The sequence below is a fragment of the Eretmochelys imbricata genome, chromosome 3 (assembly GCF_965152235.1).
Source record: "Eretmochelys imbricata isolate rEreImb1 chromosome 3, rEreImb1.hap1, whole genome shotgun sequence".
Taxonomy (NCBI): Eukaryota; Metazoa; Chordata; order Testudines; family Cheloniidae; genus Eretmochelys; species Eretmochelys imbricata.
In genome coordinates this window covers 16,088,731-16,232,909 of record NC_135574.1, presented here as the reverse complement: position 1 = coordinate 16,232,909, position 144,179 = coordinate 16,088,731, and the positions used below count along the sequence as shown (strand labels likewise).

Sequence of the window (144,179 nt, the reverse complement as noted above, 5' to 3'; positions counted from 1 at the left end):
CTGTGCTAGCAACAAGACAAAACACAAGACAAAACATAGAACACAAAACACAATTTCTATTGTGACAATAGATTCATGGTATTGGGTTGCTCTTCAGCTGGCATCAGCTTTTCCTGATATTCTGAAAGACAAAAAGAACATGTTTCTACCCCTTTTGGGGTGGCAGATTATTGCTTAAAATATTTCTTTTACAAATACCCTTGCTGATTGCAGGCAAAACAGGAATTGCCCCCACATTTTCCTGTTTTTGTTCTATAGGCAGGCCAGGTTTCAATGGCTTTTATCTTTTAAGGGTTATGGGGAAATTATCCCACTGTTTAGTCATGAAATGCCTGAGGTGGGGTACCTCAGTTTTCCTTCTTATACAGCAGACCAAGTTTATAATGTTTTTCCTGCTGTGTTAAGCTTTAAGTTTATTTACAGGTAATAGCTGAGAAGCATCATTACCATACAACCTTAAAGGGTTTTTCCAAAAATCATACACACTATATGTTGTTACAGGGGTACTTATTATCATTAAATTTATTAAAATTATCTTGTTATCCCATGCCTTTTATTTAGACAATTTGTTTGCTTTATCTGCAGCTCCTTTGTGCTGCTAGTTCTTTCCTTCCTTTATCGTTTAGATAATTTGCATTTTCACAGACGCTTCCTGCTTTTGGATTTAAAGCCATCAGCAGCTCAGAGACTCTATCTTAAAGGGACACAATCAACTTTCACCAGAGTTTTGATTACTTTTAACTTCTGCTTCCAAAACACACAGCAATCTGAAAAAGAAAAACCTATTATGGCTCCCTTTGGAGCCCTAATAACATTTTAATGAAGTAGCATGGTATGTTTGCATTTCTTTTGCCCCTTCTACAATATACCCTACACATGTTCTGGGGCAAATGCACATTCCTTCCATAGTTTAACTTCTATAACATTATCCATATCAATTTTTACATATTTCTTTTTTTTCTTAGAGTTTTCATGTACCTTTATCAAAGTGACAGTCTGATTACTCAGAGCCATTTTAAGACTCAGTGTTTCTAACATTGCTTCTTTTTGTTTTGTGCACCTCACCCCTGCTGTTGCTTCAGAGGGGCACTGTCTTTTTTAATTTTTTTTACTACAACTCTCATCTGCTATTTTGTTACAAAAAACAAACAAACAAAAATCAAACAAACAAACAAAAAGAATCCAGAATTTTTTTTTCTATTCTTCTGATTTTGACTGCCTTGCTGCAACCACAACTTAAAAACATTTTAAATGTTATAAAGCACTGAGTTACCTTTTAAGGGTTGAATGCCAAATCCCAAAGCCAAACAACACTAATTACCTGTGCCTAGCAAAAAGGTCTATCAGTTTTGCAACTTTGAATTAAAGAGTCAAATGGACTCTCAAAAGAGTCAAGTGGCATTATTTAAAACAAAAACAAAACCAATTGGTCCTTAGAGCTTTACATATTTACACACACACAGAGATAGATACATACACATTTTCTTTTCCTTAACATCCCTTCCACACTGCTCTGTTTTTTACATCTTACATTCCCTTTATACATTTGAGGCAGTTAAGTTCCAATAGACCCCTCTTATGTTCTTTTAGCAAATTTGACTAAATTGTCCAGTCAAATGATTTTAATCAGTTTATTTTTGCCTGGCTAATTTACAGACATTCCTTTGGAAAAGGGCCCATTTTTCCTTCAGAATGGTTGCAAAAAAACCAAGAATGCTCTTTCTCTAACACTTTTCCTTTTTAACATTTTCACAAAGTTTAGCTGCTTAATTCCCTCCAGCCTCTGCGAGTTAACTTTTTTTCTTTTTTACTCTCTTTTCTCTTTGTAATTATGCCTGGGGGTGCCCTACATAGGACCTTCTCTCCCTTTACCTGCATCCCTCCAGCCTCTGCAGTTAACTTTTTCACTCTTTTTGTATTTCTGGAGTGCCTCTTTCACTATTTTCAGCTGACTTTGGGTATTTGTAGCCAGCACCTTCCAATTGTCTGCTCCCTTTTCTGTTTGTGCCTTTTCCTCTTTACATGAAGACAAGCGGAGGTAAGAATCCTTACATGCCTCCCACAACAACCAAATTGCTGCTCTCTTTTGGCAGCACTAGAAGGTTTGTATATGAGGATATACTGCGCCAATCTATCCTCTAGGTCTGAAATAGTGCAGACATAAGCTAGGGCTTGTTTAGTCCAAGGACTGTGCCCAAATTTTTGAAGGATTTGTTTAAAAGGTGTAATTTCTTTAACAAAAGGTGAGGTTGGAGTTCCTTCTGACTCCATTCCTCCCTCTGGTACTGGCTTACCCTGTTTTCTTTTAAACATCTTAACATGGATATTTCAATCTCTTTGTCACTCCTGGTATTACTTAGCAAGTGACACAGCCTAGATTCTTAGAGACTAACCAATTTATTTGAGCATAAGCTTTCGTGAGCTACAGCTCACTTCATCGGGTGCATACTGTGGAAAATACAGAAGATGTTCTTATACATACAAACCATGAAAAAATGCGTGTTTACCACTACAAAAGGTTTTCTCTCCCCCCACCCCACTCTCCTGCTCGTAATAGCTTATCTAAAGTGATTACTCTCCTTACAATGTGTATGATAATCAAGTTGGGCCATTTCCAGCACAAATCCAGGTCTTCTACCCACCCCACCCCTCCACACACACAAACCCACTCTCCTGTTGGTAATAGCTTATCTAAAGTGATCACTCTCCTTACAATGTGTATGATAATCAAGTCGGGCCATTTCCAGCACAAATCCAGGGTTTAACAAGAATGTCTGAGGAACTGGGGACAAAGGGAGGGGGTATGTAGGAAAAAACAAGGGGAAATAGGTTACCTTGCATAATGACTTAGCCACTCCCAGTCTCTATTCAAGCCTAAATTAATTGTATCCAATTTGCAAATGAATTCCAATTCAACAGTCTCTCGCTGGAGTCTGGTTTTGAAGTTTTTCTGTTGTAATATCGCAACTTTCATGTCTGTAATCGCGTGACCAGAGAGATTGAAGTGTTCTCCGACTGGTTTATGAATGTTATAATTCTTGACATCTGATTTGTGTCCATTTATTCTTTTACGTAGAGACTGTCCAGTTTGCCCAATGTACATGGCAGAGGGACATTGCTGGCACATGATGGCATATATCACATTGGTAGATGTGCAGGTGAACGAGCCTCTAATAGTGTGGCTGATGTTATTAGGCCCTGTGATGGTGTCCCCTGAATAGATATGTGGGCACAGGTGGCAACGGGCTTTTTTGCAAGGATAGGTTCCTGGGTTAGTGGTTCTGTTGTGTGGTATGTGGTTGCTGGTGAGTATTTGCTTCAGGTTGGGGGGCTGTCTGTAGGCAAGGACTGGCCTGTCTCCCAAGATTTGTGAGAGTGTTGGGTCATCCTTCAGGATAGGTTGTAGATCCTTAATAATGCGTTGGAGGGGTTTTAGTTGGGGGCTGAAGGTGACGGCTAGTGGCGTTCTGTTATTTTCTTTGTTAGGCCTGTCCTGTAGTAGGTGACTTCTGGGAACTCTTCTGGCTCTATCAATCTGTTTCTTCACTTCTGCAGGTAGGTACTGTAGTTGTAAGAATGCTTGATAGAGATATTGTAGGTGTCTGTCTCTGTCTGAGGGGTTGGAGCAAATGCGGTTGTATCGCAGAGCTTGGCTGTAGACAATGGATTGTGTGGTGTGGTCAGGGTGAAAGCTGGAGGCATGTAGGTAGGAATAGCGGTCAGTAGGTTTCCAGTATAGGGTGGTGTTTATGTGACCATTGTTTATTAGCACTGTAGTGTCCAGGAAGTGGATCTCTTGTGTGGACTGGACCAGGCTATAAGGTGGGTATAAGGTGGCTATAAGGTGAGTAGAAAGCTGGCTAGATTGTCGGGCTCAACGGGTAGTGATCAATGGCTCCATGTCTAGTTGGCAGCCGGTATCAAGTGGAGTGCCCCAAGGGTCGGTCCTGGAGCCGGTTTTGTTCAATATCTTCATAAATGATCTGGAAGATGGTGTGGATTGCACTCTCAGCAAATTTGCGGATGATACTAAACTGGGAGGAGTGGTAGATACGCTGGAGGGGAGGGATAGGATACAGAAGGACCTAGACAAATTGGAGGATTGGGCCAAAAGAAATCTGATGAGGTTCAATAAGGATAAGTGCAAGGTCCTGCACTTAGGATGGAAGAACCCAATGCACAGCTACAGACTAGGGACCGAATGGCTAGGCAGCAGTTCTGCGGAAAAGGACCTAGGGGTGACAGTGGACGAGAAGCTGGATATGAGTCAGCAGTGTGCCCTTGTTGCCAAGAAGGCCAATGGCATTTTGGGATGTATACGTAGGGGCATAGCGAGCAGATCGAGGGACGTGATCGTTCCCCTCTATTCAACATTGGTGAGGCCTCATCTGGAGTACTGTGTCCAGTTTTGGGCCCCACACTACAAGAAGGATGTGGATAAATTGGAGAGAAGTGAAGAAACAGATTGATAGAGCCAGAAGAGTTCCCAGAAGTCACCTACTACAGGACAGGCCTAACAAAGAAAATAACAGAACGCCACTAGCCGTCACCTTCAGCCCCCAACTAAAACCCCTCCAACGCATTATTAAGGATCTACAACCTATCCTGAAGGATGACCCAACACTCTCACAAATCTTGGGAGACAGGCCAGTCCTTGCCTACAGACAGCCCCCCAACCTGAAGCGAATACTCACCAGCAACCACATACCACACAACAGAACCACTAACCCAGGAACCTATCCTTGCAACAAAGCCCGTTGCCACCTGTGCCCACATATCTATTCAGGGGACACCATCACAGGGCCTAATAACATCAGCCACACTATCAGAGGCTCGTTCACCTGCACATCTACCAATGTGATATATGCCATCATGTGCCAGCAATGTCCCTCTGCCATGTACATTGGGCAAACTGGACAGTCTCTACGTAAAAGAATAAATGGACACAAATCAGATGTCAAGAATTATAACATTCATAAACCAGTCGGAGAACACTTCAGTCTCTCTGGTCACACGATTACAGACATGAAAGTTGCGATATTACAACAGAAAAACTTCAAAACCAGACTCCAGCGAGAGACTGTTGAATTGGAATTCATTTGCAAATTGGATACAATTAATTTAGGCTTGAATAGAGACTGGGAGTGGCTAAGTCATTATGCAAGGTAACCTATTTCCCCTTGTTTTTTCCTACACATCCCCTCCCCCCGTCCCCAGTTCCTCAGACATTCTTGTTAAACCCTGGATTTGTGCTGGAAATGGCCCGACTTGATTATCATACACATTGTAAGGAGAGTGATCACTTTAGATAAGCTATTACGAGCAGAAGAGTGGGGTGGGGGGAGAGAAAACCTTTTGTAGTGGTAAACACGCATTTTTTCATGGTTTGTATGTATAAGAACATCTTCTGTATTTTCCACAGTATGCATCCGATGAAGTGAGCTGTAGTTCACGAAAGCTTGTGCTCAAATATATTGGTTAGTCTCTAAGGTGCCACAAGTACTCCTTTTCTTTTTGCGAATACAGACTAAGACGGCTGTTACTCTGAAACCAGCCTAGATTCTGAAATCATAGCTTAATCTATGCATTTTTCCCTTGCTACCTTCCCGGAGGCCAGCAGGTCCGGTTAACCTATTTCTCCCTGCTACCTTCTCGGAGGCCAGCAGGTCTAGTTAACCTATTCTTCCCTGCTACCTTCTCGGAGGCCAGCAGGTCGCCTGCTACCTTCCCGGAGGCCAGCAGGTCTGGTTTAATCTGTTTTGCCTGCTTCCTTCTCGGAGGCCAGCATGTCCCCTGCTACCTTTCTGGAGGCCAGCAGGTCTGGTTAACCTAATAGAAATGCCTAGCTCAATAGAGCTGGCGGTGTGCATACCAATATTTACAATAACTGAGGTTTTTTACCAATATTCCCCCTTTTGCAATTCTCCACCAAAATGTTATACCAATAAAAACAAAAACCAGCAGGATCTTATTAACGGGAAAAAGGCAAAATACATTTATTGTGAATACAGAAAGAATCATAGTAAGCCGTTAGTTATAGCTAGAACATTCCATTCAATCTCATATTTATTCACACATTCATTCATACACACACACACACACACAGAGGTTCTGCAAGGTTGTTATCATAGTTACCAGCCTTAGAGTTGCTCGTGTCAAGCCACTGGCCAGGTGGCCTGGACATGAGGAGGGAGCAGGGCCTTGTCAGATGCTCATCTGATGCTCCTGGAAGTTGGTTTGCAGAATCAGACCCCAAAGTTCTCACTTTCTAGAGTCCATTTTTATAGGAATTTCTTCCTATGCCAGTCTATGGGAATTGCTTCATCATGCTGTTGCTGAATCAATCAGCAGATAGCACATTCCTGACGGCTCCATGCTGCTAGATGTTATCTTGTTCTTTGGTTCTCCCATTCTTGAGGCTGTTGGGTGGATTCCAGTCTGCCCTCTGGGGGTCCTCTGGTTATTTCCACTTGACACCTTCTTCAGCTGATGGACACTGGATTCTTAGGCTGGCACCTCCCTGATCATTCAGTTATTATCCACACCAAGCATCCATCCACATACATCCTCTATTTCTATTTTAATCACAATTGTTAATACAACAAAAGGGCGGGGAGTCTCTGGGTGCTGTTTCTGTTGTTACAGAGTATTGTTTTGAGTCTCTCTCTGTGTGAGTAGTTATTATTACAAAGAATTGCTTTGAGAACAGACTCTGTCTTAGAATGTACTAACGCAATTAGCAGCTTGCAAGTTTCACACATAGAGAGAGCGAAACAGTACCCAAAACCAAGAGACCTCTTAATTAATAATACCCTGGAATTTAAACTATGGAGAATCAAACTCATTTGTGATTTTAGTACAGAACTTCTTTAATATGATCCAACATAATTAACCTGTTTAGTGAAGTCTGGGGCAGCCTTCTTGATGTCAACTCTTATTAGCTCCCCTTCCCTGCTAAGCAGTGGACCTACACTTTCCTACTTCTTTCTCTTGCTCCTAATGCATTTATAGAACTGCTTCTACTGTGCCTTTTATGTCCCTTGCCAGGTGTAACTCATTTTGTGCTGATTTTGTCCCTACATGCTTGTGTTATTTTGTTTACCACACCCATTGGTAAGTCTTGTGTCTATGACTGTAGCAGGAAGATCCGATGACAAGCTGGCCTAGTGGTCAGGTTATGGCCTTATGATTTTTGTCAGGCTAGAGGGGGCCCTGGCTCCAGCCTCAATCATCCCTGCATGCTTCAATTGCTCCCCGAGAGGTTCTGTCGCTACAGAGAAGCTTGGGGGGCAGAAAAGGTTGGGGAACATAGGCCCATCAACTCCACCAGAACCTGACCCAGGGCTGCTTGGGGTTTATCAAAGCATCAGGTGCAGTTATTGAGCCACCCCAGACTATGTTTTCCCCTGGGTCACTTCTTCCCAGTTCTGTAGCTTTTGTTGCACAGTCTCCCACATTTTTCTGGGTAACAGTCACAGGCGGGCTGGCACTTTGTGGATGAGTTCAGTGTCTATATGATAGAACACTAGGTGTGTCTGGCCTGGTGTCGCTGAAAACACAGAGGCGATATTGCTAATGAATTTGTGTGACTGCCGCCCCTGTTTGGGTTGTAAGCCTTCCCCGACTGATATGGTCCACAACTGGGGCACCATCAGGGGCTGAGTTTGGGCTCAGGAGGGAACACAGAGACATCCCTCTCATTCTTTCCATGCCTTCAGGCAGGTGACATGATATATTTGGGTGGCTTTCCTCGTGGTGCTGGAACAATTTGTATCATGGGGGTGCTGAGAGCCATTGAACCAAACTGTAAACCCTGTATATGATGGAAACCACTTCAAGCCAGCGGGTGATTCCTCACCCCGAGTACCCCTAGTTCTAGCTCCCCTGGTCTTTCCTCTTCCTGGGCTGGCGAACTTTGTAATCTACTGTTCTGACCCATCTCATTATTTCAAAGGGCCTGTGCAACTGGGCCAACAGCTTGGATTCAGAGATGGGTGGAGCCCTGCAAATCTGCGGATATCCACTTTAAATCCGTGGCTATCCCGCATCCGTGGATGTGGTTGTATTGTTCTCCATGTTTGCAGATCGCGGATTGCTTGCAGATATGAGATTCCTGCATGTACTTCAAAGAGACACAGAGCTTCCCTCCCCCAAAGAGAGAGAAGTGTGACACAGACCAACACACACACCAGAGTCCACCTCCTCCCTATAGAAAAGAGACTAAATATTCCCTCTTTTCTCCCCTCCCCCTGCCCTGAACATATACAGAGAAAGGGGAAGAGATAGATCAACACAGGCAGCAAAATTCCTCTTGCTCCGATCACCGCAGTTTAAGCAGCCAAGTAATTTAGGAAATCTCTCCCAACTCCATTATTGCCATATCAGGACAGTTGGAGAGGGAGGCAGTGGCTTCCGCAGTCAGGAAGCCATAGTTGCAGACAGCTGCTTCCCTGCCTTTGAGATCCTACTTCCAGAGAAGGTGGAAGTACAAACCTCTCCTTATGTGACGCTCACTGTATCTTGACACAGCTCTGCAACGGGGAACATACAACCTAGAAACCCTTTTAATGGAGCAATTGCACCGCGTCTGCCTAAGGGAAATGAAATGCCCTGGAGAGGGATCTCCATGTAGCCCTGAAGTGCTTAATTTGTATTGAAAGAGTGCTGGAGCTCAGTCCTGGCAAGTCCTGTCTGGGCAGCTGGAAAGCACGTGCACCCCTCTCCTGCACCCCAGTCCTGTGCCCAGGTGGGGAAATTGAGCTGGAGTCACAGAGCACGTGTTGCTACTCGTTCCCCTTCCCCCCAAAAGCCTTCCTAGGAGGATGACCTGCTCGGCACTGTCACCCTGCAGTAGTATTTCCCTTGCATGCTTCCACAGGGAGAACAGACTCACTGTCCCTTGCACTAGCTGGACAATTTAAAGTATTATTGGCTTCAGTTACCTCCTTATCAGCAACATACTGGGCAATACAGATAATCCCCTAACCTAGGCTGGGGGGCTCTGTGATCAATTAAAAAACCCGCGGCGCCTGCTAGAGGAAGAACAGCCATACTGGGTCAGACCAAGGTCCATCTAGCCCAGTATCCCATCTTCCAATAGTGGCCAATGCCAGGTGTCCCAGAGGGAATGAACAGAACAGGTCATCATCCAGTGATCCATCCCCTGTCATCCACTCCCAGCTTCTGGCAAACTGAGGCAAGGGACACCATGGCATTAGTACTCAAGGCCTTTTTTCCCCGCAACATCATCGGTAACACATTGCACCACATGCAGCTCACGGCTTGTTTGATTGAGACCTCATTGGGGCTTTAACTCACTGGAATATTGCAAACCTGAGCAGGGAAACTGGTAGTTACAGGACAAGGAGGCAAAGACTCCCTTCTCAGCCCCTGACATCCCAGCTGTTGGGAAAACACTGCAAACCTCGAGTGATAAGGGCAGGAATCTGGATGGAAACACACTGCTCATTTATTCAACACACGACTTGCTATAGGGGAAAACCAACCCTAAGCCAAAGGTCTGGTGCAAAAACCTGGGATTGCTGAGCGTTAAGTGTGGTGACTTTATAAGTCACAAGCAACTAGGTAGCAGACTTCTTTATTTTATGATTTTTGTGATTTTTTTTAAGCATTGACTTGAGACATTTATTTTATTATTTTGTGTGTAAAAGGCTGTTTGTTCTGATGCCTGTTGTATAATAAGATAATAATAGTGTGTGCATTTATTAAGCCATATAGCTTTCTTATACTGTACACACGCAAACAGATAGACACAGAGAGGCACAGTGAGATAGTGTGCTGGTGTGGCATGGATGTGGATACAGATAAGAGATGGAGTGCGGATTAGGGGTTGGATAGAAGTTGATTCTTGCGGATGCAGATCAGCTGCCGATCCAATTTTTTGTAACCGTGCAGCGCTCTAGAGAGGTAGTAGGAGAAGTTCTTGGTCCCCCTGTTGGAATTCTCAGATACAGGTGTAACACCGACAGACCCCTGTTGTCAGCAGGCAGGATCGAACCTGGGACCTCCGGAGCTTAGTCCATGAGCAGCTACCGTATGAGCTGAAAGCCAACTGGCTGTTAGCTAACCCTGTAGAGCAAACTCATTAATCTCTCTAAGAGGTCTCGTTGCCACTAGATAGGACAGAACACCCCAGGAGGTGTGTGGGTTACGTAGGCACCTTGTTCTAGTTCTTCTCCTGTCGTGTTGTGCCTTCAACAAGTTCTCTTTTGCAGACTTGCCCGGGGATTTTAGCTTCTCTCTGAACTATAATACGTACTGACTTGCTTTGTAGACTCGACTGCAGTGAGTGTGAAAGTAGATGGAACTCAGAATGCTCTACTAGCCAATAGCTGCAAATGGGGATCCATGTTTATCGTTTTCTAGCATAGTACATTTGTACCACTAGGTGTCCCCTCCTGCCTATAGGACATGGATCAAACATGGGCATCAGCTTGGTTAAAACATATATAAATATGCCCCCTTAATTTAAAGGCACTGAAGTATCACATTGTCCAATGATCAACTTGGAAGTTATGGAATTTGCATTCTGCTCATGCACAGTTGTGGAAAAAGGGAGCAAGAGGTGGAATAATACAATGGCAAAGTTGTGGAAAAACAGCAGAGAGTAGACAGAGGGGGGAGGGAGAGAGAGAGAGATTATGGGAAAACAGGTGCTCAGACTGGGGAGAGAGATTCTAATGAAAACAAACACAGGTGGCCAGATTTTGGGGTCTGGCTTGGGTGTGTTTAGCACAGAACATCAGAAGGAGGAAAGGCCCACCTTTGCCTCCTTTACACTCCCTCACTCCAATCCTGGGGCCATTTAAGCCCTCAGTGCAATTTAGAGTGACCTCAGGGCTGTTCAAAGTTGCACCCAGGTGCAACAGCCCCCAAGAGGCCACTCCAGTAGCTGGGGTGTCCCAGAATGCACTTCAGTCACACCCCTGATATTCTCTACACAACTAAATGGTCTCAGAACCATGCAGGGATTTTCTTAACAGTTGTCCATGCCACCTTTTTGGCAGCCCCTAGCAGACAGAGGGGAGTCAAGGATCTGTCCCCAAATAGATACAACACAGAAGACATTCAAGTCCTGTCTGCATTAGAGACATTTGCACCAGTGAGAGCTATTAGACCAGGTCATTCTCAAAATGTTCAATAGTGCAGATTACACCATAGCAGAGCAATGGCCTATTTATTATGATCACTGCTTACTACTGGCATTATAATAGTGCCCACAGCTCCTGAGTGAGAGAGTGGGTCTCCTTTCTGCACTCTGCAAGCTGAACGGAGGAAGCTGTCACAAGCCAATGGCTGGAAGCTGAAGCTAGACAAATTCAGACTGGAAGTAAGGTGTAAATTTTTAACTATTGAAACAATTTCCCAAGGGGGGTGGTGGATTCTCCATCACTGACAATTTTTAAATCAAGACTGGATGTTTTTCTAACAGATCTGCTCTGGAAAATTAATCTCGGGAGGTTCTATGGCCTGTGTTATCCAGGAGGTCAGATTAGATCACTGAGGTTGCTTCTGGTCGTGGTATCTATGAATCTGTGAACCTCCTCTCCCTGGTGCTCACTGGCTGTTTTGTGCAAACACCTCCACTCCGCTCCCCCATGGTCTCCAGCCTCTCCCTGCTTTTGTCTTTCCAGCTAGCTAATCCCCTCCTAACATAACCACACTGAAAGAAGTTATGTAGCCAGACAAAAGCAAAAAAAGAAAAAAAAAATTGCACAACTCACGTGGCCATTAGCTGCCAACACTGGTCTCTCTGCTTCCCCCCACTTTATGTCTGTCTTGTCTGTACTATAGACTATTACCCCATTTCACAGACTGGGAACCTGAGACACAGACAGATTAGGTGCAGATGTTTGGGTTCAGGCTGGAGTGTGGATTCTAGGACCCTGCAAAGTGGGAGTGTCCCAGAGCTCGGGCTGCAGCCCATGCCCAAACATCTACACCCCAATTAAACAGCCTCTTAGCCCGAGGCCCACGATTCCAAGTCAGCTGGCACAAGCGAGCCGCAGGTGTCTAATGGCAGAGTAGACCAACCCTAAGTGACTTGCCTGAGGTCACACACCAAGTCCATGGCAGAGCGAGGAACTGGTGGTTTCACCACTGCATGAGCCCCACCATGCCTCCCCTTTGCAATCATGTGCCCCACCTTCCGTTTGTAGCCCCATAGAAAAATGACACTATGTGGAAGAGGAGTATGCAAAACATTTAATTTTAGCTGTTTGTGGTGGATGTTGCAATTGAAAGCAAAGAGGAGCCAGCACCATGTGGACAGCCAGCTCTTTGTGGACCACCAATGAGTGCTGCTCAGCTCACTCTGTGGGAGCCTCCTCTTTGTGAGCAGACTGTCTCCAGGACAAGAAGCTTACAGAGCTTCGACCTTCCTGGGTCTGACCTCAGAGCATTCAGCATCCCTTTCCACACCGTGCACGTCCCACAGCGAGTCCGCCAGGGCGGAGCTCCTGTGGAAGCCAGAGGGCCCCACACCCCGACTCCGCAGTCAGACATGACTCTCAGCCAGCTGGTAAAGCAGAAGGTTTATTAGTCGACAGAAACACGGCATAGAACAGAACTTGTTAGCACAGAAATCAATGACTTTCAGCCAAGTCTCTCTTGTGGGGAGGGGAGCCGAGAGCCAGGGCTCTGGTCCTCCTGCTGCGCCCCAAGCCAGCCAAGACTTACCTGCTTCCCGCTGCCTGGCCCCTCCTCTGCCTGTTGCTCCTCCTCCAGCCTTTGTCTCGCTTCGTGGGCCAAGAGTCACCTGGTCCCATCCCGATCCTGGGTCTCAGGTGACGAAGGAGCGGCCATAGCATCTGTGCAGACAGCTGGAGCAACCCCCCACAAAAGTCACACACCCTTATTCCCACCACCTAGACATTGGTGCAACAAACCAAGGCTTGGGGACACCATGTTAAACATGGGAATAGTATCCCAAATGGAGTAGTGGAAGTCCCATTGTTTTGAAACGTAACTAGACAAAGCACTGGAACCTGCATAATTAGGACAATCATACTCCTTTGTACACCCAGTTATGACCGTTGCATGTGAAATTTGTGTCATTAAGCAGGTAGATGTGTAATCAGGCCACTTGTACACACCCTTACTGTAATTGCAGCAATGGCACGTGCAAATTAGGTGCATATTACCCACCATTTTTTTGAAAACGTACACTTAAATATTCAGTGATTTTTCTCTGTCCCTCTTGATCCATCATTTAACTCGGAATATTTATGAAACTGTAATTGACAGGCTCACTCTGCTCACATTTGCTTTTAGATGTGTTCAGTGTTTTATTGAGAGTCCAGCACGACTCGGGTCATTTCAGAATTCCAGACAGAGTTTACAGGGCTGGCAATTAGACAAAAAAAACTTCTTGGAACTTGTGAACTGAGCAGATGTTTTTCTGAAGCCAGTAAGAGGCCATACACATGAAAGGCCACAGTGCCAATACCGCAAAGCCACAAAATCAGAGCAGAACCACCCTTCAAATAGCCAATGTGCAAGAGCACGTGAATGCAGAATAGCAATTCCAGCCAAAGACCTGATATTCATTACCGAGCAAAAATCAGACTTTTCACTTGTGCTAAAATAATTGCAAACAGCCCATATGCCTGTTCCACTTATCAAAAGAGGCTGGAGCCATAAGAACATAATGATTCATTTTTTGGTGCTGTAAACATTGCCAGCTTCCTGGATGTATTTCCGAGTGCCAGTAAGTAGAGTTGCCTGCTTATTTTACGGGCAGTGCCAGTTGTTTAGATCTTGTCTGTGCACGTCAACATAGCAGTTGCTTAAACTGGTCCTATGGCATTCTGCATCTGAATAAACAGGATTATGAGACAGCTTCAGTTGACAGCAGAGTGTGGCATAGCTTGACCTGCTTTTTCTGCTCCAGAATCTAAGCATTTTTTTTTATTCTTTAAAGTAATTCTCTAGTCTTAATGCCAAGAAAACCTTCAAAACATTAAGCCAGTGCTATTGATGCAGTGATGTCTGATTAAGGGCTCGGCTATATGGGGACACTCAAGAAAGTTAATTCAAATTACCAAAAGGTATAAAGTTTAAAGTGTGAATTTAAAGTGGGTGAGTTAAACTGGATTAAGCCCCTGTGTGGACACACTCATTCAGAATTAAAGTGCATTAAGTGAAATCAAATGAAGGCTTTAATGCAGTATAACAAACCTACTTTTAATTCACACCGTTAGATAATTTGGATTAATTTTCCTGAGTGTTCATGTGTAGACAAGCCCTGAGTTTGCAGACAGTCATCAGTAAATGTATAAAGTATCTGTGAGAGCTGAGAACTACCCCTTTTCATCTCAGGGAGGTTGTTAACTCAGATGCCCACTAGTGATTATAACGATTTCTCTGCTGATCAAAACGAGTATCAAAAAAGAGGGGGAGGAGGATCATTGAAAGATCTTCAGCATCTAGTGTGAATGGTGTCTAACTCTGACGTCTCAAGCGGGTGGAATCTGGTTTGTGGGTGGAGCTTGGAAGACTACTACTCCTGTTTTCCCCTCACAATGGTGCAACGTAATTCCAAGAACGCACACCTTTCCAGCAGGTGGTTCTAAAGCCGATTTCAGATATGCCCAAGAAAGGGGGACTTTGGGGGTCTGTCTACCCTGCAATTAAAAATGCACAGATGGCCTGTGCCAGCTGACTCAGGCTTGTAGAGCTCAGGCTAAGGGGCTGTTTAATTGCAGTGGAGATGTTCAGGCTCGGGTTGGACTGGGGGCTCTAGGACCCTGTGAGTCCCAAGAGGGAACACCTTCACTGCAATTAAACAACCTCTTAGCCTGAGCCCCGTAAGCCCGAATCAGCTGGCAAGAGCCAGCCATGGGTGTCTAATTACAGTGTAGACAGACCCTCCGTGGCTCAAATTCATCCTAGGTGTAGCTCTGTTGAAGTCTTACCCATATGCAAGTGTTACTCTAACAATATTAAACATCATGAACAGGTGTAAACATGAAATAGGAGACAAAATAGGAACAACATGACTGTTGTATTGGTGCTGGAGCTGGCCATATTGAAATCTGCAAAGTTCCAACTGGAAATAAGATGCAAATGATTAATAGTGAGGGTCACCAACCATTGGAGCAGGTTTCCAAGGGATGTGGTAAAGGTTTAGGTGGATTCTTTAATCAGGACTGAATGTCTTGCTGCAAGAAATGCTCTTGCTCAATCACAAATTTTTGGGCTCAGTGATGGAATCTCTGATGGAAATTCTAGGGCCTGTGCCATGTTGTAGAACTGATTTGCAATTGTTCATTTTATTAATATAACTTATGAAACTTCGTTCATTCATAAAACCAGGTACCCCAATAACTGACTAATTGACAGTGTTAAGAAAAAGTTAGCACATGTGACTCCATTTTGGTTTGGGGCCCACCATTGTTTAAATGCCAGCACATCATACACCAGGAGGAGTAATCCTTAGATATTGAATCCCTGTGAAAATCCTCCTCCTTGTCTCCAGCCTGCCTTGACTCCCAGTATCTGGTTTTTGTCAGTCTCTAACTCCCTGTCTCTTGGCCTTGATGTGAGGCCTCCCATCCTGATAATAAAAGTTACTGTTGCATGGCTTTAGGACCATGCTGTGTAATTAACATACTGGTATAGCACGAGGAATGCACCAAGCAGGGATAGGTGGTAGATAAGACAAGGGTTTGTTTATTGGCTAAGGTTTCCGATGCACGAGGGCAACATGCTTTGCTAAAAGGTATATAACCTTTGTATAATCTGCATTCAGGGTCCCCTCCTGGCTAGCAGGGGGGCACCACGCTCGAGCGTAATAAACTTAGTGTCTTTTGGGAACTCTGCAGTTGTGGACTTTGTTTCTGTGCCTCAGCCTAGATTCGAACTGTGCGTGACCTATCAGGTATAATTCGCAGCATTTGTGTGTGTGTCCTACAAGGTGTAATTCGTAGCACTTGTGTGCGTGTCCGACCAGCTGTAATTCGTAGCACTTGTGTGCGTGTCCTACCAGGTGTAATTCGTACCAACAGTTAAGCTGCTTGTTAAGAACCACAGCTGTTCAAGCAGCTGCCCTTGTAAGTTTCACTTTCAATCCAATTGCTGCCTAAATCACTGAAATTCACACTGCTTCAATATTGTAACTTCTGATCCCCGTTTCTCATTCCTTATGCTTGTCTATATTGTAACTCAAACTCCATTTTAACTTGTCCCAAACTCCATTTTGAAATGTTCCCTCCATTTTGTAAAAGCCTGCTGCAACCTTCAATTTTGCAAAACCCTGCCGTAACCTGATTCGTTTAGTTTAGATGTGTGAATGAGGTATGTATGGATAATGGGATTAACCTCCAGCACCAGCCTGTCCTGATGAAATAAAGTTCAAACACCAACAGCTGAAGATGCAGACAACAGCCCTAACCAAGTGAGAAGGGTCCACCCTAAAAAGAAAAGAACAAAAGTACAATGGAAGGAAGATCAAAATCAGGTTCCAGGCTGAAAGTCATGTCTGCAATTGACGGGTGATCAATCACACCGAACCCAGAGGCAGCGTGACACAGCAAAACCTATAGACTTTGGATTCAAACTAAAAACCTATAAAAAAGATGGGTGAGATGGAAGACTTTGGGTAACGTTCTGCTTCCAGCATCAAGGGGCATTGGTGCGTGCCCGACAGAGACCCAGCCCTTCCTCGTGCCTGGCTTTCCTGGCCAGTTAGCCACCACGAGCTATGATCCCAAGCTGTGAAATCAAGCCACAAACTCAAGCTACGGTCCGGACTGGAAACTATCTAGCAGCTGCAGAATATTGTGTGTGTGTGTGTGTATAGATACTAGATATTAGTCTTAAATCAAATTGTGTTATTTTAATAAACGTGACAGCTTGTCTTGTCCCCTGAAACGATCCTGTGTAGTTTTATCTGTGTAAAAATGTAAGAGGCCAGATCACAGCTTTCTGAATCTCTGAAAGTATTTGTTGCAGAGAACTTATTTGTTCTTTTAGTCCATTCATGAATTGCCCATAAACATGGGTTTTTCTAATGTTTGCTATTCAACATTGCTCAGCAAGTGGTTTTTTGACTAATCACAAACTCTTAGCAGCAAGTGTGGCTCTGCAGAATAAGAGTATTTTCCCACTGAAAAACATCATCCAAACCATCACTGGGAACTGATGTAGAGAGCTGCATACAGGAAGCCATTTGCAGTGCATGACAAGTTTTATGGGTCCTACAAAACCCAGGCACTATGTTACATATTCTTGAGTGGCATTTGCTGGCACTTTATTAACTCTTGACAACTGTACAGACACAGAGCACTCTCATAACAAATGTGCCCATTTTGTGACCCATATTCACATGCAAGAATAAAGCTTTCCAAAAGAAGGAAACAATGGAGCGGAGGCCTCTGTGCACTGCAAACGGTGAAAGGAGGCAGTTAGCAGCAGCGGAAAGTATCCTGCTCAGTTCCTTTATGGCTACAGAAAAGGGAGAAAAGGTGAACTCATGGGTGCTAGAGCTGCTGGGGGAAAAAAAATCAAATTTCATAACGTTTCGATTGGGGGCGGGGGGGGAAGGAGACAAACTTGTCCTGCAAATGAGTGACAATTGTTTCCTGTTTTTCTAGCACATCTAGTATGATACACAGCCGCTGGCAATGTCTGACATCCTCGCTAGCTGGAGCTAGAAGGAGAGCACTGCACCAGCTTGTGTGCCCTTTACAACACTCCTTCTGTAGTGGTACTTGTCCAGAGTCGTGGCTCGCTCAGCCTCTACCCAGGTCACGTGACAGGTTATCATGCTGACTCCCCCAAGGAGTAATAATAAAAACCCTAGCTCTTATCCAGTGCTTAGTATCACCAGACCTCAAAGCACTTTACAAAGGTTGTTACCCACACACTCCAGGGCACCCACCTTTACCTAGTTTCTAGGGCTCAAGGCGTAACCTGGTTGATTTAGACACCCCCACTCTTTCCCAGTTCCTACGGCTCGGGGCCACCCATACCCAATTCCTAGGGCTCAGGGTGTAATCTGGTTCATTTAACTACCCACCCTTACTCTTCTGTGGGCTCAGGGCGTACTCTTCTATAGGTTTGCAGGATCTTTTTACCAGTGAAAGAGCCTTACACAGTAATATCCTTATCCTTTATTTATTAATAATTACAAAGCAAAATACACACACTGAGCATACAGTGCTAAGCTCATCACTCCTGATCACACAGGCGAACTTTCCCTGTTGGCCAGGGAAGGTTGGTCTCTTCTGGGTTCTGGTTGCTGCACATCATGGTCATGCAGAGGATTCTTAGCAGTTCTGATTTTAGGCTGTGTCTTGAGGGTTGAGTTCTTCTTCCTTCAGGTCTTTCCTTCTTCTTCTTCTTCTTTTTCCCCCATTGGGTCTCCATTTTGGACCCCAGTGTAGATAGTGAAATTTGAGTCCTGCTTAGCTGTATCTTAACCAATCATTTTACTAAAACACTACAAAAGCATTCGTTGACCAATCCCAACATATTGCAAAATAATTCTTCAACCAATCATACCCCACCACCTTAGTTGATTTGCATAACTAATGACCAAAGAGCCAGACAGATAAACGATAGACAAGCAGGCACAATAAAGGCAAAACAATAGAAGTAGAGATTTTACAAGCACAACTGTTGATAAGTGATTCCGGGCCAGCCGGCATGCCATCAAACAAAGTTTTCTTTAAACATCTTAAGAGATTCCTTCCTTCTCTGGTGAGGGTGGGGACTATTAGGTGGGGCGTCTTCTTAACAGCCCGGTATTACATTGTTTTGATATAATTTAGAAGGAATCTGAGGATGGGACTTTCTGCTTCTTGGCTCATGGCTGCTGCTCTCCTAATATGACTGCAGCAAAAGGCCTCAGACCTTACAAGCTCAGTATCATTATCCCCATTGTACAGATGGGGACACTGCAGCACAGAGCAGTGAAGTGACTCCCCCCAGTCAACCCGCACCATTTAATCCAGTGCAGCGGAAATGGCTTTAGAAATCCACATTGCAGGAAATGGCCACTATTTCCTTGCTAAAAGAACAAGGAGTACTTGTGGCATCTTGGAGACGAACACATTTTATTAGAGCATAAGCTTTCGTGGGCTACAGCCCACTTCATCGGATGCATAGAATGGAACATATAGTAAGAAGATATAGATATAGATATAGATATACATACATACATACATACAGAGAAGGTGGAAGTTGCCATACAAATTGTAAGAGGCTAATTAAGATGAGCTATTATCAGCAGGAGAAAAAAAAAACTTTTGTAGTGATTAGTGTGTGAGTCGCTTGTTACCTTTGCTACTGGAAATGTAGCCTGAATACACTGATGATGACTCTGTATTACTTATTCCGTGTTCTGTACGATAGCTAGCTTGTTTCTGATGCTCGTTATGCTGATTTGCATATATATGAATATGTTAAAGGAGCATCAGATGAAAGAGCCAAATTGGCTGAAAGCTTCATGGATGGGGACAATCAAAGGAAACCCGTGAGGTGGCTGCAGTCCCACTTGGCAGAGGGAATTTCCTTTAAGGGATGTTCTGGCTTCCTTAGGTCAGAAGAAGGCCAATGTGCTAGATAGTGGACATATTTTGGCTCCGCATCAAAAATTAAATACCAGATTTTCTTCCAACAAACATCCAGGGCCAGACACACCCTGTACTGTCCAAGCTGGGCATTGCTGAAACGAGGCAGAATCCCTTCCCCCAAAGTCACAGAATGGCTGGGGAGCTGCTCCATGGTGCGGCCTCATGGTGGCCAACGCCTCTGCACACTCCTACGTAGAAGGAGAACCTGAAGATTTCTGCGGTGGGATTTGTGGCCCTGCCCTTGCCCCTCCCGCAGCCCACCCATTCCCATTACCCGCTGCCCACTGTGTGCTGCCATGCAGTGAACTCTTGGAGAACCAGATTACCAGCTGCACCAGGGATGCCCATCCCCACCCCTGGGTGGCCTGTGAAAATTCCCCACCCTCTTCCACAGCTGATTCGCTGCCAGGGGGAACTCTGCACAGATGGAGTCTAGCTTTGTTCTTCATTCACTCTGTGTGTGGGTGTGTGTATAAACCCCTTCCATTGCCATAGGAAATTTTTTTGCTTTGGTGCTATAGCAGCATGGCTGTGCCTCTGTAACGCCCATAGCATAGAGGTGGCCTAGCTGTATCTTCAGTTTATGTAAGAGCTACCCCCTCTGGAGCCTACCCCCCTATCTCCGCCCTATCATTTTTACTGCAAGGTCTCCGAGGCAGGGGCCTGTCTGATCGATTCAGCTGTGTGTCCCCCATGTGCACTTGTAGTGTTGTACAAATAATACAGACAAGATTGTGCAGCTCATGCCAATGAGCCCTCGCACATAGTCCCTTGGAGTTTGCTCGTTTGAATAAGAGCTCGCACTTAGAACTGGGCAAATGGTGGGGGTTTTTTTTCTTGTTTTTTTTTCAGTTTGGTGGCCAACCAAAAAAATCCCCCCAAAATTGTTTCAGGTCAACCCAAAGTGACCATTTTTCCTCCCCAAAATGAAAAACCAAACACAAATTTTGTATTGGGTTGAACAAAAGTTTCAATCAATTCAAAACAATCTGATTAATTTTGTTTCCAGGTATCTCTAGGGGGTGTTTTGCAGGAATAGCAATGTCAGGGGTGTGCTTTTTGTTAGCCAATGTATCTATGCCAGCACAACTTTGTGGTATAAACCTGACCTTAAAATGATGCCAATGGTACAGAGTGGCACCTGGTCACATAGGAATGAACTTTTTTCTACAGAACAGAGCAAATCAGATGCTTATTACAATACAAATACTTCCTTTTAATAATAAAAGAAGACTTCACTGGGTTTTAATGAGTGCTACAATCTCCATGACTGACCCTGTAGCTCATTCCAACCAAGTTAATTCCAGCCATGTACCTACAATGAAGATTTGTTTCCAATTCAAGGAAATCAGTTTGGTTACATAACAAAAATGATAGTATTCTCTAAACACAGAAGGAAGAGGGAAGCAAAAGATATACACAGTAATGAAAGCAACCAAGCAGAGGATTTAGTAGGATTAGTTGTCCTTTAACTGGTAGATCAGCAGCTGTATGCAAAACTGAATTAAAATAATTGTATGAGCTTCCTGTTTGCCAAAGTGGTGTTTGCAATCTTCATGGTATCTGCAGTACAATAGTGTCTGGAGTCTGATGCCTGCTTAAACCTGTGGGGCACTTGCAAACCAGAGCAAATTTCCTCCTTGGCAACTCATTACATAAGAACCTAAGAACGGCCAGACCAGGTCAGACCAAAGGTCCATCTAGCCCAGTGTCCCGTCTTCCGACAGTGGCCAATGCCGGGTGCTTCAGCAGGAATGAACAGAACAGGGAATCATCAAGTGATCCATCCCCTGTCACCCATTCTCAGCTTCTGGTAAACAGAGGTTAGGGACACCATCCATGCCTATCCCGGGTAACTAAATAAAGCCGGATTAAAAAAAAATGTTGAAATTATTTTTAAGAGAAAATTGGATTTTTGATGAAACAACAGTAGCAAATATCTCCAATAATCAGTGATGGAACACTAGATGGGGAAGGTTCTGAGTTACTGCCTTAGAATTCTTTACCAGGTGTCTGGCTACTGGGTCTTGCCCACATGCTCAGGATCTAACTGATCGCCATATTTGGGGTTGGGGAAGGAATTTTCTGCTAGGTAAGATTGGCAGAGACCCTGGGGGTTTTTCACCTTCCTCTGCAGCATGGGCCATGGATCACTAGCAGGTTTAAACTAGTGTAAATGGTGGATTAGAATAATAGAATCATAGAATATCAGGTTTGGAAGGGACCTCAGGGGGTCATCTAGTCCAACCCCCTGCTCAGAGCAGGACCAATCCCTAACTAAATTATCCCAGCCAGTGCTTTGTCAAGCCTCACCTTAAAAACCTCTAAGGAAGGAGATTCCATCACCTCCCTAGGTAAACCATTCCAGTGCTTCACCACCCTCCTAGTGAAAAAGTTTTTTCCTAATATCCAACCTAAACCTCCCCCACTGCAACTTGAGACCATTACTCCTTGTTCTGTCATCTGCTACCACTGAGAACAGTCTAGATCCATCGTCTTTGGAACCCCCTTTAAGGTAGTTGAAAGCAGCTATCAAATCGCCCCTCATTCTTGACTTCTGCAGACTAAATAATCCCAGTTCCCTCAGCTTCTCCTCATAACTCATGTGTTCCAGTCCCCTAATCATTTTTGTTGCCCTCCGCTGGACTCTCTCCAATTTTTCCACATCCTTCTTGTAGTGTGGGGCCAAAACTGGACACAGTACTCCAGATGAGGCTTCACCAATGTTGAATAGAGGGGAACGATCGTGTCCCTCGATCTGCTGGCAATGCCCCTACATATACATCACAAAATGCCATTGGCCTTCTTGGTAACAATGGCACACTGTTGACTCATATCCAGCTTCTCGTCCACTGTAACCCCTAGGTCCTTTTCTGCAGAACTGCTGACGAGTCATTCGGTCCCTAGTCTGTAGCGGTGCATGGGGTTCTTCCATCCTAAGTGCAGGACTCTGCGCTTGTCCTTGTTGAACCTCATCAGATTTCTTTCCAATCCTCTAATTTGTCTAGGTCCCTCTGTATCCTATCCCTACCCTTCAGCATATCTACCTTTCCTCCCAGTTTAGTGTCATCTGCAAAGTTGCTGAGGGTGTAATCCACAACATCCTCCAGATCATTTATGAAGATATTGAACAAAACCGGCCCCAGGACCGACCCTTGGGGCACTCCGCTTGATACCGGCTGCCAACTAGACATGGAGCCATTGATCACTACCCATTGAGCCCGACAATCTAGCCAACTTTCTATCCACCTTATAGTCCATTCATCCAGCCCATACTTCTTTAACTTGCTGACAAGAATACTGTAGGAGACCATGTCAAAAGCTTTGCTAAAGTCAAGGAACAACACATCCACCGCTTTCCCCTCATCCACAGAGCCAGTTATCTCATCATAGAAGGCAATTAGATTAGTCAGGCATGACTTGCCCTTGGTGAATCCATGCTGACTGTTCCTGATCACTTTCCTCTCCTCTAAGTGCTTCAGAATTGATTCCTTGAGGACCTGCTCCATGATTTTTCCAGGGACTGAGGTGAGGCTGACTGGCCTGTAGTTCCCAGGATCCTCCTTCTTCCCTTTTTTAAAGATGGGTGCTACATTAGCCTTTTTCCAGTTGTCCGGGACTTCCCTGGATCACCATGAGTTTTCAAAGATAATGGCCAATGGCTCTGCAATCACATCCGCCAACTCCTTTAGCACTCTCGGATGCAGCTCATCTGGCCCCATGGACTTGTGCTCATCCAGCTTTTCTAAATAGTCCCGAACCACTTCTTCCTTCACAGAGGGCTGGTCACCTCCTCCCCATACTGTGCTGCCCAGTGCAGTAGTCTGGGAGCTGACCTTGTTTGTGAAGACAGAGACAAAAAAAGCATTGAGTACATCTGCATCTCCAGGCATCTGAAGAAGTGGGTTTTTTAACCCATGAAAACTTATGCCCAAATAACTCTGTTAGTCTTTAAGGTGCCACCGGACTCCTCGTTGTTTCAATACAACCTGATCTCTACTCACTGCTGCAGACAGAGTCTGAGCATGTTGCTCAGTGTCGCCCCCACCAGACACACATTTCAGATGGCAGCAGCGGAGCTGGTCAAAATGTTTTCACTGGAAGATGGTCCCGCTGGAAAATGCGGTTTTGTCAAAACAGAGATTTTCCATGGGATTTCAGCAGCAACAACAAAATTCCACTTGGATGAATCACAACAAAACCTCATCTTTTCAATCAACGTTTCAAAAAGGAAACAGAATTTGTTGTTTCAAAATGGCAAATTGTTTTGCTTAGATGGATGAACGGTTTCTGAACAGGATGACATGGCGGGAGCTGCAGGGTCCCACCACCTGCCGCCCATGGTGGCTAAGAGTCCCCCACTGCCTGCATCAGCCAGGGCGCTGCTAGATCCCCCCATGGTGGCTGGGAGCTGCAGGGTTGGCAGGACCCTACAGCTCCCAGCTGCGGCGGGCTGAAGTCACGGAGGTCTTTGGAAGTCACGGATTCCGTGACTTCCGTGACCTCCATGACAAAATTGTAGCCTTAGTTATACTGAATCCCAGAGCAGTTCCCTTTTTCTTTCCCAACAATCGTTTCTATGCTAACTCCCTTTTGTTCCCTTGGAAGAGTGCAGATGCTTTAGGAAACTAAATGCAGATGCTGAGTGCTCAGGCATACATGGACAGGACTGAGAAGTGCACAAGGGTCATTCACTGGAATGCCATCTCTGCTACACCTGACATCAAATCCTAGCCCACTGAAGTCAAATGGAGTTTTGCCATTAATTTCAGTGGGCTTGGATTTCATCCCAGTGTTGTAGACCTGGTATAAAATTTTTCACACAAGAAACTTTCTGGTTGGAAAATGTGGTTTTGTCACAATCAGTTTCTCACTCTGGCTGGAGTGGCCACAGCCATGAATGCCAACTTCAGGGAAAGGAGGACTTGTGGCACCTTAGAGACTAACCAATTTATTTGAGCATAAGCTTTCGTGAGCTACAGCTCACTTCATCGGATGCATACTGTGGAAACTGCAGAAGACATTATATCACATTATATCATATTATATCACAAAAGCTTATGCTCAAATAAATTGGTTAGTCTCTAAGGTGCCACAAGTCCTCCTTTTCTTTTTGCGAATACAGACTCACCCGGCTGTTACTCTGAAACTTCAGGGAAGACTGTCAAAAAGGCAGGGCAGCGACCTGAAATGGATTGTATGTTCTGTAATTAGATTTCATCAAACTAGTAACAAGTGTGAATTCTTCAAGCACAATAACAGTTTTGCCATGGAATCACAGACAGTCCCCTTGGGCACTCTGGTCTACCTTGCCACCCAGGCAAGCTGGATTTAGTGATAGCTGGTTGCTATATACCAAAGATCACAAAAGACTTAGGTTGCTTCCAGACCCAAGAGACAGTCACTTATTTCAGGTCGATTTGTACCTCAGATCTCACATCAAAGACAACACTTGCAGCCAATTCTATAGTAAATTAATAAAATTAACTTGGAAAAAGAAATGAGAGAGTTATTTACAGGTTAAAGCAGGCAAACATATGTACACAAATGAGTTACAGTCTATGGCTCTAAATGGTGCCAGAGTTGTAGCAGGTTTCAGAGTAACAGCCGTGTTAGTCTGTATTCACAAAAAGAAAAGGAGTACTTGTGGCACCTTAGAGACTAACCAATCTATTTGAGCATGAGCTTTTGTGAGCTACAGCTCACTTCATCAGATGCATACCGTGGAAACTGCAGAAGACATTATATACACACAGAGACCATGAAACAATACCTCCTCCCACCCCACTGTCCTGCTGGTAATAGCTTATCTAAAGTGATCATCAAGTTGGGTCATCTCCAGCACAAATCCAGGTTTTCTCACCCTCCGCCCCCCCCCCCCCCGCACAAACTCACTCTCCTGCTGGTAATAGCCCATCCAAAGTGACCACTCTCTTCACAATGTGTATGATAATCAAGGTGGGCCATTTCCAGCACATTTTCTCACCCCCCCCCCACCCCCATACACACACAAACTCACTCTCCTGCTGGTAATAGCTTATCTAAAGTGATCATCAAGTTGCAATCTGTCAGCACTGAATGTCTCTTAGGGCTAACCCAGGTTGACTCCGGGATCTCTGTTTCCTAGCTCCAGCCCTGTGACAGTCCAAAGAGATGAAATGTCAGCTATTTTTATTTCCTTCTTCCAGAATTCAAGTTGAAGGAGATAAGCTTTCTTGCACGTAGCACCTTTATTGGCTTGAGAGGGCCATTAACCAAGTTTTTGTATCAAAGGTCCATTTAGTTTTGATAGTTCTTCTTGATGGGTGGTGGATTATTCCTCCTGACAGGTTGACAGTTTCAGAGCAAGTATTTTTGCAGTTATAAAGCACAATTTACATATCACTTTATAGCATGGGATACAAAGATAACAAGTGAAATTGATGCATGCAGCAATTGACAAGCATTCCATAGAATCATAAACACTGAACACATTCGTATAAGTCTAATACCTTTCTTGAACAATGCTAACATACAGGTGAGCTGGCCTGGTTTCCAGCTATGAATTTGTCAGTGCTCAGCTGACACTTACAGCCTTGGCAAGGGCTGGCACTTGGTCTGCCAGCATCATACAGTTTTCTGGAGGAAAACTGTTGATTTCAAATGGAAAAATTAAAAATGATTTTTTTCTTTTTGAATCAACATTTTGAAACAAAACACATTTATTTGATTCATTGCAACTTAAAACAGTGTTTTGATTCAGTTTTTGGAAACCAAAAAAAGTCTCTTTTTTCTTTTTTCAGCTTTTGGATTTGGTTAGGGTCCTGCCTCCTCCTCCCTCCCCCCTCCCCCCCCCACACATACACACTTTTTTCTCCTTTTTTAAACTCTTGCCCCAATTTTTACACTGGGGAAATTGGGGAGAAAGGTTTAAAAAAATGAAAGCAGGAAAAACCCTATTTACACACCAGTTCTTATTGTTTTACAACTTCTTCCCACTGAAAAACATTTTTAAAAGTCTGAAAAGTGGGGTTTTCACTTTTTTTTTTAACCTTTCTCTTTTTTCCAGTGTAAAAAGCCGAGCACGTGTACTGGATCAGGCCCTGCAGGCAAATTGAGCAGAGAAACTTCTCCCTTCCCCCAGTTTGTGCATTGCTCTGGGGCTTTGGCATCCAGATGCCCGGCCTGGGGTTGCAGTGTGCAAGCTCAGAGGCAGGAATATAGGCACCTAGGGAACTTTTACAGTAAACATTTAAGGGCCAAGCAAGGGCCAGCTGAGGACAGGGGTTGTGATTCTGGGATTTAGGCCTCCAAAGTGGTAGTCAGGTGCCTGAGTCCTTTTGTGAATCTAGCCCTGGGGGTTGTTGATAATGCAAAGGACCCAATCCTGTCAGGTGCTGAGCTCTGTAAGTGCCCAGCAAAGTCAGTGGGAACTGCTGATGCTGGGAATCCCAGTGGCTGAGTCCCAGACACTGCTAAATCAAACTGCCGAGTACGAAGTGTTGTTACCAGGGAGTATGCAAGTTGTTGTAGCTGTGTTGGTCCTGGGATATTAGAGAGACAAGGTGGGTGAGGTAACTTCTGCTGGTGAGCGAGACAAGCTTTCGAGCTTACACAGAGCTCTTCTTCAGGTCTGGGGAACATACGCAGGCCACGTCTACACTATAAGCTTACATCCGTAGAACTATGTCATTCAGGGGGTGTGAAAAATCCATACCCCTGAGCGATGCAGTTATATCAACCTAAGCCCTGGGGTAGACGGCGCTATGTCGTTGGGAGGGCTTCTTACCTCAACACAGCTACCACCTCTCTCAGTACGGTATTAACTACGCTGATGGGAGAAGCTCTCTGGTCGGCAGAGTAGTGTCTTCACTAAGGGCTTCCCTCCACTTACCGGGGGATCGACACATGGTGATCGATCCACCAGGGGTTGATTTAGCAGGTCTAGTGAAGACCTACTAAATCGACCTCCGATCGCTCTCCCATCAACTCGGTACTCCACCGGAACGAGAAGCATAAGGTAAGTTGACGGGAGAAACTCTCTGGTCGACCTAGTGCGGTGTAGGCTCTGCATTAAGTCAACTTAAGGTACGTCGACTCCAGCTACGTTATTCACATAGCTAGAGTTGCGTAACTTAGGTCGACTTCACCCCGTCCTGTAGACCTGCCCTGAAGTGCTACAGTGGCTCAGCTGCAGCTTTGGAAGAGTAGATCTGCCCTCACGGTGTCACAGCTAAATACAGGTGGGACAGATTGTTTAGCATAAGTAGTTAACTCATTTCAAGGGACCACTCAAGTGGTAAAGTGGCCTGTGAACACCCCTCCAGTCTGGGGAGAGAGGGGGAGGCAGCTGGGGGAATTGTTGGAGATTGTTGAGAGTGTTGGGAATCTAAAGCGGGGGTCGGGCACAAATTCTTTTAATTATGTAGAGATCAAGGTGATAAATTCCTTCCAGTAAGTGCCCCAGGTGAAGGAGCTGGCTTGTAAACAGACTGTAAAAGATTACGTGCTTCATCTCAACGGGAAATGAACGAGGCTTTGCCAAGTTGGCTAGGATTTTTGCAAACCAAACAACTCAGTGCTGCATTCCTAACCTCTCCTCTCCATCTGAGTCGGCACCTCTGCCCCTAGCACCATTATCCAGGACAGAAGCAAACCTACTATAACAAAACAGCATGCACTCATGATGAAGAAGTGGGAAGGGGTGGGAAAATTCGGTGAAGAGCCTGTTTCAGACAAAGGTGAGTAATAAAAATAATCGTTTCATAAAGAAATATAGCTCAGCAGTTCCCCTATCAGGAAGGGCAGTTGGTAAATAACATGTAGAGGAAATAGACACATTTCAGGGGCAGTGGGAGAAAGGAGGAAACACCATTTGTTTTGAGCTGGTTCTCGATTGACCCATGTGTGTCCGAAGGGCGCAAGGAATCTCAGCCTCTCACACCTCCCAGACTCTCCACCAGCCACTCCAAGGGTAATGTCTGTGCTGCAGTCTGACACCCGCTGCTGGCGTGTGCCAGCCGACTTGGGCTCGCAGGGCTCAGGCTCCGGGGCTGTTTAATTGTGGTGTAGATGTTCAGATTCAGGCTGCAGCCTGAGCTCTGGGACTCTCCCACATCACAGAGTCCTTAGCCCAAGCCCTGTAAACCTGAGTCAGCGGGCACAGGCCAGCCATGGGGGTCTAATGGCAGTGTAGACATACCCTAATTGGCACAGTCTGGCCCCCTAGAAGAAGGTGGCTTGGGTGAAGCTAAATCGAGATCAGTTCCATTTGAAGGTGACTCATGGCACCTCTGGGCAGTGCCAGGTATTTAACAGAAAGCTAGAGCTATGCAGCTCCTGTCCTCGTGCAGCCCTCCTCTCTGCCGGGGGAGATGCAGGCTCTGATGGGTGTTCATACCAGTCACTGGGGTCAAAGGGGAGTGGCCACTCCCTTAACTCCACCCACTCCCATCCTGAGCATAAGTGAAGTCAATGGACCTGATTCTGCTCTCACTTGCACTAGTGTGTAAACGAGGAGTGAGTCCATGGACTCCCACGGAATTACACTGGTGTGAAATTGGTGCCAATGAGAGAAGAATCAAGCCTCGTGTTTTGAGAGTCCCGAAACCTCTTTTCAGGTAGATCCAGCAATGTTTTTAGCACTCATTCCCCATGTCAACTGATCCTGTTCAGCACAATTCCCCCCACCCCAAGCTGACAGCAGTGATTTTTATTTCATTGTACATGGCACCTTATTGATGATTTAAAAAAATTTTTTTTTGCTAATTATAAAGCAAGGAAGCCCGGTCTTGCACTAGTAAAATTGCCACATGCTCTGGTTCAATAATAACTAACCTCACAATGATACAGCCCATAGACTATATATTTCAGGATACACTAATGTGGTATGATATCAGGATTGTCAAGTCGTTCATTCCCTTTTTTCTTGGAGGGCTTTGTGGATGTGCAGTGGGACCTTTCCACCTCTATCTGTACTATAAGTGGATTTTCTATAATCCTGCCAGATTGCCAGTCATCTGTAGAGTCTTCCAGGGAAGGCAAGATCAGAATTTCTATTGTAACCAACAAGCAAGAAAGATAACCTCCGAAAGCACACAGACTGTAATCCTACGAGGGAGAGTCTGCCCGTGGAGTGCTGCACCTGCACTGGGACTCACTGGGGCAGAGCCTCAGCTGGTGCAAGCAGTCATAGCTCAATTAGAATCCATGGAGCTCTGATCATTTACATCAATTGAGGATCTGCCCTACTGACTTTAACGCCAATGGCCCTGATCCTGCAAACCCTTATGCATATGCTTAACTGTACTCCCGTGAGCAGTCCCACAGATTTCCGTGGAATTACTCCTGTGCATAAAGTTAAGCGCATCTGTATGGGTTTGCAGGATTAGGCCTGATCCTCTACATTTCCAGCATTTTACATACAGCATAATAAAGAAGAAAGAATACCAGCCCGATATGTTTTTTCCTCTGTAGGTCACCTCTGACTTTACTCTCTAACCCAGTCCAGTCTTGCCAACTAAACTGCAGGTGTTAAATATTGAAATGATATTTACTTTTCATTTTTGCTTCTCTTTGCCCTTCCTGGTGGTGGCTGGGGCCAAACGTGTCAGAATACCGTGCGAGAGGCTGCTGTGCTATTTCCTGCCCAATGAGATTTGCACGATACTGCTGTTCTCGCAAAGGAACCTCTGCTTGAGTGCCTGTTCCATTCCCAGCTGCCAAACCTTCTCCCTCCCTCGTGTCCAATCTCTCCTGAACCCTCAAGGAGACAGGTTGTTAAGTGAATGGAGGTGTTGACCTATCCTCCACAGGCAACGGTTCTATTCTTAGCTCTCATGGAGGCCCGCTGTGGTACCTTGAGCACCTTACGTCGCCGCTCTGTGCCTCAGTTTCCCCATATGTAAAATGAGGATCATGGTACTTAATTGACTTTGCAAGGTATGGAGGTACTCCAATAAAAGGGATTATTGTTACTGGGCTCTAAAGCACCCCCCCCCCCCGATTTTATAAATCATAACAATACAGCCAATTTGGCATGCTCAAGAGATTTGAATAATTCCCTCCGAGATACTTCTTTCAGTGCAAGCTTTTGTGGTTTAACTTATTGCTACTCTGCTACCCACAGGAAATGGTGTGGAACCTGATGGACTTGCTTCAGTAACAAAGCTGTTGTTCCCATGAAGGGAGTAAAACCAGTATCGCTGCATACCAATGGGTTGGTTTGGGTCCTGGTAGATGCTGGTGCTGACAGGCCTACTGAAGACAGATCATATTTTTATTAAACTCATTGAGATATCCAAGCTAGTTATTGAGCTGAGCCTTATCTGACCCTTTGCAATGCTGCCTGGGGAGGGCATTCAAAGTGCATCCTGCTCTTAAGGAAGTAAATGACTCCAACAGGAGCAGGACTTGTTACCTTCAGCAGTTCGACACTCTGGAATGTAAATGGATACACAGATGTGTAGCTAAGGGCCTGTCTGTCTACATCATTACTTAGTGCATGGCAAGCTACAGTGTGAATCTACAGCACACTAGCTTGCCACACATTTCTTCTTCTTAGTGTACGTGCAATGTGCCTCAGGTGGCACGTGACCAGGATTTATCACCGAATTTGATCCGCTGGTTAGATCATTAGCTTCCTTGGCTGGGGCTGGTACTGACGGGGAGTGCAACGTGAACACTCATCCATGCCCCCCGCGGAACATCCAAGCATATAGCAGAACCTTTAATGCACAGTAGCAAGGTTCACATGGCCAGTTAGTGTGTGTCAAGCTGGTGCAGTGCAGATTCACATCGCCGCTTGCAGTTCACTCAGTCTTCGTGTAGACAAGCCCTATCTCTCTTCTATAGTGTCTACCTGTGGTATACATAGTTAACACGACATGTAAGCAGTCCCGGGTTTACAATGGCTCCAGTGGCTCCATGGAGCCGGGCCCATGCTCAGAAGGGGCCCCGGCCTGCTCCGCTTGCACTGTGCCCCGAGATCCTGCTGGCTCCCCCTGCCTACCATTTGCTCCTCTTGGCCTGCCTGCCTGCTACCTCCTTGGCCCCACCCCCCGCTCCTCTCTGCCTGCTGGCTGGACCCCAGTGCCCCTCCGGCTCCGGGCAGTCTCTGCTTCCCGCGGCCTGCCCCACCTGTCTCACCGGAGCTGAGCTGCCTGGGATTGGTGCAGAAGCCCAGCCAGTCTCAGCGAGGTGTGTATGTGTGTGAGGGGACAGGCTTGGATGGGCCCCTCCAGGCAAGTGTGTCTTGAGTGACCCTGGCCTGGCTGATTGCGCCACTTCCGAGGAACCGGAATGATTCCCGGCCCTGGGACCAGCCCTGGCTGCATTGCCAGCTCAGTCTGGCAGGCGCAGTCACCTCCCAGCAGGGCCGGTGAGTGTGGCTGGGAGGCAGGGCTTCGGGGAGTGGGTCTGTGGAGAGTCTGGGGGGCGGTGCGGGGCTGTGAGGGGGCAGGGAAGATCTGTGTGTGTTGGGGCACTAGGGAGTGGGGGGTTCTGTGGGGGGTGCTGGGCAGTTGTGGTGGGGCTGTGGGCAGGTGTGGTGTTGTGCACGGCGCTGTGCATTTGTGGGTGGGTCTGGGAGGGGCGCTGGCCATAGGGAGTTGTGGGGTGTTGGGGGCTGTGTGGTGTGGAATAGGCCCAACCCCGAGGGGAAGGGACATGCTGACAGCACAGGGCCAGGCGGACCACTGTGCATCTGGCAACTGACGGTTTGTAAATAGTGTCCTCGCATTGGGCGGAGCAGGGCTGCTCCTGCCATGCCATGTCCCATTGCCTCTGGCTGACCCCTCGCTCTGGGGACTGAACTCCCCGCGCCATGCTACACTGCCTCCATGGGGGCCCACAAAAGGTTAATCCAGCCCTGCATGTAAGAACATAAGAACGGCCATACAGGGTCAGACCAGTGGTCCATCTAGCCCAGTGTCCTGTCTTCCGACAGTGGTCAATGCCAGGTGCCCCAGAGGGAATGAACAGAACAGGTACATCCAGTGATCCAACCCCTGTCGCCCATTCCCAGCTTCTGACAAACAGAGGCTAGGGACACCATCCTTGCCCATCCTGGCTAAAAGCCATTGATGGACCTATCCTCCATGTATTTATCTAGTTCTTTTTTGAACCCTAACCCTAACCCTTTTATAGTCTTGGCCTTTACAACATCCTCTGGCAAAGAGTTCCACAGGTTGACTGTGCATTGTGTGAAGAAATACTTCCTTTTGTTTGTTTTAAACCTGCTGCCTAGTAATTTCATTGGGTCCCTAGTTCTTGTGTTATGAGAAAGAGTAAATAATACTTCCTTATTTCCTTTCTCCACACCAGTCATGATTTTATAGACACCTCAATCATATCCCCCCTTAGTCATCTCTTTTCCAAGCTGAGGAGTCCCAGTCTTATTAATCTCTCCTCATACAGAAGCCGTTCCATACACCTAATAATTTCTGTTGCCCTTTTATGTACCTTTTCCAGTTCCAACATATCTTTTTTGAGATGGGGGCAACCAGATCTGCATGCAGTATTCAAGATGTGGGCCTACCATCATTTTATATGTATAGTTGGGATTATGTTTTCCAATATGCATTGCTTTGCACTTATCAACATTGAATTTCATCTGCCATTTTGTTGCCCAGTTGCTCAGTCACCCAGTTTTGTGAGATCCTTTTGCAACTCTTTGCAGTCAGCTTTGGGCTTAACTATGCTGAATAGTTTTGTACCATGTGAAAATTTTGCCATTGCAGTACTTACCCCTTTTTCCAGATCACTTATGAATATATTGAACAGTACTGGTCCCAGTGTAGACTCCTCTCTATTCTGAAAACTGATCATTTATCCCTACTCTTTGTTTCCTATATTTTAGCCAGTTACCAACCCATGAGAGGACCTTCCCTTTTATCGCATGACTGCTTACTTTGCTTAAGAGCCTTTGATGAGGGACCTTGTCAAAGGCTTCCTGAAAATCTAAGTACACTATATCCACTTGATCACCCTTGTCCACATGCTTGTTGACCCCCTCAAAGAATTCTAATAGATTGGTGAGGCATGATTTCCCTTTCCAAAAAACATGTTGACTCTTCACCAACAAATTGTGTTCATCTATGTCTGATAATTCTGTTCTTTACTGTAGTTTCAGCCAATTTGCCTGGTACTTTGAAATTAGGCTTATTGGCTTGCAATTGCCAGGATCACCTGTGGAGTAGGGCTGCCAGGCGTCTGGTTTTCAACCGGAACACCTATTGGAAAAGGGACGCTGGTGGATCTGGTTGGCACTGCTCACAGGGCCATTAAAAGTCCGGTCGGCAGCACAGCGGGGTCCCGGGGCTAAGGCAGGCTCCCTAACTGCCCTGGTTCCACGTGGCTCCCAGAAGCGGCTGCCAGGTCCCTGTGACCCCTAGGCACATTGGCGGCCAGGAAGGCTACTTGTGCCTCTCCTGCCCAAGTGCCAGATCCACAGCTCCCATTGGCCAGGCACTGCGATCAATGGGAGCTGCAGGGGGGACACCTGCAGGTGCAAGGGCAGCGCATGGAGCCTCCCTGGCTGCCCATGTGCCTAGGCTCCACAGGGACCTCTTGGTCCCTCCTAGGAGCCATGGTAAGCATCACCATGACCCCGCACCTCACACCCCTTCCTGCCCGGAGTCCCTTCCTGTACCCAAACTTCCTTCCAGAGCCCAGACCCCACCCACACGCCAACACCCTGCCCTAGCCCTGAGACCCCTCCTGCATCCCAAACCCCTCATTCCTGGCTCCACCCCAGAGCCCATACCCCCAACCCCACACTCCAAATGTCTGCCCCAGCCTGGAGCCTCTCCTGCATCCCAAATCCCTCATTCCCACCCAAGAGCCCACACCCCCAGCCGAAGCCCTCACCCCTCTCCTGCACTCCAACCCCTGCCCCAGCCCAGTGAAAATGAGTGAGGGTGAGGGGCCTCGGAGAGGAGGCAGGGCAGGGGCCGGCCTCGAGGAAGGTGCGGGCCGGGGGTAGGGCAGGGGTGTTCGGTTTTGCGCGATTAGCAAGTTGGCAACCATAGAATCATAGAATCATAGAATATCAGGGTTGGAAGGGATGTCAGGAGGTCATCTAGTCCAACCCCCTGCTCAAAGCAGGACCAATCCCCAATTAAATCATCCCAGCCAGGGCTTTGTCAAGCCTGACCTTAAAAACTTCTAAGGAAGGAGATTCCACCACCTCCCTAGGTAATGCATTCCAGTGTTTCACCACCCTCCTAGTGAAAAAGTTTTTCCTAATATCCAACCTAAACCTCCCCCACTGCAACTTGAGACCATTACTCCTTGTTCTGTCATCTGCTACCACTGAGAACAGTCTAGAGCCATCCTCTTTGGAACCCCCTTTCAGGTAGTTGAAAACAGCTATCAAATCCCCCCTCATTCTTCTCTTCGGCAGACTAAACATCCCCAGTTCCCTCAGCCTCTCCTCATAACTCATGTGTTCCAGTCCCCTAATCATTTTTGTTGCCCTCCGCTGGACTCTTTCCAGTTTTTCCACATCCTTCTTGTAGTGTGGGGCCCAAAACTGGACACAGTACTCCAGATGAGGCCTCACCAGTGTCGAATAGAGGGAAACGATCACTATCTAGGCAATGCTCCTACTTATACATCCCAAAATGCCATTGGCCTTCTTGGCAACAAGGGCACACTGTTGACTCATATCCAGCTTCTCGTCCACTGTAACCCCTAGGTCCTTTTCTACAGAACTGCTGCCTAGCCATTCGGTCCCTAGTCTGTAGCGGTGCATTGGATTCTTCCGTCCTAGGTGCAGGACTCTGCACTTGTCCTTGTTGAAACTCATCAGATTTCTTTTGGCCCAATCCTCCCATTTGTCTAGGTCCCTCTGTATCCTATCCCTACCCTCCAGCGTATCTACCTCTCCTCCCAGTTTAGTGTCATCTGCAAACTTGCTGAGGGTGCAATCCACACCATCCTCCAGATCATTTATGAAGATATTGAACAAAACCGGCCCCAGGACCGACCCTTAGGGCACTCCACTTGATACCGGCTGCCAACTAGACATGGAGCCATTGATCACTACCCGTTGAGCCCGACAATCTAGCCAGCTTTCTATCCACCTTATAGTCCATTCATCCAGCCCATACTTCTTTAACTTGCTGGCAAGAATACTGTGGGAGACAGTGTCAAAAGCTTTGCTAAAGTCAAGGAACAACACGTCCACTGCTTTCCCTTCATCCACAGAACCAGTTATCTCATCATAGAAGGCAATTAGATTAGTCAGGCATGACTTGCCCTTAGTGAATCCATGCTGACTGTTCCTGATCACTTTCCTCTCCTCTAAGTGCTTCAGAATTGATTCCTTGAGGACCTGCTCCATGATTTTTCCAGGGACTGAGGTGGGGCTGACTGGCCTGTAGTTCCCAGGATCCTCCTTCTTCCCTTTTTTAAAGATGAGCACTACATTAGCCTTTTTCCAGTCGTCCGGGACTTCCCCCGATCTCCATGAGTTTTCAAAGATAATGGCCAATGGCTCTGCAATCACATCTGCCAATTCCTTTAGAACCCTCAGATGCAGCGCATCTGGCCCCATAGACTTGTGCTCGTCCAGCTTTTCTAAATAGTACCGAACCACTTCTTTCTCCACAGTGGGCTGGTCACCTCCTCCCCATGCTGTGCTGCCCAGTGCAGTAGTCTGGGAGCTGACCTTGTTCGTGAAGACATTGAAGGCAAACCTTGTTCGTGCAGGCAAAAAAAGCATTGAGTACATTAGCTTTTTCCCTATTGTGGAGCTTTTTTAAATGTTTGCTGTTACATTAGCTATCTTCCAGTCATCTGCTGTAGAAGCTGATTTAAGTTATAGGTCACATACCACAGTTAGTAGTTCTGCAATTTCACATTTGAGTTCCTTCAGAACTCTTGGGTGAATACCATCTGGTCCTGGTAAATTATTACTGTTTAATTTATCAATTTGTTCCAAAACCTCCACAATCTGGGACAGTTCCTCAGATTTGCCACTTAAAAAGAATGGCTCAGGTGTGGGAATCTCCCTCACATCCTCTGCAGTGAAGACTGATGCAAAAAATATCTTCTCCACAATGTCCTTATCCCCCTTGAGTGCTCCTTTAGCATCTCAATCGTCCAGTGGCTCCACAGGTTTTTTAGCAGGTTTCCCATTTCTGATGTACTTAGCAATTTTTTTGCTCTTACTTTTTTGAGTCTTTGGCTAGCTGTTATTCCAATTCTTGAAGTTCATGAGCACAGATACTGAGATATCTGGGATTATTCACGTTCAGCCAAATAGCAAGCTATTTGGGCCTTTGCAGTTCCTGCAGAGTCCAGCTGCTTAGCGCTAGCGTTAAACTTCATTTTTGAAACTTGGAGTGTTGCTGGGTGCTGTTTAACAGCTGTGTTGCATCCCAGATGTGGCTGCATTTTAGTGATTAAAGTACTCCTGTAAATATTTGCAAAGTTTTTTGGCATCCTTTGCCATGGGCAACATTTTCAAATGTGCTTAAATCATTGAAAGCCAATGGGACTTAGAATCCTAAGGGCTAGATCCAAAAATGGGATTTAGGTCCCATACTGCCACTTTAGTTGCTTGAGTCCAAAATTTAGATCCTCAAAAAGGCCCTCACCTGCTGCATAATCCTGTAGGTGCCCACATTTCCACAGGTAAAGTCCCCTAAATTTCTGCCCAGGGGAATGCACAAAAGTACCTAGGTCCTGATAACACTGAACTAGTTGGCATTTAACTTACCTAAGCCCCAGCACAATTCCCAAGCTAGGTGCTCCTCCTCGTACCTCATATTCATTGGAGCAGGGACTAGATGTGGGGTTGCCCAGATGAGTGCCTTAACCACCAGCCTATAGAGTCACTCTAATACTCTCTCTGCCCCAATGAATATTTGAGTATTTCATACACAATTCATAGATTCATAGATTCCAAGGCTACAAGATACCATTGTGATCATCTAGTCTGATCTTCTTTATAACACAGGCCACAGAACTGCCCCAGAATAATTCCCAGAGCAGATCTTTAAAACATCCAGTCTTGATCTAAAAGTTGTGAGTGATGGAGAATCCACCACAACCCTTGGTAAATTGTTCCAATGGTTAATTATTCTCACTATTAAAAATGTACAACTTATTTCCTGTCTGAATTTGTCTAGCTTCAACTTCCAGCCATTGGATGGTGTTAGACCTTTCTCTTCTAGACTGAAAAGCCCATTATTAATGATTTGTTCCCCATGTAGATACTTATCAACTGTAACCAAGTCACCCCCTAATCTTCTCTTTGTTAAGCTAAATAGATTTAGCTCCTGGAGTCTGTCACTTTAAGGCATGTTTTCTAATCCTTTAATCATTCTCATGGCTCTTCCCTGAACCCTCTGCAATTTATCAATGTCTTTCTTTAATTCTGGGCACCAGAACTGGACATAGTATTCCAGCAGTGGTCACACCAGTGCCAAATATAAAGGTAAAATAACCTCTCTACATGAGATTTCCTGTTTATGCATCCAAGGATCGCATTAGCTCTTCTAGCCACAGCATCACACTGGGAGCTCATGTTCAGCTGATTGTCCACCACATCTCCCAAACCTTTTTCAGAGTCACTGCTTCCCAAGTTCGAGTTCCCCATCCTGTATGTAAAAACTACGTTCTTTATTTCTAGATGTATACATTTAGCCATATTAAAATGTATATTGTTTGCTTGTGGCAAGTTTAGCAATCAATACAGATCACTCTGAAACAGTGACATTTCCTCTTCATTATCAATCAGCACCCCACACTTTTTGTGTCATCTGCAAACTTTGTCAATGGTGATTCTCTTGGCAAGAATACTGTGGGAGACCGTATCAAAAGCTTTGCTAAAGTCAAGGAATAACACCTCCACTGCTTTCCCCTCATCCACAGAGCCAGTTATCTCATCACAGAAGGCAATTAGGTTGGTCAGGCATGACTTGCCCTTGGTGAATCCAAGATAACTGTTCCTGATCACTTTACTCTCCTTGAAGTGCTTCAAAATTAATTCCTTGAGGATCTGCTCCATGATTTTTCCGGGGACTGAGATGAGGTTGACTGGCCTGTAGTTCCCAGGATCCTCCTTCTTCCCTTTTTTAAAGATGGGCACTACATTAGCCTTTTTCCAGTTGTCCGGGACTTCCCCAGATCACCATGAGTTTTCAAAGATAATGGCCAATGGCTCTGCAATCACATCAGTCAACTCCTTTAGCACTCTCGGATGCAGCGCATCTGGCCCCATGGACTTATGCTCGTCCATCTTTTCTAAATAGTCCCGAACCTCTTCTTTCTCCACAGAGGGCTGGTCACCTCCTCCCCATGCTGTGCTGCCCAGTGCAGTAGTCTGGGAGCTGACCTTGTTCGTGAAGACAGAGGCAAAAAAAGCATTGAGTGCATTAGCTTTTTCCACATCCTCTGTCACTAGATTGCTTCCCTCATTCAGTAAGGGGCCCACACTTTCCTTGATCTTCTTCTTGTTGCTAACATACCTGAAGAAACCCTTCTTGTTACTCTTAACATCCCTTGCTACCTGCAACTCCAAGTGTGATTTGGCCTTCCTGATTTCACGCCTGCATGCCTGAGCAGTATTTTTATACTCCTCCCTGGTCATTTGTCCAATCTTCCACTTCTTGTAAGCTTCTTTTTTGTGTTTAAGATAAGCAAGGATTTCACTGTTAAGCCAAGCTGGTCGCCTGCCATATTTACTATTCTTTCTACACATCGGGATGGTTTGTTCCTGCAATCTCAATAAGAATTCTTTAAAATACAGCCAGCTCTCCCCTACCCTCTTTCTCCTCCACTGGGATCTGGCATCCAAATCCTCTGTTTGCCAAGTTTAGTTCAGTTGACGGTGACCCCCCTCAATCCGGACAGGCTAAGTACAGTCCTGCTGCCCTTTACTCATACAATAAGGGAAAGAACATTTCATTACCCCTCACAGGCGCTGGCTTCCAACTTGCCTCGGGGTGCTCAACACCCACTCAGCCCCAGGACCTGGCCCCCTTCCACCCCTTCCCCAAAGCCCCCACTCCTGCCCCACCTCTTCCCCACCCCCGCTCTGCCTCCTGCCCCGAGTGCACCCCATCCCTGTTCCTCTAGGGTGACCATATTTCCCAAAGGAAAAATGGACCCCCTGCAGAGCTGGCCCGAGCCACTTGCCTGAGCCCTGCCTGCCCCCTGCATGAGCCCTGCCTCCCCCCCATGTGAGGCTGGCAATGCCACTCACCTGCCTACACATTCCTCTGCACCACACCCCACTTTTTTGGCAAAAGTGGGCATTTGTCCTGTTTGCTCTTGGCGACTGCCAAAAAAGTCAGGACGGCCAAGATAGGGCTTAAAAAAGGGACGGTCATGCCCAAAACAGCACATATTGGACTAGATGACCTCCTGAGGTCCCTTCCAACCCTGATATTCTATATGGTCACCCTACGCTCCTCCCCCGCCCTTCCAGTGCTTGCTGCGGAACAACTGATCCATGGTGCGTAGGAGGTGCTGGGAAGGAGGAGGAGGAGTTGATTGGAGGGGCTGCCGGTGGGCAGGAGGTGCTGGCGGGGGGTGGAGGAGGAAGGGAGGGAGGGGAGCTTGGCTGCCGGTGGGTGCTAAGCACTCGTTAATTTTTTTCCGTGGGCATTCCAGCCCTGGAGCACCCGCAGAGTCAGTGCCTATGTTACCCCCACATTCAAATTTTTATTAAAGATAATGTTAAAATTATATAAGACACAGGTTAAGGAAAGAGCGTCTGTACACCTGGGTATAGTGCTTAAATTATCCAAAAGTACAAAGGATTGGTTTAAAAGTAATACAATACATATAGTACATAATCAGCAATAACCCAAATAAGATTAAAAATTTAATGATACAATTTAGAGATTAGCATCCAAATATTCGGGTACATCATGAAAAGGTATACAGAGAGTTGGTTGTGGAAAGCAAATATATCAATGGGTGAAGATTGTCCCTCAGTAATACAGGATAGGTTGACCATTAGAAAATACAATCCATCAGAGAAGTATTTCAGTTACTTTCCCAGCTATGCTTCTCATCGGCATTCTAGCTCATCTCTCCTGGTATTGCCGATGTCTGGTGATGTGTTCTAGGTAGATGTCCCTCAACCACCTGATGGAGTCCAACACCATGAGTTGCCACATCAGCTGAGCGTAGCACTGACCAATTCCACATTCCTGCAACACTCACTCATTGCTGGGGTCCCGTGCGCCCAGGACTCCGCCGATCAGCGCATCCGTTTGAACTTGGTAACCCCTAGCTCACAAGGTGTCTGCCAGAGGGACTTATTTCTCCAGTTTTTGATATCGGGCATTGTGACATCCACCATGACGATCTTCTTTTGGTCCTCGTTGGTGATGACAATGTCCGGTTGCAGTTGGCTGTTCGTTCTGGGGATGGCGGCATTCATGACCACCTTCCCCACAGGTGGCAGGGTGGCTCTGACTAGGCAATCTTGGATGGCGCTGTGGTGCAGCTGCCAGGCTCTGGAATGGGACTTGCAGCTACACAAGACCTGGGGTAGCATCTCATTGGCACAGCCATGCTTTCTGCATTGCTTGTCCCAATTCCAATAGCGGACGGCTCCGTGCAGCAGGACACAGTTGAGCCAGGCCCTGTGGATGAACCTCCAGTCAGCAAATTGCGTGAAGCTGCCCCAACCCCCCGGGAGGAAGTGGTTGTTGGCATCCCACTTGCACCTTGTTTCAAAGGCCTTGCCCAGGTCTGGCTTCCGTTTCAGGTTTTCCATGTACTGGCAGTGGATGGCATCCTTCAGGGTCCTCTCCAGCATGGTTCTAGCTCTCAGAGTGATGATGGTTTGCTCTGTGTTCTTCACCTGTGGCACCAGGACTCCCAGCTCCTGGCGTTCCTTGCACCATATCCAGCAGCAGCTGATACGCTTCTCCAGTCACCATGGAACATTGCGGGCACGAGTCCAGAGTGAAGCAAAGTCTCCCCCGTCTCTTCCAAATTCACCTTCCAGGGAGCCACTCAGGTAGGTGGCGACATCTTGGTTGGAGTGGTCCTGTCGATTCACTTCCTGATTACATCATGCATAGCACTCTCCATGATGTTCCTCACCATGGCGTTTGAGAGCATCAGAAAGCATAAGGCGTGAGTGATCACTGCAACGTCGCACAGATCACCCATACGAGGGACATTGGTGCCGCCCTGCCTGTGTGAGATGTACATCAGTTCATTGTTGGCTGTCAGGGGAAGAAACATCCACTTCTTCACTAGCTGCCTGATGGTGGTGTCTGCCTTGTTCAGAGGTACCTTCACCATGGCAGATCCCCTCAGGACAAATGAGATACAGGGGATCAGGAAGGTATTCAAGGCATTGATCTTCTGCCACGGTGCCAGTACGGAGGAGTTGATCCTGGCCACATCTCATAGGATCTCCTCAGGTGTCTGCTGGATGCGGAAACCTGTCGGCGTGCTGAGATGTTGGTATGCTTGTCCGTACTCAAGGAAAATTATGGGACCATCCTGGATCTGAAACAGCACCATCTGGACCGAGTCACTTTTACTGCCATCGATATGCAGGGATGCGCACTTCCTGGCATTGAAGCAGAGTCCCGTCCAGTTGGCAGCCTGGCTGGTGATATCGAGCATTTGTTGGAGATTCTCAGGGTTGTCTGCGATCAGGTCCAGATCATCTGCATAGGCCAGGATAGTCACTCTATTGCTGTACAGGTCAAAATCGCCTAGACTGCTGGAGATAGCTCAAATGAGCAGCTCCATGGCTAAGTTGAAAATGATGGGGCTGAGGGGACAGCCTTGCTTCAAGCCTAGGAATTTCAGATGTCTTTCCTTCCATGGAACGGATGGCAGTGGTGCAGCCTTCATACAGTTCCCCAACCAGTAGGAGGAAGTTTCCAGACATCCTGTATTCTTGCAGCATGGCAAAAATGTGCTGGCAGGGGCATTGATCCAAAAGCATTAGCCAGGTGGAGCCACCCTACTGCATACTGCCTCCATGCCCTCCTGGCCATGTGAAGAACAAAGTTGTGTTCACAGCAGCCTTTGCATGACATGAAGCCCTCCTCGATGGAGCTGATGGCTCCTCCGTTCACCAACCAGTCTGTGATCCTAGCTGCGAGGCAGCTGGCATTCAGTTTGTACATGGTGGAACAGAGAGAGATGGGTTTCCCGTTGCTGGGGTTGTTCCCCTCACCTTTCTTGTAAACAAGTGTGAGCAGTGTCAGGATGAGCTCCACCCTGACATCTGGTGGTGAGGTGTGGCAAGTTGTGGAAAAGAACTTCAGGGGCTGATCTCATTTGCATAGGCACACCCACCACGCCTAGAATGAGACCATAGCTGCCCAAATGGTCACTTTGGCTGCTGTGGGATCCCCAGTGTCTCTGTTATTGGGGCAGGAAGAATAAATTGTTATTACCCTGATTATGGGAACTGTGCTTGGAACTGTACGTGGCCTTTTGTTATGATGGAGGGATTCACCATCAACTAAGTAGCACTCGCTAGGCAAGGGTCATGGGTTCCAAAACTGTGTGAAGGGAGAGAGGTTGGGGGACAAGTATTAATACTTGGTGGCATGGGCCCCTTGGTGAGGGCCTTACATGCTAATTGCACTTCCTCCTCTCTCCGCTGTGGAATATCAGAGCTAATTTTGATTTCATTAGAAGTCTAGTTATAGGCTGCTGAGCTCATTTTGGGCTGACAGTGCACCAGCACTGGGGCTCCCCTACTACAAGCTGAATTCACCTAAGAGCTGAAATCACTGAGTGTTGTGTTAAGTAATGGGGGAGCCTGAAGCTATATTGTGGAGCGGTTGGCGGGCCAGCTGGAGTGCCTTGCGGACCGGCTGGTGGAGCAGTTTGTGGATGGCAGGAGCTGCTTGTGGGCCGTGGAGCTGAGCGAAGGAGTTCATGGGGCGGCTGGAGGAGCGGAGCGCAGCTGAGCGAAGGAGTTTGTGGGGCGGCTGGCGGAGCGGAGCGCAGCTGAGCGAAGGAGTTTGTGGGGCGGCTGGCAGAGCGGAGCGCAGCTGAGCGAAGGAGTTCGTGGGGCGGTCAGCTTCAGATCATGTAAGGTGCCTCTTACCCCCGTCCCATTTCCACCCAGGTTGGGAGGTAAAGCTCCGCAGATAAACTTTCGAACTCTGGGGCTGCCCTGACCAGGGACAGAGACTTTTGGGGCATTGGACTTTTGGGACTTTGGGTGATTTGGGGTTGCTGGACTCAAGAACCAAAGGGAAAAGGGCATGCCCCAATTTGCTTGGGGTGGGTTTTTTTGCTCATGGGTTGTGTTATGAATCCTGTTGGTGGTGTTTCCCAAACATAATGCCACATTGTTTCTCTCTGTTATTAAAAGGCTTTTGCTACACTCAGACTATGTGCTTGCGAGAGGGGAAGTATTGCCTCTTGGAGGCGCCCAGCGGGGGTGGTATATATTTGTCCCAGGTCACTGGGTGGGGGCTCGAGCCGGTTTGCATTGTGTTATTGGAATGGATCCCCTAGATATTGAACCCGGCCCTTGTTGCTGCCAACTCTGACGGGCAGAAGGGTTACACAAGCACTATCATAGACTTCTTCCAGGAATTAGGAGTACGGCAGAACTGTTTGCATTTGTTGAAAATGGCAGTTAACACCAGGCAACCCGGGTCTCGTTTTTTCAGGAAGTTATAGCGAATGCCATCTTTTTCTGGGGCTGTGTTTTTTGTCTTTGTAAGTCTGTTCATTACTTCCTGTGACGTAAAGTCTTGTTCCAGGTCCCACTGGGTAGTCAACCTGGGGGTAGAGGATGAAGCCCTGGACACGGCTCATCGTTCTGAGCTACCCGGTCAAACATACCTTGAAGTATGAGAATAGTCTCTCGGATGGGATTGCGGAGTAAGATGGGGGCCTGTTGAGGATTGCTCTCCTCGCCTCAGGGTGGTTTGACCGGTAGAGCTGCTGGATCCTGGCTGGTGTTCCTTCTCCTGGCTTCTCGGATGTTGTCTTTGTTATGGCTCGATACAGGACTTCTGTGAGCAGTCGGCGTGTTCTCCTGAGTTCCCTTCCTCCCAGATACGACTTCTGCAGACAGGTCCTTAGTGAGTCTAAGAGGAGATCAATGTCGTCAAAGGAGGCTGTCCTCCATCCAAGCAGCTTGCCATGGTGTGGCAGCCCTCACCATCAGCTGCTGTGCTTTTAACTGCTCAATCTCCGCAGGTTCAGGCTGTAAAACTGCTGAGGAATTGGCCTGTTGCCGCTTTTCCTCCTCCTGGTGTTGAGAACTAAAGGGATTTGTAACCCAGTACCTGCCAAAATGGGTCACTTTGGCAACACAGCTGTGTTTGCTGGATACCTAGGCAGAGTAGGTGTGTTCATGTAAATACAGTCTGGTCCTGAAGTCTTCCCTCCTTGCTCATCACTAGATGTCAGGGGAGAGCTCATTCAAAAAACTGCTTCCTATTGTCCTTGACTCTTCTGGCCATAAATTGTGTCCCTTTGCTTCACTTATCAATTTTCTGCAATGCTGAGCTGCTGATTTATATTCATCACTATCAATTTCCCCTTTCTTTCATTTGTTATATATTATGTTTTTATATTTTTATAGCTGCCTTCACTTCCCCTCTAAACCAGGTCATTTATTTTTAAGCCAGTACAGCCTTCTTCCTTGAATGTGGCTTTTGGAGAATCTAATAAAGTGTTCTTAAATGATTCCCAATTATCATTCACATTTTGTGATTATATTCTTCCTCCCAGCTGATTTGGCTTATAATTGTTTTCAGATTTGTGCAATTGGCCCTATTCAAGCACCACGTGTATCCATATAGCTGGTTTGGACTTTACTCTGCTTGCAAATTATAAATGTGATCAAGTTATGATCTCTTGTACCTAAGCTACCATTAATTTATAGTTCTGTGGTCAGTTCCTCTTGACCTGGTAAGAGAGTAGAACAACTTCAACAGGAAAGTTTGAGAGCTTCTCTCACCTCCCCAGTCCCAAATAGTTTACCGCCGGGTGGTTAGGGCACTCGCTTAGGAAGCAGGCGAGCTTGGTTCAAGTCCCTAGTGCATATCAGATAGAATAGGGATTTGAACCCAGGTCTACCACATCCTGGGTGAGTGTTCAGCCACTGGGATTTTGGATATAAGCAGGGCACCACTAGTGGCTAAAGAGCTGACCTGACTTAGGTGCTTGCCTCCAGGCAGGGGTTACCTGCTGTGAAATCTGAGTGGAGGGAAGCATCTGCCCCTGACTGACAGCTGGGCACCGATCTCAGTAGAGGGGTAGGGATTACGCCACTTACCCTCTCCTGCTCATAGGTGTCTATCTCTCCCCAGGCATTCTAGGGGGTGCCCAACCCGGGAGCTGGGCATTCCAAGAGGCAGCAGGGTGCCCGAACATTTGATGTTGCAACACTGAGTGTAAGTCTCCTTTGTGGATCGAGCCCCCCATCCCCAAAAGAGTCCAGGTCACATCTGACAATGGGACTTCGGCTCTTAAGCCAGTCGCCTTTTCTGTTTCATAGAATCATAGAATATCAGGGGTGGAAGGGACCTCAGGAGGTCATCTAGTCCAACCCCCTGCTCAAAGCAGGACCAATTCCCAATTAAATCATCCTTCTTGGCAACAAGGGCACACTGTTGATTCATATCTAGCTGCTCATCCACTGTAACCCCTAGGTCCTTTTCTACAGAACTGCTGCCGAGCCATTCGGTCCCCAGTCTGTAGCGGTTCATTGGATTTTTCTGTCCTAAGTGCAGGACTCTGCACTTGTCCTTGTTGAACCTCATCAGATTTCTTTTGGCCCAATCCTCCAATTTGTCTAGGTCCCTCTGTATCCTATTCCTACCCTCCAGCGTATCTACCTCTCCTCCCAGTTTAGTGTCATCTGCAAACTTGCTGAGGGTGCAATCCACACCATCCTCCAGATCATTTATGAAGATATTGAACAAAACCGGCCCCAGGACCGACCCTTGGGGCACTCCGCTTGATACTGGCTGCCAACTAGACTTGGAGCCATTAATCACTATCCGTTGAGCCCGACAATCTAGCCAGCTTTCTACCCACCTTATAGTCCATTCATCCAGCCCATACGTCTTTAACTTGCTGGCAAGAATACTGTGGGAGACTGTGTCAAAAGCTTTGCTAAAGTCAAGGATCAACACGTCCACTGCTTTCCCTTCATCCACAGAACCAGTTATCTCGTCATAGAAGGCAATTAGATTAGTCAGGCATGTCTTGCCTTTGGTGAATCCATGCTGACTGTTCCTGATCACTTTCCTCTCCTCTAAATGCTTCAGAATTGATTCCTTGAGGACCTGCTCCATGATTTTTCCGGGGACTGAGGTGAGGCTGACTGGCCTGTAGTTCCCAGGATCCTCCTTCTTCCCTTTTTTAAAGATGAGCACTACATTAGCCTTTTTCCAGTTGTCCGGGACATCCCCAGATCACCATGAGTTTTCAAAGATAATGGCCAATGGCTCCGCAATCACATCCGCCAACTCCTTTAGCACTCTCGGATGCAACGCATCCGGCCCCATGGACTTGTGCACGTCCAGCTTTTCTAAATAGTCCCTAACCACTTCTTTCTCCACAGAAGGCTGGTCACCTCCTCCCCATGCTATGCTGCCCAGTGCAGTAGTCTGGGAGCTGACCTTGTTCGTGAAGACAGAGGCAAAAAAAGTATTGAGTACATCAGCTTTTTCCACATCCTCTGTCAATAGGTTGCCTCCCTCATTCAATAAGGGGCCCACACTTTCCTTGACTTTCTTCTTGTTGCCAACATACCTGAAGAAACCCTTCTTGTTACTCTTAACATCTCTTGCTACCTGCAACTCCAAGTGTGATTTGGCCTTCCTGATTTCACTCCTGCATGCCTGAGCAGTATTTTTGTAGTCTTCCCTGGTCATTTGTCCAATCTTCCACTTCTTGTAAGCTTCTTTTTTGTGTTTAAGATCACAAGGATTTCACTGTTAAGCCAAGCTGGTTGCCTGCCATATTTACTATTCTTTCTACACATCGGGATGGTTTGTCCCTGTAACCTCAATAAGGATTCTTTAAAATAAAGCCAGCTCTCCTGGACTCCTTTCCCCCTCACGTTATTCTCCCAGGGGATCTTGCCCATCAGTTCCCTGAGGGAGTCAAAGTCTGCTTTTCTGAAGTCCAGGGTCCGTATTCTGCTGCTTTCTTTTCCTCCTTGTGTCAGGATCCTGAACTCGACCATCTCATGGTCACTGCCTCCCAGGTTCCCCTCCACTTTTGCTTCCCCTACTAATTCTTCCCGGTTTGTGAGCAGCAGGTCAAGAAGAGCTCTGCCCCTAGTTGGTTCCTCCAGCACTTGCACCAGGAAATTGTCCCCTACATTTTCCAAAAACTTTCAGCGCCACAAACTGTCAAAAAATGAAGCAACAGGTAAAATAGGGTTTGCCTTGTGTTGAAATTAAACTCTCCATCACTTCCATAGGCAACTCCCCCTCCTGCCCCACACACTGCCTCACTTTCCCCCAAGCACAGGAAATCCCATGGAAAAGGTTTTCACTCTTACATTTCCCTGGGCTTTCTCCCTCTCTCCTAGCCAAATGCTAGCTTAGTGTTTCAGACCAACAGCAGCAGGAGAAGGCAACACACCTCTGCTCTCTAGACACTGTGAGAACTGAGACTGTGGGGAAAATCGGCCCTGCCCATATGGCAGAGAGCCATTCAGTTCCATGTGGTATTTACTGGCGTTCCACCCTGAACTGTGAATGATAGGATAGATCCTTATTGGCAACAGAAAGTGGAAGTTGGGATCTTTGTTGGATGTTAGTTTGGTTTGTTCACTTAAATTTAAAGGCTTTTTCTCACTCTGTCTGTGTCTCTGAAAATTGCTCTCAGGCTGTTCTACTATTTTTCCCAAATGGTTAAAAAACAGGTGTGTCTTCCTGATGTCACTGAGCTATAGAGGATTCTTTGGGAAAACAAAGGACAGAGATTGAGACTGAAGCTCACACTTGGCCAGGAAGTGTCCTACCCATTGCAGGAGAAAGATTGCTCAGAGAAGCCAGGCACTTGCTTTCCTTCAGGTAAGGACTAAGCATGTTGACTGTAACAACAGTCATTTCCCCTCATGCCGTGAAATCATTTGAATCAGGAAAGTTTTCAGGGCCTGACTCTAAGCTCATGGTGCAAACCTAGAATAACTCAGTCAGAGTCCATGGGACCCTGTGCAGATTTACACTAGCATAATTGTCAAAAGAAATGTTTCATTTTAAGGTGATAAGATGACAGCTCCCAGCATGATATTTTCAGCTTGTGGCAGTGGGGACTAAACTAAGTAACCTTCTGCTATGTCCTTTTGGGTAGGTTTTAACTGCAACTATGACTAAGCTAGATAAAATTCAGTGCATCAGAGATGATAGGAGGTACTGTATTAAGGAGGCACTGGTTTTATGTAGAAAACAAAATTAAACATGTTCCTACAGTTACTTATCAACCTCTGAGAAATTGCAAGAACTATAAAAAGAACTTGATTGTTCAGCCTGGTGATGACAAAATAACGTTCCCCTTGCTAAATCTCTCCTTCGGCTGGGGTTTGCAGTGTAGATAAATGTGACATATTCCATTCAGATTATGCCATAATCATTTATTTTAAGCATGATCTCTTGCAGTCTGGCTCTGCCACTTTCACATTAGACCAAGCAGGGTTTTAAAGGACCTTGGATACGCAGGACCTTGGATACAAAGTGCAGCACAGGAGACCTTAGCATGGGACGTCCTTTGGGTTTCACAGTTATCTTTATTTTCCGTCACTTTTTCTACTCTCTCTGGGTTTTTAGTAACTCGTTTATCTGCCGTTAATTTGTATCCTGGAAAAGCAGCCATCATCCTGTGTTGGCTTTTCATCAGTATCAAGTTGTGAGTCAGTGGGAAAGCACAGATGCTTTCAGGGTAGATCACCTTCCTTTGACATGCACCTTGTGGAAGGATCTGATGATCCTGACTCCAACACTGTAGTCTCATGTAAGCATTGATTTAGCAAAGATGAAACCCTCCAAGCGCTATTACATTTATGCGGCAGCATTATCTAGTGGTTAGCCCAGGGGACTGGAAGTCAAAAGACATGGATTTTATTCCTGATTCTGCTACTGGGCTGATATGTGACCCTGGGCATGTCACTTCACCTCTGTGCTTCAGTTTCCCCATCAGCGAGACAATAATGTTCAGGTATGTTTGTAAAGAGCGTTTCAATTTTGGGAAGAAAGGTGCTATATAAATGAAAAATATTATTATGAATTCTGTTTTTATCATCGTTTTATCAGGAAAAACAAGTCTGTAACTATGGAAAGCAGTAGATCAGAACTATAAAGGAGATCAGTATTAATTTGTGGAAGGCTAGAGTTTCTTTTTCTAATAAGTTATCTGTTGCTATTATACCCTAGAAGGTGCATTTTTCAATCCACAGATTTCCTGCTTACCAAGAAACTTTTTCAACATTTTGTTCACTTCCATTATCTTGCAATGTTTTGTACCAAGCCCTTGAATGAAAAGTGAAATGAAGAAATTAGGGCCAGATCATCAGCTGGTGCAAAACAATGAAGCTCCATTGAAGTGGATGGAGCAAAGCTGATTTAGCAGAGGACCTGATCCTAGGAGTACAACTTACTGTGAATCTGGCATTTGTTGTTATCAAACTTCCCCAGATCTTATCGCCTGAGTTTGGCTCCTGTGATTTTGATAACAAATAAAAACCCCCTTCTTGAAATGGCTGAGCTGTAACTAAATATGTTTACTCTGGTCCCTTTACATTTGCTTATTGTTTTATCTCTTCCTAGCTGAAAAGATCAGTTTTCTAATGTCTGAACTAGAGGCGTGGGAAATTCCTCAATCAAGGCAGAGCTTCCTCTGATTGTTAAAAAGCCTGAAGCTTTACTAGAGTCTCCGCACTCTTTAACCCATTCACCTAGAGCGAGAAAAGCGGCCCCAGCATCTCTGCCTGTGGATGACATCTCTGGCGTGCTGTGAGTAAGGCAGGATTGTAATGAGGGAACATGGATGTGAATCATTTCAGTCAAAGCCACACCAGTATCTGGAACTATGTTTCTCTTTGCAGTGCATAATTAAAATGGACTATAAGGTGGATAGAAAGCTGGCTAGATTGTCGGGCTCAATGGGTAGTGATCAATGGCTCCATGTCTAGTTGGCAGCCGGTATCAAGCGGAGTGCCCCAAGGGTCGGTCCTGGGGCCGGTTTTGTTCAATATCTTCATAAATGATCTGGAGGATGGTGTGGATTGCACCCTCAGCAAGTTTGCAGATGACACTAAACTGGGAGGAGAGGTAGATACGCTGGAGGGTAGGGATAGGATACAGAGGGACCTCGACAAATTGGAGGATTGGGCCAAAAGAAATCTGAGGTTTTAGATTTGGTTTTGGTGAGTAGTGAGGACCTCATAGAAGAAATGGTTGTAGGGGATAGTCTTGGCTCAAGTGATCATGAGCTAATTCAGTTCAAACTGAACGGAAGGATTAACAAAAATAAATCTGCAACTAGGGTTTTTGATTTCTAAAGGGCTGACTTTCAAAAATTAAGGAAATTAGTTAGGGAAGTGGATTGGACTGAAGAATTTATAGATCTAAAGGTAGAGGAGGCCTGGGATTATTTTAAATCAAAGCTGCAGAAGCTATCGGAAGCCTGCATCCCAAGAAAGGGGAAAAAATTCATAGGCAGGAGTTGTAGACCAAGCTGGATGAGCAAGCATCTCAGAAAGGTGATTAAGAAAAAGCAGAAAGCGTACAGGGAGTGGAAGAAGGGAGGGATCAGCAAGGAAAGCTACCTTATTGAGGTCAGAACATGGAGGGATAAAGTGAGACAGGCTAAAAGTCAAGTAGAGTTGGACCTTGCAAAGGGAATTAAAACCAATAGTAAAAGGTTCTAAAGTCATATAAATAAGAAGAAAACAAAGAAAGAAGAAGTGGGATTGCTAAACACTGAGGATGGAGTGGAGGTCAAGGACAATCTAGGCATGGCCCAATATCTAAACAAATATTTTGCCTCAGTCTTTAATAAGGCTAAAGAGGATCTTAGGGATAATGGTAGCATGACAAATGGGAAAGAGGATATGGAGGTAGACATTACCATATTTGAGGTAGAATCGAAACTCAAACATCTTAATGGGACTAAATGGGGGGGCCCAGATAATCTTCATCCAAGAATATCAAAGGAATTGGCACATGAAATTGCAAGCCCATTAGCAAGAATTTTTAATGAATCTGTAAACTCAGGGGTTGTACCGTATGATTGGAGAATTGCTAATGTAGTTCCTATTTTTAAGAAAGGGAAAAAAAGTGATCAGGGTAATTATAGGCCTGTTAGTTTGACATCTGTAGTATGCAAGGTCTTGGAAAAAATTTTGAAGGAGTAAGTAGTTAAGGACATTGAAGTCAATGGTAAATGGGACAAAATACAACATGGTTTTACAAAAGGTAGATTGTGCCAGACCAACCTGATCTCCTTCTTTGAGAAAGTAACAGATTTTTTAGACAAAGGAAACGCAGTGGATTTAATTTACCTAGACTTCAGTAAGGCATTTGATACTGTGTCACATAGGGAATTATTAGTTAAATTGGATAAGATGGGGATCAACAGGAAAATTGAAAGGTGGATAAGGAATTGGTTAAAAGGGAGACTACAGCAGGTCCTACTGAAAGGTGAACTGTCAGCCTGGAGGGAGGTTACCAGTGGAGTTCATCAGGGATTGGTTTTGGGACCAATCTTATTTAATCTTTTTATTACTGACCTTGGCACAAAAAGTGGGAGTGTGCTAATAAAGTTTGCGGATAATACAAAGCTGGGAGGTATTGCCAATTTAGAGAAGGACCGGGATATCCTACAGGAGGATCTGGATGACCTTGTAAACTGGAGTAATAGTAATAGTATGAAATTTAATAGTGAGAAGTGTAGGGTCATGCATTTAGGGATTAATAACAAGAATTTTAGTTATAAGCTAGGGACGCATCAATTAGAAGTAACGGAGGAGGAAAAGGACCTTGGAGTATTGGTTGATCATAGGATGACTATGAGCTGCCAATGTGATATGACCGTGAAAAAAGCTAATGCGGTCTTGGGATGCATCAGGAGAGGTATTTCCAGTAGGGATAAGGAGGTTTTAGAGCCGTTATACAAGGCACTGGTGAGTCCTCACCTGGAATACTGTGTGCAGTTCTGGTCTCCCATGTTTAAGAAGGATAAATTCAAACTGGAACAGGTACAAAGAATGGCTACTAGGATGATCCGAGGAATGGAAAACTTGTCTTGTGAAAGGAGACTCAAGGAGCTTGGCTTGTTTAGCCTAACTAAAAGAAGGTTGAGGGGAGATATGATTGCTCTCTATAAATATATCAGAGGGATAAATACCGGAGAGGGAGGGGAATTATTTAAGTTCAGTACCAATGTGGACACAAGAACAAATGGGTATAAACTGGCCACCAGGAAATTTAGACTAGAAATTAGACAAAAGTTTCTAACCATCAGAGGAGTGAAGTTTTGGAATAGCCTTCCAAGGGAAGCAGTGGGGGCAAAAGATCTATCTGGCTTTAAGATGAAACTTGATAAGTTTATGGAGGAGATGGTATGATGGGATAACATGGTTTTGGTAATTAAATATTCATGGTAAATAGTCCCAATGGCCTGTGATGGGATATTAGATTGGGTGGGATCCGAGTTACTCAGGAAAGAATTTTCTGTAGTATCTGGCTGATAAATCTTGCCCATATGCTCAGGGTTTAGCTGATCTCCATATTTGGGGTCAGGAAGGAATTTTTCTCCAGGGCAGATTGGAAGAGGCCCTGGAGGTTTTTCACCTTCCTCTGTAGCATGGGGCATGGGTCACTGGCTGGAGGATTCTCTGCTCCTTGAAGTCTTTAAACTACGATTTGAGGACTTCACTAGCACAGAAATAGGTGTGAGGTTTTTTGCAGGAGTGGTGGGTGAAATTCTGTGGCCTGCGTTGTGCAGGAGGTCAGACTAGATGATCATAATGGTCCCTTCTGACCTAAATATCTATGAATCTGTGAATCTATGATGAGGTTCAACAAGGACAAGTGCAGAGTCCTGCACCTAGGACGGAAGAATCCAATGCACCGCTCGCTACAGACTAGGGACCGAATGGCTAGGCAGCAGTTCTGCAGAAAAGGACCTAGGGGTTACAGTGGACGAGAAGCTGGATATGAGTCAACAGTGAGCCCTTGTTGCCAAGAAGGCCAATGGCATTTTGGGATGTATAAGTAGGGGCATTGCCAGCAGATCGAGGGACATGATCGTTTCCCTCTATTCGACACTGGTGAGGCCTCATCTGGAGTACTGTGTCCAGTTTTGGGCCCCACACTACAAGAAGGATGTGGAAAAATTGGAGAGAGTCCAGCGGAGGGCAACAAAAATGATTAGGTGACTGGAACACATGAGTTATGAGGAGAAGCTGAGGGAACTGGGGATGTTTAGTCTATGGAAGAGAAGAATGAGGGGGGATTTGATAGCTGCTTTCAACTACCTGAAAGGGGGTTCCAAAGAGGATGGCTCTAGACTGTTCTCAGTGGTAGCAGATGACAAAACAAGGAGTAATGGTCTCAAGTTGCAGTGGGGGAGATTTAGGTTGGATATTAGGAAAAACTTTTTCACTAGGAGGGTGGTGAAACACTGGAATGCGTTACCTAGGGAGTTGGTGGAATCTCCTTCCTTAGAAGTTTTTAAGGTCAGGCTTGACAAAGCCCTGGCTGGGATGATTTAATTGGGGATTGGTCCTGCTTTGAGCAGGGGTTGGACTAGATGACCTCCTGAGGTCCCTTCCAACCCTGATATTCTATGATTCTATGATGAAGGTAATTCCTTGGCCTTAGGAGACCTCAGAACAGAGATATAAGGGCCCATTATGATCATCTGGTATGACCTTCTGTATAGCACAGGCCATAGAACTTTACCCGGTTATCTCTGCATCAAGCCCATCACTTCTCTTTGAGCTACAGCTGACCCGCCAACATCTGTAACTAATTCCTCCTCGAAGCCTTTCCCCGGCTCATCACAGCCACCATCTTACCAGCTGGAGGGCTAGATCCCAGAGTCGTGCTGGGCTGCTGTTGAATAAGGAGAAGTGGTTTCTTCCACTCCCAGGCTCAGCTTGTTGCTTCCCTGTTTCACTTTAGTATATTAATGAACGTTCCTGTTAGGTGGAGCTCAAAGGTCACCTGGAGCTGGCAGTTCTCAGCATTCTCCTGCTCGGCTCTGTGTGGCACTGAAGCTGTAGCACATTGAGTTCCTGTCAGTCCGGTGCTTATATGGCCCCTGCAGCATCACAGTTTGTGGGCGTCCAAACATTGGGGGATTATCCTCCCGGCACACCCTGTGAGGTGGGGACATCCCAGTACCCCCATTTCGGATGGGGAACTGAGGGACACCGAGAGAGTAGGTCGCCTGCCCACGGTCCTGCAGGGAGGCTGTGGTGGAGCTGAGAATTGAAGCTAGGTGCCCTGAGCCCCCATCTAGTGCTTCACCACAAGACCCTGTGTCTTCCCTTCTGCTAACCTAGCTCCCCGCAGAGGTGACGAACACCAGCTCTGACACAACAGCTCTGCGCTGCTTATTCTTTGCCTCTTTCCTGTCTCACCGGGCAGTAATTGGAACTGCTGGGGGGAGGGAGGGGAAGAACCTCAGGAAGACGCCTGCTCTTTTTGCAAACACCTTTTGCTAAGTCATGTCCCAGCCATGGCACTAGAGGGATGCACTCTCTGGGGCCCTGGGGAAGCGGGGGAAGAAGCAAGTCTTGCTATACCTTTCAAAAAGTGCGGTCCCCACCACTGCATGCTTGCAGCTGCCAGCTGATGTGCAGGAGAGAACAAGGGCCATTGCCTTGCCCCTGAGCTAGTACACCCCTCTGAGCTGGTAACCACTGCCAGCAGCACCAACTAGCTCCACATCCCTGCGTGCTGCACCCAAATTGGCAACGTACTGCATGATGGAGGCAGATGGGGTAAAAGGGCCTCCTGTCCTCCCTTCTGCCACTAGTGCAGCTGCACCAGACCAGTCAGTGGATGGGCTGGTGATGAAAGCCCTGAGCTGTGACTCAGGAGAGCCAAGTTCCATTTTTGCCTCTGCCACAGATTTCCTGGGTGCCCTTGGGCATGTCATTTCCCGTTTCTTTGCCTCAGTTCCCCTTTCTTTACCACAATAAAGTTTCCTTCCTGACACACATAGCTGGTGGTGGGAAGATGAATGAATTCCTGTTTGGGAGGTGCTCTGTTCCTTTGCTGGGGAGGGCTGCATAAGTACCTTCTCCACAGAACCTCTGGCTAGCTGGATGGTTTTGCTTAATTTTTCTAGTTGCAGATGACGTTGCCAGACCTGTCAATCATCTTATAAGAGGGCTATGGAAGGTGGTAGGGGTGCAAGACAGGAGCCAGGAACAGATCTTATTTCCCAATCTGCCCCTGATGCTAAAACTTCTCTGTTCAGGGAGGGACAATTCTGCTTAACCACTCGAACATATCCAGAGCTTCAAGACCGGAGAAGATCTTGTGGCACTTTGGGTTTGCTGAAGCCCGGCAATGTCTGAGCTCCATTGATCCTCATTTAAATGTTACTGCAGAGCACTTATCTTAAAATACCTGCCAGAGAAGTTTAATAGAGTGGAATTCTAGTGTCCAATTTAGTACCCTGAGAAATTCCTCGTATAAAGCAGGGCTTCCTCCCATTGTTAAAATAGAAAGGAAAAGCTTTACTGGAGTTCCTGCTTTATCTCATTCCTATGGCACTAAATACAATAATAATATTTCACAAAGCTTCCCTACATGCTTTATTACAGGTTCTTCATACAGCTCTCTCTTGCTTCTGAAATTGGCGTACATGTCCTTTCGGGGCAAAGGAGGGTCTTGGGGTTAAGCCATTGGACTATGATGCCAGAGATTTGGATTCCATTCCTGGCTCTCCCATAACCTTCCTGGGTGACCTTGGACAAGTCAGGAATCCCTGTATGCCTCAGTTCCCCTTCTGTGAAATGGGGCCAATAATGCTTTCTTTCCCATCCGTCCTGTCTTAGCTATTTGGGGAAGGGACTGTCTCTTACTGTGTGTTTTTACAGCACCTAACATGCCATGGTCCTGATCTCAGTGTGGAGCCTTCACATGCATCTGTAATACAGGAAAGAATCATGATTAGGGAAATATATCAACTATGTCCCACTCTTGGTGACACTGGCTGAGCTCCACCTGTGTTAGCTATTATTAATTATCATTAAGGCTCCAAGTTTGTCACAGAGGTCACGGAAATCATGGAATCTGTGACTTTCCGTGACCTCCGTGACTTCTGTAGTGGCCTGTGCACCTGGCCCGGGGGTTACCTGAGCAGCTCAGGAAGCCCCTGGGCCAGTGGCACCGGCTGCTACTGGGGCACTCTCAGGCCACCATGCTGTCGTCCCCCCAACCCACACCCAGCAGCAGCAGCAGGAGTTTGGGTGTGAGAGAGAGCAGTGGGTTGGGGCACGGGACAGGGTGAGGTGGGCTCTGGGTGGCACTTACCTTGGGGGGCTCCCTGGAAGTGACGACATCCCTCCCCTCAGCTCCTAGGCAGAGGCGTGGCCAGGCATCTCTGCCTGGGAACTGTGGCCAATGGGAGCTATGGAGCCGGCGCTCTTGGCGGAGGCAGTGCGCAGAGCTGCCTGGTCACGCCTCTGCCTAACAGCTGAGGGAATGGGATGTCACCACTTCCGGGGAGGCGCAGAGACAGGTAGGGAGCCTGCCAGACCTGCCAATGCCCCACCTCCCAGCACCAGCGGGGGTCCCGGGCTGCGCACCACCGCCTGCCCCTACCACACCAGCAGAGGTCCTGGACTGCCCCCCCAGTCTCTGCAGCATCCCTAGGCTGCCCCTCCTGAGCACCAGGGCACCCCTGGGCCATCCTCGTCCACAAGATTTAATCAGGGGTATATAGTACAAGTCACGGACAGGTCATGAGCCATGAATTTTTGTTTACTGCCCGTGACCTGTCCGTGACTTTTACTAAAAATACCCGTGACTAAAATGTAGCCTTAATTATCATGATTACTGTAGCACTTAGGAGCCCCAGTCCCATTGTGCTATGTGCTGTACTAACACTGAAGAATCAGAGAATCAGAGAATATCAGGGTTGGAAGGGACCTCAGGAGGTCATCTAGTCCAACCCCCTGCTCGAAGCAGGACTAATCCTCAATTAAATCATCCCAGCCAGGGCTTTGTCAAGCCTGTCCTTAAAAACTTCTAAGGAAGGAGATTCTACCACCTCCCTAGGTAACGCATTCCAGTGTTTCACCACCCTCCTAGTGAAAAAGTTTTTCCTAATATCCAACCTAAACCTCCCCCACTGCAACTTCAGACCATTACTCCTTGTCCTGTCCTCTTCTACCACTGAGAATAGTCTAGAACCATCCTCTCTGGAACCACTTCTCAGGCAGTTGAAAGCAGCTATCAAATCCCCCCTCATTCATAGAATCATAGAATCATAGAATATCAGGGTCGGAAGGGACCCCTGAAGGTCATCTAGTCCAACCCCCTGCTCGAAGCAGGACCAATTCCCAGTTAAATCATCCCAGCCAGGGCTTTGTCAAGCCTGACCTTAAAAACCTCTAAGGAAGGAGATTCTACCACCTCCCTAGGTAACGCATTCCAGTGTTTCACCACCCTCTTAGTGAAAAAGTTTTTCCTAATATCCAATCTAAACCTCCCCCACTGCAACTTGAGACCATTACTCCTTGTTTTGTCATCTGCTACCATTGAGAACAGTCTAGAGCCATCCTCTTTGGAACCCCCTTTCAGGTAGTTGAAAGCAGCTATCAAATCCCCCCTCATTCTTCTCTTCTGCAGGCTAAACAATCCCAGTTCCCTCAGCCTCTCCTCATAAGTCATGTGTTCTAGACCCCTAATCATTTTTGTTGCCCTTCGCTGGACTCTCTCCAATTTATCCACATCCTTCTTGTAGTGTGGGGCCCAAAACTGGACACAGTACTCCAGATGAGGCCTCACCAATGTCGAATAGAGGGGAACGATCACGTCCCTCGATCTGCTCGCTATGCCCCTACTTATACATCCCAAAATGCCATTGGCCTTCTTGGCAACAAGGGCACACTGCTGACTCATATCCAGCTTCTCGTCCACTGTCACCCCTAGGTCCTTTTCCGCAGAACTGCTGCCTAGCCATTCGGTCCCTAGTCTGTAGCGGTGCATTGGATTCTTCCATCCTAAGTGCAGGACCCTGCACTTATCCTTGTTGAACCTCATCAGATTTCTTTTGGCCCAATCCTCCAATTTGTCTAGGTCCTTCTGTATCCTATCCCTGCCCTCCAGCGTATCTACCACTCCTCCTAGTTTAGTATCATCCGCAAATTTGCTGAGAGTGCAATCCACACCATCCTCCAAATCATTTATGAAGATATTGAACAAAACCGGCCCCAGGACCGACCCCTGGGGCACTCCACTTGACACCGGCTGCCAACTAGACATGGAGCCATTGATCACTACCCGTTGAGCCCAACAATCTAGCCAACTTTCTACCCGCCTTATAGTGCATTCATCCAGCCCATACTTTAACTTGCTGACAAGAATACTGTGGGAGACCGTGTCAAAAGCTTTGCTAAAGTCAAGAAACAATACATCCACTGCTTTCCCTTCATCCACAGAACCAGTAATCTCATCATAGAAGGCGATTAGATTAGTCAGGCATGACCTTCCCTTGGTGAATCCATGCTGACTGTTCCTGATCACTTTCCACTCCTCTAAGTGCTTCAGAATTGATTCCTTGAGGACCTGCTCCCTGATTTTTCCAGGGACTGAGGTGAGGCTGACTGGCCTGTAGTTCCCAGGATCCTCCTTCTTCCCTTTTTTAAAGATGGGCACTACATTAGCCTTTTTCCAGTCATCTGGGACTTCCCCCGTTCGCCACGAGTTTTCAAAGATAATGGCCAATGGCTCTGCAATCACAGCCGCCAATTCCTTTAGCACTGTCGGATGCAACTCGTCCGGCCCCATGGACTTGTGCACGTCCAGCTTTTCTAAATAGTCCCTAACCACCTCTTTCTCCACAGAGGGCTGGCCATCTACTCCCCATGCTGTGATGCCCAGCGCAGCAGTCTGGGAGCTGACCTTGTTCGTGAAGACAGAGGCAAAAAAAGCATTGAGTACATTAGCTTTTTCCACATCCTCTGTCACTAGGTTGCCTCCCTCATTCAGTAAGGGGCCCACACTTTCCTTGGCTTTCTTCTTGTTGCCAACATACCTGAAGAAACTCTTCTTGTTACTCTTGACATCTCTTGCTAGCTGCAGCTCCAGGTGCGATTTGGCCCTCCTGATTTCATTCCTACATGCCCGAGCAATATTTTTATACTCTTCCCTGGTTATATGTCCAACCTTCCACTTCTTGTAAGACGATGGTCCCTGATCCAAGGACATTACAATCTAAGTATAAGACAAGAGACAACAGCTGGTGACCCATGGGGGACAAGGAAACAATTGGACACTCTTGGTCAGCATGAGAGGCTGGGTCTCAACACAGCAGCAGCCTGACTGGTGTCAAGTTTTTAGAGGAATCCCAGCAAAGGAGAGTTTTAAGGAGGCTTTCGGAGGAGGATAATGCACTAGCTTGGCAGATGTTTATGCGGCGCGTGAAGGGCAGCCTGGGAGAAAGCACAATGGTGTTTGGCTGAAAATTCTACAAGTGGATAGGGACAGGGCTGGCTCTAGGCTTTTTGCAGGCCCAAGGAAAAAAATTGCCACCTCAAACTGCCCAATCAAAAAAAAAAGATGGCCGGAATGCCGCCCCTGGAATTGTGCCACCCCAAGCTTGCTTTGCTGGTGCCTAGAGCCGGTCCTGCCAATCAGAGGCGGGAGCAGACCTCTCAGTGGAGAATAAGAGATGATAACTAGGGTGGAGATAGGTCGTGAGTTGGGATCTACTTAAATGACAGAGCAATCACACATTTTTCGTGAGTTAGTCATGGCATAAATAGCAAATTGCACAGATGTGATCATACTGTATGCATACAGCATATTACTACTGCGGTTACATTTGTAAGTCGCCCTGGATAAGGGAGTCTGCTAAATCAGGGGTTCTCAAACTTTTTTTTTTGCTGGGATCCCCTTTGAAAATATTTCAGGCTGTGACAACCGTCCCCCAAAAAGTGATGACCCCCCCCGACTATGCCACCCTTGCGTCTTCAGAGCTGGGCGCCCGGCCAGCCGCTGCCACTTTCTGGTCATGCAGCTCTGAAGGCAGCGCAGAAGTAAGGGTGGCAATACCATGACCCCCCTACAATAGGCTTGTGACCCCCTTCTGAGTTGAGTTTGAGAAACGCTGTGTACTTTTCAGGGCTGTCAATTAATTGCAGTTAACACCTGCGATTAACTGAAATCAAAATGAATGGTGGGGCAGGAGGTATTGGCAGCAGGGAGGTGGGGGGGAGCCCCAGCTCTGGAGGTGGCAGAGGGGCTAGAGCAGTCCTCAGCTTCCTGGGTGGCAGGAGGGGCTGGAGCCCCACGCCCTAAATCCCGAGAGTGGCTGGAGGCCCTCGCCCCGATGGGCGCTGGAGCCCCCAGCTCTGACCCTATATTTGAAAATATAGAAAACCCCAAAATATTTAAATAAATGGTATTTGAATATAGTTTAACAGTGCAATTAAAACTGCGATTAATCATGATGAAGTTTTTTAATCGTCTGACAGCCCTAGTACTTTTGTATACTTTACCTCATAGTATATAGGGTAAAAGCCCCCAAACCACCAGATTTCACAGGGGAGACCAGATTTCACAGTCCATTTTTTACAGCTGTGAATTTGGTAGAACCCTAGTCATGAGGGGCCTTAAAATGAAGACAAGCAGCTAATGTTTGATGTGCTGGAGGAGGGGGAGCCAGCGGAGGGATGCAAAGAGAGGGTTGAGATGGTCAAAGTGATGGGCAATGCTAGGACCGCTAGTGTTGATGGACTACTGGCTTCCAGAACTGTTTTAAGCACCCTGATCTCTAATCCTGCTCATAGCCGGTCTAATTGCCACCAGGCTTTAAGTAGTGCCTACATCCAGATGTCTGTGCTAGGGCTCCCAATATCATTAACGCAGGTGGAGTTGCACCAGTCTTAGCAGCAGGCAGCCTGACTGGAGCGATATCCCTTTACACCAGCAGAAGATCTAGCCCCACATAAATGAAATGAGCAGTTCGGTCACTACTGTGTTATTCCAGTTTTACAACAGAGTAATGTCATTGGCTTGCTCTGTTCAGATTCCAAGGACTCTGCTGACTCAAACCCTTTACAAAGAGCAAATGTAACCCACTGGTGAGTGTGTGTTAGAGATCCCCAATCCACAGAGGTCATGAATTGGTCTAGCCCCAGGTACAGCTGAAGCAGCTCATGCTTTTAGCTCTGGAGGTGCCTGGGTCAATGGTGTGATGGCCAAGATGGTGGTCTTCACACAAAGATGTTGCCTTTTAAACTCCTGCACTTTTACTCCACGGGAGCCTGGGGGCTTGTCTACATGGTGCAGTAATGTGCACTACGGGAGTGTGATTTTTAACACGCACTAACATACTGGGCACTAATTGCTCCACCGAAACCCTGTTGGTGTGCACTAAATATTCCCTAGCACTCCTTAATGTCATTCCTTTTCAAACAGTACTACATTAAAGAGCACTACTGAACATTTAGTGCGCACCAGCAGGGTCTACACAGCCCAACTAGTGCCCAATATGTGAGTGCACTTTAGAAATCCCACCACAGTAGCCCTCACTGACATACTGTGTAGACATGCCTTATGTTCCAGAACCAGGCTTATTCTCAGTGGTGTTACGTTGGCATAAAACTACAGTAACACAGTGGTGAATCACTAGCTAACTATGTACCAAAGGCCAATGACTAAGATGGAACCAACAGCTTTGATAGCATAAAAAGATCATGAGAATACAACAGCCTTGGCTTAACCCATTGGAAATGCTGTGACCGTATTCAACATATCCAAGCTACTCTGTACTATTTCAGGCAGAACTTGAGTATGTGGAAGGCACTGGACAATGTTTTGGACTTTTAATTCTGGTTGCTAGGAGTAACAGGTTGCTCTTTTGTGCAGGAAAATCCTCCACCCTTCAGAGTAGGTTATGTAAAAATCAAGCCAATTCAGCCACTTCCTACAAAGCTAGCCAGAGCCAGCTGCATTTGTATCATTTCAGCACCTCCCATGGGGATAACAGGAAAATAAACAGATGGTTAAAAAGGCTCAACAAGCAGGAAGCATCCAGTCATTGGGCTTTCTAGGACTCCAGTGTGTAGGAGTAGCTTGTGCCTTGCTCACTGCAGGGACATGAGCCAACACACATTAAAGTCAATGGAAGTTTGACTTCAGTGGATATTATTAGATTAGGGCCCTCAGCGTGCACATGAGGGGAGAGAGAATGAGAGGTTCTTAAACTTCTTTGTGCTCATGCACGTGGGCCATGATGCTCCCAGTCTTTACATTCCCTGAGCACAAGGACTGAGAGATGCCGGGCCAGCCAACACCTCTAGAAACCCCAGAATGTTACAAGGAGGGGAAGAGAAAGTTACATCTCTCCAATCACAATAGCCAGCAGAGAAGAGCCTGTGCCAAAGTAGGATGACGTGCTCTTCTAGAGCGCTCCCAAACACGTTGTGTTCAGATACCATGGTGAGGGGCAAGGTGTAAGAACCTAAATAGGATAGAATAATGCCTGCCATTTCTCATCCTATTTTTGTTTGGTTTTTTCCTCTCCCTGCTCTTTTTTTCACAGTCTCCTTCAATGGAAAATAATCCCAATAACTCGCAAGTAGAGCTGACTGGGAACTTTTCAACTTATTGTTTTTTCATCCAGAAGTGCCAATTTGTCAAAATCAAAATGGTCTGTGGGAAAAGGTCAACTCTGATGAATTTCCTCTTTGGAGAAATTGAGAAAAAAGCTTCAAAATTGCGTAGATGGAAAATTTTGACATTTTCTAAATGAAAAAGTGTTGGGTTTTGGGTCAAAACTACTCTTTTAGTTTAGAAATTTAAGGAAACTAATTTATAGTTAAAAAAATTATCAAAACAAAATGTTTTGACAGCAAAATGAAATGGTTTAATGGCCCCAATCTGACTGCTGTTTTTTTTTGATATCGGCTCACTAACATTTTTATGAATTTGACTTTTTTGCCTGATCTGGAATGGGAAATTTTTGCAAAAATCTCTAAAATCATTTCCTACCCAGCTCCATATGCAAGTTGAAGAGAAACTTTCTAAGCCACAGCGTACATGCTGAGTTGAGAATTAGGCAAATTCAACTGCCTGTCCCTGCTGAGTAGCACTATGAATACTGGGTCTGGGCAGCACCATGCGTGGTCTTCTTTAATACTCACCATGCATATTCCTAAAACACTGGGGCCTGATTCACCACTAGGTTTATGACAGCATAACTTCTCAAACTAAGTCCGTTGTCTAAATTGCTGCTGTTCCACTGGCATAATTAACTAAATAACTCAATAATTTATAGTTCCACAGAGTTTAAGGCCAGAAGCAGCCTTACGTCGTGTAATCTGACTTCACAGGCCATTACATTTTACACAGGTACATGCCTATTAAGTCCAATGACTTTCGATAGACTAAAGCATTTCAGACCTCCAGAGACAAAACTATACTGTGCCACAGGAAGAGACTGAGGTGTTGTCAGTGTCCATAATCCCTGCAATGCCTGGGAATTGTTTAGGTGAGCTATGCCCAGATGATCCCAGCAGAAGAACTATGCTCCATGCTGCAGAGAAAGGTGAAAAAACCCCTAAGGTCCCTGCCAATCTGACCTGGGTGGAAATTTGTTCAGATTGCTGGCAATCTGTCAGACCCTGAGCATGTGAGCAAGATGCACCAGCCAAGCATCTAGAAAGAGAATTCTCTATACCACTACAGAGCACTGGCCCACCCTGACCAGTGTCACAACTCCAACTGGGGCAGCTCTGGTGCTTTAGATGGAGGTGAAAACAAATCCAGCCCAAACCCCCTCCTATCCTAGCCCACACACATAGGCTGTTGAATTTCTTCCAGAAACTGCATTAAAGTAAATGATATCTAATCTCATCTTAACACCTCCAAATGATGATGACTTCAGTTCCTCCTTGTTCAAATGTTTAATTGCTCCCACTGCTAAGAAACTGTCTTATTTCAAGGTTGAATTTATTTAACTTCAGCTTCCAGCCACTGGATCTTGTTATGCCTTTGTCAACAAGGTTGAGACGCTCTCCTCCTCTGTCACCCCACCATGGCCCTGCTATCAGATCTCTTTTCTATGTGTAAGGACCTACAAACAGTGATCAAGTCACATCTCAGACTTCTCATTGATGAGCTGAATGGCTTAAACTCCTTAAGCCTCACATGATAAGCCTTGTTTTCCAGCCCCCAGGTCATTATTGTGGCCCTCCTTTGAACTTTCTTTAGTATTTCCACATCCTTCTTGAATTGTGGACACCAGAGCTGGACACACTAGCAGCTTATCCATGATATGTTCAGAGGCAGAGATCACTTCCCTACTTGGGTTACCTAGGGAGGTGGTGGAATCTCCATCCTTAGAGGTTTTTAAGGTAAGGCTTGACAAAGCCCTGGCTGGGATGATTTAGTTGGGGATCGGTCCTGCTTTGAGCAGGGGGTTGGACTAGATGACCTCCTGAGGTCCCTTCCAACCCTAATATTCTATGATTCTACTTGACTGTCCCCTTTCTGTACACCCAAGGATCGCATTAGCCCTTTTCGCCACAGCATTGCACTACAGGGCTGTGCAGGCAATTGTCATTACACTGGCATAAAACTGGAATAATTGGTTAGTCTCTAAGGTGCCACAAGTACTCCTTTTCTTTTAGAGTCATAATCAGATCCCATGTGCTCATTTGCAAAAAGTCAGAGCAGAAAAGTGAGTCACAGCCTGTTTTTTATCCCCTGAATCCTTATCATCAAGTGGTTGAGTCTGGAATCCTTGATTAATATTTGTTTATATTATGTTAGTCTAACTGAGATGCGTTATCTAAAGTCAGTGCAATTTCCCCCACCTACCCTTGCAGCAAATTCTCCCATGAATTATTGTTGTACATGGGCGTGTGTTTCTTACGGTCATTGTGTGTTTTCTGTTTGAAACAAACATCTGCTCACCAGTCATATTCTACCCATGTCAAAAGTCATGTTTTGGGCAATGAATAATAGCATGGAGGCAAAGCCACTCCATACTGGCAGACAGGAAAGAACTGTGGACAACTAAAGAAAGTTAGCACTTAAATTATGACTTTAGGCTCCGGAAATCTGGTCTCTTAGAACAAATGCAAAGTTGACGCTGGTAGATTTAAAGACCTTGGGCCAGATCCTAGTGTACCTCCACTGACACCAAATGAGCTACGCAGAATTATACCAGCTGTAAATCCGATCTCTATATCCAATGGCCAGTTACAGCAAGCGCTGAGTGACTAACCGATCTTTCAGTTCACGGGCAAGTCCAAACTTTATATTAAAAAAGAAAAGTTTTGGGTCAACCCCAAACTAACATTTTTAAAAAATTTTCAGGTTTCAGAGTAGCAGCCGTGTTAGTCTGTATCCGCAAAAAGAAAAGGAGGACTTGTGGCACCTTAGACACTAACAAATTTATCTGAGCATGAAGTGAGCTGTAGCTCACAAAAGCTTATGCTCAAATAAATTTGTTAGTCTCTAAGGTGCCACAAGGCCTTCTTTTTTAATTTTTTCAGTGACTCAGAAAGTGGGAACAAAATTCATTTCAGCACAAAAGTAAGGTTTCATTCATTCCAAAATGAAACATGTAACGTCAATTTCAGGCATTTTTAGCTTAAAAAAAAAAGAAAAAGAAGGGAAATTAAGGAGGAAGTGATGCCCATGTGCTCCTTGTACCCAAGAGCCCGGTGGTTAGGGCATTCAGCTGGGATGTGGGAGACAAAGGGTTAAACCCACACTCTAGGGCACAGACTTGAACCGGGATCTCCCACATCCCCTGAGTGTCCTAACTGCAGTGTTATTGACGATAAGAGGGGATCCACTCTTTTCACCTCATTGCTTTTGTGGAGGGTGCCTACGTCCCCTTATGATGCTAGCCTGGAAAATCAAAACATTTCATTTTAGAAACATCAAACTGGGTCATTCTGATATTTCGAAAACTTTTGGTGTGTTGGTTTTTAACTAAGCCAATTTCCCCAACCTGGCAGCTGTGCGTGAAATGTTGCAGTCAACCCAAACCTGCATTTTTAGGCAAGAGAAAAGCTTCAGCTAAAATTTTTTGCTCCCACCCTCCCACCCCCTCCCCCCCGTCACAACCCTTTGTGTAGTAAGGGCCAGATTTTAAAGGCATTTAGGCGCCTAGTGTGATTATTTTAATTTTTCAATTTCTTGGAGAGTTAGGTACAGAGGCATTGTTGAAAAACCTTGTAGGTGCCTATCTGCATGTTTAGGTACTGCCATGCCTTTAAAAATCTGGCCTTACGTCTCCAGCTTCTCCTAATTCCTTTCTCCCTGCTTTTCTTTCCCCTCAGGTGCTGGCACCATAGACTTTTCCCCATAGGTGTCTGAGAGGGAAAATAGCTCAATAACTGCTGGGGCAAGAAGCATGGTAGCCGAGAGGGGCCCAGATACGTGGTGATGGGTATCTCCGATAATGAATGGACAGCCTCATTGAAATCAGAACATTGGCCACTGTTCGCATAGCTGAGACTGCTGGCGTAGGTGCAGAATGCTGGCAATCCCTATTGAGGCTGATGGGAGATGAGGGCACTCGGCGCTTGTAGGAATGAGCTCATAATGTTCCAGGGCTACTCAGACAACACAAAAAACAACGAGGAGTCCTTGTGGCATGTTAGAAACTAAGGAATTTATTTGGGCATAAGCTTTCGTGGGCTAAAACCCACTTCATCAGATGCATGGAGTGAAAAAAACAGAAAGCAGAATATATATTCTAGCCCATGAAAAGATGAGAGTTGCCTTACCAAGTGGGGGGTCAGTGATAACGAGCCAATTCAATTAAGGTGGAAGTGGCCTATTTTCAACAATTGACAAGAAGAGGTGAATACCAAGGGAGGGAAAATTACTTTTGTAGTGCTAACAAGGTGAATGCAATCAAGGTGGCCCATTTCCAACAGTTGACAAGAAGGTGTGAATATCAGCAGAGGAAAAATTACTTTTTGTAGTGACCCATCCACTCCCAGTCTTTATTCAGGCCTAATTTGATGGTGTCCAGTTTGCAAATTAATTCCAGTTCTGCAGTTTCTTATTGGAGTCTGTTTTTGAGTGTCCAGGGAGATTGAAGTGTTCTCAGTGAGGAAGAAGGAGTAGGGTGAGTCAGTGGGCTATACCCTCACTTTATCAGATTATGATGATCCACTGTGGGGATGTGGGGTGTACTTGGAGAGGTGCATGAAACAGTCGCTCGCCATACAACCTCCATGTAAGGGCCCATCACAATCATAGTTCTTGCATTCTTCTGGGTGCAAGGACTGCATGGAGTACTCCTGAGGGCATTCTGCACCAAAAAAAAAAATAAAAATTCTGCTCACAATATTTTAAAATTCTGCAAAATTTTGCAAAATTTATTAGTCAAATAAATGTGGAGGCTCCAGCATGGTATTGGGGAGCACAGGCCACTGGCTGCACAGAGGTGGGAGATCACTGTGCAGCTCCTCCCGCCCCGGGACACAGACTCAGTGGTGATGCTGCACCCAACCCTGACACAGTGCAAGGACCAGGCCTGCCCGAGAAACACCCCAGGGCCATGCCCCTCTGTGGCAGATGCACCACGAGTGTGTGTGTGGGGGGGATAGAACTTAGCAGGATGGGGTCTGGGGGGGGACCTCAGTGGGGATTCCAGATGCTGGTGGAGTGGGGCTCAGTGGAGTGGGGATCCGGGTTCAGCTGGTTGGGGCTCAGTGGGGTGGGGATCTGGGTGCGGGTGGCTTGTCAGGGTGGTCGAGGTGCAGGGGGAGTGGGGCTTATTGGAGGGGGTGTCTGAGTGCAGGGGGAGGTGAGGCACGATGGGAGGGGCTGAGTATGAGGAAAGTGATCAGGAACAGTCAGCATGGATTCACCAAGGGCAAGTCATGCCTGACTAATCTAATTGCCTTCTATGACGAGATAACTGGCTCTGTGGATGAAGGGAAAGCAGTGGACGTGTTGTTCCTTGACTTTAGCAAAGCTTTTGACACTGTCTCCCACAGTATTCTTGCCAGCAAGTTAAAAAAATATGGGCTGGATGAATGGACTATAAGGTGGATAGAAAGCTGGTTAGATTGTCAGGCTCAATGGGTAGTGATCAATGGCTCCATGTCTAGTTGGCAGCCGGTATCAAGTGGAGTGCCCCAAGGGTCGGTCCTGGGGCCAGTTTTGTTAAACATCTTCATAAATGATCTGGAGGATGTTGTGGATTGCACCCTCAGCAAGTTTGCAGATGACACTAAACTGGGAGGAGAGGTAGATACGCTGGAGGATAGGGATAGGATACAGAGGGACCTAGACAAATTGGAGGATTGGGCCAAAAGAAATCTGATGAGGTTCAACAAGGACAAGTGCAGAGTCCTGCACTTAGGACGGAAGAATCCAATGCACCGCTACAGACTAGGGACCTAATGGCTAGGCAGCAGTTCTGCAGAAAAGGACCTAGGGGTTACAGTGGACAAGAAGCTGGATATGAGTCAACAGTGTGTCCTTGTTGCCAAGAAGGCCAATGGCATTTTGGGATGTATAAGTAGGGGCATTGCCAGCAGATCGAGGGACGTGATCGTTCCCCTCTATTCGACACTGGTGAGGCCTCATCTGGAGTACTGTGTCCAGTTTTGGGCCCCACACTACAAGAAGGATGTGGAAAAATTGGAAAGAGTCCAGCGGAGGGCAACAAAAATGATTAGGGGACTGGAACACATGAGTTATGAGGAGAGGCTGAGGGAACTGGGAATGTTTAGTCTACGGAAGAGAAGAATGAGGGGGGATTTCATAGCTGCTTTCAACTACCTGAAAGGGGGTTCCAAAGAGGATGGCTCTAGACTGTTCTCAGTGGTAGCAGATGACAAAACAAGGAGTAATGGTCTCAAGTTGCAGTGGGGGAGATTTAGGTTGGATATTAGGAAAAACTTTTCCACTAGGAGGATGGAGAAACACTAGAATGCGTTACCTAGGGAGCTGGTGGAATCTCCTTCCTTAGAAGTTTTTAAGGTCAGGCTTGACAAAGCCCTGGCTGGGATGATTTAATTGGGGATTTAATTGGGTCCTGCTTTGAGCAGGGGGTTGGACTAGATGACCTCCTGAGGTCCCTTCCAACCCTGATATTCTATGATTCCATGATTCTATGATCTGGATGCATGGGGATTGAGCAGATGCAGGAGCAGCTCCCTGTACGGGGATCCATCCCCCTGCAGCTGAGGAACGATAGGTGCAGGAAGCATGCGGGGATGGTGGTGGGGGGGGACTTTAAAGAGCTTCCTGCAGCTGGGGGAGAAATCTGGGGGAGGGTCTGACCTGGCCCTGGATGCCGTGCAGGGGAAGAGGAAGTCCCATCCTCCCCAGCCCAGCTGCAACTAGCAGCTGAGCCCAGCACAGGGTAGGAGCCACCAGCCGGGTCTTCCCCACTCCCGCCCCCTCCCTCACAGAGATTGACCTCTCTGCTGGCTGCCCTGGGCACCCAAAACATACTGCTGGGGAAGGTTACATGACTGCCTTTGTGGCTTCCCTTTGCTTCCCCCTCAGAAAGTGGAGTGCCGAGCCCGGAGTCCCTTCCCCATTCTACCCCTTCCCCCACGGCCCTGCTTCTGTTCCGATCCCTGTTCCGCCCTCACTCCGCCTCTTCCCGCCGAGACCCCGCCCCTTGCTCACTCCTTCCCCCTGCTCCAGTGCTGCACCCCCGAGATCAGAAAAGCTCTGTGACCCCACTGCAGCCCTGGGGCCACGGTGGGAAGCAGGAGATTTTTCCAGGGGCCCCAAATCCTCCACTGCCCCCCCTCCCGGCAATATGAGGTTTGTGGAGGCTTAGCCTCTCTCAGCCTCCGTTACGCACCACCCTTGGGGGCAAGCAACGGGGCCTCTCGCCCATGTATGGTACCCAAATGTTCATGGGGAAAGCCATTCCCAACCTTACAGCTCTCCGAGCAACCACTTTGGCTGCCCTTCTAGACCAGTTCCTTAACCTCCTCCACCCCTGGCAACCCTGCAGTCACAGCGGCCATGCTGCAATTTGCCCACCTGACCCTTCTGACTGGGCTCACAGAGCATGAAGGGCAGGTTACTATTGCTCCCGACAGTGAAACTGCCCCAGGTTTGCACAGTGGTGAAGGTAGGGGCTGTCGGCAGCGCTGTGTTCCCAAATGCCATGCTGAGCATTCCGTTCACTATTAATTCCCAACACCAGCACACCGTGAAACTAACAAAGCTGGGCTAAACCACTCCATGCTCACTTGCTGGTATGTCGCAGCCCCAGCCTTTACTCTGTGCTTGCACTTTTTCAGTTTACGCCCTCTAAGGCTGAGACTGTCACTTTATCTGTGTTTGTGCAGCACCCAGCACGACCACTTATAATCTTTGGCCCTGTGACTGTTACAGAAATGCTTACAAATAATACCAGCTGACTCAGAGACCAGGTTATCACCTACTGACTCATTAACAACCCTTCCTGCAGCGCATGAAATTTCTGTTGGCTTCCCCCATCCAAATAGTGACCCAGCCAGATCTGTCTGAAGTTGTAAAATCTGGCATGATAACAGCCTCCGGCGGTGTGACTGTAAATTATGAATGAGGCGAGGAAAAAAACCACTTAGCAGTCTGATTAGGAGGCGTGACTGGCCACCAGCCCTGGCATCTCCTGTTGAGTACGTACCCGATGCTTTGACTTTGGATTTAATGGTGCAGTTTTTTTCACGGGTGCTTATGAAATGAACTTGGAGTCCAGTTACAAAGTTGCATTTTGTGTATACATTAGGCAGAGCTTTGTAAGCACCTGGCAACCTGTTCCCTAAAAGCATGAGCCCCTGGGAAGGCTGGGGTTAGGCCATTGTTAAACATAGGCTTTGCTGACAGTAGTGCATCGCAGCCTGCAATTATGCTGTTATGTATCAGGTACCTGTAAATATTCCTGTTACATATGGGGCTGCTCGAACTCTGTGAATCTCTGAAAAGCAACCAGCCTGCTGGCATATCAGAGTAACATTCATATTCTTTCCCCTTGGCGATTAAATCAAAGGTGGTAAATATCATTCCATTGCAATTTCATAAAGAAGAGCACCCAAGGGCAGCTGGCCAGCCCTCATGTTTGTCAAGTTAGTTACCACTTTCATGACACTGTTTAATCCAAACAAACAGTATGAGTAATGCTGTCAGAACAAGTTAGGCCACTTGCTGGAGCAATGTGCAGAAAAGGGGCTGGAGACTTGGGTCACGTGTAGGGAAAAAAATAATAGTTACTTGGTAAGAGGTACCAGGAAACAATGCCTTAAAATGCCTGGTGTATTGTCTACTATAACAATGCCACTCAGGTTGCTTCGAAAGGAGTCCCAGCCACAAACCCCAGCCATGCTCCATGCAGTAATGACAACTCGGCCAGTTCATTGAACATCCTGCATTGGGAGCAGGCAAGACAGCTAGTGGAAGCGTGAGTTGAATTCAGGGAGCTTTCCACAGGGAAAACCGGACAGGTAAAGCAGATTACACACCTGGGTTTCATTTACAGCCTTTTCATCTGAAAGAAACATTAGGCTGGGTTTGTAAGAGGCACTTTAAAGACTCAGCGACGCTTCTGACAAACTCTCCGAAGTTGGGAATGAAGAAGAGCGGCTCTCAGCTCATGGAAAGTCAGACTATCCTCTCCCAGCTCAGGTTGGTTCCCTGGTGTATGATTTCTATGGTTATTTTGTATCCTCAAGCCAAATTTGTTTTCAGCCAGTGACTTGACAGCAAACCTCTATGCTGTAGTGCAGGAGACAGAGCTAGCAGCAACGTTGGGTCTTTCTTGCTTTATGAGCTGTTGCAGCTTACAGATGGTGTGGATGAAAGAGTACAGACACCTTTCCAGCCAAGGCATCTGCATCAACTTTGGGGTGAGGGCTGGTTGAATATTTCCCACCAAAAATTTTTTCAACCTAAAACTGGGGGTTTGTTCTAATGGGTGGAAACTGTCTGGCTTTTCTTGAAAATGTTGGATGTGTTGTTGGATTATCAGTGTTGGTTGCTGAAAATCAAAAAGGAGCTCATGTTTCTAGTTCCCGGTTTTGCAGTGAACAGCTGCCATGTTTTGCTGGAAATTCTGACAGATGCAACTTTTTGGTTTTGCAGAAATTTTGTTCAAGAAATCACTTTCTGCCCAACTCTGTTAGGACTTTAGTTGCCTGCCTTCACAATACGAGAAACACAGAAATAAAGTTTGTGAGAGGAAGTAGGAAGGACTAGGGAACCCAAAATTAAAGGAGTTAGAGATTGTTTAGACCTTGTTTTAATTGCCTTGGGGCAAGACTAAGCAGAGTTAGATCTAAACAACTCCGGGGGTCAGGGAATGTCTGGGGTAGGGGAAAGAAGAAAGAAAGAAATTACTGAAGTTTACTATGTTCTCCCATCATGCTCTCAGTCTCCAAGGGCATTAGTCTCTTTCATTATATGTGTCATGCTGACACAGTGGCTCAGAAAAGTTTTATTACCTCTATCCACTGTTTTTTTACAATGCTCATATAAAACACCATCAGTGCTGAGATCACTTAAAAGCTACCTTGAAACACAAACCTACAGAGGCATTACCACAGACCCAACAGGCTGCTTGAGAGAGAAGCTTCATGTTTTGCAGAAATAATACTTTTGTGCTGTTTCATTTCATGCTATCCCAGCACAAAAGATATGATGTGACAGGCAACTTTTGCTGTGATAACCAATAGCACTATTAACTTGCTTGTATACCATTGCCTTAATTTTTGCTTAATTTCAGATTTGGTGTAATCCCGGGAATTTTCGATCTATGGTTATTAATGGCATGCTGTAAAATGTAATGTATTGGAAGGAAACATAATAGAGAATATCAAAACAATGCACTTGTTGAGCAGGAAAATAATCTTTCTTACTACACTTTCATATGCAAGCAAGAAAGCATATGAAAGCTCTTTGTACCATCCTGCACTGAAACAATTTGTTTAATTAAAAGATAAATTTAGAAACCTGTTTAGATATACTGTATAATTAAAACGTACACCTCACTGTACTGTCTCACTCGGGAGAGCAGCTCCTCGCCATCCATAGGACAGAATGGCAAGGGGTCCATATAGTTGAGCATCACTGGCCCCACCTCTGTTTTACCAAAGTAACCCCATTATGAGCTGTTCTAGTGGAGTTACTCTGGATTTACATCAATGTGACTGGCTCTCCTCCAGCATCCATTTCCTCTGCTCCTGCCCTCACACCGAGGAGCATCTCAAGCAGAAATCCCATAACCAGCCTGACTTCCTACTCTACAAATTCATTCTCTCCTCCTTCAGTTCTGCTGTCTTCCTAGCTAAACAAGTCCACTTCTCCACCTTAATCAGATCTCATGCCTGCAATCCCAGCTGCCTTTTTACCACCTTTGACTCACTCCTCAAACCCCCTGCTCCTCCTGCCTCCACTTTCTCTCCACACAGGATCTCGCCAATTTGTTCCAAGAGAAAATGGGCAAAACAGGACACAATCTCCCCCTCCCCTCACTTGCCCGCCTTCCTCCTTTGCCTCCTACAACTCTCTCCTCCTTCTTCCCTGTCACAGACACAGAAGTTTCTTGGCTGCTCTCCTACTGTAATCTGTCCATGTGCCCCTGTGACCCCATCCTGTCTCCTGGTCTCTCCCATACTCTTTTCCGAACCTCTCGTTCTCCCCTGGCTTTTCCCCTCCCCATAAAAACATGCTGTAGTCCTCCCATCTTAACCTCCCTTGGCCCCCATTTGCTTCGCCAACCACTTCCCCATCTCCCTTCTATCTCTAAGCTCATGGACTGCACTACGTACAATCACTGTCTGGAGTTCTCCTCCAGTTCCATCTTAGACCCTCTCTAATGCAGCTGTTAACCCTAGCACTCCACTGAAACCACTCTCACCAAAGGCTGTAATGATCTCTTCCTAGCTAAATCTCAGAACTCGTTCTCCACCCTCATCCTCCTTGACCTGTCAGTCACTTCAACACAGCGAGCCATGGTCTTATTCTTGAAATCTTGTTCTCCTTTTGCTTTTGTGGCTCAATCCTCTCCTGGTTCTCCTCTTACCTCTCTAATCACTCCTTCATCAAATGCTTCAGAGGATCCTCCTTATCCCCACCTCCAGCTTTCTGTAGGGATTCCTCAGGGCTCTGCCCTTGGTCCCTTCTCTTCTCCATCTACAGCTTATCTCTGAGCAATGTCATCCACAAACACAAATTGAACTGCCCTCTCTGTGCTGACAACTCACAGATCTACCTCTGTACTGCAGGCCTGCCTCCTTCTATCTAAACTAAAACCTCAGCCTGTCTCGCTGACTTCTCCTCCGGGATGTCAGTTCAAGCTCAACATGGCTAAAACAGAGCTTGTAATCTTTCTCCCCAAACCCTCCCTCATCCTCCTTTCTCAAGCCCTATGGAAAGCACCACCATCCTGCCTGTCACTCAGGCCCATCACCTGGGTCACATCTTCAGCTCAGATCTCTGTCCTGATACCAGGCTACGTCTAAATTTTCTTTCTGCAGAACACCACCAAGATACAGCCTTTTCTATACATCCACACAGCTCAAACTGTCCTCCAGGCTCTCGTCATCTGACTCTGCAATTAGTGCCACATCCTTCCCTCTGGCCTTGCCAAATGCAATCTTGCCCCTCTCACATCCACTCAGAAGGCTGCTACAAGGATCATTTTTGTAGCCTGACACGTTGACCGTGTCTCCCCTCTCTTGCATCCTTCTGCTGGTTGGCCTTTTCTATTGGGTCAGACATAAGCTACTTGACTTCACTTTCAGGGCCCCCCCTTCACAGCTTATCCTTAACCTACCTACCATCTCTCATTTACTATGGAAATGTCAGCTCCTGCTGCCAATTGGCCCATGATGCCAATGTCCATTGCCCACTTATTAAATTATCAAACAAGTGCCTTCGTACTTTATCCCACACTGATCCTCGCACTTGGGAGAGGTGCCCCGTAAACGTTTGCAAAGCGACCTCATTATCCACCCTCAATTCTCTCCTCAGAAATCTCTTTTGCCTTGATGCTAACAACTGCTAGGCTGCTGGTGTGCAGAGATCACTGCCTGTCATTGTTTCCTTGGGCTCCCCCATCAGGCTCTATCTACACCTCTACCCTGATATAACGTGGTCCTTGGGAGCCAAAAAAATCTTACCGCGTTATAGGTGAAACCATGTTATATCAAACTTGCTTTGATCCACCGGAGCGCTGCTTTACCGCATTATATCCGGATTCGTGTTATATCGGGTCATGTTATATCGGGGTAGAGGTGTATTTGTTGTCTCTTTTCTTATACTTAGATAATAGGTCCCTTGGAGCAGGGACTGTCTTTTTTTCTGTGTTTGTACATGACTTTGCACAATGGGTCCCTGGTCCCTGACTGGGCTTCATAGGTACAACAGTAATGCAAATAGTAAACAACAACAACAAAAGAGCAGAATTTGGCCCAATAGCTCCAAACTCATTACGATTACACTGATTCTCCTCTTGCTTACTCCAGTGTAGAGCAGGAGTAAGGCCATTGAAGTCAGTGGAGTTAGTATAGATGTAAACTGGTGTAAGCAAGAAAATAAGTTGCTCATTTCTTTCATAGAAAAGCTTTGCCCCCACCCCCATGAAAAGAGCCTTTAGAAGGAAACAAACATTTGTACAAAAAAAAATTCCTCGATGTTTTTCCAATTTTTTGATTAAATGAACCCAACATATTTGGTGTTAGAAATTTGAAAAATTGCTGGGTTTTAATTTTTGTATCTTCATTCACATCCTGTCCCTTTGTACTGGGAGTGAGTTTTGTTCCTGCCCCTCACAATGCCATCCTTCTCTATTTTACAAATGGCTTCTCTAGGAAAGCTGGCTCATTTCCTCCTTGTCCAGGAAGAAGATCCGGACACATACCGCGTTGAAAGTGGTGCATCGGCCTTATGTTCATCCTGTATGTAGGGATGAATATAAACTCTAGCTTGAAGCTGAGACCTTTTTGAAACTCCTCACTGTTCCTGAACATTATTGTTGTTATTACAGTAATGCCTAGAGGCTCCATTGTGCGAGGTGCTGTACAAACACACACACACACACAGTAAGAAACAGTCTCTGTCCTGAAGAACTTACAGTCTAAATAAACAAGACTTGGCCAGTCTAAACTCGGGGTGGGGGGAAATCGATCTAAGTTATGCAACTTCAGCTACGTGAATAACGTAGTTGAAGTCGACGTACTTACACCTACTCACCGCAGTGTCTTCACTGCGGTGAGTTGACTGCTGCCGCTCTCTGGTCGACTCTGGCTGCACCTCTCGTGGTGGTGGAGTACAGGAGTTGATGGGAGAGCACTCGGGGGTCGATTTATCGCGTCTAGACTAGACATGATAAATCGACCCCCACTGGACCGATCGCTGCCCACCAATCCGGTGGGTAGTATAGACATATCCAAAGAGTGGCAGATGAAACAGAAGCAAAGCAAGAGGTGAGGTGACTCAGACAAGGGTGCACAGCAGAGTCAGAAATAGAACCCAGCAGTCCTGAGTCCCACTCAACTTCTCTACCCATGAGACCACACTGTCTCAACAAGCTAGTAACTGCTATGCTGATCATGAGAATGGCACTCATAGCACTTTGCTGGTAAAAACCAGACACTCCGTCTTGTCCTGGGACTGTAACCTCTTTGGGGCAGGGACCATTTTTTCCTTTATCCATTGTGTACAGCACCTGCCAATCCCTGAACAGCACCTCTAGGTGCTCCCCAGTATGCATAACAACAATGAAAGGATTCCCTTTCTCTCCCTTGGCAGGAAGCAGAGCTCTCAGAGCTGGGCACATTTTAGGGAGAAGTACTACAAGCACAAAAAAAGCTGGGGAGCCTTTTAGGGCTAGGATACCCTGGGAAAGGGAGTTGAAGGACAAAGTCATGTGGTAGGAGATAGAAAAATTCCTAACCTTTTGCTATATTTTTCATTCAGGTTCTGCAATAAAGTATTGGGTGAAATGCTGTCCCTGGGCATTAAAGTCTTCTGCTTCCTACTTCTAATTGTCACCACATCTACCCACGCGTCGATGGAAGTTAATTTTGAACTTAATTTTGATCCATTCATCCATCACTCAGTAAGTAACTTTTATGGTGGTTTTCAGTTGGTTTATAATAATGCCTAACTCTTATATAGCACTTTTCCTTCCATCGGCCTCAAAGGAGATCAGTGTCATTATTCCCATAAAGACTTGCCCAAGGTCAGCCAGGAGACCCAGGATCTGAACATAGGTCTCCTATAGTGCCCTGTCCACTGGGTCAAATGAGAACAACTTGAGGAGCTGCTGGATTTTGCAATGTAGCCATCCTTTATAAATGCATAGACAGCTAAATGGCCTGCTCCACTGACTGCAGAAATAACCCAATGCGACCAGTAAGTAAAGCCCTAACTCAACACATTCAGTGTAAACTGAGCAAGATGTCATATTTCCTACCTTCTTACCATGTTAGGCTATCAGTGGCTTAGATAGCTTGGTTTAAATGCTCGCCCCGTGAGCTATGCTTCGGTGGGAATTATGTCAATAGTTGTGTGAACAAAAATCCGGTTCCTGGTACCCTGAAAGCAGGCGCTGGGGCAATCTCTTGGACAAAAGCATCAGATGCTGTGATAATGGTGTCTCCTGTTTAAAACAGAGCTGGGACTCAGATCTGGGTTCAATTTTCACCTCTTCCATTGTCTTCCTGTGCAAAATGTCTTTTTACTGTGTCTCATTTCCCACCTGGCAAATAGGGATAATATTTATTATGGCAGCACCTACAGGCCCCCAGGGTGCTAGGTGTTGGACATACACATGGTAGCAGGCAGCCCCTTCCCCGAAGGGCTTACAGTCTAAATAGACAAGACAAAGGGTGGGAGGAGAAGCAGTGAAGTGAAATGACTTGCCCCAGGTCCCACAACTGGTCAGGGTAGGGAGAAGGACTATAACCCATGTCTGCCAATCCAGTATGCTAATGATTAGACCACATAATACTTCCTTTCTTTAGACTATAAGCTCTTTAAGGCAGATGCTGCCTTTTACTCTGTCTGTGTATCTACAGGGCCTGGAACAATGGGGTCCTGATCTCCAGTGGGGCCTCAACATACAGCTGCACTAGAAATAAATAATAAGATGAAGATAGCCCACAGGGAGAAGTAGTTGTGGCCAGTTGTGACCCCACTGTAGGGTTCTCGGCCAGTAGACCCCCCCCCCCCACACACACACACCCCGCAGCACACATTTTTGTGCAGATCCTCATCTGATTCAGCACCACACACAGGGCACAGAAGCCCCTTGTGTCGGCCTGTAACTTCCAGATCACCTATGTGCAATGGGAACCTGCCATTCCCACTGTGTTTTGGAGAAAGAGTGCCTAGAGAGAGGGTTTGTTTTTCACTGGAGCAGTTTTAAGGAGAGAGAGAAAGAGAGAGAGAGAGAGAGACCGACCTCTCCACCCCCTTTGCACCACTGAGATGGACTATGCACCAGTTACTGAATACAATGGAGCAGAGAAGAACCTAGAGGAACAAGATGGAGGAGGAGCCAATGGCTAGAACGTGTTTGGGAATCTCTGCATAGAGGGGTTATCATAGACAGCTGTTGGTGGACTGGGTTGGGGCATTGACGCAAATCGACAGTATTGGCCTCCAGGAGCTATCCCAGAGTGCTCCATTGTGACTGCACTGGACAGCACTTAGAACTCTGATGCACCAGCCAGCTACAAAAGAAAAGGCCCGGGAACTTTTGAATTTCATTCTCCCCCTGAACCCTACATATTTCCCCACACTAAACCTGATTACCTTAGTGTAATGAGGAGTGATTTCCCCCCCCCCTTCTGTTCTAGCGGCTTTACTGAGGTAATAGGTTGTCCAAGATCAGGAGCTAAAAGCATCAGCTCTCTGGTTCCACCAGCACATCACTTCCTACAGCTGATGACTAAGAGGGAGAAAGTGTCTCTTTTTGTTTTATTTTTGCAAGCCGTTCCTTAACCACAGAGCTTTGGGTGGAGAGCGTATATTGAACAAAAATATCTGATATCCTAGGTTATGTTCACAGCATACACACAAAAAAGATAGATAAAAACCATAAAGTGCTCTTTCAGGAAGGTTGTGATGTAACACTGCTTTACTTTTTAGAATCCAGAACCCTAAGACAAGAACCTCAAAACAGCGAGAGACAAAGCCACCTGCTCCCTAAAGCAGAGAGGCCCAACTCACCGCACCTTGCTTTAGGCTGGCTTTCTGCAGAGGACATAGATCACACACTTTCCTTAGGGGCAAGTAGGACCAGGCAACCCTTTAGGATTTAATGTGACAGCTTGCAATTTTTACCCACTTTTCAATACACCACACCTAATATTTATATAGCATCTGCAATCCAGAAGGGTCCCAAAATGCTTTGCAAACAAGCCAACTACACCAGGTCTTGAATTGCAGCCACTTCTTGGCGCAACGTGGCAGTTGTTTAACAGTGAACAGCAAAACCACAATCATTTAGGAGAGGAACTTAAGACTTCTTTCTATAGCTTCAAACTGAGGGAGGAAGTGGACTTAGGTAAGCATCAAAAGCTCAAAAGCAGTTTCTCCTCCCTTGATGTTCACACCTCAACTGCTAGAAGAGGGCCTCATCCTCCCTGATTGAACTAACCTCATTATCCCTAGCCTGATTCTTGCTTGCATATTTATACCTGCCTCTGGAAATTTCCACTACATGCATCCGACGAAGTGGGTATTCACCCACGAAAGCTTATGCTCTAATACATCTGTTAGTCTATAAGGTGCCACAAGACTCTGTCACTTTTACAGATCCAGACTAACATGGCTACCTCTCTGATACTTGTAAGCATCATGTAACTGTTCAAGCTGAAATTTGGCCAGGAGAAAGGCTTGCATCCCTATTTGTGCAGCAAAATATGCATTGGGAATCTTTACAATCAGGACTGATGTAATCTGAGGAGGAAGCAGCTCTAATCACACACCGTATGGTTCCTTTGTGTGATGAGGTGTCTTAAGGGGTGCCAAGCTATTCACCAGCACTGTAAATAAAGGTTTGAATTAAGTTCCACAAACTGGCGAAGATGCAAACTTCCTGCCTCTGTGTCGCCACTTGTGTTTTTTTGCCCATCACTAGGAACGGTGCCAGTGCATTCTAGGGTTGATATAAAAATAACACATGCTGTACTCTACTTGGCAGACCCCTGCATGAACTCGGCTACTCTGTGTCCCTTGTGCCATCATGCCCCTGTCTAAAGCATGCTAGTGATGGCCTGAGAAATAGGTGGCTGATCTTCTACCTAAACTGAAGCAAAGAGTTTTCAATTGACTGGGATGCTACCAGTCCTTCCCCTGAAGGGGATCCAGATAGAGCTGATAAAACCCTGCACTCCTGCTATTCGGTGGGGGAAACTAGACCCCAAGGTTTTAAAAAAATTCAGCTAAGTGCCCATATCCTCAGCTCCAGTTCCCTCTCCCTGTCCCCCACTGGGCTCCTCAGACCTTGGCTGGCATTCCTGTTCCAGGGTATGTCTACACTACAAAATTACGTCGACTTAAGTCGACATACAGCCACCACAGTAGTTAGGGCCTGGTCTACACTACGGGGTTAGGTTGAATTTAGCTGTGTTAGGTCAATTTAAAAATGACTGCATCCACACAACCAACCCCGTTCCGTCGACCTAAAGGGCTCTTAAAATGGACTTCTGTACTCCTCCCCAACGAGGGGAGTAGCTCTAAAATCGACCTTGCTGGGTTGAATTTGGGGTAGTGCGGACGCAAATCGACAGTATTGGCCTCCAGGAGCTATCCCAGAGTGCTCCATTGTGACTGCACTGGACAGCACTTAGAACTCTGATGCACCAGCCAGCTACAAAAGAAAAGGCCCGGGAACTTTTGAATTTCATTTCCTGTTTGATCAGCGTGGCGAACTCAGCAGCACAGGTGACCATGAAGTCCCCCCAGAATCGTAGAGCATAAAATGTTTCTACGTTCCCCCTATCATCTCCGTCCCTGAGGTTATCGCAGATTAGAAGGTGAAAAAAACGCACTCACGATGACATGTTTTCCAAGCTCATGCAGTCCTCCCGCACTGATAGGACACAGCTTAATGCATGGAGGCATTCAGTTGCAGAGGCCAGGAAAGAATTAAGTGAGCACGAAGAGCGGAGGCAGGATGCGATGTTGAGCCTAATGGGGGAGCAAACAGACATGATGAAGCATCCGTTGGGGGAGCAAACGGATATGATGAAGCGTCCGTTGGAGCTGCAGAAAAGCCAACAAGAGCACAGACCCCCACTGCATAACCACCTACCCTCCTCCCCATGTTCCATAGCCTCCTCACCCAGACGTTCAAGAACATGGAGGGGGAGGCTCCAGGCACCCAGCCACTCCACTCCAGAGGATGGCCCAATCAACAGAAGTCTGTCATTCAAACAGTTTTATTTTTAGTGTGGCTACAATAAGCAATGTGGCCTTGTCCTTCCCTCCTCTCCCACCCCATGCTGGCTACCTTGTCCGTTATCTCGTTTTTTTAATTAATAAAGAATGCATGGTTTCAAAACAATAGTTACTTTATTTCAAAGAGGGGAGGGTGGTTGGCTTACAGGGAATTAAAATCAACAAAGGGGTCTGGTTTGCATCAAGGACAAACACACAACTGTCACACCGAAGCCTGGTCAGTCATGAAACTGGTTTTCAAAGCCTCTCCGATGCGCAGCACGCCTTGCTGTGCTCTTCTAATCACCCTGGTGTCTGGCTGCTCAAAATTGGATGCCAGGCAATTTGTCTCAATCTCCCACCCCGCCATAAATGTCTCCCCCTTACTCTCACAGATATTATGGAGCACCCAGCAAGCAGCAATAACAATGGGAATGTTGGTTGCGCTGAGGTCTGACCTAGTCAGCAAACAGTGCCAGCGAGCTTTTAAACGTCCAAAGGCACATTCTACCACCATTCTGCACTTGCTCAGCCTATAGTTGAATTGCTCCTTACTACTGTCCAGGCTTCATGAGCCATGGGAGCAAGGGATAGGCTGGAGTAGGTGCAACCATGCGATGCTGCTGGCTGGGAGAGCAGCCTGAGGCAGAAGCCTCCAGCTCGCATGATATTCCAGGCAGGACTAAATCTCCAAGAGAATGACTTGGTGTCTCTGGCTCCCATTGGTGCTCTAAGAGGAGAATATCCATGTCTGTCCAGGCCCCCTGATCAACCTAACCAAGGTCTGCCAGGAGCACCCAGGAGATGTACGACGGCTATCAGTCCTACTGCACCGTCCGTCGTGAAGGCAAGGAGCTGCTGCTGTGTAGCAATGCAGTATCACATCTGCAGCATGCAGGAGATGTACAGTGACGGTGAGCTGAGCAGGCTCCATGCTTGCTGTGGTATAGTGTCTGCACAGGTAACCCAGGAAAAAAGGCGCAAAACAATTGTCTGCCATTGCTTTCACGGAGGGAGGGAGGGGGGCCTGATGACATGTACCCAAAACCACCCACAACAATGTTTTTGCCCCATCAGGCTTTGGGAGCTTAACCCAGAATTCCAATGGGCAGCGGAGACTGCAGGAACTGTGGGATAGCTACCCACAGTGGACCGCTCTGTAAGTCAATGCTACCCATGGTAGTGAGGACGCACTCCGCCGACTTAATGCACTTAGTGTGGACATACACAATCGACTGTATAAAATCAGTTTCTAAAGATTGACTTCTATAAAATCGACCTAATTTCATAGTGTAGACATACCCTAAGTCAGTTGTGCATGTCCACACTATACTTCTTGTGTCAGCGGAGTGTGTCCTCACTAGTAGCACTTCCATCAATGCAGAGAGAAGTGCATCATGGGTAGCTATCCCACGGTGCAACTTGCCAGAATCTAGTACCAGGTGTTATGGGAAGGCCTTGCAATGTCTCATGGGGGCAAAACATTCTCTCAGGGGTGACTGGGAACATGGCGTGAACGTCCCATGATGCAGTTTTCGCTACATCCCATAATATTTCATGCCTGTTTTCCAAAGCCTAGCATAGCCATGTATCTGCCATCTCTAGACAAGCATGGATCCTGCACAGCTCTGCACCATTGTGGTGAGCATGGTGAACACAACACACCTGATCCTGCAGTATTTCCAGAGCAACCAAAGGAGCTGCTGCTTGGAATATGGCAATTTCCTTTCAAGTAGCTGGAAGTCATGGAAACAAACAATTCCTGGTTGCTGTTGGCAGTCGCAGAGCAGATGAACAGGGTGGAGTGCTGTTTCTGGTCCTGAGAAACAAGCACTGACTGGTGGGATCTCATCATTATCCAGGTATGGGCTGATGAGCAGTGGCTGCAGAACTTTTGTATGCACTAGGCCACTTTCCAGCAACTTTGTGAGGAGCTCTCCTTAGTCCTTCAGTGCAGCGACACCAAAATAAGAGTTGCATTGATAGTGGAGAAGCGAGTGGTGATCGCTGTGTGGAAGCTGGCAACACCAGACTGCTACCGTTGAGTTGTGAATCAATCTGGAGTTGGGAAATCCACCTTGGGGGTTGCTATGATCCAAGTCTGCAGGACCATTGATTGCCTTCTGCTAAGATTGCCTTCTGCAATCATTCTATGATTCTAAGAAGGACTCTGACTCTGGGCAATGTGCAGGAGATACTGGATGGTTTTGCTGCAATGGGGTTACTTAACTGCAGTGGGGCAATAGAGGACATGCATAGCCCTATCTTGGCACCAGACCACCTTGCCACAGAATACATAAACAGAAAGGAATACTTTTCTATGGTGTTGCAAGCACTGGTGGCTTACTGGGGATGTTTTTACCAACATCAACATGGAATGGGCCGGGAAGGTGCGTGATGCGCATATCTTTAAAAACACAGTCCTGTTCAGAAATCTGCAAGCAGAGATTTTCTTTCCGGACCACAAAAATCACCACTGGAAAAGTTGAAATGCCCATAGTGATCCTGAGAGAACCAGCCTATCCCTTACTCCCGCAGCTCATGAAGCTGGACACCAGACACCTACACAGCAGCAAGAAGCACTTCAACAATCAGCTCAGCAGGTGCAGAATGATGGTTGATGTGCCTTTGGCCGTTTGAAGGGGCTACTCACTAGGTTAGACCTCAGTGAAAAAAGATTTTCTCATGGTTATAGTTGCCTGCTGCATGCTTCATAATATCTGTGCAACAAAGGGAGAGAAGTTTCTGCCGCATGAAGGGTGGAAGTGGATCAGCTGTCTGCTGATTTTGAGCAGCCAGATACCAGGGCTATAAGAAGAACTCAGCAGGGAGCTATATGGCTCAGGAAGGCTTTGAAAGACTGTTTTAATAATGACCCCTCAGCGATGTATGCTGCTTTCCTGTGTTGTGCCTGCCACTGTGTTTTTGGCACCCTGGTCTGAACCATGCTGTGAATGAAGTAATGTAGCCTTGCAAATGCACCTCTTTCTATGATCTCTGAATGATATACCCCGCCCCCCAACCCCTACACCCCACTCCCCTCCCAGAGCTAGGGAGAGAACACAGGAGTCCAGACTCCCAGCCCCGGCTCCATCCATTCGGCCCCACTCCCTTGCCAGAGCCAGATGAGTCTCTGTCCCCCAGCAGCATGAGCGGGCGGCGGGAGAGGGCTCGCACTGGAGATGCTGCATGCTGCTGAATTGCGGCCTCTGGGTGCTCAGTGCTGGTCTCCTCTGGCCTGACACAGCTCCTTGGCTTTCACTCGGCACTGCTGCGAGTAGCACTAGTAGCCCTTCTCCCCCTACGACCCAAGAGATCTGCTTGTAAATGTCCACATTCCTACAGCTAGATCTGAGCTGTGTCTGCTCAGGCTCTTCTCCCCACAGATCCGGGCAATCCACCAACTCCTGTGTACTCTAGGCTGGAGTGCATTTGGAGCATGGGCCTGGCATGCTCAGTTGGGCAGTTGCTAGGTGAGCTCTCCACACTGACCAAACAGGAAATGAAAATTAAAAAATTAGCAGTCCTGTAAGGGGGGAGGAGCTTGTTCCTGTGTACCTAGCTGCTGGGCAGAGGAGTTGAAAATAGCAACCAGAGCAGTCACAGTGGGTCATTGTGGGCTGCCTCCTGGAGACCACTTAAGTCGACACAAGCAACACAGTGCCTACTCTGCCACTGCATCAACCTAGCTATGTCAACATAGATTCATGGATACTAAGGTCAGAAGGGACCATTACGATCATCCAGTCCGACCTCCTGCACAACGCAGGCCACAGAATCTCACCCACCCACTCCTGCGAAAAACCTCTCACCTATGTCTGAGCTGCTGAAGTCCTCAAATCGTGGTTTAAAGACCTCAAGGAGCAGAGAATCCTCCAGCAAGTGACCCATGCCCCATGCTACAGAGGAAGGCGAAAAACCTCCAGGGCCTCTTCCAATCTGCCCTGGAGGAAAATTCCTTCCTGACCCCAAATATGGCGATCAGCTAAACCCTGAGCATATGGGCAAGATTCAACAGCCAGATACCAAAGAAAGAATTTTCTGTAGTAACTCAGATCCCACCCCATCTAACATCCCATCACAGGCCATTGGGCCTATTTACCATGAATATTTAAAGATCAGTTAATTGCCAAAATCATGTTATCCCATCATACCATGTCCTCCATAAACTTACTGAGTTTAATCTTAAAGCCAGATAGGTCTTTTGCCCCCACTGCTTCATTTGGAAGGCTATTCCAAAACTTCACTCCTCTGATGGTTAGAAACCTTTGTCTAATTTCAAGTCTAAACTTCCCAATGACCAGTTTATATCCATTTGTTCTTGTGTCCACATTGGTACTGATCTTAAATAATTCCTCTCCCTCCCTAGTATTTATCCCTCTGATATATTTATAGGGAGCAATCATATCTCCCCTCAACCTTCTTTTAGTTAGGCTAAACAAGCCAAGCTCCTTAAGTCTCCTTTCATAAGACAGGTTTTCCATTCCTTGGATCATCCTAGTAGCCCTCTCTGTACCTGTTCCAGTTTGAATTCATCCTTCTTAAACACAGGAGACCAGAACTGCACACAGTATTCCAGGTGAGGTCTCACCAGTGCCTTGTATAACAGTACTAACACCTCCTTATCTCTACTGGAAATACCTCGCCTGATGCATCCCAAGACCGCATTAGCTTTCTTCACAGTCATATCACATTGGCGGCTCATAGTCATCCTATGATCAACCAATACTCCAAGGTCCTTCTCCTCCTCCGTTACTTCTAATTGATGCGTCCCCAGCTTATAACTAAAATTCTTATTATTAATCCCTAAATGTATAACGTTAAACTTCTCACTATATAATTTCTCACTATCACAATTCTCACTATATTACTCCAGTTTACAAGGTCATCCAAATCTTCCTGTATGATTTTCTGGTCCTTCTCTAAATTGGCAATGCCTCCCAGCTTTGTATCATCCGCAAACTTTATTAGCACACTCCCACTTTTTGTGCCGAGGTCAGTAATAAAAAGATTAAATAAGATTGGTCCCAAAACCGATCCCTGAGGAACTCCACTGGTAACCTCCCTCCAGGCTGACAGTTCACCTTTCAGTAGGACCTGCTGTAGTCTCCCTTTTAACCAATTCCTTATCCACCTTTCAATTTTCATATTGATCCCCATCTTTTCCAATTTAACTAATAATTCCCTATGTGGCACAGTATCAAATGCCTTACTGAAGTCTAGGTAAATTAAATCCACTGCGTTTCCTTTGTCTAAAAAATCTGTTACTTTCTCAAAGAAGGAGATCAGGTTGGTCTGGCACGATCTACCTTTTGTAAAACCATGTTGTATTTTGTCCCATTTACCATTGACCTCAATGTCCTTAACTACTTACTCCTTCAAAAATTTTTTCAAGACCTTGCATACTACAGATGTCAAACTAACAGACCTGTAGTTACCCAGATCACTTTTTTTTCCTTTCTTAAAAATAGGAACTATGTTAGCAATTCTCCAATCATACGGTACAACCCCTGAGTTTACATATTCATTAAAAATTCTTGCTAATGGGCTTGCAATTTCATGTGCCAATTCCTTTAATATTCTTGGATGAAGATTATCTGGGCCCCCCGATTTAGTCCCATTAAGCTGTTCGAGTTTCGCTTCTACCTCAGATATGGTAATATCTATCTCCATATCCTCATTCCCATTTGTCATGCTACCATTATCCCTAAGATCCTCTTTAGCCTTATTAAAGACTGAGGCAAAGTATTTGTTTAGATATTGGGCCATGCCTAGATTATACTTGATCTCCACTCCATCCTCAGTGTTTAGCGGTCCCACTTCTTCTTTCTTTGTTTTCTTCTTATTTATATGGCTATAAAACCTTTTACTATTGGTTTTAATTCCCTCTGCAAGGTCCAACTCTACTTGACTTTTAGCCTGTCTCACTTTATCCCTCCATGTTCTGACCTCAATAAGGTAGCTTTCCTTGCTGATCCCTCCCATCTTCCACTCCCTATATGCTTTCTCTTAATCTCCTCTCTGAGATGCTTGTTCATCCAGCTTGGTCTACAACTCCTGCCTATGAATTTTTCCCCTTTCTTGGGATGCAGGCTTCCGATAGCTTCTGCAGCTTTGATTTAAAGTAATCCCAGGCCTCCTCTGCCTTTAGATCCATAAATTCTTCAGTCCAATCCACCTCCCTAACTAATTTCCTTAATTTTTGAAAGTCAGCCCTTTAGAAATCAAAAACCCTAGTTGCAGATTTATTTTTGTTAATCCTTCCGTTCAGTCTGAACTGAATTAGCTCATGATCGCTCGAACCAAGATTGTCCCCTAGAACCATTTCTTCTATGAGGTCTTCACTACTCACCAAAACCAAATCTAAAATGGCATCCCCTCTAGTCGGTTCAGCAACTACTTGATGAAGGAATCCATCAGCTATGGCATCTAGGAAAATCTGAGCCCTATTTTTATTACTAGCACTTGTCCTCCATCTGGGAAGTTAAAGTCTCCCATGATCATGCAGTTTCCATTAGTATTTACTTCATTAAAAACATTAAAGAGGGCTCTATCCATATCCAAATTAGATCCCGGCGGTCTATAGCACACCCCAAGCACTATTCCAGGGGAGGCTCTATTAGTTTTCTTCCCCAATGTAATTTTTACCCAGACGGACTCTGTCTTATCCATTCCATCACTTCTTATTTCTTTACATTCTACCTCATCATTGATATACAATGCTACTCCACCACCTTTACCTTTATTTCGGTCTTTCCTAAACAGCACATACCCTTCAATACCTGTAGTCCAGTCATGACGACTATTCCACCATGTTTCTGTTATCCCTATAATATCTGGTTTCACTTCCTGCACCAGTAGCTCTAGTTCCTCCATTTTGTTACCTAGGGTATGTCTACACTACAGAATAAGGTCGAATTTATAGAAGTCATTTTTTTAGAAATCGGTTTTATATATTCGAGTGTGTGTGTCCCCACAGAAAATGCTCTAAGTGCATTAACTCGGCGGAGTGCTTCCACAGTACCGAGGCTAGAGTCGACTTCCGGAGCGTTGCACTGTGGGTAGCTATCCCACAGTTCCCGCAGTCTCCGCTGCCCATTGGAATTCTGGGTTGAGATCCCAATGCCTGATGGGGCTAAAACATTGTCGTGGGTGGTTCTGGGTACATAACAATTCCTTCCCTCCCTCCGTGAAAGCAAGTGCAGACAATCGTTTTGCGCCTTTTTTCCTGAGTTACCTGTGCAGACGCCATACCATGGCAAGCATGGAGCCCGCTCAGCTAATGTCACCGTATGTCTCCTGGGTGCTGGCAGACGCGGTATGGCATTGCTACACAGTAGCAGCAACCCATTGCCTTCTGGCAGCAGATGGTGCAATACGACTGGTAGTTGTCATCGTCGTGTCCGAGGTGCTCCTGGCAACGTCGGCTGGGAGCACCTGGGCAGACATGGGCGCAGGGACTAAATTTGGAGTGACTTGACCAGGTCATTCTCTTTAGTCCTGCAGTCAGTCCTATTGAACCATCTTATGGTGAGCAGGCAGGCGATAGGGGAGGTTTAGATTGGATATTAGGAAAAACTTTTTCACTAAGAGGGTGGTGAAACACTGGAATGCGTTACCTAGGGAGGTGGTAGAATCTCCTTCCTTAGAGGTTTTTAAGGTCAGGCTTGACAAAGCCCTGGCTGGGATGATTTAACTGGGAATTGGTCCTGCTTCGAGCAGGGGGTTGGACTAGATGACCTTCAGGGGTCCCTTCCAACCCTGATATTCTATGATTCTATGATTCTATGATACGGATTGCTAGCAGTCGTACTGTACCATTTTCTGCCGGGCAGGCAAGAGATGAGGATGGCTAGCAGTCGTACTGTACCATCTTCTGCCAAGCAGCCATGAGATGTGGATGGCATGCAGTCCTTCTGCACCGTCTGCTGCCAGCCAAAGATGTAAAAGATAGATGGAGTGGATCAAAACAAGAAATAGATCAGATTTGTTTTGTACTCATTTGCTTCCCCCCCTCCCCTGTCTAGGGGACTCATTCCTCTAGGTCACACTGTGGTCACTCACAGAGAAGGTGCAGCGAGGTAAATCTAGCCATGTATCAATCAGAGGCCAGACTAACCTCCTTGTTCCAATAAGAACAATAACTTAGGTGCAACATTTCTTATTGGAACCCTCGGTGAAGTCCTGTCTGAAATACTCCTTGATGTAAAGCCACCCCCTTTGTTGATTTTAGCTCCCTGAAGCCAACCCTGTAAGCCATGTCATCAGTCGCCCCTCCCTCCGTCAGAGCAATGGCAGACAATCGTTCTGCGACTTTTTTCTGTGCGGACGCCATAACAATGCAAGCATGGAGGCCGCTCAGCTCACTTTGGCAATTAGGAGCACATTAAACACCACACGCATTATCCAGCCGTATATGCAGCACCAGAACCTGGCAAAGCGATACCGGGCGAGGAGGCGATGTCAGCGCGGTCACGTGAGTGATCAGGACATGGACACAGATTTCTCTGAAAGCATGGGCCCTGCCAATGCATGCATCATGGTGCTAATGGGGCAGGTTCATGCTATGGAACGCCGATTCTGGGCTCGGGAAACAAGCACAGACTGGTGGGACTGCACAGTGTTGCAGGTCTGGGACGATTCCCAATGGCTGCGAAACTTTCGCATGCATAAGGGCGCTTTCATGGAACTTTGTGACTTGCTTTCCCCTGCCCTGAAGCGCATGAATACCAAGATGAGAGCAGCCCTCAGAGTTGACAAGCAAGTGGTGATAGCCCTGTGGAAGCTTGCAACGCCAGACAGCTACCGGTCAGTTGGGAATCAATTTGGAGTGGGCAAATCTACTGTTGGGGCTGCTGTGATGCAAGTAGCCCACGCAATCAAAGATCTGCTGATATCAAGGGTAGTGACCCTGGGAAATGTGCAGGTCATAGTGGATGGCTTTGCTGCAATGGGATTCCCTAACTGTGGTGGGGCCATAGACGGAACCCATATCGCTATCTTGGCACCGGAGCACCAAGCTGCCGAGTACATAAACCGCAAGGGGTACTTTTCAATAGTGCTGCAAGCTCTGGTGGATCACAAGGGACATTTCACCAACATCAACGTGGGATGGCCGGGAAAGGTACATGACGCTCGCATCTTCAGGAACTCTGGTCTGTTTCAAAAGCTGCAGGAAGGGACTTTATTCCCAGACCAGAAAATAACTGTTGGGGATGTTGAAATGCCTATATGTATCCTTGGGGACCCAGCCTACCCCTTAATGCCATGGCTCATGAAGCCGTACACAGGCAGCCTGGACAGTAGTCAGGAGCTGTTCAACTACAGGCTGAGCAAGTGCAGAATGGTGGTAGAATGTGCATTTGGACGTTTAAAGGCGCGCTGGCGCAGTTTACTGACTCGCTTAGACCTCAGCGAAACCAATATTCCCACTGTTATTACTGCTTGCTGTGTGCTCCACAATATCTGTGAGAGTACGGGGGAGACGTTTATGGTGGGGTGGGAGGTTGAGGCAAATCGCCTGGCTGCTGGTTATGCAGTTAGAAGAGCACAGGAGGGCGTGGTACGCATCAGAGAAGCTTTGAAAACCAGTTTCATGACTGGCCAGGCTACGGTGTGAAAGTTCTGTTTGTTTCTCTTTGATGAAACCCCCCGCCCCTTGGTTCACTCTACTTCCCTGTAAGCTAACCATCCTCCCCTCCTCCCTTCGATCACCGCTTGCAGAGGCAATAAAGTCATTGTTGCTTCACATTCATGCATTCTTTATTCATTCATCACACAAATAGGGGGATGACTACCAAGGTAGCCCAGGAGGGGTGGTGGAGGAGGGAAGGAAAATGCCACACAGCACTTTAGAAGTTTACAACTTTAAAATGTATTGAATGCCAGCCTTCTTTTTTTGGGGCAATCCTCTGTGGCGGAGTGGCTGGTTGGCCGGTGGCCCCCTCCACCGCGTTCTTGGGCGTCTGGGTGTGGAGGCTATGGAACTTGGGGAGGAGGGCGGTTGGTTACACAGGGCCTGTAGTGGCAGTCTGTGCTCCAGCTGCCCTTGCTGCAGCTCAACCATACACTGGAGCATACTGGTTTGGTCCTCCAGCAGCCTCAGCATTGAATCCTGCCTCCTCTCATTACGCTGCTGCCACATTTGAACTTCTTCAGCCCGCCACTTACTCTCTTCAGCCTGCCACTTACTCTCTTCAGCCCGCCACCTCTCCTCCCGGTCATTTTGTGCTTTCCTGCACTCTGACATTATTTGCCTCCACGCATTCGTCTGTGCTCTGTCAGTGCGGGAGGACAGCATGAGCTCGGAGAACATTTCATCTCTAGTGTATTTTTTTTTCTTTCTAATCTTCACTAGCCTCTGGGAAGGAGAAGATCTTGTGATCATTGAAACACATGCAGCTGGTGGAGAAAAAAAAAGGGACAGCGGTATTTAAAAAGACACATTTTATAAAACAGTGGCTACACTCTTTCAGGGTAAACCTTGCTGTTAACATTACATACATAGCACATGTGCTTTCGTTAAAAGGTCGCATTTTGCCTCCCCCCACCGCGTGGCTACCCCCTCAACCCCCCCACCCCCGTGGCTAACAGCGGGGAACATTTCTGTTCAGCCACAGGCAAACAGCCCAGCAGGAACGGGCTCCTCTGAATGTCACCCTATTTCAACCAGGTGACCATGAATGATATCTCACTCTCCTGAGGATAACACAGAGAGATAAAGAACGGATGTTGTTTGTACACCAGCAAACATACACTGCAATGCTTTGTTGTACAATGATTTCCGAGTACATGTTACTGGCCTGGAGTGGTAAAGTGTCCTACCATGAAGGACGCAATAAGGCTGCCCTCCCCAGAAACCTTTTGCAAAGGCTTTGGGAGTACATCCAGGAGAATTGCGAATGCCAGGGCAAAGTAATCCTTTCACATGCTTGCTTTTAAACCATGTATAGTATTTTAAAAGATACACTCACTGGAGGTCCCTTCTCCGCCTGCCGGGTCCAGGAAACAGCCTTGGGTTGGTTCGGGGGTACTGGCTCCAGGTCCAGGGTGAGAAACAGTTCCTGGCTGTCGGGAAAACCGGTTTCTCCGCTTGCTTGCTGTGAGCTATCTACAACCTCATCATCATCTTCTTCATCCCCAAAACCTGCTTCCGTGTTGCCTCCATCTCCATTGAAAGAGTCAAACAACACGCTGGGGTAGTGGTGGCTGAACCCCCTAAAATGGCATGCAGCTCATCATAGAAGCGGCATGTTTGGGGCTCTGACCCGGAGCGGCCGTTCGCCTCTCTGGTTTTCTGGTAGGCTTTCCTCAGCTCCTTAAGTTTCACGCGGCACTGCTTCGGGTCCCTGTTATGGCCTCTGTCCTTCATGCCCTGGGAGATTTTGACAAAGGTTTTGGCATTTTGAAAACTGGAACGGAGTTCTGATTCCTCTCCCCAAACAGCGATCAGATCCCGTACCTCCCGTTCGGTCCATGCTGGAGCTCTTTTGTGATTCTGGGACTCCATCATGGTCACCTCTGCTGATGAGCTCTGCATGGTCACCTGCAGCTTGCCACTCTGGCCAAACAGGAAATGAGATTCAAAAGTTCGTGGTTCTTTTCCTGTCTACCTGGCCAGTGCATCTGAGTTGAGAGTGCTGTCCAGAGTGGTCACAATGGAGCACTCTGGGATAGCTCCCGGAGGCCAATACCGTCGAATTGTGTCACAGTACCCCAAATTCGAGCCGGCAAGGCCGATTTAAGCGCTAATCCACTTGTCAGGGTGGAGTAAGGAAATCGATTTTAAGAGCCCTTTAAGTCAAAATAAAGGGCTTCATCGTGTGGACGGGTGCAGGTTTACATCGATTTAACGCTGCTAAATTCGACCTAAAGTCCTAGTGTAGACCAGGGCCTAGGCTCCTCGCATTGGTGTACAAACATCTTAATTTTTGCTGTTTGGCCTCACTCACATTCTGTACCCGATTAGGCACGGTCATTCTACAGCCAGTATAACCTATTAGACTGAAATCCACACTGCCCTTCCTCCTTGTATACATTCTCCTACCCACGGCTGTATCCTTTCTTACTTCGTTTTCTTCCCTCACAATGCTAAAATCCAGCGTGGAGGTTACCTGGACATCTCCCAATCATCTCCCGCAAATTCCTAGTTTAAAGCTCTCTTAATCAGTTGTGCCAGCCTCCATCCCAGAAGTCTACTTCCTTCCCTACTCAGATGAAGTCCATCCCAAGAGAACTGTCCTCTGTCCATGAATGCCTTCCAGTGGCCATACATCCCAAAGCCCTCCTTATAGCACCACTGCCTAAGCCATCTGTTGATAGTCATAATCTTGTCACACCTTTGTTGCCCTTCTCTAGGAACAGGCAGAATCCCACTAAAGATCACCTGAGCCTCAATTTCCTTAAGCGTCTTCCCCAGCCTAGCATAGTCTCCCTTAATACTTTCCAACGAGAATCTAGCCATATCATTTGTTCCGACATGAAGGATAATTAGGGGATTCTTTCCTGCTCCCTTTAGGATCCTTTTCAACCTCAGGTCTACATCCCGTATCTTAGCACCTGGAAGACAGCACACCCTTCTATTGTCTGGATTAGCTCTGGTTACAGGTCTGTCTATTTTTCTCAACAAAGAGTCCCCGATCATATAGACCTGCCTTTTCCTGGTGACGGTGCTATTCTCCAGTCTATCCCCTGTTCCCTCTGGCTGCAAGTTCTTTCCATTCCTATTCTCCCTTGTAATCCTCTTCAACCCATCCTGTATCCTTCTGGGGTTCATATTTGGTGCAGTCTCCATTGACTCTTCCCCTTTTCCTATAGGACTAGCCGCTCTTCTCGTCTTTCTTGCCCTTCCACCTTCAGTGACTACCTGCTGAGCCCGTTCTTCATTTTCCAACTCTGCAAACCTGTTCTTAAGCTCTTTTTCTCCTTCAGTAGCCCGTCTTTTCCTCTGTGTGGTTCTTTTAGTCACATGCTTCCACTGACCACTTTCCTCACCCAGTCTCCCCTCAGAATTCCTAAGTCCTGCTTCCATCTGCAAGTCTGAGCTTTTCCCTTCCGAAACCTCATGTCTTTGCTCCATAATCTGCTCAGACCCCTTTCTAAACTCAACCAGACTTTGCACCTGCATTTCCAAACCTCGGATCTTTTCCTCCATCAACTCTATCAGACGGCATTTCATGCAGACAAAACTCTTACCAGGTACCCCCTCCAGGATCATGTACATATCGCAGCTTCCACATCCAGTCATCTTCATTGTGTCTTCCACTACATGAGTCACTCCTACTTCTGCCTCTGTATCTGTCATAGCCTTCCCACCTAAATCCTGTTAATCTGGGAAACACAAACCACACCAAAACACCGCCACCCACAGCAAACTCAAACCCCAAACAAGCACCACAAGACAAACTCCCCTTACAAATTCCCACTGAAACTCCCCTGTTTACAGCTCTGTTTGCTAGCTCCTGTGCCGCTATGCCTCTCACAAAGGTGGAGTTATTAAGGGTACGTCTACGCTGGAAATGTAAGTTGACCTATATTAGGTTGACTTAAAGCCACAGCAATAATTACTGCCGTGGTGCATGTCCACACTGCCTTCCTTGGGTCAGTGGTGCGCATCCTCACCAGGGGCGCTTCCGCTGACCTAAGAGGGGCAGTGTGTGGAGCTGAGAGGTGGGTCTCTCAGCTCTGTTGGCAGCTCCCTGCCAGGAGCCCTGCAGCCCCACAGGCTCCCAGTGGGCTGCCCCCCTTCCACTTGCTGGGAGTGGGGAAAGCCACCCGGGGCTTCTCACCCCCAGAAAGCATGGTCCAGCTGCTCTGGCTCCTCCCACCCAGCCTTCTCCCTGGGGAGCAGGGCAGCATCAGCAATTTCACAGCTTGGTGAGCCATGAAATTGACAAGGCTGCCCAGCTGGCGGGAGGTTGCGGGGGTGGTAGAGAAACCAGTGGGGCTCCCACCGTGAAATTGACAAGACAGCCAACAGCCAATGTAAGGGACACAGTGTCTAACAGACATTGCATCGCCCTAACTACACCAACATAAGGCTTACGCCTCATGGAGGTGGAGTTATTATGCCAGTGTAGGAGGGCACTTACATGGGCAGGAGCAAGGCTGTAATGTAGACACTGAAATAATTAGGTCGACATAAACTGCCTTATGTTGACCTAACTGTGTAGTGTAGATCAGCCCTCAGTTGACATAGCAGGCAAGTTACGACAGCAGGAGGGACCTTGTAGTGTAGACACTGACATTATTAGGTCAACGTAGGCTACCTTACATTGCCCTAACTCTGTAGTGTAGACCAGGCCTCAAAGGTCCTACAGCAGGGTCAGTCCTAACACATCTTCTGAATCCATAGCCCAAGGGAGACTCGGTGGGAGGATCTCATAGGCAGCGTCTTCTTGCTTGATCCACATGCTCCCCTAGCAGCTTAGACAAATGACTGTTTGCGTTTCAAACTCTCATGGCCAAATGTTAAAGTGGCAAGAGGTAGGATAGTGCAGTGGTTAGGACACTAGCCTGGGACTTTGGCGATCCTGTATTCAATTGCCTCCTCTACCGGAGGCTTCCAGTGTGACCTTGTTTAAGTCACTTAGTGTCTCTGTGCCTCAACTCCCCACTGGTAAAATGCTGGTACCTCATGGGCTGTTGTAAGGAGAAATCCATTAAAGATTGGGAGGTGCTCAGATACCAGAACCGTAGAAGAACCTTAGAAAAATAAGTGGGGAGGCTTATTTTGAAGTTCTGTAACCCTAAGTTGACATCTTTCACCCAATTTTGTCCCTAGAGTGCGGGTACAGCCTTCCCTAGTGTTCTGCTTTCACAAAGCTTCCAGGTGATGGACAGGAGCTGGTTTGAGCTGATCTGTAATAACAACGAGATGGGATTCTGTGTGTTGGTTTTCTCTCATTGTCTGACAGTCTGGAGGCTCTCAGGTTACAAAACAACAACTCTTGCATGGTTGCTCATAGTTGCAATATCCCTTTAATAAACATTTCCATTGATAGTGCACATATAATTATGAGCCCAGTCCTCCTTGTAGTGGGGCCAATGAGTTTTGCCATCAATTTTAATGAGAGCAGGAGCAAGCCTACTCACATTGACCTTTTAATACATAGTATTACTTTGCTATCAGAAATCATGATGACCAAAAATGATCTAAGATTTACCTACAAAAAATGGGTTAAATTATCATGAGAGTAAAATGAATGGACCCTTCAATATAATCACATAGTGAGTAACAGCATGATCTTATTACTGTAACCCTTGTCACTCCTTGCCCCATCCCCCCGATTGTGTGGTACTGTCATTGGTCATGTCACGTTTAAAATTAGATTGTGAACTCTTTGAGACAGGGATAATTTCCATGTATCCAGTCTATAAAGTATGTATGTATAAAGTCTTTGGACTCAAGCATCTTAGAAGCCTTGTGCTGGGCCTCTGCAGAGGAGTGAATTTCACCCTGGGACACACTTATGGGGAGTGTACAAGTAATCAGTAATAACAAGAAGAAAATAAGGAGATGTAAGTGCATTAGCATGAAATCACTGGCTGCTTTTGACCTGTGTAAGCATGTACAAAAGATGATGGACCAAACTCTTAGCTGGTACAAACTGGCAGAGTTCAATTGTCCTCTCAGTTTTCACCAGCTCAGGTATAATAAATAAAATAAAATAAAGCTCATACAACTGCCTTCTTTTTTCAGCCTGGCAGCAAAAATGGAATAGAAGAGAACATCCCAACAGACCTGCACAGGCAGAAGCGACGGGGTATGTTAACACTGGCGTTACAGCAGGTTTCCTTTAGGTAGCAGGGGAACAGGTCTCTTGGGTCATTCCTAGACATAGCGAGTGGCAATGATCAAGCACGTGAATCACTGTGGTGCAAACCTGTGGCCAATCAAAGATGAAAGTGTCTGAACACATTTTACTATGTAGCTCCTCCCCTGAGGAATGGCTTATGCCACCTCCCTTTTCTATCCTTGGTCACTTGGTGTATATCTCCACTGCACACTAAGGGCATGTCTACGCTACAGCCCTAAGTCGACCTATGTTCGGTTGACTTTCAGCCACCACACTAATTAATTTATATCCACATTCCCCTCTTCATGTCGGTGGGCGTGTCCACATCAGGAGCGCGTCCACCAACTGAAGAGAGGCAGTGTGGGGGGACTGAGAGCTCTTCATGTAGCTCCTCGCCTGAAGCCCAGCTGCCACCTTGGCTCTTGGCTCAGTGAAACCTCTCATCAGCTCTTGTTGAATAGACAGCACAGGTGCTAGTCTGGAAGTCTTCAGTTATTATCATAAACCCTAACACATCCATCCTTTTTCTTTTCAGTAGCTGCACTTGGCTTTTCTCCTGTGGACTACAAGGTTGACATTGAGATCATTTCTACAGATTCATCTCTCTTGGAATCCCTCAAAGATTATTTCAAGAATCTTAGTTTTCCAGTCATAATAAACACCTCAGATGCAGCAATGAACATTTCAAGCCTCAATATTACTACAGGTGAGGAGGTCTCTCTTTTGATGTCCTGCACGATGCAGCGGCTTGTCAATAATTCTATTGCCTTCACATTTTCACATAGCGATCAGTGAACACGTAACGCCGACAGACTCCACTTGTCAGCGGGCAGGATTAAACCTGAGACCGTTGAAGCTTAGCATATGAGCCTCTACTGCATGAACTAAAAGCCATATGGCTCTTAGCTAGCTAAGGCTGTAGTAGACTCGTCAATCTCTAGCAGGGCTAGGTGCCACTAGAGGGGGACAGAGCCTAGCTTACAAATCCAGAGCTGTCTCTGTTACCTACTGAGTGGGAAGGACCCAGCAAGACAGAAAAATTCATAGATAACAGCACTTTCTGGTCTTTGCATTCCACACCTCTCCTTCTTACAAAACGCTGATATTAGGAGAGGCCTGAATGCTTCTCTGTGCCGAAGGAAGGGAGGGAGCCTGAGAAACCCTCTGCTAAAACGTTCTGCTATGGCTTTATTACCACAATAATAATAGCAGTCTGATTTACTTTTATGTTTCAGGAAGCTGCAGCGCTGATTTTCAAAGTGTTTACTTTCCTCTAATGACATTTGGAATGTAAATCACTCTAAGAGGCTATGCTTTGTCCCTAGCATGTGGACACACACTTCATGGGCTAATTTTCTTTCTGATGTAATTCCAAAGGACATTATTAAAGGGCAAAGAATTGAAGAACCTTTATTTTTCCACTTGTTGTTATACAAAATTGCAGCTATATAGTATTCTGAATAGTTAAAATATGAAACAATATATAAACACCACATGTATTTACAAAAGTTCAGGACCTGTTGTTTTTTTTTATTTAAATCGCTGATCCAGGAGCAGTGGAAGGATGTGCGTACTGGTTCTAAACACGTGTGTTCATCTTGCCAAGTGTTTCTTGTCTGTGAGCTAGTTTATTCAAAACATTTTGTCAATACTTCATGCTATGTCATTGAAAGTTAACTTTGATTTAGCAGCCAGTGTCTCATAAACAGTAAGAAAATGGGTTTATGCTGTTTGAAAACTAGGACTTAAGATTTTAGATGATATGAAGTATATGTGTCAACAGCATTTTTCTGATAGTACCCTTTGAGATGACATTGCATTCTAAAGTTCAAGATAGCAATCAGAATGGGGTCATTTTACGGTTCAATCTCACTCGAAACAAACACTACAACACATAATTGAAACCAGTTTTGATGCTATGCGGTGTTTGCTTTTAGCCCAGTAGTTTATGAAATCTCTGACTGCAATATCCTTGCTATCATAGATCAGCAGAGCTATTTCAACACTCTGATCCAAGACTAAACACAAGAAACCCAAGAGATTGGAACAGGGTAATTTTCAGTCCATGCTCTATATTTAAAAGAAAACTCTTAGGCCTGGTCTACACTAGAGGGGAGGAGCGATCTAAGTTATGCAAATTCAGCCACGTGAATAACGTAGCTGAAGTCAATGTTCTTAGATCTACTCACCGTGGTGTCTTCACTGCAGTGAGTCGAGAGCTGATGCTCTCCCGTCGACTCCGCCTGCGCCTCTCGCTCCAGTGGAGTACCGGAGTCGACAGGAGAGCGCTCGGCGGTCAATTTATCATGTCTAGACTAGACGCGATAAATCAACCCCTGCTGGATCGATCGCTGCCCGCCAATCCAGCGGGTAGTATAGACAAGCCCTTAGAGTAATGAATCAAACTTAGCCCCTAATGAGAGTATCACCACCTCTTATTTAGCTGCTTATGATTCATATAACAGGATTCTCAGGGCATTAGATACTCAGGCTTCTATCTTGCTAGTGAACATCTAAGATGCACAGCATATTGTATAAACTTTTGCATACACATCCAGTAGGGTAAATATACTTAAGGGAAAAATATTGTGAAAAATATTATGAATAATGCATCATTACCACAGACTTTCTATTTTATACTAGTATGCAGTCTCATCAGTAATAATGAGACCCATTGTTCTTGTGAAAGTGGGTACGGATGGCCAGCTGCAGTGTGCAGTGCCAAGTCAATCTGTCCTGGTACCGTCCCAACACAAGAGGAGATCTGTGACTGTATCACAGAGTTGCCTTCTCAAGGACCCTATTGTCAGCTTCAGCCTGGAGGTAAGTTGCGCTTAGTAGCATATGGTATGAAATTTAATCAGGAGAGAGAGTGATCTTTACACATCAGTGGGGCTGGCTAAAATGTGACTCATGGACCAAGCACAATACTTTGGGGACTACTGTAGCTGTTATTTTTAATAGGAAAGTGTTTCCTGCGAATTACATCTCCTAGCATGCAAAGCTCCAAGTGGCCCCATTCAGATCATGGTGCAATCTTGCCAACACTCATGATTTTATCATGAATCTCAGGCTCTTTAGTGACAGATTTTAGAGGGGTAGCCATGTTAGTCTGTATCAGTAAAAACAACGAGGACTTCTTGTGGCACCTTAGAGACTAACACATTTATTTGGGCATGAAGCGGGTTATATCCCACGAAAGCTTATGCCCAAATAAATTTGCTAGTCTCTAAGGTGCCACAAGGACTCTTCATTCTTTTTAGGCTATTTAGTGTTTTTCTTATAGTTCCAGCTTCTTGCAGCAGGTGATTATGTGGTAATGTCAGCTTTCATTACAAAAAGTAAATTTGTAGTCCTTGTGGTTACAGAGGAAAGCTTGAAAATGAGACCAGAGTGTGCCCTAAATGCTCAAAAAACCCAGAAGGCAAACAAGAAGAACCCAATGTTTATCTATAAATATATCAGAGGGATAAATACCGGAGAGGGAGAGGAATTATTTAAGCTCAGTACCAATGTGGACACGAACAAATGGATATAAACTGGCCATCGGGAAGTTTAGACTTGAAATTAGACAAACATTTCTAACCATCAGAGGAGTGAAGTTCTGGAATAGCCTTCCAAGGGAAGCAGTGGGGGCAAAAGACCTATCTGGCTTTAAGATTAAACTCAATAAGTTTATGGAGGAGATGGTATGATGGGATAACATGATTTTGGCAATTAACTGATCTTTAAATATTCATGGTAAATAGGCCCAATGGCCTGTGATGGGATGTTAGATGGGGTGGGATCTGAGTTACTACAGAAAATTCTTTCTTTGGTATCTGGCTGGTGAATCTTGCCATATGCTCAGGGTTCACCTGATCGCCACATTTGGGGTCGGGAAGGAATTTTCCTCCAGGGCAGATTGGAAGAGACCCTGGAGGTTTTTCGCCTTCCTCTGTAGCATGGGCACGGGTCACTTGCTGGAGGATTCTCTGCTCCTTGAAGTCTTTAAACCACGACTTGAGGACTTCAGTAGTTCAGACATAGGTGAGAGGTTTATTGCAGGAGTGGTGGGTGAGATTCTGTGGCCTGCGTTGTGCAGGAGGTCAGACTAGATGATCATAATGGTCCCTTCTGACCTAAATATCTATGAATCTATGAATCTTTTTCAATTTCATGATTTGTAAGCCAATCTCATCTCCAGATCCAGAATAACCCCAAAGTTTGGAAATGTTCAGATCCAGGGTGTGGTTCAATCCCTTATGAAAACAGGAGCTATTTGAGATATATGGAGCTATATCTAAGGGCTTGTCTATGTGGGACATTACTGTACTGCAAGCCAAGGTGTAAATCTACAGTGTGCCAGCTTGCCCTACTTCTCATGTGTATACTGCTACAGCACACTACAAACCCTGGAGGACACGTTGACTTACTATGCTTTACACGTCGTAGTAGCCAAAGTGCATCTCAGTGCACTGTAGCAGTGTCCACACAAGACATTGCTATACAGCAAGCTAATGTGCGGTAGCTTCACACCCAAGCTTGCTATGCGGAAACATCCCATGTAGACAATCCATAGGTCTGAATTTCAAACATTCCAAAGGTTCAGATGTGTCTGGATCCAGAGTTCTGTTTGGGGCAGACCTCACTTTGAAAGAATTTGATTGTGAATATTTTCTTGTTCAAAGTAGTTTTGTTTTCTTGCTGCAGGCATTGCTACCATCACATTAAAATTATCAGTCAGACTTGGTGTAGTTTTCCAGGATGCTCTCAAGAATTCCTCTTCTGAACTGTATAAGACATACGAAAAAGACTTGGAGAATGCAGTACGTCTTTGGCTTTTAAAAACAATCTAATTTGCAGAACCATTGTCTATACAATCTGTGGGCTGTTCATGTCCAAATGAGTGCGGGTTGCTTGTGGGATGAGTGATGGGAACATCTTTCGTAGGTAGGTGGGAAAGAAGGAAGACACTACTGCACTGGTTGATGCTAAGGGAGTTCACAACAAATCTGTAAGATGTACAAAAGACCAGCAATCAGGGAACATACTCTGGCTTTGGTCAGACATAATAATAGTGAAACCTAGCTCTTATCCAGCCCTTTTCATCTGTAGATCTCAGAGCACTTCACCAAGGAGGTCAGAGTCATTATGACCATTTTACAGATAGGGAAACTGAAGCATAGAGAGATGAGGCGTCTTGGCCAAAGTCACACAGAAGCAGAGCTAGGAATAGAAATTAGGTCTCCTGAAACCTAGTCCAGTGTTCTATCAGCTAAGCCACTCTATCTGCCCTTGACATATGTATGGTGACTGGTAATGGAAGACAGCGCCTTTCACATTTGATGTATTCTGCTGGTTTGGATGATCCCTAGCTTGGTCCAGTGGCAGAGACGAGGGCCAAGTCCCAATGTCCCAATCCAGAATAACACAAAGTTTGAAAGAGTTCAGAGCCAGGGCTTTCTTCCAACCCCTTATGAAGACAAAGGCCATTTGAAACATTCAGCTCCAAATCCGCATTTGCATTTCAAACAGCCCAATGGTTTGGGTGTGTTTGGATCCAGAGTTTTATTTGGTGCAGGGACTGAATGTTGTTTAGTGGCTTATAGAAGTCAGTTAATGGTCTCTCATCGGGGAGGCCCATGTCTCCACCTCTGTGCTGCTAGTTTTAGGCATGGCGGCATGGGTAAAGCTCATAGGCACCGACTCTGTGGGTGCTCTGGGGCTGGAGCACCCATGGAAAAAAACAGTGGGTGCTCAGCACACACCAGCAGTCCCCCGATCAGCTCCTCCCTCCAGCGCCTCCCACCCACCAGCGGCCCTGCTGATCAGCACTCCCCCCTCCCTCCCAGTGCCTCTCGCCCGCTGCTGTCAGCTGTTCAGTGGCGTGCAGGAGGCGCTGGGGGGAGAAGGAGGCGTGAGAGTGGGGCGCTCTCAGGGGAGGGGACGGAATGGGGCAAAGCAGGGCTGGGAAGAGGTGGGGCCAGGTGGGGGCTTGTGGGAAGGGGTGGAGTGCAGGGGCTGGGGCAGAGCGGGGGGTTGAGCACCCCCCACTCCTCCCCCTCCCCGCAGCTTAGAAAGACAGCGCTTCTGGTAAAGCTAGCAGGCGTGCCTACCAAAGCTGCAGTCATGTCTCGGATTGCCGTGTAGAAATATCCGAAGTCAGCGCTGAGCCAGTGCCCCGGCATGGTGCGAGGAAACACTGCACAGCCAGAGGTGCCACCTTCCAGAAGAGAGATAAAATGGAGGTCCCAGTGAATGAAAGGTCTAATGAAACTTTTCACAAGAGTAGAACTATTAATTCGAGTCAAATTCCAGTCTGGGCAGGTACCTTCAGCCTCCCTACAATGGTGGCCTACAGTTTCAGTTGGAGAAGTTGCTCTTCCCTTCTCCTCCTGAAAAGCTTGGTATAGTGTTGCTGGTGCCAAGTGATGGCATTTAATAGAATGTCAAAATTATTCGTATAGGGCCAGGAAGCACGGCCCAGTGATTAGGGCGCTATCCTGAACCGGGTTTCAAGTCCCTGCTCTTCCACAGACTGCCTGTGTGACCTTGGGCAAATCACTTAGCACCTGATTTTTTAAAGGTATTTAGGCTCCTAAAAATGCAGCTAGGCACCTGGTGTGATTTTCAGAAGCACTTAGGTGCCCAATTCCCATTGAAATCAGTGCTTTTGGAAAGACCATTAGGCACCTATCTGCACCTTGAGGAACCTAAATACCTGTAAAGGTCTGGCCTTTAGCTTCTCTGTGCCTCAGTTTCCTGTCTGTCCAATGGAGATAATAGCACTTGCTACCTCCTGGGGTTGCTCTGAGGATAAATACATTAAAGACTCTGATACGACAGTAATGCAGGCCTCATAAACACATAAGGCAGATAGAGAAGGCCAGTTCCTGCTCCCATTGGGAATCTATGGCAAAATTCCTATCGACTTCATTTATGCAGATCTACAGTAAAGTGGTTATAGGGATCTTTCAGGATAACGGGGACTAAAAATGTCAGATTATTTGTCCTCATGCTAATCTCCATCACAGAGTGTAAGTGAAAAGAGTCTCGGGCCCACTGTATCAGAGCTTACATTCCGCATTCCTATTTGCTGAAATCAAGCCCGCTCTTCAGTTACCAACAAATGACTTCCAGCAAAAATGTCCAGAGGGTTCACATGGCACAATATATTTCTTCCTTTTCAGTTTACAGCTAGCTACAAATCTTTGCCTGGCTTCGTATCAGCAAGAGTCACCAGTTTCAGGTAAGGAAACCGCCTTTGGGTTGTTTTTCTTTTTCAGAAGATGTGAGCCCTTCTTTCTTCTTGTTGTTTTTCCCCCTTTCAGGAGACACAAAACGAGGCATAGGAATGAGATGGCCCACAGTTACTGTGGTTGGAATCCATACACAGCATTGGGATAATAGTATGACAGGCCCACTAAAACACAAACAAATGGAATTCCCCTAAATGAGTGTGAATATGAAGCATTGTGGGTGAAATTCATCCCTGTGCGTATGTCTGTGCAGCACTTTTGGCTCTCAAAATAGGGCCAAATTCATCCATACAGTGCCAGGTATTAGTACATTCTTGAATCAAAACTCTTTTTTAAATTCTTGGCTCTGTTTAGGGCTGGAAGTGTTATTGTGGACTATGAGATCAAAGCTGCCCCAGCAACAGTCTCCCAAATCAAAAGTGCCAGCAGAAACATTCAACACTCGCTAGATGCATCATATATGTTAATCCCTGATTCATTAGAAATAACAGGTAAGATTTAAGCTCTATTATGCATGCTATGAATTTGCTTTAAAGTTTGTGAACAATCGTTTGTAATACAAACAATAACAGTAACAACCATTTGTAGAGCTGCCTAACGCTACTGAACACTTGAGACCAGACTTTCAAAACAGCTCAGCTCCCATGGAGGAAATGAACGAGCCAGTTGTCCTACACTGTGCTGCACCGCATCTCCTATTGACAACAAGAACCCTGTCACCACAGCAATGAAGCCCAAGCTAGCCTCTCCCAGAGAGATAAATTGAACATTGTATTGTTCATTGCAAGGGATCAATGAGGCAAGACGTTACAAATCAAGGCCCATCGGAATTGAGGCTGCTCAACATCTCAGGCCCCAAGCACCTGTCCACTCTTTGCACATTGCAAATCTCGCAGCTCCTGTAATGAGAGCTGAGGTTTGCACTAGTGTTCTTGGCTAGAATTTCCACTCTGCTGTTGGGCAGCGTGTTATGCACCAGTCATCTGCATAGCTGATGCCCTGCACCCCAGAGGTGGCTGCATATCATTGACACCGAATGTGTATAATTTGTGAAATGCTTTGAGATGGGAGGCACTAGGTAAATGTCAGCTGAAGTAATAAAATAAATAAATAAATACTACTACAGGTTTCTCTTTGCCTTTCCAGGTCAAACCAACTTCTCTGTGTCCCCTGAGGACATTTTCCAGGGGGATACAGTAATAATGAATTGTAAGACATGGGTGGATACAGGGAACGTGACCTGGTATCATTCTGGACATGAAATCTTGAATAGCATCCGGCATTCAATACGTACAATAACTATAGAAGAAATTACGAAGTCAGTTCTGGAAATTACCAGTGTTACACAGCATGATACTGGTACGATTGTGTCCCTCTTGCAAAATCTGTATATGGAAGTGTATTGTTTGCAATAGGCAAAGGAACAAAGAAGAATGCAATGATTCTATTTATTTAAAACAGAAGGGCAAATGCACCTTTCCCCCCATCATTTTCCTATGACTTTCTTTAATGAATTAGCTTCTGAATGATGATGCCAGCATAGTGCATTTATTATATTATAATAAAAAGTAACAGCTTAGAGTTCCATAGCAAATTAAATTGTTAATGTTTGGAGAGCCCTTTGAAAAGAGGTGATATATTAGAGCTCAGTATTAAGGAGCCAAGTAACATGGACTGGACTGGGAGGTTAGGTCTAGTGGGTGAATAGCTGAATCTATTTTTCATTGCTTTAGGGGATTAAGGCAGAATGAGTTCTCAGCAGTAATATTGTATTTCCTTTACAGGTCCTTATACTTGTGTTTTCATGAGCAGCAGTGCGGACTACACATTGTCATTTAAAGAAACACAAAATATAACAGTAGCTCCAATAAACGTTGTACAATCAGGAGACACTGAAGTTGTATGTGACGGTACCAAAGTAACGCTGAGCTGCTGCGTTGATGGAAATATACAATCCTTTACTACTAACTGGAGACCAAATAGAGCAACAAATATTTTGGGTAAGACAGAAAATATTCAGTCTCACATACTATGGGCCAGTTTTTCCCTAAATCTCTCCTCCTAATTTGCAGCTAAAAAGAGGCACATGCAGCTGTTTCATGCACAGAAAGGCCATATCCTCGGGGACTCCCCAGATGCTTAGACCACAAGTCAGCGGGTGCTATGCCAAGCCAAGATGAAGTTCCCACTTGCATTGTCTTAGTGCCACTGTAGCCATTGCTGTGCACTGTTAGAGCCGCGTGAGGGCTGCTCTAACTTCTGCCACCCCATAACTGCCACAGAGGGCTGGAAACCTATCCCAGGATCAGTGCAGCCTGCTGATATCTAGTCATCTTTCAGAAAGTGCATCTCCCCCTTTTCCTGCTTTGTTGACAGCAAGGTGGGTATGAGGTGTAGAAGTCCCTTTATTGGTTGTCCACAACTTCAGGGTCACCCTTATACTGAGAGTACCTTCCATAGGCCATGTACTCAGCTTTGGCAAGCAAACGGTGTGGCACAAAACAGCTGCAGCACAGCTAAAGATTGGGGCCAAAACCCCACATGCAAGTGTGAACTGTCCTATGCAAAATGAATCATGCTTGATATTAAAGTTCCATTTCAAATGGATTTATAAATAATGAATAGACGTGTATAGCATAAGCATGCTACAGACACCAGCAGAACATGGTATAGATTTTTATAAGCACATCAGTAGATGGTGTTATAAATGGTTGTAAGTCTTAAGCAACCAGTTGCCCTTTTGGACTCTATAACAACCTATAGCAAAGGAGTAACCATTTATTAAAACACCTATTAATCATTTACTAGCCTTTTATTAACTGTATAGAAATGGAACTTTAATATGAAGTATGACGGCAAACTAAGTAACTGTAAATGCACAAAGGTACATAAGAACATCCATACTGGGTCAGACCAAAGGTCCATCTGACCCAGTATCCTGTCTTCTGACAGTGGCTAATGCCAGGTGCCCCAGAGGGAATGAACAGAACAGTGATCATCAAGTGATCCATTCCCTGTCGCCCATTCCCAGCTTCTGGCAAACAGAGACTAGGGACACCATCCCTGTCCATCCTGCCTAATAGCCACTGATGAACCTAACCTCCATGAACTAAACTAGTTCTTTTTTGAACCCTGTTATAGTCTTGGCCTTCACAACATCCTCTGGCAAGGAGTTCCACAGGTTGACTATGTATTGTATGAAAAATACTTCCTTTTGTTTGTTTTAAACCTGCTGCCTATTAATTTCATTTGGTGACCCCTAGTTCTTGTGTTATAAGAAGGACTAAATAACACTTCCTTATTTACTTTCTCCACACCAGTCATGATTTTATAGACATCTATCATCTCCTCCCTTAGTCGTCTTTTTTCCAAGCTGAAAAGTCCCAGTCTCATTAATCTCTCCTCATATGGCAGACGGTCCATACCCCTACTCATTGTTGGTTGCAATTTTCTGAACCTTTTCCAATTCCAATGTATCTTTTTTGAGATGGGGTGACCACATCTCCATGCACTATTCAAGATGTGGGCATACCATGGATTTATATAGAGGCAATATGATATATTCTGTCTTATTATCCATCCCTTTCGTAATGATTCCCAATATTCTGTTAGCTTTTTTGACTGCCGCTGCACATTGAGTGGATGTTTTCAGAGAACTATCCACAGTGATTCCAAGATCTCTTTCTTGAATGGTAACAGCTAATTTAGACCCTATCATTTTATATGTATAGTTGGGATTATGTTTTCCAAAGTTTTACTTTGCATTTATCAACATGAAATTTCATCTGCCATTTTGTTGCCCAGTTACCCAGTTTTGAGAGATCCTTTTGTAGCTTTTTGCAGTCTGCCTGGGACTTAACTATCTTGAGTAGTTTTGTATCATCTGCAAATTTTGCCACCTCACTGTTTACCCCTGTTTCCAGATCATTTATGAATATGTTGAATAAGACTGGGCCCAGTACAGACCCCAGGGGGACACCACTATTTACCTCTCTCCATTCTGAAAACTGACCATTTATTCCTACCCTTTGTTTCCTATCTTTTAACCAGTTCCAAATCCATGAGAGGTCCTTCCCTCTTATCTCATGACTGCTTACTTTGCTTAATAGCCTTTGGTGAGGGACCTTGTCAAAGGCTTTCTGAAAATCTAAATACACTATATCCACTGGATCCCCTTGTCCACATGCTTGTTGACCTCCTCAAAGAATTGCACTTGGACCCAGGGATTTATGCACTTTTGAATTACTCAGACATACAGAGTGAAATCCTGGCCCACTGAAGTCAATGGGACTTTTGCCTTTGACTTCTGTGGGGTCAGGATTTCGACCATGAGTTTTGCCTGCACAATAGATGCGCACTCAGATTCTGTGTATGTGATTTAGACAGGCAGTTTTGGTAAATTTGCCCCATTATGTCTAACCCTCCTCTCTTGACATCCAAAATACAGTTACAGGGTGGCCCTTAAAAATGTTAGTTTCCCCTAAGATAAATAGATGAGTTTAATATTTGCAGTATCTCTTTGTACTTTCCACTGCTTACTGTAAGAAACACCTTGAATCTGCCAATACTGAGAGTATCTGACTCCAAATACTTCTCTCAGGCCTGAATCTGAAACCGTTATTCACAGTGACTTGTCCTCACTCACCCAAACAGTGCTATTGGACTCAGTGGGATTACTCGTGGGAGTATGTGCTGCTCAGCATGAGTAAGGATTGTAGAACTGGGCCAATGGGTGTCTTAGGTAATTGGCAAGTATTAAGAGCCACCTCCATATGGGCACTTTGGCCCAATCCTGAAGTCCTTACGAGGCCACTGTGAGTTTTGCCCAAGTAAAGGCTGAATGTGGACTTCAGGGTGGGTGAGTTTAAAATGTCTCACTGTCAAAACTTGTGCCTACACCTAGGGTTTGCATAGGTAGAACAAGTCCTGTATCAACAGGCTTTACTTGTGGTTGAGGTAGACTGACAGCTCTGGGATTGTTTATTTCAATACAGGAACCGTCAGTTTCACTCCAAACTGTACTGAGTACACTCTCCAAGCCAATCAGTCTCAGTGCCCAAACAAGTCTGACCCTGAGATAACGTACACGTGTGATCTGAGCACAGGGCATGGCGCCCTCAGAAGCAAAGCCATCAAAGTGACGTATTTACGAGTAGGTAAGGAGCCTTTGCAGAATGCTGATAGAATCTGATTGCACATTGCTGAGTGTAAGTGCCTTGGGCAGGGACTGTGTCTCTGTTCTCTCCATATGGCACCCTGCCTACCTATTGGGCCACATGCAAATGACAAATAACAATAATGGTCATTTATCTTATATTTTTCAGCAAATGTAGAAATATCTTCAAACACAAAAGCTCAAGTTTCTCAGGGACACAGTTTTTCTCTAACATGCACCAGCAAAGTGAGCAATTGCAATAATGTCATCTGGCAAATCCAGTCTCAAATTATCGACTCGGGGCTGTACCTCTGTAACTTGGAATCCCCAAGCAATGTGAGGTCCGTGCTCACAGTGAAGGCTGCCACTCAGGCCTGGAATGGTAAGTGAAGGCGTCACATCACTGTGTGTTTCGGTCAGAATGACAAGATAGGTGACATTACCAATCATTTGAAAATTAGAACTTCACCTAAGTCCCCATCCTGCAAGACACTTAAACACGTGCACAGCTTTGATCACACAAGTGCTCCCATTGAAATCAATAGAACAGGGGCTACAACTTGGCATCTCCCAGGTGGATGCCTTAACCAGCAGGCTATATTGTCAGTCTCATGGTCTGTCTCCGGCACAATTAATATTTAAGTATTTCATACAAAGTGGAACAGCTTCAAGAAGAGAGATGGAGAGAACCAACCCCAGAGGTTAGGACGCTCAACTGAGAGGTAGGAGACCTGGGTCCAAGTTCCTCCTCCAAAGCAGGCAGAGTGGGGATTAGAATCTGTCTTTCACATCCTTCATGAGTACTCCAGCTATTGCATATAAAGGGAGCACCACCAGCTCCTTCTCCAGCTGTGTTTTGGGCAGTGCACAATCCAGTAGGCATCTACTAACCTGGCTGTTGTGCTTGAGTGCTTGCAGGGATGCTCCTGATCTGGGTCGTTGTTTTACCTTTCCTGCTCGGTGTCTTTAGCAATCCTTTTTGATCTATCTCCATAGCAAGTAAGCCTCCATAAACAACCACACAGAGACATATACCATATTCATAAAAATGTCATGCAGCTATTTTACCATTCATCACATCACAGTCTGCATTCCGTGGCTTTCAACTGAGGCCTAGTTTTGTTTCATTGCTTTCAGGCACCTATACTTGCACGTTCTTTCAGAAGTTTTTGTCAAGTTCTGCTAGTACAACAGTTGAGATTGTTCCTCTGCCTCTGAAGCAGAATATTGTACGGGATCCCATTCAAGGATTTATCCAATGCAATGTACCTCAGATCCTAAAGTGCTGCATAGATGGAATGGAAAACTATGTTGTTATGTTCACAGTCCGACAAATGGAATTTAAGGGTGGTAAGGAAGTTGACACTTTACTCTGAAAATAGTATTGAATGTGTGGATAATTGTGGACATCCCCCCTTAAGATTCATTTCTTCTATGATGCCCACAATTAGTGAGCAAATAATTATAAGTATTTTTTTAAAATGTGCAGTCTCATTATCGTAATCTGGGCTCTTCTTATGCTTGTGCTTTGTTCCCCTTAATCATTACATCATGTCTAATTTGGGATTGTCACCATTTTGAACCCAAGAGCTCTCTGTTCATGCCATAGTGCAGGTCGCACACTCTCATAATTTAGTCTTAAAAGGTCTGACCCTGATTCTATTGGAGTTAATGGAAGTTTTGCCATTTACTTCCATGAGTGTAGGATCAGATCAAAAATGTGTTTATGTTAAAGTCCTACAGCAGGAATCGGCAACCTTTGGCACGCAGCTCATCAGGGTAATCCGCTGGTGGGCCACGAGATATTTTGTTTACATAGACTGTCCACAGGCCCTGCCCCCTGCCGCAGCTCCCAGTGGTCGCAGTTCACCGTTCCTGGCCAATGGGAGCTGCGGGAAGTGGCGGGCCACAGGGATTCTGCCTTTACTCTGTACCAGTGACTTTCATATCAGGTTTCATCAGTTTGCCAACATTTTCTAGCCATTTATTTTATTTTACATTCAAAATTTAGGATCATATTTTTCATGTGGGTCCATGTAACTGGATGCATAGCTATGATTCAGGTTGATATGATAGCCATCCCCAAGCATTTAAAATGCGTAAACTCCAAGGAAAGAGACATCGTTAAGGGTGGCTCAAGTGTGTAGGGGTAATAGCCATGAAACTAAGCAAAAGCATATTTAAGATGAGTAAGAGGAAACATTTCCTGTTAGTAATGTCTACTAGACTATAGAACAGCCTCTCAAAGCTAGTGGTGAAAACTCCGCAAACCAAACCAAATGGGACAAAACTTTCAAGAATACAATGTAAGGAACTATCCCATATTCACCAAGCATATGGACGAAAGGACTTTTCCAGTGTAAATGTCTGTGGTTCTAGGTCTTTGAATTTAGTGCAGTTATACATTCTACCAATTATTTAGCACATTGTGTACAGTCGAAGTTCCCGAGTGGCTCAAAAAAATAACAAATATCATGAGATTAGAAAAGAGAGAGGAATAACCATCTAATTATGCAGATACAGAGCATCCTGTTTGCATCAGTCAGCAATTGCCATGAATTTGTACTCTGCTTGTAGCTAAAATAAGCAAGAACAGAAATGTAATAAAGTCAAAGGTTTAATTAATTTGACTACAAATATTCCCAGAAATTACATACACCCTCAGCAATTCAGCTAAACAGTTATTGGAGACTGACATTTAGATTAATTTAGCATCGCTGTGGATAGGCTCTGAGGGGAATTGCATCTAACCTTCCTTGACTAGAAGACTGCTAAAGGATACAATGTGCTGGCCTGAGGTTTCTGGGAGGGCATGTAAAGCAGGAGGAGACTGTGGGTGGGGGATCATTAGGCTTGTGAGTAGGATGCAGAGAACAACACAGGAGAGGTTACTGTTGAAGACCCTTGGGATGACTGAAAGATAAACTGAGAACAGTGCAGAACCTGAGAGTCACCAGATGAAGAGTTAAAAATCCTAACCTAAATTGAAAGGCTTCAGCAGAAGCAGGGAGAGCAGAAATGAAAGAGGTGCACTAAAGTGGCTACCCCTGCCACTGTTGCTGCACCATAAAGGACTTTGGGGGAAAGTTGCTCTCATAGTGGAAGCCCAGAAGGATGCTTAAACTATATGTCTCAGTCTGTAGACAGAAGAGACAGCATAAGAAGGTAGCAAGGAATGAGCATAAGCAGCAGAAGATCATGAGCTCCAACAGTAGGAGACAATCCTTAGAAGGGCTGAGAGAGCTGTTCTTTAAGAGGCTGAGAAAGGAGGTTTTCACAAGCACTTCCTGTTCTACTCTAGCTACAGAACCAAACTATTGCATTCACGGGAAGTGGGTGAACCTGCCCCCCCTTCAGGGAGGCTAGTCCCCAGGCCCTGCCCTTTCTGCCCGAAGCCCCACCTGCCAGAGCCCTGACCTCACACATGCCTCCACCCCCACATGGGGCTGGAGGAGCCCCAGCTGGCCCAACCCCCGGGCTGGCCCGAGCCATCTCTGGCCACCACAGCCCTTGGCCACCAGCCTGATCCCCGAGCTCCAGGCCACCAACTGGAACTGAACCCCCGCCAGCTTCAGGGGAGAGGGGGAAGTGAGATCAGGGTCTCGGGATGGAGCATGGGTGGGGCCACGGCCTGGGTTAGGGGAGGCTTAGCCTCCACTGGCCTTCAATACCTGCTGCCCATGATTACATTAACACACTTAAAATCTTTCTTTGTAGTGAGAAAAACACAAGGAAACCAAGTGTGCTACACATACAATTACACAGAAAGGTGCAACCCGCCGTCAGATGTCGTAGCATATTGTACCTTTGTTAACCGCATTCAAGATAAGGTCGAAAGTTTACCTATGAACCTAAGTATTATACCAGGTAAGAAGAAATCTTGGTAATTATATACAGCAATTACATGTATAATCCTGACGTATTTGCCAAATCAAAGGACATGTATTGTATCAATGAGGTTGCTTAAATGCAGCAGCATGTGCTTTGGTTAAATCTGGTTGGTAATTTTCTATCTAAATGGTTTTTGATAGAAAATATGGTTGTCATAAGAAAATGTCAATTTTGCTGAGATTTTGAAAACCAAAACAAGGTGTTTTGTTTTGGCTCAGTTTCACATTGATCTCTGCAGCCATCTGAGCTGCCTTGGTGCCTCATAGGAATTATAGCTCTGGTGCTTCATGCCCCCAATATTCCCCACAGGCTGGACTCCCTGGCTAGACTACATCACCCGTGATGCATCATGGTCATGGGACTCCCATGATGCACCACAGCAGCTCACCCAGAAGGACACACGTAGGAAATGTAGTCTGGCCTAGGAGCCCAGCCTATACAGGAGAATGGTGACTTGAGATACCAAAATTACAACTCGCAGCAGGTCAGGCAGACACAGATTAATGTTAACCTGAAATTAAACTTTCAACATTTCCAAATCGAGTTTTTATGCAATTTTTTGTTTGACAGAAAGTTTTGATATTTTGAATTTTTATTCTCATTTGGAATGTAAGCAAATGTTGACATATGGACTTTCCCCTGGGATGGAAATTCCATTGTTTGATCAGCTGTAGCTGCACTGCCTACCACTAAACCTGTGCATTACAGTAGAAATTTCAGTCCCCTCTTCTTCTGTTAATATAGCATGTATTTAAACAGCTTTCGAGGAAGACTGTGAACACTGACTCACACTGGTGAATAGTTACTCACACAAGTGATCCTATCAAAGTCAATGAGACTATTTGTGAGGGTAACTGCTTCCCAGTGCGAGTAAAAGGTTCACAATCAAGCCCTTATTACTATTTATGGTTTGTGTTCCGGTAGCATTTAGACACCATCATCAGCTAGATGTTGTACAAACACATATTCAGAGATGTTCTCCTCCCCAGACAAATTTTAAAAATTGGGGGCTTGGATGATTATTCAAACCTTCTAAACTTTCAGGAGTCTGCAAAATTGGGCTGGAAATTCAAAAGATGTGTTTTTCCATAAGACTTTTGGTACTCCCTACTTTCATTTGAGCTAGAAATACTTCATCACCAGTAAAGTTTGCAGCTGACACAAAAATTGGGGAGTGGTAAATAATGAAGAGGACAGGTCACTGATATAGACTCGTGATCTGGATCTCTTGGTAAACTGGGCACAAACAAACAATGTGCATTTTAACATGGCTAAATGTGATCTTGCAACAAAGAATATAGGCCAAGTTTGCATGATGGCAAGCAGAGACTCTGAAAAAGATTTGTGCAGTCACAGTGGATAATCAGCTGAACATGAGCTCCCAGTGAAATGCTGTAGCCAAAAGGGTTAATGCAATCCTTGAATGCATAAACAGGGGACTCATGAGTAGGAGTAGAGAGGTTATTTTACCTCTGTATTTGGCACTGGTGCAACAGCTGCTGGAATACTGAGTCCGGTTCTGGTGTCCACTATTCAGGAAGGATGTTGATAAATTGGAGAGGGTTCAGAGAATGATTGAGGGATTGTAACACATGCCTTATAGTTCTGGACAGATTCCAGAAGCTCAATCTATTTAGTTTAACAAAGAGAAGGCTAAGGGGTGACTTGATTACAGTCTATCAGAACCTACATGGGGTACAAATATAATGTAGCAGAGAAAAGTATAACATGACCCAATGGCGGGAAGGTGCAGCTAGACAAATTCAGACTGGAAATAAGGTGTAAATTTTTAACCGTGAGAATAATTAACCACTGGAAGAACTGAGCAAGGGTCCCGGTGGATCCTCCCATTACTGACAATTTTTAGATCAAAATCAGATGTTTTTCTAAAAGATATACTCCAGGAATTATTTTGAGAAAGTTCTGTGGCCGGTGTTCTACAGGAGGCCAGACTAGATGATCACGATTGTCGCTTCTGGCCTTGAAATCTATGAGAACTGTTGAATTTCAGCTCTTCCATTTCTGCTCCCACCTGGAACCCACAAGTGCTGAGGTACATGAAAATGAAAATAAAATAAATTAATAACATGAGTGGATCGGGTCCTAAACCAAATCTTGCTGAACCTCAGAAAAACTTCTGTTCAGGCTTCAGAAGAAAGGTTGGAGAGATTCACCCATCCTTGTGATTTATTCTTATCCACTACAACAGCAAATCTTTGCATGCTTTTGCAGGCAAACAGCTTCCCAAAACTTATATCTAAGGGTGGGTTATAATTAAGGATAAACCCAAACCAAAATGCTGTATCCAAACACCTCTTAAGTTGGGATAGGTCCGCTGTGGATACAAACATTTCAAACCTGAGCCCATGTCTGCTAATAAATTTGTCCTTGCTTGCACAGTGCTTTGAAAATTGTGTGATTGTTTTAGGAAGAAGGATGATCTTGTGGTTAAGGTCCTAGGTCTAGGTTGAAGATCTTGGCTCTATTTTCATTTTTGCCACAGGAGTCTTGTAAATTACCTTGGGTAAATTACTCAATGCTGATTTTTCCATGCTGGAGATAAGACAACTTTTCTGCCTCTCAAGCGTTGCAAGGTTTCATTCATTAATGCTTGTGAGGCATGCAGATACAACACTACAGTGAGGAATGCTAGGGAAATATGTATGTACATCCATATATATATAAATATATATATGTATCCAGAAGGAAAATTATCTGTAATAAGGAAAATACAGAGAAATTAGAGAATTCTATTCCCTGTCATCCATTTATTTCTTTTTCTTAATACAGAAAATAAAGTTACGTGCTCAAACAGCATTGGTGTGGGACAGCAAGGAGCACAGATAATAAAACCATGCCCAGACTCTAAAGATGTGAATGGCACGAGCAGCCCTGTCAGAGGGACTATAATCTATGTGTGTAACAACACCAACTGGGAAGTTGCTAGAAAGAGCTGCATATCTAACCGAATAAACACACTGCTCAGTAGTGCTGAGGTAACAACTTCGTGTTCCTCTCATGTTTTTTCAGTAGTTTTAAATAAAGACTAGAAGGTGCTTTCAACTTGTTTCTATTGCTCAAAATGCTTTACCCATTTAAAAAGACATTCAATACTGGAAAAATGCATCTGTTCAATTAAAAGTTCTTTTAAAGCTAGGTAATAAACCCCCTGTTCCATGGGCTACGGGGAGTTATGAGTGCGGCAGAGTAATTGCAGTGCTTATCAAGCCAACCAAAGGAACAGGGTTTTGAGGCATTGAAAATTCTATTACAGTCTAAAGCAAAGAAAATCTCACTCCCCCACTCTCCACACACCCTTAGCTTGCAGGGTCCACTGTTCTCTGACAACCTCTCGAAACACACACACAAATAAATTATAGAGTCTGAGCGCTGTTGTTGTAGATACACTTTTTGTGCTTGTTTCCCTAGTAAATATAAGGGGGTAGTGCAAATATGTGATGCTGAATAAGGGGTCACCAACCTGAAAACATTGGCTTAGTCTGCATGATACTTACCTACTGTGCAGACATTACTGTCCAGCTCTCTCACTAGCATTCCTCACTCAGGACAGCACTTAAGTATGTGCTTAAAAGTATGCATGTGTTTAAGTCCCACTGAAGTCAATGAGACTTAAGCACATCCTTAGAGGTAAGCATGTGTTTAAGTGCTGTCCTGAATCAAGGCTTTATCCCATGCTCATCATCACAATGTGTGTGCTATATCACACATAACCAACCTTGGGACCATAAGCACAGGCTTCTACCACCTGCCTTAAAGGTGAATAACCCTTAGCTGTTAGACGTAGTAGGGCTTTTGTCTGCCGTAGGTGAGTGTATATAGTACACATACCATGACTAGCTCTGAAGGGAGCATTCATGGCACTCCACAGCCAGAGGGAGGGTCACCACAACACAGAGCCTTCACAGGAAGCGAGGAGGGAAATGATGACCAAGTCAAGCCTCTCTCCAGAGCTGTCCAATACTAGCACAACATTTGCTTCTTGCCTCTGGTTCTCCTGTAGCGCTGCCGGTGAGCATTGTTGGCTTGCAACTCCCATGAGCATGCTCCTGCCCCCTGTTCATATTTCAATGGCTGGATGGTGACCACGACTCTGTCCTGCCATAGCCTTTACACTGCTCAATAACGGTGGCCCTCTATTTGCAGACACACCCCATGCATATGGCATCGCTTCACAGGTAGCTCCAGAGCACAAGCCATCCCTTGCTGTCAGCTAGTCCCTGGCTTGGAATAATTCCCACAGCATGGTGTCTGGCTGAGCGGTTGGTAGGACCACTCCCATTTTTGCTTTTGTCATAACCCCCTTTCTAATTTGCACTGTCCATTGGATACAACAACAGTCCTGCTGCTGCATCCTTTGTCTTCCCTTCTAGAAATCACCTGCAGTCACCATGTTCCTCGTTCAACTAGACCAGTGCAGGAGTTACACGTCTTTCCCTATGGACTCATTGTGTATCTTGACTGAAGGTGCATTGCATATATGTAACATCGTGTTTAATTTCCATTCTAGTCTTTGGTGTCTGGTCCCCAGCCAGCAGAACAGCTAGCCACATATCTTGAGACTCTTCATAATATTACAATAAAGGAACAACAAGAAATAAACAATTCATCTGCAAACCTGGGGGCAGTAATTACCATTCTGGATTTGGTTTCAACCATCCCAACAGATGCAGATCCACACACAATGACAGTAAGTTACAGTTAAGCCGTATAGAAGCTGATTGGCTCTTTGGCCTTTGCATCAGATGGGAATATACTCCCTGATTGGTTAGTACGTGGATTAGGGAGGAGTTGAGGGAATGATAAGGTAAGAGGAAATAAGAACAAAGATACAGATGAAGGCAAGATTATGAAAGGCCTTGAAGGTGAGGACCAGGAGCTTTGCTTTTACATGAAAGGATTCATGAAAGGGTGACATGTTTGGAACAACAGATTATTATCTGTACAGCATCTAGAAGTGTGCTAGGAACTTTACAGAACATAGAAGACAGTCTCTGCCACAGAGCTTCTGGTCTTCATTTTAGACATGATACACAAGTGAGTCTGATAAATAGTAGGGATAGTGGAGAAAAGGAGGAGTACAGAGGTTACGGTGGTATGGTCACAGAGTTACTCAAATCAAGATGGTTCCCCTAGATTTATAAAGGAAGGACTTGGGATATTGTTTCTTTAATAAATTATGGTGTTTATAGAGAGGCTATGAGTTATCTGGGGCGTGAGTGAAACCGAGATGATGGAAACGGGGGAGGCAGCTGAGGTGAAGAGCATGTGTGAATGGCAGAGGTGGGTGTTGAGGAATGACAGGTTAGGAGCAGGTACGGGAAAAATGAAGCAGATAAATGTGGAGGGGTTGTGATCAGGCAAGGGAAACGAATTGGCAATAAAACAGGTGAAGTGCAAGAGATGAACAAGGAATAGTCAGGAAGTGGAGTTAGAGAGGACAGGGCTGATTTTTAGTAATAGATCTAGCTGGAAGAAATGGCAAGTTTCAACAAGAGACTTGCTGATTTACACCAGCTAAATGGACTGGATGTTTGAGCAGCAGGCAGACTGGAGTCAGAGATAACACAGAGGATGCAAACCTGGGAGCCAGGACTGGAGCCAGGCAAAAGTGTAGCAGTATTAGAAGGAAAGATGAGCACCTCTGCTTTCAGTGACCCTGACTGGAGACGGGACATCCTGGGGGAAAGGTCTGAGGGATTGCTTGAGACTGGGCAAAAGGAGAGAGGCCAGGCTAGAAAGATAAATTTCAGATGTTATTATTGATAGTAGCAATGATCGTAAAGAACTTAATACCAGATGTTTGTCTTTATTACAGAATTTCCTCTCTACAGTGGACATTATTGTCAACAGTTCCACAATACCTGCCTGGAAAGATCTGAACAATCAGCAGACAGAGAAAAGTTCTCTGTTACTGAAATCAGTGGAGAGATTTTCCCGGTCCCTCCAGCCAGCTAATAATATCATTCCTTCTATCACCAACACCAACCTTCAGCTGCAAGGTATCATTATCACAGAAAATAGCATGTTGGACTATAATAAGAACTTTACTTTCCCCAGTTCAGCAAACCTCAGCGGTAATGTGCTAATTAGAAGAAATGAAACTGAGAACTTGAAACCAAACTCGACCATCATCACCGTGGCTTTCTCAACCCTCAAAGATATTCTGCCCAAGCCCAACGAGACAGGTAAGGTTGTGAATGGTTTGGTGATGACGACAACAACAATGAACAGCACGCTCTCTCCGGACTTCCAGATCTCTCTGACATTTGCCAAAAGCAATTCTTCCCTGGAAAAGCCCCAGTGTGTCTTTTGGAACTTCTCTCTCTCTGGTAATGCAGGAGGATGGGATGACACCGGTTGTCACCTGAAGGATGAAGGAGACAATATCATTTGCACCTGCAGTCACTTGACTTCGTTCTCAATTCTGATGTCGCCCAACCTGAATCTGACCCATCCTGGAACCCCACTAGATTACATTACCTACATCGGCCTGAGCATTTCCATAGCGAGCTTGATGATCTGCATATTAATTGAATCCCTGGTATGGAAATATGTGACCAAAAACAGAACCTCCTACATGCGTCACGTCTGTATATTGAACATAGCTGTGTCTCTTCTGATTGCAGACATCTGGTTCATTGTCACTGCCTCCCTACAAGACACAAAGAAGCTAGTGAATGGGAATGTCTGCATAGCTGCCACCTTTTTCATCCACTTGTTCTACCTCAGTGTCTTTTTCTGGATGCTTGCCCTGGGCCTCATGATCTTCTATCGCCTGGTCTTCATTTTACATGACACTAGCAAGACCATCCAGAAAGCTGTAGCATTCTCTTTGGGATATGGGTCCCCTCTTATTATATCAGTCATCACCATAGCTGTCACTCAACCGCATGACGCTTACAGAAGGGAAAATGCCTGCTGGCTCAACTGGGAGAAAAGCAAAGCTCTCCTTGCCTTCGTTGTACCCGCGCTGATCATTGTGGCTGTGAATTCAATCATTGCGGTTGTAATCCTAGTCAGAATACTAAGGCCTGCCATTGGAGAGAAGCCAAGCAAGCAGGAGAGGAGCTCCTTGATTCAAGCCATCAAAAATGTTGCCACTCTGACGCCACTATTAGGCCTTACCTGGGGATTTGGACTCGCAACCCTTAGCAAAGACAGCTCAATAGTATTCCATATACTATTTACTCTCCTCAATGCTTTCCAAGTGAGTATCATGTATGCACTGCTTTATTTTTCATGACCACTTAACACAGACTCATAGAAAAAGAAGACAGGAAGGACTAAAGATGCTCATGCTCCTGAAGTTACAGGAAATAGATTGTGTTTCTTACTGACTGGTCACAGATGCAGGTGACACCCCTACTCCCAAGGTCTCTGCCAATAAGTTGTGAGGCAATTCTTTCCCCAAATTGCGCAAACAGCTGTACTTTGTGCATGGGATCAAGATTCACTATGGTGAAGGATGTATTCCCATTTATTACACAGCCTGAGATACCATCAGATTCTGTCTCCTCCAGTGTTATTTTAGCAGGTTATCACTTCCAAATAATTAGGGATTGTAGGACAGCAGTCCAGGTCTAAGGCATCAAAGACACAATAAATTGATGAGCAATACTAATAATTGCTCATCAATTTATAATAATAATAAGTGGGAAGTAAACAACTGAAATGGACCAACCCTGTTTTCTGCCAATCATGAGCTAAGATTTTTACTTGCAGAATGAGTTCTAACAGTTAATGAAGTAACCTGGCAGTATGGACTCCTGGGTTCTAGTCCTCTCTCTGCTTTTCATTCTGCCCAGGGCTTTCAGGTTCTATAGCTCCATGGCATCCCATCAGGCAGACGGCTCTAGAGCTGGAACCATATTCCCTTTCACTGAGGATGCTGAAATTTTTGGTTTCTTTGCAGATGAGAAAAACACCCAAAAAATTCTGAAATATCAAATTCTCCATAAAATGGAATTACCTTTCTCTACCCACCTCTGTTAACAAATAATAATTCACATGTGTAAACCACTCAGGTTTCCTGGGTGAAATGCTTTATAAAATTGAAAATAACTATCAGAATTATTGTGTCACTAAGGTGCAGGTCTGGGGGGAAAAGGAAACATTTGGAAAAGATATTTGAGGGGGGAGGGTCCATTTTTTTGCCTGGTATGGAAAAATTGTCAATTTTGGGGGGACAATTGAAAGGAACTGTTATATGAAACATTTCAGTGAAATAATTTGTAGAGTAATGTTAAAATAATGTTACTGCTGCCCTTCTTGCCTTCAAAATATTTTCTAATAATAACTAATAAGTATTTTACATGAACAAAATGTTTCTGTAGGCAAAAAAATGCACCTAAGTACCTAAGTGTACAGCTGCAGCTCATCCCTAATGCTAGATGTATTTGTTCTTATTATCTGAATCAAAACAATAAACTGTATACTTCTTTATTTCATCAGTATACCAAACAGTACTTTTTATAGGCTAACTAAATTATACATAATACGTTTCTCATTCTTAAAGAAGTCAATCAAGTTTAGTTTTGATAAGCAAGTAACTACTGCAGATATTTCAATTTTTCACAAAATTTCATTTCTTTTCTGAAACAAAAAGAGAAAAAAATGCTTTTTTTCCCCCCGTCTTCTAAATTGTACATGCCTAGTCACTTTGCATATTACTTTTTGATAGCAACATGTTAACCACACAGTAACAGCCTGGAAAAGAATGATAGTTAATATTGTGGAAACACTGAATAAGCACTACTGCATTATAGAACAGGGCATTTAACTGCTCGCCATTTTCTCATGCAGTACCCAGGAACAATGGGATGATTTAAAGACACAATGACATCCATAACCTGGAAATTCCTTGTCTGTGTTGGTTTGTGTCACCTCTGTGAGCTGAACTATTATTGCTATCTATATTACAGCAATGCCTAGAGACCTCAAACAAGATCAAGACCTCATTGTGCTAGGTTCTTTACAAACATATAGCAAGAAACGGTTCCTGCCCTAAAGAGCTTATGATTTAAATAGTCAAGACAGACAAATGGCGTAGGGGAATGCTCTAGTGTGGTTGAATGTGGACAAATGCATATATTGTTTATATTTAAATATCATATTTTTATAGGGATTATTCATTCTGGTGTTTGGAACTCTCCGGGACAAGAAGGTAAGAATTCAGATAATGTCTTACACCTGATACAAAGATATGCTTATTATTTGAATTGACTGCATGGATTTACTGATTTACTTTGTTTGCAAACCACAGGTATTAGAAGCCTTGCTGAACAAATATTCATTTACAAGATGGAGTATGCAGCAAACAAAGGTTAATCCTCTCTAAGAACGGATTTCATAGTTACTTTATTAATACTCTGCAGTGCCTCAGATGTATTTTTAATCAATGTTAATCATTAATCATATTTTATATTCATACTTATTTACTAGAACTACTCAAAAAAGAAAAGAGCTGGGAGAAATTAATTATTATTTTTTTTAAATCTCCCCCTTTTTTCGAAATTCAAAATATTTTGATCTATAGTTGGTCAAAAATGTAGGAGGTGGAGTTATGTAAATTTAATCAATATTTTTACTTTTAAAGATTATATTCAAAATTTCTTTGAAACTTTGAAATTTGGTTGATTTTTTTGAAATTCAAAACATTTCAACCAGCTCTACTATTGACACACACAGGACCCCAGAAACAAATGGGGTGCCTGATTCTGGGGGGAGTGCCCACTGACTACAAACAGGAAGGGATAGAAAGCCACGTGCTTCTGGGCATAAGACAGATTCAAAGGGCACGTGTTAGCGGGGCTCGCATTAGCATGCTAAAAACAGCTGTGTAGATGTTGCTTTGACAGTGCAGCTCAGGCTGGAGCTCAGGTTCTCGTGCCCACCCCTTCCAACCTCCTCCCCTTCAGGCTTGAGAGCCTTTGCTCCAGCCCAAGCTGTGAGGTCTACAGAACTATGAGAACCCCACTAGCATGAATCTGTGTGCCTGGGCTGGGAGGCTCACTCCCAGATGCAATGTAGACATGCCCTGACTATTGGGCGTCGGGAGGGACTTCCTCTGGAGGCAGGTTTATCCCATAATTTCCTACTGCAGGGTTTCCTCCACTTCTCTCTGTACCATCTGGATACTGGGCTAGACGAACCATGGGTCTGATCCAGCATGGCCATTCCTGTGGCCCTGACGTTTTTAAATGGTTAAATTCATAGAAATATGGGCCTATGAGAGACAATGGAGTTTATGCACAGAAGAATGATTTATATCTGTCGTGAAGCCACTGCTGCAATTGATACAGATTAGCACCCTTACTGGCGGGCACGTTAGAATCCCAGGATGAAATACACTTGCCGTCCCAGAGCTGATGCCGCCACATAAAGGGTTAAGGCACTTTGTCCAGACACTACAGGAAAGCTTGCACTGTGCCTTCTGTGCTGGACTTATTCCGTGGGTTGACAGAGGACTTCACCAACACACCTTCACTACAGACTCTTTGCAAACAGCGTTTGTCAGCCTCCTGTCAGACTGGGAACATTTCCATGAAAATCTGTCATTGTTCATCTGGTGCCTGCTAATCTGCAGCCTCTGGTTGGGTTGTTGTTACGACTGGGTAATAGTGTTCGATCTGAAACTCATCCAGTGAGCCACTCCAATCAGAAATGACTAGCCTAACTAAAATTATACACTCCTTACTCACTCCTTATTCAGGTAAAGCCCCCATTGGGCCAACACAAACGCCCAGCAACATCAGTGGAAGTTGCACCCTTCAAGATTTTGGCCTCTTTCAATGGGAGTTTTGCCTAGTAAGCAGAGAGTAAGCAGAGCAGATCGGGCCCTGTGTGCTCATCCTTCTTAAAAATAATTAATTCACGTTCATCTTCTTCCTTGATCACTTTATGAACTTGTGTTTCAAATCTATTAAATTGCACCCTTTTTTCCATAGTGATTCAGTCTGACAAACCTTATAAAAACACTATCACATTTAATAGGGAATGAGGACCCTGCTATAGAAAGTTTAAACCGATCTATTGCAGAGATCTCATTAAATTCTATAGGCTTTTAGAGTATTTCTATTGAACCCCTCTTTATTTCTGGAGAACCCTGTTGGTTCCAGCCCTATAGAATTCTATGGGACTTTTCCATAAAGGAAATTTCCTTCATCTCCAGCAAGATAAACTCATTCTCTCCCTGCCCCTGTGTAAAGTACCAATTGCTTTATAGGTTTCAGAGTAGCAGCCGTGTTAGTCTGTATTCGCAAAAAGAAAAGGAGTACTTGTGGCACCTTAGAGACTAACAAATTTATTTGAGCATAAGCTTTCGTAAGCTACATCATTGTTTTATAGTTTGTGTTCCACCTGCCCTCTGGTGGATGGAATCAGATTTGCTGAAATGCTTGTGTAATCTCATCTGCTGAGGACTGACCTAAAGAGGATCCGATGAAGTGAGCTGTAGCTCACGAAAGCTTATGCTCAAATAAATTGGTTAGTCTCTAAGGTGCCACAAGTACTCCTTTTCTTTTTGCGAATACAGACTAACACAGCTGCTACTCTGAAACCTAAAGAGGATGTCAGCCTTAGTGTTACTGGCCATGCTAATGGGAATTCTCCTTGAGCACAAGTGGCAGAAGCCCTGTGCTGTCTGGAGTGAAAGGTCCTGTAGTCTAACCCCATATATCATATGCGCTATTTAAGCAGAGGCTGTTTGTGGCTGTGTCTTGTACTTTATTTTAAGTTTAATCTGTCTGCTTCTCTCTTGTCCACGATCATTACCATAAATGTACATATTCCTGGCTGGAGAATATGCCAGACAAATAATAGAGTGACAGCACACACAAAAAAAATTCAATCTAAAACCACAATCCAGTCCAAACAGAGCAAGCCACAAGAAAGCACACGCAGAGAGAAGTGAAGGCTCTAATTTGTGCTGATAGGTTGAATGCTACTGGATGCCTCAATAGCGTCATTATTCCCTCTGCAATAGATTGCTTTAAAGCAGTGGTTCTCAACTTTTCCAGACTACTGTACCCATTTCAGGAGTCTGATTTGTCTTGCGTACCCCCGAGCTTCACCTCACTTAAAAACGACTTGCTTACAAAATCAAACATAAAAATACAAAAGTGTCACAGCACACTGTAACTGACAAATTGCTGACTTTCTCATTTTACCAAAATAATTGTAAAATAAATTGATTGGAATATAAATATTGTACTTACATTTCAGTGTATAACATGTAAAACAGTATAAACAAGTCAGTGTCTGTACAAAATTTTAGTTTGTACTGACTGCGCTAGTACTTTTTATGTAGCCTGGTGTCAAGCTAGGCAAGTATCTAGATGAATTGCTGTAAACCCTAGAAGACCCCTGTGAACCCACAGGGATAGTGTACCCCTGGTTGAGAACCACTGATTTAAAAAGCTCCTTTATCTAGCCTGCCCAACACCCCATTTATATGCCTCCTGTGTGCTCCACTGAACAGCATTCTGTTCACACAATCTCTTTTAAAATGTAGCTGCAGAAAATGTTCCTGACTTTTAACTAAAACCAGTTTCTATCTTACAGTCAATGTCCCTGGGTGATTCTGCCCCCGTGTTCTCCATGAGCTCTCAAGTCTCAGGAGCACTAAACAACTTATTTGGCAAAACAGGTATGTGACAATGGCTACATGATAACAAGGACAACAGACAGGATTTTTGTGTCCTTTCAAATCCTTTTCAAATAGTGTCTCTCTGTCTAAAATGGTAGTTCCATTTTCCAGTAGCTGAAGGCAGTGGAATGACTAGATTTACAGCAGTATAACTGGGAGCTAGAGCTGGCCTATTAAGTTTGTTTAAAAATTCATTAGATTAGGTTTTTCTAAAAAACTCAGTCATCTCAAGCAGTTCGTGGCCCTCAGAGACCGAGTACGGGCTCTTGAAACCAGAGTGACTGAACTCGAGAAGTTAAGGAAACAGAGAAGTACACAGAGGAGACTTTGTGGGAGACAGTAGAACAGTCCCACCCCCAGTCTGACAGTGTCTATGCTGTTAAGGAGAATGAAATTCTTATGGAAGGAGAACATCAAGCTGCAGAAGAGAGAATTGATCCTGTAGCTGGGACCATCCTTCCAGATGAAGCCACGGTATCCTCTCACATCGAGGATACCCCTTCCGGGGAGGGGACCTCCGTTATTAGGAAGAGACAGGCAATAGTAATGGGGGATTTGATTTTAGAAATATAGGTAGTTGGGTATGTGATGACTGGGAGAACCTCATGGTGAATTGCCTGCCAGGTGTGAAGGTTGCAGTCCTCTCAACACATATAGATAGACTTATGTGCAGTGCTGGGGAGGAGCCAGTGGTTGTGGAACAGGTAGGTACAAATGATATAGGGAAAGTAAGAGAAAGGTAATGGGGACAAATTTAGGCTGCTAGGTAAGAGATTAAAGTCTAGATCTTCCATGGAAACATTCTCTGAAATGCTTCCAGTTCTATGCATAAGGCCACTTAGACAGGCAGAACTGCAGGGTCTCAATTGTTTGGAGAAGGAATTTAGGTTTATTAGGAACTGGAGAACCTTTTGGGAAAGGAGGAGCCCATACAGGAATGATGGGCTCCACTCAAACCAATTGCTGGCATGTAAAATTAAAAAGGTCATAGAGAAGTTTTTACAGTAAGGCCTGAGGGAAAGCCGACAGGTGCAGAGAAGCACATGGTTCAGACAGACACATCCCTTAGGGGAGGATTTATTAAAGGGGATGCTCTATATCCTAGATAAGAGGAGAGGATAGAAGTTGATAAAATACAGGTAGAAACTGAAGAGAAACAGTCAAATGAAAAACAGTCTCATTCAATTACATCACATGAAGCCCGACAACTAACTACTGCTAAATTTTATAAGTGCTTGTGTACATATGCAAGAAGTCTAAATACTAAGATGAGTAAACTTGAGTGCCTGGTATTAAATGAGGATATTGATATAAACAGGCATCACAGAAACTTGGAGGAATGATGATAATCAATGGGATATGGTAATACCAAGGTACAAAATATTTAGGAATGACAGAGTAGGTTGCACTGCTGGGGGAGTGGCACTATATGTGAAAAAACAGAGTCAAACATAGTAAAAATTTTAAATGAACCAAACAGTACCATAGAATCTCTATGGATAGAAATTCCATGCTTGAATAATAAGAGTATAGCAGTAGGAATGTACTACCAACCACCTAACCAGGATGGTGATAGTGATTGTGAAGTGCTCAGGGAGATTAGAGAGGCTACAAAAACAGAAAACCCAATAATATTGAGGATTTCAACTATTCCCATTTGTCTGTGTGTAACCGTGCCTTAGTGGATCATAACTGAGAAAGCCAAATTCAGGGCAAACTTCTGAGGAATAGGGCAAACACAACCCAGAACTGGTGGCTATTCTTTTATAAGATATGCCAAACCAGCCACAAAATTAAACTCCTATTTCACCACACTGGCTAACAAGAAAACATAAAGGCAGTTTCCTCAGGCAGTCCAGTTCTTATATCACCACTAGAAACACTGGATTCAGAGATGAGTGGGTCTTTTCAACCAGTCTCATCAAATAATAGGTTCTTCTGATCCCAAAGGATCAGCCACACACCCAGGTCAATATATAACTTAGATTGTCCCGAAAATCACGTTTGTGCCAATCCTTTAGTATCTAAAATCTGAAGGTTTATTCATAAAAAGAAAGAAAGAAAGAAAAATGAGAGTTAAAATTGGTTAAAGGAATCAATTACATACAGTAATGGCAAAGTTCTTGGTTTAGGCTTATAAAAGTGATGGAATAAACTGCTGGCTTAAGTCAAGCCTCTGGAATACATCCACAGCTTGGATGGGTCATTCAGTCCATTGTTCAGAGTTTCAGTTTGTAGCAAAATTCCTCTAGAGGTCAGAAGCAGGATTGAAGACAAAATGGAGGTGTTTCCAGGGCCTTTTATGGCTTTTGCCCTGTGAAGGGCATCCCGTTGTTCTTACTGTGAAAAATTACAACAACAAGATGGAGTTCGGAGTCACATGGGCAAGTCACATGTTCATGCATTTCGCCTAGTCACAGCAGGAAATTCCATTACCTGTAGAAAGGCGTCTTCCATGGTCATTGTCGGTTAAAGGTTTTTGCATCTGATGAAGTGAGCTGTAGCTCACGAAAGCTTATGCTCAAATAAATTTGTTAGTCTCTAAGGTGCCACAAGTACTCCTTTGCTTTTTGCGAATACAGACTAACACTGCTGCTACTCTGAAACCTGTCAATTTGAATAGTTCCTCCAAGAATTGCTGGCTAATTACTTCATGGGTGTTACCCCAGGGGCAAATATTTGAAATCCAAGTATAGAGCCAACACTTATAACTTCACATACAAAAATGATGCATGCATACAGATAGCATAATCATAGCCAGCAAATCAGAACCTTTTCATAGTCACCTTACTTGACAAACTTTGTACAATAGTTACTGCAAATATATAACGGTGGTTGCAACAATGATCTATATGGTCATATTGTAATCAGATAATGTCACACTGTGTGTGTTACCTCAGGATGGGATGCAGAGATAAAATTTCTAGACACCGTTAATGACTGCTTCTTCTTCTAGCAGCTATTCCAGGAACACACAAGGGGAGAGGCAATTCTTGATTTAGTCCTACATGACTCACAGTATCTGATCCAAGAGGTGAATGTAGGTGAACTGTTTGGTAATATCAACCCTAATGTCATTAAATTTAACCTCCTTATAGGAGGGAAATACCAAAGAAAACCACCACAGTAGTATCTTACTTCAAAAAGGGGAATTAAACAAAAACGAGGAGGTTAGTTAAACAGATATTAAAAGGAACAGTTGCAAGAGTGAAATACCTGCAAGCTGCATGGAAACTTTTAAAAAACACCATAATAGAGACTTAAATTAAATGTATTACCCCAAATAAAAAAACAAACAGTAAGAGTACCAAAAAATGTCACCGTGGGTAAACAAGAGAGTAAAAGAGGTGGTTAGAGACAAAAAGACATCCTTTAAAAAAGTTGGAAGTCAAACCCTACTGAAGAAACTGGAAAGTAGCATAAACTCCGGCAAGTCAAGTGTAAAAATATAATTAGGTAGACCAAAAAACAATTTGAGAGCAACAAGCAAAAGACACGAACACTAACCGCAAGAATTTTTTTAAGTACATGATAACAGCCTGCCAAACGGTCAATACAGCCACTGGATAATCGAGGTGCTAAAGGAGCACTCAAGGAAGACAAGGCCATTGCAGAGAAGTTAAATGAATTCTTTGCATCGGTCTTCCCTGCAGAGGATGTGAGGGAGATTCCCACACCTAAACCATTCTTTTTAGGTGACAAATCTGAGGAACTGTGTCAGATTCAGGTGTCAATACAGGAACAAACTGATAAATTAAACAGTAATAATTCACCAGGACTAGATGGTATTCACCCAAGAGTTCTGAAGGAACTCTAATCTGAAATTGCAGAACTACTAATTGTGGTATGTAACCTATTGCTTAAATCAGCCTCTGCAACAGATGACGGTGGATAGCTAATGTGACATTGAATTTTTAAAAAAGGTGATCCTGGCAATTACAGGCCAGTAAGCCTAACTTCAGTACCAGGCAAATGGGTTGAAACTATAGTTAAGAACAGAATTATCAGACATAGATGAATACGATATGTTGGGGAAAAGTCAACACAACTTTTGTAAAGGGAATCATGCCTCACCGATCTATTACAATTTTTTTGCGGGTCAACAAAAGTGGACATGGATGATCCAGTGGACAGAGTGTTCTTGGACTTTGAGAAACCCTTTGACAAGGTCCCTCACCAAAGGCTCCTAAGCAAAGTAAGCAGTCATGGGATAAGAGGGAAGGTCCTCTCATGGATCAGTAACTGATTAAAAGACAGGAAACAAAGAGTAGGAATAAATCGTTACTTTTCACAGTGGAGATAGGTAAATAACAGGGCCCCCCAAAGATCTGTACTGGAACCAGTGCTGTTCAACATATTCATAAATGATCTGGAAAAAGGGCTAAACACTGAGGTGGCAAAGTTTGTAGATGACACAAAATCATCGACAGGATATGGGGCTAGATGGACCTTTGGTCTGACCCAGCATGGCCATTCTTATGCTCATGACATGGCACAATTAGTATAGTTCTGAGCTACACTGTACCACCTAGGAGTGAGAAGATCTGAGCTGTTGCTTGAAAGAAGCACCTGTTGGCATAGGGTAGCTGTTTTACTAAGGCTAACTTATTAATTGATACTTAGGGAGGTATCATTCTAAATTAAACTCAGAATAAATTGGTCCCTATAGCTTTGGTCTTTTTAATCCAACTATAGCTCAGAGGAGATGAGGAAAGGTTTGGGCTGAAAGCAGCAAACGAGGGATCTTAATAGATAGCAAACAATTATGCTTTAAAAGTGTTTTTTTAATCACATATTGGGGCAAAATCTAGTGCCAGAACCTACTGAAGCCAAAAAGATTGCATCAGGACAACAGAACAGAATTTGTCCGATATTTTTAAAAAGCCAGGCCGCGATTTTCCCAAATGGGTGTTTAAAGTCATACTCCCACATTCATATTCAGGCCCCTCAATAAGTAGCCTGATTGCTTTCTATGGGAGCTGCTGGGTGCTCAGCACGTTGAAAATCGAGTCACTTCTTTAGCTACCTAAGTATTCATATATTTTAAGGCCAGACGGGACAATTAGATCATCTAGACCTACCTGAATATGAGTGTACGAGTTTATCGTTGAGCACTGACTTTAGAATCCAGGCTTCAGTTGGTTTGCAGAGGCATAACGGAGAACAGAATTTACATCAGCATCTGGAACTCTGTAATGGAAGTCAGGGGTCACTGTCAAACAATCTAATCTAATGCAAGTCAACATAATCTATCTGTGTTAGCATGTGATACAAATCACAAGTCATGTTGTTTTTGTGGTCCGTGATGTAGCCACAGTCCAGACGGAATCAACCAGTTCAAGGCTATTGTGTGTTCAGCTCCAAAACATGTTTTTTTTCTTTTCAGGAAAATACAAAATTTCTTCCACAGAAACAACAGGTTCATTTAGTGAGCCCACCTCCAACACATATTCTCTGCTTCACTGATGTGTTGCAAATGTTGAACCAAAAATGTGAGAAAGGACCTGCGTCTTTTTGCAAGCCATACATCAAAAGAATGAAAAAATACTCTGAATCATAGAGAAGTGGACATCACCCAGATTGCACTGTGCCTTGGCGTGTTCTTTAACAAGCATCCCTTCTATTTAACATGTATGGAAAGTTCATGATGTGGAATGTTAAAGAGACCACTAATGCTAAAAGAAATTTAAAAATATTCCACATAGGGTCCAATCCTATGATGGGCTCCCCCTAATCTCAGTGACAGTTGAAGGCGGTCAGCATCAACGAGGAGGTGCTTGGCACTGTACAGGATTGAGCCATGAGACTACACTAAACTTCACATGGTCTTAATAGTTTCGCTTTGCCAATTTTCTGAATGATGCCAAATGCATGCATATACACATCCAAGCCCTCTCTCTCTTACTTGCTCGTGTAGGGGGCAGATGGTTTAGTAGTTTACATTTCTTGCTTGAGCTATCTAGACTTCCTGGAATGACAGGTTCAAACCCCAGATGGGTTAGCTCAGAGTGCTGACCTTCTGAGACCTGGAGTACCCTGATGATTACTACAGGGAGGTCTGCCAGATGTGACTTAACAACCTAAGTGTTTCTTGCTCTGGTTTAACACTGAAGGGCTTCTATGGGACTTTTGTAAGAACATGATGGCTTACCTTATATCCTTAGCTAAAATTCCCCCTTTCTCACTGGTATATTATGTATTAGAGATGGTTGGTTGCTGCACTCCACCCTACAGGTGGCTGCATTCCTGTGGTTTATGTATATAAGGTCCCATCATGTAAGCGCTCAGAGATCTTCCATTGACAACAATGGTAGGCCCAAACTCGGAGGGCTTGCAGGATCAGTACTACCGTCAAACACTTTGAGTGCCAGGCAGGATGAAAGGTTTGTAAATTATTATTACAGTGCTGAATTTGTAGCTTCACAATTGTTTCCAGGGCTGCAGATTTTGATGTCTTAAGCACAGGATTATGAGAGTTGCCTGCAAAACACTCATGGCCAAAGACAACATTGTTTGCAATCAAAGGAACTCTTCATGCAAAATTTGGCATAAGGTATTTCACAGATTCACCCAGTTCTGGATTAGGGGCCAGATTCACCACCATTATCAATGGGTGCAACTCCATTTGGCCTCAGTGGAATTAGGCCCACGTGTGCATGGGGCAAATTTGGTCCTGTGACTGCACTGTAGGATGAAACCTGTGTTGTGGGGAGAAAGATGTCGCTGTTACAAGGGTGTGGGATGGTAGCAGAAGGGAAATAGAGAAGTATTGGTCAAGCAAATTCTTTATACCGCCAGCAATTTATTTTTGCTTTAAAGTCTCCTCCAGTGTGAAAGTTCTTCTTTGAAATGACCTCCTTATTCTCAGAGCTTAGGATAGGTGTGAGATATTGTAAATGGGTTGTAGCTTCAATGGCTAACAGGAAATGGATCCTGCAGTAATGAGAGCACTGTGGTGTGCTTGCCGAATGACTCCGGCCTCAGAATGAGGACAAAGATCCTACTTCAGAGGAGTCCATCCCTATGCTGCTAAAGCACAAAGCATGTGCTTCATTTCAGGGGCTTTCTTCAGTCTCATTGATATCAAAGTGTTTCAGGACTTTGCTGAGCAGGGACAGATTTAAATACGTGCTTAAGTGCTTTGCTGAAAAGGGACCTAATGGGGAATACGTAACAAGCACATCCCCAGTGTTAGGGGGCTTTTTTCTTCACCCACTTACTTCCCTGGTCCTTCTCGCATGAACAGAGAGCAACAATACCCGAAGTCCAAAGGTGCAAACAATTTGATGTTTATTGGGGTGAACTTCCAGCAAGCATGATTCCAGTTTCCTTCCTTAGTGTCCCCCTTCCCAACGCAGAGCCTTACCTATGTCCCTGTTCCCATTCCCCCCCTAGCAAAACATGATTCCAATTTCCCCACCCCCATTCCCTGTTCCCATTTCCCCCCCTTACTTCCTGATTGACTGCAGACTATATAGTAAAACTTGAGTTCTGCTTAGCTATACCTTAACCAATCATTTTCCTGAAATTTAACTAACCAATCCTAACATATTGTAACATGATTAGCTAACCAATTATATCACACCACCTTAATTAGTTTACACCCAGCAAAATTAATTATACAGCAGACAGAAATAATCACAGAACCAGACAGAGACCATGCAAATAAACAACAGCAAAGTGGGAATTATAATGACAAAACAATACAGAAGTGAGGATTTCACATCCCAGCTATTGATAAGTGAGTTCTTGCCAGACAGGATGCTATCAAACTAAGTTTCCTTTTACATCTTCTAGGCTCTTCCCTTTCTCTGGAGGTGATAGGCAGTATCAGGACAGGATTGTAGTCCTAGCAGCCCAATAGCACCTGATTTCAATATGACTAGTTTGAAATGTGAGGATGTGACTGGTCGCTTCCCAGCTTAGGGCTGCCTCTGCTACTTAGCCTAAGAACAGGGCCTCAGTCTGTCACAGTAAGAGAAGGCCCTTACACCGGCAGACAGTGATTTTGATTCTTTCTTTTATACCTCTATAACTAGCTAAGTGATAAGAATACACCTACATTCTTAGAGTATAGGCCTTTACAGACAGGCCTGACTATCTATATCCTAACACCCAGCACAAGGATGTGCGATAAGACTGCAGTCAAGATTCTCAGCCCTGCCTAAGTTCCCTAAAGCTGTCTCAAACGGGCAGCTGAGCACTTCCCCTATGCAAGAGCAGTGCCAAGGTATGGCCCTAGTGAAAGCATCAACCCTGCCCTGTGGTGCTAAATTTTTGACACTGAACGGCTGTCAATAACCACATCCACCTCGTGATGTGCCCCTCGCCAGTTCCCCCGCAGCATCACTGCAAGGTGGATTGTGTAATACGGGTTTTCTGTCCACTGGGAATGGGACTTTATAGCAGATCCCGATGCCCTCATCAATCTGAGTGTGCAAGAGCAGCTGCATGTGCCTGGTTAAGCATGGGATCAAAATACTTTTTCACTGATTAATGGTCCAGGACCTTTGGGAAGGTGGAGTGGAGGGAACAATTCTGATTTGCACTACATGGCTGTGCAAGGGAGAAAGGGGTCGTGAGAACTCCCTTTGGCCTGCACATGGGCTGATTGCAGTCTGGGTCCAAATGCATAAGAGCAAGCAGTATTACACTCTCCCTCCTTTTCTGGAGCAGGTGGCCTCGAATGCTCAGAGTCTTGGTTCTACCGCTCCAACTTGCTGGCCACAGTAGCAGAGCCAGCACACGAAGGGTGGCAAAGGAGGGAATTGTGCCTCAGAGGGGTATCCTTTGTGTTCCCCAGTGCTACCTGCGTATGCCTAAAGTCCAGATTTAGCCTATATCTGTAAAATGCTTTGAGATCCTCGAAAGGCGCTGCATCACATATGACAAATGTAAGCCTTATAACTGTGATTGCTGACATTTCCCTACATAGAATTGACCTGCAGAATTAGTAATTGCTCAACAATTCTGGAGTTTATACACTGTAAAATTCACATTTCATTTCTGTGAACTACGAAAACTGTTGTGCCATGATTTTTTCATGACTCTGTCATGTGCTAGCCATCACAGCTTAGAGTAGGCTTGTTACATTGCCCCAAGGAAGATACATTTATGCAACAGCTGCATTTTAGAAAGGTAAGTTTGTCAAGAAAAATAAAACCCATGTTTAACAGTCACACAGTCTCTTAAGGATTGACATAAGCTAACGGATTATCTAAACAACATTATCTAACATCTCTCTGGATAATCCAGTCTTCTTTCCCTAGATGGGGATTCGGAATTCAAAAACGTACAATAAAGTGTATTCAAAATCTAGGGGAATTTCCCTTAACCACTTCCCATTCTATTGCTTAAAAGATTTTTCTTTGGGGCAAATTCTGATAATTTCTATGCAGCTTCTTTCAGTGTTATTTTACAACCCTTCCTTTTTAGAAGAAGTGATTGTTAATGTCTTCCATTTGTAGGATAACGTCTATAGTACTTTACAAATGAAAGCACTTTATTTTTGTACTATGATTTTCTTCCTAATACAGTAACTCCTCACTTAAAGTCGTCCCGGTTAACATTGTTTCGTTGTTATGTTGCTGATCAATTAGGGAACATGCTTGTTTAAAGTTGCACAATGCTCCCTTTTAACGTCATTTGGCAGCCGCCTGCTTTGTCCACTGCTTACAGAAAGAGCAGCCGGTTGGAGCTAGCTGGTGGGGCTTGGAACCAGGGTGGACTGGCAGCCCCCCCATCAGCTCCCCACCCAGCAGGCTATTAATTGCTGGGCAGTTCAGCTGTCCCTGCCCCCCACTGCCATGTGCTGCTCCTGCCCTCTGCTTTGAAGCTGCTCCCCGGAGCCTCCTGCTTTCTTGCAGAGTGAGGATGAAGAGGGATGCTAATGTCAGGGTGGCCCCCCTTCCCCCACTCCTGTACCCCCATCTCCTGTACCGTATCTCCCCTGGGGGGCGGGGAGGGGACACAACTCTACAGGGCTCAGGACGGAGGGTGCTTGCTGGCAGCAGCTGCTGTCTCAATTTGATAATCTACTTAAAAAGGCAATGTACTTAGATTGGGGTCAGCATACTTAAAGGGGCAATGCGCGTCTCTGTCTCTCTCTGCCATGCTGTCTCCCCTCCCTCCATTCGTGCTGCCTTAGAATCATAGAATCATAGAATATCAGGGTTGGAAGGGACCTCAGGAGGTCATCTAGTCCAACCCCGTGCTCAAAAGCAGGACCAATCCCCAATTAAATCATCCCAGCCAGGGCTTTGTCAAGCCTGACCTTAAAAACTTCTAAGGAAGGAGATTCCACCACCTCCCTAGGCAATGCATTGTAGAGTGTGAGGCTACATTAACAACATGTTCACCTTTGAGGGCTAGTTCATACCACCCTCTGACTTCACCACCTCAACCAAGCTTCACAATCATCACTGCTGTGTACAGTATTAAATTGTTTAAAACTTATACTGTTTTATAATAACTACAGTGTTAAGCGAGGCGTTACTGTTTACAGTTTATATCTCAAAAGTGTAAAAGAACGCAAAAGCATGCATGCTTACTGTGCACATCTATATCTTTCACTGTTAATTGTTAATAAAATCTGTTTGCATATAGCTCAAAGGAGACTGGCGTGTGTTGTCTTGGAATGTTCAGCATCATAAAAGTAAACTATTGTCAGGAAAGCATTGGTCCCATGTTTTTAACTCAAGGAAAGATGGGTGTTATTTAAAGATGACAGCTGTCAGGGCTACTAGGTGAACTGTGCCTTAGACCCCTTTTAGTCCCTCTTGAGTGTGCCCCATAGGTGACAGACCTGGCTCCCTGTATCTCTCTCTGGGTGGAACCATACGGTCCAATCACTCTCAGACTGGATCTCTGGGCTGCAGCCCCTCTGGTTCCCAACCCTGTTAATGAACCAGGCCCAACTCAGTTTTGGCCCCTGTAAGAGTTTCCCTTCAGGAGTCCGCAACAACATCCATTTGCAGTGACAATGAAACAGCATAATCAAACCAAAGCATTATTTATTCATTCCTCAAAGGTACAAAGCATTTAGGAAATTGGGTCAATACAAGAAAAGGCTTAGACACAGACTTCCTTTCCTAAGCTTAGCCTCTCTATCCATAGCTCAGGGAGGTCCAGTTTATTCCCGTCTCTGAGCTGGGAGAGCCAGCCTCTCCTGCTCACAACATGCTCCCCGTGTTTCAAGGAAGGTGTCAGCTTTCATTTACTGATACCTCACCTTCCTCTCCTCCTCCTCAAGGACAGCATTTTGTAGATTTAGGGTCCTTTGATCCCAAACTCAGCCTTGGAAAGCGCAGATCACACCAGCCTGGATGGAGCTGGATGGGGGATATTGCCCAGTAAACTGTTCTTCCGTTGGTTCCTCCAGGACACCCATCTGTGTCATTGTTTCCTTTTCGGTGGGCTTCTCACTCAACAGTCTCCTGTGATTTAACTCCTGGCATTCAGGCAGGTGAGTATGAAACATAACCTGAGGGGCATAGACTCCTTATCAAAAATACTACATGTAACGCCCTCATTCTCCACCACTGTGTCTAACGTTCCTGGTCCACAATACTGAAATATACAGTGCAGGGGAGTCTGGATCCAGGGTTTTGACCCAGGGCCCTTTCTAGGGGTTTGATGGAAGGCTTGAGTCCTATTCCTCATGCTGCATAGATAGGATCCTAGTAGGTAGGGATGGGAAACACACAGAGATCTTTGAATCGGTCTCTCTACGAAGACAGGCTATAAATCCAGCTCCGCAGAGTGATGTAAGCTGATGAGATAACTCAGCAGTTTGCAGCAGGGTCTACCTTAAGCCAGACAAATATAACCAAGAAACCCCTTCCAAGCCTGAGATTAATCCATACTGGGAGGACCTGTGCGTGGAGCCCTGCTGTCCCACAGCCATTTTGCCTCTCCCTCCCACAGCAGCCTGATCCTGACCAAGGGGACGGCAGCCAGAGTTAACCCTTTGTTTACTGGAGACTTTGTATCACTCCTGTACCCTCTGACAAAGGCATATTAAATTGAGACCACGTTGGAGCCTTTCCAGTGTGGGTGGTTAATGACTGATGCTAGTGTACATAACAGCAGGTGTAGCGCGTGGCTCGTAAGAACCACCCTGCCCCAGAATTGTTTGGGCTGATACCATAATGCTTGCCTGGCAGATTGGGGGAGGGGCATCTGAGTTTGCACAGAGCAGCTTCCTCTCGAGATGGGCTGTAAAGGAAGCTTTCAGCTCTGGAATAGGGTTAAAATGAGGTTGCGGGTCCTGAATCAGGGCTGCAGTTCAGATCCAACAGCACAGCTAGCTCAAAAGATTCTGCCCCCTCCAAAATAAACTGGACAATCGGATCCTTCTGAGTCTTGGAACTGAGCTGGACTCAGAACCACAGGAGAAGGAATGGATCCTGGCGCTCTAGGGCAATATTAATGCTTCATAATAAAGGGGTTTGGATGCAGGATTCTAGTGGTTTCAGGTTAGGGTGCCCAGATAGCAAGTATGAAAAATCGGGAAAGAGTGTAAGGGTAATAGGCGCCTATATAACAAAAAGCCGCAAATATTGGGACTGTCCCTATAAAATCAGGACATCTGGTCACCCTATTCCAGGTCAATTCTGACAAAAACAGAAAACTATGCAAGAGGCAGCGGTTAGGGTCTCAGCCTGTTAATATCTCTTCACTATATATTGCAGTGCAGAAATATATGGCAGTGAAAGCCAGATGGATGAGCATCTCAGGGAGCATCTGGAACAAGCGTAGGATCTCAGACACATGACCTGAATATTTCAGCTGTGGCTTTCTACTGCCACCTTGTGGGAAAATGAAAGTAGAGAACAGGGAAGACAATCAAAAATGCTGAACATTGCTTAGGTTTTGAAATGGGAGCTTAGCTCTTTTGAACACATGTCCCAATGGTGGGTGCTGAGCACTTGAAAATCTGGCCCCTGAACCGATTGATGGAACAGACTTGTGCTTCTGTGAGCCGGTAGATGCAGAAATTGCTACTGTGAGAAAACAGCAAAGGCTGTAAGTAAGGCCTGGTCTATAAAGCAAGGCCTGGTCTACAAAGCACTACAAGGTTAGGTTGATGCAAGGTACCTCACATCGACCTATTTATGTATGTGTGACCTCCCTTTGGAGCGCAGGAAGCGAAGCTCCCCAGAAGTGAGGAGGATACCAGCCCCGCCCGTGCTCCACCCCGAGGCCCCCCCTCCTGCTCGGCATCTTCCCCCGAGGCACCCTCCACCCACCACTCGCTCCTCTCCACCTCAGGGGAAGAGGCGGAGCGGCGGCAGAGGCGGGTCTCAGGGGAGGAGATGGAGCCATGGTCCAGGGGACGGGGCTATGGTCCAGGTACTGGTGCCCCCCTACTTCTAGGGAGCTTCTGGCACTCGCGTGTAAGCCTCTGTCATAAATATAAGGGGAAAGGTAAACCCCTTTGAAATTCCTCCTGGCCAGGGGAAAGCTCCTCTCACCTGTAAAGGGTTAAGAAGCTAAAGGTAACCTCGCTGGCACCTGACCAAAATGACCAATGAGGAGACAAGATACTTTCAAAAGCTGGGAGGAGGGAGAGAAACAAAGGGTCTGGGTCTGTCTGTATGCTGCTTTTGCCAGGGACAGAACAGGAATGGAGTCTTAGAACTTTTAGTAAGTAATCTAGCTAGGTATGTGTTAGATTATGATTTCTTTAAATGGCTGAGAAAAGAATTGTGCTGAATAGAATAACTATTTCTGTCTGTGTATCTTTTTTGTAACTTAAGGTTTTGCCTAGAGGGGTTCTCTATGTTTTTTTAATCCAATTACCCTGTAAGATATCTACCATCCTGGTTTTACAGGGGGGATTTCTTTATTTCTATTTACTTCTATTTTCTATTAAAAGTTTTCTTGTAAAAAACTGAATGCTTTTTCATTGTTCTCAGATCCAAGGGTCTGGGTCTGTAGTCACCTAGGCAAATTGGTGAGGCTTTTTATCCAACATTTCCCAGGAAAGGGGGGGTGCAAGTGTTGGGAGGATTGTTCATTGTTCTTGAGATCCAAGGGTCTGGGTCTGTAGTCACCTAGGCAAATTGGTGAGGCTTTTTACCAAACCTTGTCCAGGAAGTGGGGTGCAGGGTTTTGGGAAGTATTTTGGGGGGAAAGACGCGTCCAAACAGCTCTTCCCCAGTAACCAGTATTAGTTTGGTGGTGGTAGCGGCCATTCCAAGGACCACGGGTGGAATACTTTGTACCTTGGGGAAGTTTTGACCTAAGCTGGTAAAGATAAGCTTAGGAGGTTTTTCATGCAGGTCCCCACATCTGTACCCTAGAGTTCAGAGTGGGGGAGGAACCTTGACATGGTGGCATAGTGGTGGGATTAACCTGAAATCATTTTGAGATCCAGTTGAGATTTTTTGAACTAGAAATACAGATTTTAAAAAGGAATTTTTTTTTCCTGTGGCTTTGAAGCAGCTTTGAAACTGAAAGCAGCTTGGGTTTTCCCTGCTTTGTGGCCAAGCAGAGACAAAAGGGGATTATCTTTGTGAATTGCAGGTTTTCTTTGCCTGGAGGCAGGGTACTTAACTCCTGCAGGGAAATTCACAGTCTTCCAACCCAGAGTTTTTTTTTTTTCTTTTCTTCCAAAAAGTAAATAGGGGGGGTGTGCTCTACCCATTTGCCTGGAGACAAAAGTGGCAGGGTGTTTTTTTTAGGATTTTGATTTTTTTGTTTTACAAGGAGCACAGGTTTGAAAGGGAATTTTTTTTTCTTTGGGCTGGGTAAGCAGGTTTCCAAGTAGTTGGAGGTTTTTTGCTTTAATTTGGGCCCAGAGCAGAGACAAGGGAATTGTCTTTTTCTGTAGGCTGACAATCACTATCAGAGAATAGGTATTCTATTCCAGCACAGCAAAATTTTACAGCCAAGTTTTGTTTGTTTATTTCTAAACCTCGGGTGTAAAGTTAGTTAAAAACAGAGAGGTTAGAATGGCAAAATCCGCGGCTCGACTACAGCTCGAATTAGCCAAATTTCAGGCTGAGGAAAGACAAAGGGAACATGAAAGACAGATAGAACTCATGCAGCTGAAGAAGGAACAAGAAAGGGAGGCAGAACAACACCAAGCGGCTGCTCACAGGAGAGCTATGGAAGCGAGGGACAAAGAACTGGAGGAGAAGGAAAAAGAGAGGAAGTATGTGGAGGAGATGGAGAAGATAAAGGCTCAGCAGAATATCCCAACAAACCCTAGTAATCCTTCTCCAAGTACCACTTCCCATCCCAGAAAGTTCCCCACCTACAAGGCAGGCGATGATACTGAGGCCTTCCTAGAAAACTTCGAAAGGGCCTGCCTTGGGTACAACATCTCTACTGACCAATACATGGTAGAGCTGAGGCCGCAGCTCAGTGGACCCTTAGCTGAGGTGGCAGCTGAAATGCCTAAAGAACACATGAACAAGTATGAACTGTTTAAATCCAAGGCGAGAGGCAGAATGGGGATAACACCCGAGCAGTCTCGTCGGAGGTTCAGAGCCCTAAGGTGGAAACCAGACATGTCATTTACCCGACATGCCTACCACATTGTGAAACATTGGGATGCCTGGATATCAGGAGCAAGTGTTGAATCTCCAGTAAATTTGCCCTTCCTAATGCAAATGGAACAATTCTTAGAGGGTGTTCCTGAGGAAATAGAAAGATACATCCTAGATGGGAAACCCAAAACTGTAATCGAGGCAGGAGAGATTGGAGCCAGATGGGTGGAGGTGGCAGAGAAGAAGAAAACTGGTCGCAGTTGGAGTGGAGACCAGAAGGGACCACCCCAGACCACACCCTATTACCGGGGGCCGCCCAAGGCCCCACCTACCTCCCAAAGAACCCTCCAGACCCCTTATCGTCCTGCCACCCCGTTCTCCAGCAACCCTCCTTGCCCCAGTGACCCGTCAGCTGGACGATGTTTTAAATGTAACGAGCTGGGGCATGTAAAGGCCAACTGCCCCAAGAACCCCAACAGATTACAGTTCATTGCACTGGAATCACACCAGAGGTCCACAGGCCCAGATACTTCCCAGATACCCTTGGAGCGGAGGGAAACTGTGAGTGTGGGCGGGAAGAAGGTCACCGCGTGGAGGGACACCGGAGCACAAGTGTCAGCTATCCATGCTTCCTTAGTGGACCCCAATTTAATCAACCCAGAGATCCAAGTGACGATTCAACCCTTCAAGTCCAACTCTTTCAATTTGCCTACAGCCAAGTTGCCTGTCCAGTACAAGGGCTGGTCAGGAATGTGGACTTTTGCAGTCTATGATGATTATCCCATCCCCATGCTGTTGGGGGAAGACTTGGCCAATCATGTGAAGCAGGCCAAGAGGGTGGGAACGGTCACCCGCAGCCAGGCTAAACAAGCCGTGAGGCCTAGCTCTGTTCCGGAAACTGCTATCAGGACCCAGTCAGAGGTGATGGACCTGGACCTTAGGCCAATGTCTGCAACAGCAGTAGTGGATCCAGTCCCAGAGACCCAGACGGAACCAGTCCCAGAACCGGAACCAGCCGAACAACCAACACCAGACCCTGTGTCAGCACTGAATCCAGTACTTGCAACCTCAACACCAGAGGGCCCCACTGAACCTGAACTGGCAGCAGCCGATAACCCTACACAAGAGGCTCAGCCGGAGCCTGAATCCCAACATAGTGCACCAGCGGAGAGCGGTTCACAGTCAACAGAAACAGCTCCATCCCCTATATCGCTTCCAGAGGGACCAAGCCTAGGCCCACAATCCAATGAGGGACTGATGTCTCCCGCATCAAGGGAACAGTTCCAGACCGAACAGGAAGCAGATGAAAGCCTCCAGAGAGCTTGGACGGTGGCACGGAGCAACCCACCGCCTCTCAGCTCTTCTAATCGATCCAGGTTTGTTGTAGAAAGAGGACTTTTATACAAGGAAACTCTTTCTGGTGGACACCAGGAAGACTAGCATCCTCAGAGACAGTTGGTAGTTCCAACTAAATACCGGGCCAAGCTCTTGAGCTTAGCCCACGATCACCCTAGTGGCCATGCTGGGGTGAACAGGACCAAAGACCGTTTGGGGGGGTCATTCCACTGGGAGGGAATGGGCAAGGATGTTTCTACCTATGTCCAGTCTTGTGAGGTGTGCCAAAGAGTGGGAAAACCCCAAGACCAGGTCAAAGCCCCTCTACAACCACTCCCCATCATTGAAGTTCCATTTCAGCGAGTAGCTGTGGATATTCTGGGTCCTTTTCCGAAAAAGACAGCCAGAGGAAAGCAGTACATACTGACTTTCATGGATTTTGCCACCCGATGGCCGGAAGC

At 45.5% G+C, this 144,179-nt stretch overlaps 1 protein-coding gene across 1 annotated transcript; it reads left to right on the top strand.

Moving 5' to 3' along the window:
• Window positions 1-72,314: 72,314 nt before the first annotated feature.
• On the top strand, window positions 72,315-132,352 carry ADGRF5 (adhesion G protein-coupled receptor F5). Its single transcript, XM_077811528.1, has 21 exons — window positions 72,315-72,370; window positions 77,663-77,804; window positions 97,836-97,899; window positions 98,468-98,638; window positions 100,576-100,755; window positions 102,625-102,740; window positions 105,105-105,163; window positions 105,528-105,664; window positions 106,320-106,532; window positions 106,958-107,173; window positions 110,168-110,329; window positions 110,498-110,710; window positions 111,466-111,678; window positions 114,046-114,195; window positions 117,010-117,215; window positions 118,748-118,927; window positions 120,056-121,447; window positions 123,362-123,403; window positions 123,503-123,562; window positions 126,802-126,886; window positions 132,273-132,352. Exons 1-21 carry the CDS (start codon window positions 72,315-72,317, stop codon window positions 132,350-132,352), a joined length of 4,137 nt encoding a protein of 1,378 aa, XP_077667654.1.
• The last annotated feature ends 11,827 nt before the right edge of the window (window positions 132,353-144,179 follow it).

Coding starts and splice junctions, on each gene's coding strand:
- ADGRF5 (XM_077811528.1), top strand. CDS start 72,315: ATGAAGAAGAGCGGCTCTCAGCTCATGGAAAGTCAGACTATCCTCTCC. Junction 77,805..97,835: donor ATCCATTCATCCATCACTCA/GTAAGTAACTTT, acceptor TTCTTTTTTCAG/CCTGGCAGCAAAAATGGAAT. Junction 106,533..106,957: donor TGTTACACAGCATGATACTG/GTACGATTGTGT, acceptor TTTCCTTTACAG/GTCCTTATACTTGTGTTTTC.